Source organism: Pongo pygmaeus, chromosome 5 (genome assembly GCF_028885625.2).
Source record: "Pongo pygmaeus isolate AG05252 chromosome 5, NHGRI_mPonPyg2-v2.0_pri, whole genome shotgun sequence".
NCBI lineage: Eukaryota > Metazoa > Chordata > Mammalia > Primates > Hominidae > Pongo > Pongo pygmaeus.
The window spans coordinates 34,641,341-34,785,519 of NC_072378.2; the positions used below are offsets into that span (position 1 = coordinate 34,641,341).

Below are 144,179 nucleotides of genomic sequence, written 5' to 3' on the forward strand. Positions count from 1 at the left end.
ACCTCCTGCTTCTCCCCCTCCCTGCCCACTATCCCTATCATGTTCCCTGAACACAGTGCTCTGCCCTCGAACATGCTGTCCCTTCACGCTGGGATCCCACGCATCCCGCATGGATCCTCTCAGACGATGCCTCCTTTGAGGAGTTGACACTCCCTTGGGCTTCTTGTATTGCATGTATCGTTTTGCATTGTGATTACTTGTGTCTGTTGTGACTTTGTGTCTTATTTAGTGAACTCAGCACAGGCCTTGGCATTTCCAAAGAGGTGCCACCATTTGATAATCACACCCTGACTTTGGTGTCACACACACTCCTTCACTTAACACAATAATCCTGCAAAGTAGACTTCTCCCCCACTGAACAGGAGGGAGCAGGGATGGTAATTTGTTCAAGATCAAAGAGCTTGTCAGCAGCGGAGCAGAGAACTGGGTTAATTCCCAACATTCGTATCTTCTATTACACCAGGCAGCCTTCGGATGAATGACTGTCCTTCTTCCCTTTTCTGAATTTCTTATCTCCATCTCATCCCTCCATGGTCCTCCCACCCAAGCTCTCTCTGATATTGCTCCTTCCTACTTCACCCTCCCAAGTGGCTTACTTTTCCCAGGCTGTCACCTCTCCCATTTCATGCCATCTGTCACCCAAGCAGGTGCCTCTGTGAGGACTGTGTGTCCTAGGTTTAGCACATTGCTGGTATTCAGAACATAAAACATGGAACCTCATGGCTACATCCTCAGATGCTGAGATGTTAGCTGGGTGTCACAAGATCAAGGACATAAATAAACCCTTCACAGCCTAACTCTGTTGGAAACCAGAAAGCAAGGCCATGGCTTGTAACACCAGGCTTTCTTGGAACAGTTATCAGGTGCCCAGAGATGGAAGCCGCCCTGACTGGGGATGAGCAGTTATTCTACCAACTCAAACTGGCTTAGACGGTCAGCACTACCACCCAGCATGTCAACAAAGGGTGGAGGAAGTGCAATGCCGGTCCCCACAATGATATGAGCTGCAATGGTGTCCTTTGGGCTGATTTCCTCTCTCCACCCACGTCCGAAGTTTTGGGGCATCTCTTTAGAGTTCTTTCTCTCTAGCCACAAGTCCTGCAGGCCATTGGAAGACTAGGCTGCAGAAAGGTAATCCTGAACTTTGCCATTTACCCTCTGCAAATGAAACAGAATCATGTAGTAAATGTGATGATGGATCAGCTTTAGAATGGTCCATAATGATCTGACATGGGCGAGTGGGAAGTTTCCAGAACACTCAAATCCCAATTAGAGGTGGCCAGTTGGTGGTTTCCCGAGTACATCACCTGTATCAGCATGTATGAGTTCAGAGCCTCATCATACACACTAAATCTGGCAAAAGGAAGAATCCTTTGATGGAGGAATTCAGGGTGATCATCATGGAATGGACAAGGAAGCCTGCAGAATCAGAATTTTAGGGGGAGCGTTCTCTGACCAACTGATAGGGAATTTGTCCTGTGGTGGAATGAAGTCAATAGACCATTATTACTGCTCAGTAACCAACTTTCTGCCTATTTTTTGCTTCCCATACAGCCAGCCAGTACACAAACTGGGTAACTTTGATGTTTACCATCATATAAATGAACCAATTAGCATCTGGGCACATACATTAGTCTCTTATGAATTAGATTTGTGTGGGTCTTGTTCCTGGAAGTGACTCTCTCCCACTGATCCCATCAGGTTTCTTGGCTTAAAATACTTGACCAGTGGTGATGCCAACAGAGTCCCATCCTAGAGAAGCCAGCTTGTCTCGGAGGATGGGTGTTTCTCTGTGATATGCTGTTCATTCTTGTTTCTATATCTCCCTCTGCATTTCCACTGCACTCCTTGAGTCTGCAGAGCCTCAAGCATGGTATCATAACAGCTTCCAGACTGCTCCACTCCAAACTCTCCTGCTGGCTCCTGCTCAGACATGGTTGATACCACATGATTGCCCTGTTCAGGACCACGCCCATGCATAAAACTAAACTCTCTGGACTGGCTTTTGTTGCTTTCCATAATTGGATCTCATCAATATTTTCCATTACAGCTCAAACTGTTCCTTCCATTTTGGGACCAGGGGACAGAGCTCACTTAATGCTGCTCTCTCACTGATGATGCCCACCCATTCTCTGCCTGCAAGCCCTACCACTCACAACTTCAAAAATGGCTCCGCCCTTCCTGATTCCACCGCACACAGAGGAAAGCAGCTTCTTGCGATGCTTCCTTATTCTGGATGTGGCTCACCTCTTACCCCTTCCAGCTCCTTTGGGTCCCCTAGAAAGCCTCCCTGGCTAAGGGGGACAGGCCCTCTCCTCAGCACTGGGCACTGACCGTCTAACCAGGGCTCTCTCTCGGCACCTGGTAGCAAGGACAGCAAGATACAACATGCTGATTTTAATAGTCTCTGCCTTCTCCACTGCATTTCTCACCTGAATGCCCTGCACACCAAATCTTCCACGGGGTCACCCTTGACCTCTAGGGCAATTCCCAAGAATCTAGCAGAGGAGTGGGGGAAACCAAAGGACTGACATGAAGGACTGAAGGGAAGCCTCCGGAAAGAAGAGACCAGACACTAAAAGGGATGTGTGTGAAATACTGGTTTTTATTGGTTGGCACAAGATTACAACCTACAATTTCAATGCCCTTCCCTCTCACACAGCTCAAATGGAAGGAAACTGATTAACACATAGAAAGGAATGGCAGGCTCACATGTTTAAGCATTTGTTTTTACAAAAAGGAGTGGGATATGGGGGTGGTCAAGTTTTACGGGTAGTAACAACATTCTCTCTAGATGGCAGGGGGTAAGTCTGCCTGTCCTCCATTGCTGGTACCACATAAGGGACACATTAGTAAAGTAGGGAAAGGGTTATATGTGTGGCTGGCCTGTTCTTTAGAGAGGAAGGTGGGATGGTATCTGCTGTGTACCTGTCTCAGACCAAACCTGGGGCTGGACCAGTGCCCCTTTCTTCTCAGCCCTCCTCCACAGCCTGACTGTACTGCCAGCCGCGCCCATGGGAAGGAGGTGTGAAGGAAGCCTGAGGACATCCGCCTCGAGAAAAGGAAACAGTAAAACTATTTCCTTCCGCCTTCTCTGGACCAAATTTCACTCCCCTCAGCTCCAGAGAGTGCTGCAAAAATCTTCCTTAGGGACGCTGTGAAGACACGGGGAAGAGGCCAGCCCAGACAGGTAGTCCTGAGCGGCAAGAAGAAAAGCTTGAACTTTCCATGCAGTACCAAGCAAGGCTGTTTTGGAAACAAGCAAACAAAAAATGGAAACCAACACCATATAACCACAGGTTGGGAGCTCCTAAATCCTGGACAGCATTTGGATTGGGGGTAAGGGCAATTTTACTCCAGCTCCTTGTTTTATAACCCACACAAGGTACCAAGAGGTTTAAGGACCACAACTGACCTCTCTTTCCCTACAAGCACCATTCCTTGGATTCCCAGTTTTGTTGAGCTCATTTGAGGTCATCCTTGCCATCCTCTTCAAAAAATGACACAGTCTCTTGGTTGTTCCATTTTCTATCCCTTTCTACAATTATGAACACACTCTCTAAACAGGAGATCTATATATGCTCTCATCCTGCAGCCCAAGAGATTAGGTGACCTAATGATGAGAAGGCTAACTTATTTGCTTTCCTGAGTGGTCCTGATGGAAATGAACAGCAGCAGAGTTCTGGTGGGATAAAGCAGTCTAGTCTGAGCCACTGTGTGATTTCCCCAGGGGACTGGTCCCTGGGTACATGGGTCCCTGGCTCTCTGTCTCAGTTCCAGAGTTATTACTCAACTTGGCCATTTAAGCCTCAGCTAAAACATATGAGCATGAGGGAAAAGGGACAAGAAATACTTTTGTCCTCTAGAAAAACTTAACTCAATACATCTTGGCTACTTTGCCTCAACCCACAGGGTTCCCTGGAAACATTTGTTGAACTTGGCCAAGAGGAGATTGTATATGGATGGCGCACCTGGAAAAGGGGAGAAAGCACACTAGTTCATCTCTTTTATAAGTAGAATGGTCCCAGGGATGTTAACCTTTCTGATGCTGATGGTAGATGAATGGAGTGGAGGTAATCATGTGAGAAAACTCCTTAAAAACCCTTAAGCTGTTTGGAGACTACACACCACAGTGGGGCAAACCAAGGTGGGGCCTCACTGCCTCCTCAGAGCCCATCCCTGACCATGTCATTGGATAGGATGGAAGACAAAGTCTTTGAAATGGAGGCCAGGCTGGCAAAGTAAGTATGAAGATGCTACTTCTGGCCTTCCACTTCCTCTCTGTGATACACCTAAGAAGGTGAGAGACACTTGCTTCAATTCCATTTTACAACAGTTCTCAACATCCTGAAATACTCTTGACTTCCTTAAGCACATGGAAAATGGGTAAGCTATATCTTTCTAACTGAAATTTTACTTATTCTAACCACCAACCTTTTCTTTGATTATCAACCAGTTTGACAGTCTTCAGATCACAAAACAATAGAACAGACCTGACATTTACAAAACTGTACTACATACTTATTTCTTTTACAGTAGAGTTGACCAATTACTTTTCTAACTATTAATGCAACACCATGCCACTGGGCCCTGGACTCTGATGTTTCTGATCCCTGAGCAACACTTTATGTCCATTCACAGATGGAAGTGAAAGAGTGAGATTCTCAGAGGCTAAACAACATTCTGGTAGCAAATTGGATTTTTGAAAGGAGAGTCCTCTTAGAAAATTCTGAGCAAACATGCTCTCAGTCACGGGGGATGGGGTCAGGGGGCAGGTTTCTGTCTGTGAGCTATAGCTCCCTTCTGAACTCCTTCATGTTCTTGACAGGACACAAGCCTCTTGCTCATTAAGCAAAGGCCCTCCAAGTCTTTTTACTTCAGCACTTTGGAAACTCTCCAAGACTTAACTTCAGATCTGGGGAGGTTCTATGTGGAGCAGACCTATCCCTTCTTATTCCTGTTCCTGGATGTCTCCATAATCAGCCTCTACCTTCTCTGGCATAAGTCGTATCTGTTATGCTGCAGGAACTGAGTAACCAAAGCTAGATATCCCTTGGACCACTGATTAGTGACACATTTTCTCCACAACAAAGGGAGGTTAAAGATAAAGGTTTAACCTGAGAAACTTTTTTTTTGGCAAGACAATAAAGAGGTTAAAGAGGCTACGTGGATCTGTCACTGCTTTAGCTTACCATTTTCGATTCAGCACCAAAGTACTCAGGAAGACAGGCTCAGATCAGGACGACTTCTTAAAGGGATTCACAGGCAATCTTATGGGCAAAATGATTTTCCAAAGCTGAGCCACTTGCCCCACCCTACAGGGAGGGGAGTAGAATCTTAAGGCCCAGCATTGGCATTGAGGCATCTTGCTTTTTTTCCTCAGAATTCCACAAAGGCTTAAGAGTGATCTAAATGCCTGGCTGGAAGCTCAAGTCTAGGAGAGCTATTTTACTGCACTGTTGAGATGTTCTCTGCAAGGTAGTCACAGATAATAAGCAATTTAGTAGATAATTATTCTATACAAGAATTAATGTTCTCTGAAAAAGTGATTAATAGAATCTTCACATCTGGCCTGGCTGGGAGGCTTGGGGGCAGGAAAGGGAGGGTGGAAGGATGGGTAGCACATCAAAATGGTGATGAACCTGGCAAAACGACAATGCTGCTGTTTTTGTATCCTTTAAAGCCTATATCCAGGGTTTTAAATGACGCTTTTTTTGTGTGCTTCCTGATAGGAAGTCAAATAAGTTTTAGTATTAAGAACTGGGGATATAAACCAAAGGAAGCCTAGAGTCAACTGACTGCTGGAGGAACAGAAGCAATGACTTCTTTCCAAAACCTTCTAGATAGTAATCTTACTTTTGTTGGCTAAAAGCACTTTCTTCAGCATTCTGAGTTAACACGGGTTCCCTATAAGCTCCCCTCCCCAGGTGGACAGTCTTATTTTCTAAGACAAGCTCAAAGCTCAAACTCACCAAGTTACCACTGTAAACAAAGCTTCAGGGAAGAGACATAACTCTTACTTCAAAAGCTTCAGGTCAGAGACAGCCAAAATCATGTGACTGCTAGCCTCAGCTCAAGTAGTGTGCCCAAATCATCACAAAATGGGATTCTCTTCCTATTAATTTTTTTTTTTGAGACAGAGTCTTGCTCTGTTGCCTAGGCTGCAGTGTAATGGCGGGATCTTGGCTCACTGCAACATCCACCCCCTGGGTTCAAGCGATTCTCCTGCCTCAGCCTCCCGAGTAGCTGGGATTACGGGCATGCACCACCACACCTGGCTAATTTTTGTATTTTTAGTAGAGACGGGGTTTCATCATATTGGTCAGGCTGGTCTTGAACTCCTGACCTTGTGATCCACCCACCTCAGCCTCCCAAAGTGCTGGGATTACAGGCTTGAGCCACCGTGCCCAGCCCTCCATTTATTAATTTATAAGGAGACTAGAAGGACAAACTATTTGATTAATTTGAAGGTGAGAGGGATCATTTTCTCAGATGCTCCAACTAGGCTTCTCACATCCCTCAAAGGTTATCAGCTAAAGACAAGAGTTTCTGAGGCTAATGCAAAAACATGGTCAAATGTGAAACTGCCCTTTTAGAGGCAGGGTTTGTGAAAGGCTGCTGGCCTCCAAAGGAGAGTATGCCTAAACTCTCTGGGCTCCCAGGACCTGTGGTGACCTCAAGCCAACCTGATGCACAGACAACAGTATCTTTTAGGGATTGCAGCCAATGTTCCCCAATTTACTTTTTTTTAATACCTTAAAATATCAAATGTTTCATTTTTAGGTGATATCCCAAGTGACACAGAAACACAGCTCCCCCGGATGGTGAAGTCTCCGCTGCAAAACTCACCAAAGAGCACAGAGGATGACTCTGGGGTGCTCTCCCACTTGCTCCAAGTTAGGTAGGTGCCCTGATGGAGGCAAGGCTGAGCCATTAACATGCATAGCTCCATATCCTGGAAGCCTCTATAGCCTCGAGGAGATAGGCTCTACCCAACAGGACTCAGAATAAATGACTGCCACCTCAACCGGGCAGTCTGACCTCTTCCACAGTCTTTAAGAAACAGAAGGGCCATTTGCATTATTTAATCACCATTCAATAATCTCCTCCCTCCCCACAGCTGCTTGAGTTAACTGTCCCACAAGTGTCCTGTGTTTTGTAAAGATGAGGCTTATTTTCTGAAATGCAGATGGGACTAGGATGAAGCTGTATTATCAATTACAGCCAACTCTCATTTCTCTTAAAGCAAAAATTCATTCCACTGTGATTTCTCCAGGTATTTCCTGCAATTCTAAATCCACCCTTGATATTAGAGAATATTAAAATCACACAGTTGTGGCAAAAATCACATTGTGGCTATTAAATCCTTCTTGTGAACTAAAAAAAGTGAATGTGGCTTAGGCTAAGCTGTTGCTTTTTTTTTTTTAAAGATGAGGATGGGGACTCCAACAAAGGCATTAAGAAAGTACTAGATGAAAATGAGAAATATGTGAAGGATAACATGTGAAATGTACACTCAGGTCTAACAAATACCTATTACTTCTCTGGTTAAGAAGGTTTAGCAGGAGCCTCCAATGAGCACTGTATGTAGAGAAAAGGGAAGGAGCAGGAGGAGGAACAGATCTGCACAGAATTTTTTTCTTAAAAACCACAAAGGGTGACTTTTTTCTTCTAAGCAAGCAAGCCTAAGAGGCATTACATGGGCTGGCTCCTAATATCAAAACAAAATATTTCTTTGCCACAAAGAAACTTGACTATGTAGCAACACATTTACAAAACTACTGCAAAACACTCCCAGAGGGCAGTGACCTACTCTGCTCCCCAGAGGCTGCAAGAAGCAAGGCCTCAAGTGCCTCACGTTCCATGGGGCTGTGCAGTGCAATGCAGAAGGCGGAAATCCTGCTGTGACGCCACCCTTGAGACCTTCTGCAGCCTGAGAGGGGGTGATACTCCCACACCCTTTGATCCTTCCAGATGGCTCGGCCTAGACCTAGCAGTGAGAGAGCCCTCTCCATGCAGGGCAGATGGAGTGGTGGACACTTGTAAAAACAAAACACTAACTGTTCCATCCTGTTATATTTGCTATGAGGAAAATTAAGATTCCTGTTTTATGGGCTGCACTGTTTCTGGAAGGCTACAGAAAATCTAACATGGTTGACACCTCCTGGTAGCCCTGCTGTACACACACACACACCCAGAGAGAAGACAGAGAGAAAAATCCTGGTCCAAAATATCACATGACCTTACTAGTGTTTCCCCAATGACTGTGATTTATAAACTAAAAATTTTTAAAAATCCACTGCTATCTTCTTCTATCCTGCGTTTGGTAGACTTTAATGGATGCTCTAGCAATAACCAGAATCTAGGACATGCAAATTCACTGTGAGCGAGAGGCTAGGGATCTGCCCTAAACATAGGAACCTGTTTCTATCAAGCCTGAATGAGGTCAGCTCTGGTAGAATTAATGACAAATCAATGTCAGTGAAATATTCTGCAAACAGGGTAGTTTTTGTGCTTTCTTTTGATTATTTTCTTTGGGGAGATAAAGGTATTGCAACCATGGGTCTAACTAATCTATCACTAAAGGACTGTGACGACATTCTCAGTAAAGACAGCCATGGTGTTTACTGTGCCAAGGAGGGAAAATCCCAGATCATCAGAATCCCAGTGCAACAGAAAACAGCACCAGTTTCAACAATTCTGATGTTGGACAAAGCCTCTTTTTGTCAGTTAAGAAAGCATAAGCACAATCTCTCAGTCAATTGCATTAACAGGAATCCATTCATGTCACTGAAAAATACTTCTTGGCACAGTTCACTTTCCTGACCCAAAGACACCAACAACAATCAAAACTGCACTTTCAGGGTAGTATATTGTTACACTAGCCCAGTCAAAACATACTCAGAACATTTAAAAATGTGTAAATTACTGTTAGCACTGCAGTTCCGTTTTATTTTCTTATTAAGCAGAGTCTTACTCTGTTGCCCAGGCTGGAGTGCAGTGGCATGATCTTGGCTTACTGCAACCTCCAACTCCCAGGTTTAAGTGATTCTCATGCTTCAGCCTACCAAGCAGCTGGGAATACAGGCGTGCACCATCATGCCCAGCTAATTTTTGTATTTTAGTAGAGATGGGGTTTTGCCACATTGGCCAGGCTGGTCTCAAACTCCTGGCCTCAAGTGACCCACCTACCTTGGGCTCCCAAAGTGCTGGGATTACAGGTGTGAGCCACTACACCCCGCCCTGCAGTCCCTTTTTAAAGAGTACTGACTGTTTTCCTGCAAAGTACTTTCAAATCCATACCATAAAGGTAGAATTTATCTGGAAGAATGTGTTTCTTGAATTCCACTTAGCACTTGGTTAAATCTACTTTATTTTGCCCTTTATTTATTTGAACAGAACTTTAGAATGCTCTAGGTCAGGATAAGAAACAGTGTGTTCATTTTTAAGAAGGATGTGTGAATAGTAAGTTAGCATTCAGACTCAAGTCCCATGGTATTGTTCTTATCCAATGGGACCTCTCCTTGGGAATATAATTCCTTTCCCAGAGGTATCATGGTATCCCAAGAATACAACTGCTCTTTGGCTCTGTGTTTCAAGATTGGGAGAGAGGATGTAAACTAAGAGTATATAGCAAAAAAAAAAAATTTTTTTTTTTTGTTTGAGATGGAGTTTCACTCTTGTCGCCCAGGCTGGACAACAGTGGTGCAATCTTGGCTCACTGCAACCTCTGCCTCCCAGGTTCAAGCGATTATCTCGCCTCAGCCTCCTGAGTAGCTGGAATTACAGGCGCCCACCACACCCACCTAATTTTTGCATTTTTAGTAGAGACAGAGTTTCACCATGTTGGCCAGGCTGGTCTCAAACTCCTGACCTCAGGTGATCCACCTGCCTCGGCCTCCCAAAGTGCTGGGATTACAGGTGCGAGCCACCGTGCCCGGTAAGTAGACAGCAAAATTTAAAGTTCACCAACTGATGTTCCCAAAAGTGCTGAACACTAAATGACACAGGGCTATGAGGTACATACATTTCTTTTAGTAGGAGGGAAAAGTAAAAGCTTTTCAAAGTTTGAGTGCTTTATTAGAATTTTTAAATAAGGCGAACTATGATTTTAATTTCACATCTTGGCTAAGGAGATGCCACTGGAGTACAGAGATAATCTCCTGTCCTAAGCCAGGGATCAGTCAGTGTACCTCTCCCTACCCCTCAATCTCAAGACCCTCTTACTTCCGAATTAAACAACACAATTGGCAAATGAAGCCAGCACGAAACCTGTATCAAAAAACAAGAGAGTCTGCAGTGAGCCAGTGTATTATGTAACCACTGTAGTAAGTGATTACGTGGCTTCCCATATGGGCCTTTCATATCCTGGTGGGAGATGGGAGACCAATTTAATAGCTCTGAGCATGCTCCATGGTGCAATCACAAGTGCCATGCCATTACAAAGACAAGCAAGCAGGTGAATTTCCCCAGTGTACTTTTCAGGGACACGGTTGCCCAGTTCAGGGACAGGACTACATTGATGCACCTGCAAAGTAAAGTTGGATGCTTCAGAGCACATGGACGATACCCAGGTCAGCACGGTGTAAGGCATATATGGACACAAAGAGAGGCCATTGTTGGCAATAAATAGCATTACGGAAAAGATTCCAAACCAGCAGGACAGAAACGGACCTGATGCTCCAGTTTTTTAGATAAGTAATCCCAAGAATCCAGTTCAAACTCTACTGTCAACATGTGGGGCAGAATTCAATTTCTATCATTGTTTTTACAGATCTGGGCTGAGGCCATTTGCTCCTTGCTTGGTTAAAAAAAAATAAAAAAATAAAAAAAAGGTTTTTTCCTGTTTCTTTCTGGGCAGGGAAATACAGCTTAAAGAAGGAAAGGCCATGAGTCCTGGGAGCACTATGAAGGTAGCTAAACTCTTCCCATATCTACAGTCAATGACTGGGAAATAGAGAGAGGACAGGGCAACCTGCCCAGACACTAGCATCAAAAACAAAAAGGTATATTAATTGTGAGGCTCTCAATTCTAGAAATGCCCAAATTAAGGGAGAAAAAAACCTTGAAAAATTAAACAAATTTCTCTTTCTAGAAGTCATTTATTTACATATTATATGTCCGATATATAATGTGTAGATAAATGTATCCTGCAGTGAAAGTGACCACTCTATTGAACTGTACAGCACATTATAGGACAAATTCTTGAAAGTTTTCATCTCATACTGGTATCTTTTAATAAAAAAAAAAAATTAAAAATCAAAGAAAACGTCTGGCCAGGGCCAGGATAAGACAAACAGGAACACTTCAGAATCCAAGGCAGGGGAAGGCTGTTGGCCTCTCTTCAGAGGACTGCAGGGGTGGGAAGAGGGAGGGACAGATCATGCACAAAAGTACTTACAAATTATACACCCAACCCCCACCCCTCAATAAAAAGAGAAGAAAAAGCCCCATCACTTAACACCAAACAGCAACATTATCAATACACCCTTTCTTTGCTGCCCACCATGCCTTATTTGAAAGAGGAGGCCTGTGAGGAGAAGTGGAAAGAGCCAGGGTGAGAGGGAAGATTTGCACTTCAGTCTAGTTTCCAATTTCCATTTCTCTTACAGGAAGTCTTCAGTCATCTGATGCCTGACATCGAGCTCTGAGCAGAAACCGAGTATGTGGTGGCCACGACTGGGGTGCCATTGTTGGCTGAGTAGCCTTGCCTCAATGTTTCAAAATATGATGCCTGCACGGGTTTATGATACTGCAGCACTTTTATGGCGTCTTCTATTTTAAACCATTCCCTCTTCCTTCCTGTGGAGGCAGAGAGAAAAGAAACTAGTACAAGAGCAATAAGGTTTCTGAGCCTAGAACTTTTGAGAAAATATAGAAAACATTAAAGCAATGTTTCTTAACACTCTTTTCCTTACAAAAGTTAACTCAAGCACACTTCATATGCTTCAAATATTATATCAATGTCTAATGTAGAAAGGTGAGAAACCTGAAAACCGAAGAGCTAAGAGTAATTGTGTAAAACCTGCCCTCCAGAGAGAACTATGGCTAGTGTTTTCCTCCTGCCCTCCTGGGTCTCTGAGCTTTCCCTGCTTGCACATACATAGGGATCAAAGCCCAGCAGCATCCCCATCTCCTGTAAAAACTTACATGAGGGCCGGATGAGGTGGCTCACGCCTACAATCCCAGCACTTTGGGAGGCTAAGGTGGGCGGATCACTTGAGCCCAGGAGTTTGAGACCGGCCTGAGCAACATGGCAAAACTCTGTCTCTACAAAAAATACAAAAATTAGCTGTGCATGGTGGCATGTGCCTGTAGTCCCAGCTACCCAGGAGGCTGAGGTGAGCCGGAAGGTTGCGGCTGCAGTGAGCTGTGATCATGCCACTGTACTCCAGCAGGGTGACAGAGTGAGACCCTGTCCCAAGGCGGGGAAAAAATCAACATAAGCATCAGCTTCCAGAATTACTAGGATGGCTGGTTTGTAATCAGTAATTCATTTAAAAGTTTTCTTATAAGAGTGAATTTATCTACATAATAGAAAATATTTTTTAAAAGAAGTGAAAATAATCTCAATACAATCACACTTTTATTTTTCAGTCTATTTTCTTACTCTTTTCTAGTCCATGCTTTAAAATCCTTTATATTTTTTCTCTTATAAAAGTAATAACTACCCATAATCTTATAAACCAGAAAAAACCACTCTCAATACCCTAGTACAACTGCCCTTTTTTCATATACTTGAAAAAGACAATCTTGAGACAACCAAAATTGGATCATGCTTTCAGGTGCTCTGAATCCTGACCAGCTCTGCTACAGTGTTATGGTCAGGAACAAGGACTCTGAAGCCAAAGTGCTGGGCTCCAATCACATAAATGGCTCCAATGAGCTGTGCAGCCTCGGGTAGCTGTGCTCCTGCTCCATTTTCCTCATCTATAAAACAGACAATAAATAGGGCCTATCTCACAAGTCTGTTGTGACTATTAGTATGCAAAGCACCTGAAGAGTACCTGGCTGCTAAAAGAATGTGCTGCTGAATTTGCTTTTTAATTTTTGTTACTGGTTCTTTTTTACTTCATGTTATTTTTTCTTTTCTTTTTCTTTTTTTTTTTTCCAGAGATAGGATCTCACAGGCTGGATTGCAGTGGTATGATCATAGTTTACTGCAAACTCAAGCTCCCGGACACGAGGGATCTTCCTGCCCCAGCCTTCCAAGTAGCTAGGACTACAAGCACGTGCCACATCTGCTGCTGCTTCTTCTTTTGTTTGGGTATAAATGAGGTCTCAAATTCCTGGCCTCAAGTGATCCTCCTGCCTTAGCCTCCCAAAGTACTTGGAATTACAGGCATGAGCCACCACACCTGTCCTATGTCACACTATTTCTTAAGCAATCTATGTTATGAAAAAAATATGACATTGCCATTGCTAGAAAGGCTAAGGCAGGAGGACTGCTTGAACCCAGGAGGTTGAGGCTGCAGTGAGCTGTGATCATGCCTCCAGTCTGGACAACAGAGTGAGACCATCTTTTTTTTTAAGACATTTATGGCTGCATTATGTCATAATATCTAGTATGGATGTACTATCATTCACTTAACCATTTCCATATGGTCATCAATTGGACATCACTGGACATCAATTGTCTGTGATTTTTATTATTATTATTATTATTATTATTATTATTATTATTATTGAGACAGAATCTCAGTCTGTCACCCAGGCTGGAGTACAGCGATGTGATCCCAGCTCACTGCAACCTCTGCCTCCCAGGCTCAAGCGATTCTCATGGCTCAGCCTCTCAAGTAGCTGGGATTACAGGCGCCCACAACCACGCCCAGCTAATTTTTGCTTATTTATTGAAACGGAGTCTCACTCTGTCACACAGGCTGGAGTGCAGTGGCGTTATCTTAGCTCACTGCAATCTCCGCCTCCCAGGTTCAAGCAATTCTCCTGCCTCAGCCCCCAAGTAGCTGGGACTACAGGTGCACACCACCATGCCCAGCTAATTTTTGTATTTTTAGTAGAGATGGGGTTTCAGCATGTTGGACAGGCTGGTCTCGAACTCCTGACCTCAAGTGATTCGCCTGCCTCAGCCTCCCAAAGTGCTGGGATTACAAGCATGATCCACCATGCCCAGTGATTTTAATTATTATAAATAATGCTATTTTTTTAAAACATTCCCCGTTTTTTCTTTCTTTTTAACCTTCTAGGGAAAGATATCTAGCACAAGAACTACAAAAATAGAGCTTTTGAACTTTCAAGGGCTCCTGATTTATACTGCAAAAGTGCTTTATAGAAAGGCGACACTGATCCCCAGTCCTGCTTGTGTGTGTCAGGATGTCAGTCTCACCACATCCCTGCCAATATTAGCTTTTCTTTAACATTGACAAAATTTTTTTTTTTTTTGAAACAGAGTCTTATCTGTTGCCCAGGCTGGAGTGCATTGGCGTATTCTTGACTCACTGCAACCTCCACCTCCTAGGTTCAAGTTATTCTCCTGCCTCAGCTTCCTGAGTAGCTGAAATTACAGGTTTGTGCCACCATGCCTGGCTAATTTTTGTATTTTTAGTAGAGACGGGGTTTCACCATGTTGGCCAGGCTGGTCTCGAACTCCTGACCTCAAGTGATTCGCCTGCCTCAGCCTCCCAAAGCGCTGGGATTACAGGCGTGAGCCACTGCACCGGATGGTGTTAAACTATGGTGTTTAACAGCTGTATAACATTCCATCAGACACATGTCATTCATTGAATTGTCATTCATTGAGTTATACATTTAAGATGCAAATTTTAACCAGTAAGAATAATGGTAGTAAGATCATCTGAAGGAAGGCTCCATAGCTTGTCATATTTTAGATTATTTCATTAGGGTCAATTCTCAGAAGTGGCAGTACAAGGTGAAAGGCTTGTTTGAATATTAATAGAGCAATGGTACCTAAAAAAATTAACATCACAAGTGTATGACTCCTGCCTGACAGAGAGTGCTCTGAGGATAGGACACACCACACATCCACTGCGGTCTCCTTTTCAAGCGCTAGCACACTTGTCAGGGAGTCTGTTTTCAGTATATCCACACTGAATTTATTTCCTTGAGCACCCTGCATTATTACTAGACACAAAGCCATCAAGAGCCAAAGGGCTACGAACTGCCCAGAGTAACAATGTGAGGGGCATGGTGGCAAGGCAAACACTAACATTAAAGGGAGAATGTTGGCAAATAAATTTTATCTGTCTGACAATTTGTAATGGAAATTAGTGTTCTCCTTTCTAGAATATACATTCAGAGGTAAATAATCAAACCGTGAACCAACCTTTGTACCACCACAGTTTATAGTTCCAAAGATGTAAACATAATAGCCATCTGAGATCAAAGAAAATGGCTCCTTTGGGAGAAAGCTGGGTGTACCTAAAGGGTGCACACAGCACCCTTTTATAAAAGTTCATAAATTTTATTTTTATATTCATATAAAATATGAAAACATATAAAAATACATATTACAGATATATTCATATTTTATAAGAATAAAACTAGAAACCACCTGCACTATTCTGTATCTACTAAATGATTTCTGGAGGGACTCACACCACCAAACCAACACAGTTTTCTCAACAATATGAATGTCATGAGGAACAAGACCAGGGTCCTGCTCTCACTTATGGTCCCCATGGCCAGCAGTGAGCCTGGCATGGTGGAGGCCCTCGATCAGTATCTGCTCAGGAGGTGCAGAAGTGTAGCCCTTTTGGGAAGGACCCAGTTTGATTTTAGAAGCAACATTTCTTATTTTTAGGGGTCATGCTTCTATTTGTGGACCATGTACTCACTTCAGATTCCATTTAAACATTCCAAAATACTATCAGGTTCAAAATATACATGCTTGTTTTATTATACACATCCTTCAATTATTTCTATTCTTTATCCAGCTCTTGTTGTTCTGTTTGTTTGTTTGTTTTTGAGACAGTCTCACTCTGTTGCCTAGGCTGGAGTGCAGTGGCATGATTATGGCTCAATGTGACCTCAAACTCCCAAGCACAAATGATCTTCCTGCTTCAGCCTCCTGAGAAGCTGGGACCACAGGCATGTGCCACCACGCCAAGCTAAGTCTTCTGATTTTTGTAGAGGTGAGGTCTTACTAGGTTGCCCAGACTGGTCTTGAACTCTGGGCTCAGGTGATCCTCCTGTGTTGGCCTTCCAAAGTACTGGGGTTATAGGTGTGAGCCACTGATCCTGGTATGCTCTTGTTTCTGGTTCTGGTCATGACCTGTGGCATGGCAAGGGCTGGTTGTGAGGAGCCCTTTCCAGGCTGTCTGGAGATGGCTTACCAATGTTAACTGAATCTTCCCAGTCTTCCAGCACTTCAGTGACAATGAGCACATAGACATATGTCCTGTGCTTCCTCTCCTGGTTCTGAAGGGCAAAGACAGAAGGATAGAGTTTTTCCTTAGAAAGCTGGAATTACTTAAATGAAACACACTCTTATGCATATGTCCAGAGAGCTCAGACACAAAGATTCTAAACTTTTACTTTTTATGGTCCTACAGTTACAGCTACATGATTTAAAACAGGCCACACTTGAATTTGAGGGTGTGCTCTTTGGCTGGACTTCTAAAACCAAGTATTTATATTGATTTTTCCTCCCCTTCCCCTAAATACAACTTCACAGGAATACTGTGACTCAAGAAAAAGGCATCATGTAAATTTAACTAGCTAGACCACCAGGGAGAGGACTGTGGATGGGTGGGCTACCACAGAGGTCTCAAACTTCAGTGACCCCAGCAAAGCAAACAAGCTGAGTGTGACACACACACACACACACACACACACCCCTTTTCCCACTAACCCCACTCACCTTTTTTTTTTTTTTTTGAGAGAGGGCCTTACTTTGTCACCCAGGGTGGAGTGCAGTGGCATGACCATGGCTCACCACAGCCTCGACCTTCCTGAGCTTAGGTGATATTCTCACCTCAGCTTCTTGAGTAGCTGGTACAGGTGCACATCACCATGCCCTGCTCATTTTTGTATTTTTAGTAGAGACAGGGTTTCACCATGTTGGCCAGGCTGGTCTCAAACTCCTGACCTCAAGTGATCCACATGCCTAGGCCTGGGAAAGTGCTGGGATTACACACGTGAGCCACCACACCCAGCCAATTTTTGTATTTTTTTGTAGAGACAGGATTTCAACATGTTGCCCAGGCTGGTCTTAAACTCCTAGGCTCAAGTGATCCTCCCACTTTGGCCTCCCAAAATGCTGGGATTACAGGCATGAGCCACAGTGCCCAGCCACCTTTTAAAAAAAATTTATTTATTGCCAGGGGTGGTGGCTCATGCTTGTAATTCCAGCACTATGGGAGGCCAAGGTGGGTGGATCACCTGAGGTCAGGAGTTCCAGACTAGCCTGGCCAACATGGTGAAACCCTGTCTCTACTAAAAATACAAAAACTGGCCAGATGTGGTGGCGGGCACTTGTAATCTCAGCTACTTGGGAGACTGAGGCAGGAGAATCGCCTGAACGTGGGAGGTGGAGGTTGTGGTGAGCTGACATCATGCCATTGCACTCCAGCCTGGGTGACAGGGCAAGACTCTGTCTCAAAAAAAAAAAAAAAAAAAAAAAAAGATTTATTTACGTATCTATTTTTCATCAGAGACCTTTCTTCTGATATTTTTATTTTTTAAACTTTTTGTAGAGATAGAGTCTCACTCTGTTGCTCAGGTTGGTCTTGAACTTCTACCCTCAAGAGATCTTCCTGCGTCAGCTTCCCAAAACGCTGGGATTATAGGCGTGAGCCACCACGCCCAGCATCTGCTCATCTTTATTTCTCCTGATTTCTCACTTTTCCCTGCCTTCTTTCAAATTTGTATCACAGCTTATTTCCTTGTTTTTCCTCTCTTTGTTATAGTTACTTATCTTCTATTTTTCTTCTGTCTCTCTACACTTAGCTACCTTTCCTCCTACCTTGGTAGGAGACGAAGAGAGGTAGGAATGCGGTAAAATAATACTTAAAAATAATTCTAGTAGTTTAGGGGACAAGACTATGGGATTTCCTTCTTTCTTTTTTTTTTTTTTTTAAAGCATGTTATTCTCTGTTGGTGTTGCTTTCTTTAAAAAACTCACTGAGGTTGGGCATGGTGGCTCACGCCTGTAATCCCGGCATTTTGGGAGGCTGAGGCAGGAGGATCGCTTAAACGCAGGAGTTTGAGACCAGCCTGGGCAACATGGCAAGACCCTGTCTCTACAAAAAATTTAAAAATTTAGAAGGATGGTGGTGTATCCATGTAGTCTCACCCACCCGGGAGGCTGACGCAGGAAACTGCTTGAGCCCAGGAGTTCAAGGCTGCAGTGAGCTATGACTGTGCCACTGCACTCCAGCCTGGGCGACAGAGTAAGACCTTGTCTCAAAAAGTTAAAAATAACTAAAAAAAAAAAAAACTCGCTGAAACAAAAATGGCATTTTTCCTATGTTAATATCTGTGTGGTTATTAATACATATCATCTGTACCAAAGATTTTAACAGACTTACCTCAAAAATTCCAACTAATCTTCCCAATGTCCCTTTTACTCCAGCCTAGAAAGTGAAAAGAACAATTAATGCACTGATAATATTATATTGCTGGTCTCATTCTGAGTCTTCTTAAGTAGTTTATAAAATAGAAACAAAAAACAAGAGGACACAGCTTGGGCAGACTCCACATCTGTGAAGTGATACCGGTGTTTCCTGTGTATCACCGACTGCTAACAGCAGTGTATGCTCTGGGAAGTTAGAATGCCTTTCATTTCTTCTGGTCTCTCTCCCTACTGCAAAGCTAGCCAAGCAGAGCAACATCATCAGGCCATGAAGCCACCACACCAAAAATATTCTGAGGTATTGATTACTTCAGGCCAGGCACTGCCACTCTAGGAGGCTGAATTGGGAGGATCGCTTAAGGATAAGAGTTCAAGATCAGCTTGGGCAACATAGCAAGACCCTGCCTCTAAAAATTTGTTTTTAAATTACCCAGTCATGGAAGCATGTGGCTATAGTCCCAGCTACTGGGGAGGCTGAGGTGAGAGGATCACCTGAACCCAGGAGTTCAAGGTTGCAATGAGCTATGATTGCACCACTGCACTCCAGCCTGGGTGACAAAGTGAGACCATGTCTCAAAAATAAATAAATTAATTAATTAATTGGTCGGGTACTATGGCTCATGCCTGTAATCCCAGCACTTTGGGAAGCTGAGGTGGGTGGATCACTTGAGCTCAGGAGTTGGAGACCAGGCTGGGCAACATGGTGAAACCCTGTCTCTACAAAAAATAGAAAAATTAGTTGAGTGTGATGGTGCACGCCTGTAGTCCCAACTACTGGGGAGGCTGAGGTGGGAGGGTTGTTTGCGTCCAGGAGGTGGAGGCTGCAGTGAGCTGAGATCACACCACTGCACTCCAGCCTGGGTGACAGAGCCAGACCCTGTCTGTAAATACATATATACATAAATACATACACACATACATACATACATAGATTACTTCATTCACTTATTCATTCAACAAATATATACTAAATGCCTAATTTGAACCAGAAAGCAGTGTATGTGCCAGAGATGTAACAATGAATAGGCTAGAACGCAAGATCCCATGGGATTAAGACCCTTCTCTGACTTGGCTGTCTGTATACAATATGCTGGAAGAGAGTTCGGCACCCTGCAAGAACTCAAGAAAGCCTAGATCAACAAGAACATAAACATGGTAATTCTGCTACGGGTAAGTATCATGACAGAAATACGCAGAGTGATGTGATGACAAGGAGTGGCAGGAAGAGGGACAACTTCAGTGGTTAGACCTTTTTTTTTTGAGACGGAGCCTCACTCTGTCACTCAGGCTGGAGTGCAGTGGTGCGATCTTGGCTCACTGCAACCTCCGCCTCCCGGGTTCAAGCAATTCTCCTGCCTCAGCCTCCCAAGTAGCTGGGACTACAGGCGCCCGCCACCATGCCCGGCTAATTTTTTGTATTTTTTAGTAGAGACGGGGTTTCACCATGTTAGCCAGGATGGTCTCTATCTCCTGACCTCGTGATCCGCCCATCTCAGCCTCCCAAAGTGCTGGGATTACAGGCGTGAGCCACCGTGCCTGGCCTGCCTTTTCTTAAATAAGAAAATAGTAAGTTGCTTCTCTACATTTTTATAAATAACTGCCCTCCACAGCCAACTAAAACTAGCTAGCTTATACTTCATGAATTAACCAGTGAAGCTGCCTGACAAGTGGAACAAGCTGCCAGGCCAGCCTGGGTTGGAAAGCCAGTTCTGTACTCTGATCCCAGGCAGCCTGAACACACTCTGCTCATCTCCTGAGACATGTCACCTGTGGTCCTGCCACAAGCCTCCACTGAGGGTCTGGAAGGAGAGCTGTTGGAGCAGATGAGGGCCTTGGGGGACAGAGGTAAGAAAAGTCATTGTTTTTTTTGTTTTTTTAAAACTCTTGTCGCCCAGGCTGGAGTGCAGTGGCGTGATCTCGGCTCACTACAACCTCCGTCTCCCAGGTTCAAGCAATTCTCTTGCCTTAGCCTCCCGAGTAGCTGGCACCACAGGTGCCTTACAGGTGCACATCACCACACCCGGCTAATGTAAAAAAATATGTATATATTTTTAGTAGAGACGGGGTTTCATCATATTGGCCAGGCTGGTCTTGAACTCCTGACCTCATGATCTGCCCGCCTCAGCCTCCCAAACTGCTGGGATTACAGGTGTGAGCCACTGCACCCGGCCCGAGAAAAGATTTAAGAGGCCATCATTTACCTTTCTCCTCCACAAAGGAGAGAGAAAAGATTCTCTTTAGCAGCTACTATCCAATTATTTTTTTCTTAAAGAAACTAGAAGTTTATGAAACAATCTCCAAACTTTTAGGGCACAAATCAACTTAACATTATGACAACTCAATATAATTAATTTAAAACTTTTGTTTGGCTGGGCATGGTGGCTCAAGCCTGTAATCCCAGCACTTTGGGAGGCCGAGGTAGGTGGACTGCTTGAGCCCAAGAGTTCGAGACCAGCCTGGGCAATAAGGTGAAACCCCACCTCTACAAAATACAAAAAATTAGCTGGGGATGGTGGCACATGCCCATAGTCCCAGCTACTGAGGAGGCTGAAGTGGGAGGATCACCCCAGCCCAGGAAGTCAAGGCTGCAGTGAGCCACAACAGCACCACTGCACTCCAGCCTGGGCAACAGAGACACCTTGTCTCAAAAAAACAAGACAAAATAACTTCAAAACACAAAATTTCGTTTAATAATAGTAACCTCTGCTTTCAACACCAACATATATCTATGATTCACTCTGTCAGATGCAGTTAAGAAAAATGTAAAAGTACCTATTTGAAATAGACACAAATGTGTAAAATCTAGTGTAAATCAAATTATGCTGCCATTTGTACACCAACATTTCCGTGGTATTTTTCACTTCTAATTAGTCTTTCACCTTGTAGAATGTAGAAACTAATGTTTGTTTGTTTAAAGAGATGGTGTCTATGTTGCCCAGGCCGGCCTCAAACTCCTGGGATCAAGCAATTCTCCTGCCTCAGCCTCCTGAGTAGCTGGGATTACAGGTGCATGCCACCACACATGGCTAATGATACTTTTTATTTGTCCCTTAGCCTTTCTTTCATAATATTTATGGGATCTAATTAGCAGAATTCTACTTAATGTGATCTTACCAATAATTCTATAGTATAAAGCAAATAAATATTTCCCTATTTACCAATTTTAAAAATTGGAATTCAGCACTTTTCTCAGGAAGAGGTCCCCCCCTTTAGTAAAAGGATTTCAGTTCTTTAAAGTGATAGCGCTGACAAAAAAGAAAAATTTCTCACAGGCAAAGGTTCTCCCAGACAGCTTACCTTAACTATCTAACTTTTTCACAATTTTCCCAGACTCAGAGTCCAACTTTCATCTCTTAAGTTTTTTCTCAAATGCTGCCACAAGCAATCTGAGAGTGGGTTATTTTTATCTGTCACATGATTCCTGCATGCAGGTCGGGATATGTGTTAGGGCCACATCTAACAGATATTTGGCTCACACATTTGGGGATAAGATTGAATTCAAGGGTATATTAAATTTGGTCCCATCAGGATGCTGGTATGTATCTGTCTTTTACAAAATCATACGAAAGCAGTTACAATTTCAATCTATATGTTGAAAGCCACTAATCTAGAGAGGGAGTCTTTATTTAAAAGTCCATCTTAGTAGAGATAATTCTTTCACCCTTTTCTAGTACTTTAGGCCTGGTTAACAAAAATAATCTGAACAATTGCCTACCCTTTTTCTTTTTTTTAAGAGACAGGGTCTCACTCTGTTGCCCAGGCTAGGGCGTGTGGTCATAGCTCACTGCAGCCTTGAACTCCTGGGCTCAAGTGATCCTCCTGTCTTAGCCTCCCAAGTAGCTGGGGCTACAGGCATGTGCCACCAAGACCGGGTACTTTCTTAATTTTTTTTAAGTCCAGGTGTGGTGACTCATGCCTATAATCCCAGCACTTTGGGAGACTGAGGCGGGTGGATCACCTGAGGTCAGGAGTTCAAAACCAGCCTGGCCAACATGGCAAAACCCCATCTCTACTAAAAACACAAAAATTACCCGGGCGTGGTGGGCGCCTATAATCCTAGCTATTCAGGTGGGTAAGGCAGGAGAATCACTTGAACCCAGGAGGCAGACACTGCAGTGAGCCAAGATTGTGACACTGCACTCCAGCCTAGGTGGAAAAAAAAAAAAAAAAATTATTTTTTATTTTTGAGAGACAGGGTTTCGCTGTGTCACCCAGGCTGGTCTTGAAATCCTGGTCTCAATCAATCCTCCCACCTTGGTCTCCCAAACTGCTGGGATTACAGGTGTGAGCCACCTGCCCGGCCCTGCTTTTTTAAGAGAAAAAAACACAAGTGTCTCTTTTTCCTAGGAGGTGTTCTACTGGGATTGAGGTATTTCTCTGGAAAGAGCTGGATCCCATCTTGCTCTGTGGCAGTCTCCCTGTGTATGTACAAAAGCTTAAGCAGAGGCACTAATGTGGGTGATGGCCCTTCGAACCTGTGCCTAAAACGATCTACCACAAGGAATCCTGACTTTGTTGGCACAAAGTGGACCGTCATCTTCTGAAACCAGCTTTTCACTCTACAGTGGACATTTTGACCGACAATGATGTCTGCCCAGCCCACAGCCATTCCTCTTCCCTTGCTGCTACCAGGGAGACCCAGATTCTGTCCAGGTGGGGGCTGTGGCGTACTTTGAGATGGCATGCCTAAGCAAGGCATAGGAAATTCTGCTCCCCTCTGCAGGGACTGGTTCAGAGGTGCTGTATGTTCAACAGCTCCTTAGAGGCTGTCTCTCAGGGACTTCTGGAAAAGATTTCCCACCACGATAAAAAGACTGCACAAAAAGAAACCCTGTACTTCCCTGTCAAGTGGGGATGTGAAAGCTGGAGCTGCTACCATCATCTGATTATAAGGGGAAGGCCAAAGAAATCTAGTGAGAAGCTGACCCAGCACCCTGATGCTGTGAAGCAATGAGGTAATAATGGCCAGCGTCTGGGCCTTTCATGTTTCTCACATAACTGATAATGCTGAAGCCACTTTTAGTCAGGTGTTCTGTTATTATTCGTAGCTGAAAGGTTCCTGCTACTTCTTCCCTTGATTTAAAAGGCAGCTCTCTGAGAAGACCAAGAACTGTATTCCCCACTCCCTGCAAGAGACAACTACTCACCTGAAAATGGTGTTTATCATTCTCTTGCATGTTTTTATACTTTTACTACTTGGGTACGTATCCACTATTAACAGTATTTGCTGCAAGTTTCTCTACTAAATTAAAAAAAGGTATTTTACCTTCTATAACTTTTTCCCTCAGTATTATGTTTCAGAGTTTTAGCTATATTGACACATGTAGTTCCAGGTAATTCATTTTAATTGTTGAACAGTTATCTATTTTAGGAATTTACCATAATTTATTCATCTACTCACTTGTCAGTTTACTTCTGCTATTATTAAAAATGCTGCAAAAAACTCTCTTGTAGATCTAATCTATCTCTCCTTGTTACCAAGTGAAAGAGTTTCTCTAAGATTTATACTAAAAGTCAAATTTCTCAGTCACAGAGGATAAGTACCTCCAGATATTTTCAAGTTGGTCTCTTTTGGTAGATCAACTGCAGATATAGTGACCATTCTCCACCTCTCCCTACATCCATATCCTTTGACATTAATTCTGCAGCTCTTCCTATCAAGGGATAGAATCTACTTACCCATCCCTATATCTAGACTTGCCTTGTGTCTTGCTTCGGCCAACAGAATGTAGAAGAATGGTTTACCAGGTCCAAGCCTAGGCCTCAAGAGGACTTGCAGTTTCCACTTTTCCTCCTGGAACTCTGCCATCGGCATATGAATAAGCCTGAGCTTAGGCTCCTAAAGGATGAAAGACCACAGCTGTCTAAGCTGAGTGGCCTACAGCCAGCTAACCTCCAAACTGTGTGAGAGCATAGCCAAGATCAGCAGAGTTGCCTACTCAACTCAGAGCTGGCTGCAGACATCTGAATAGTCCAGCTGACACCAGAAGTTGACCTTGGCTTGTAAGTAGTAATAAGTACTATTTTAAGCCACTGCATTTTGGAATAGTTTGTTATACAGCAAACTGATACACTCTCCAAAGTACACAGGCAGTGTATGGGTTGCCATCACTCTTCTTCCTCTTCAATACTTAGTATTTGTTGTTAGCCATTTTCCCTCCCCACTTTTGGGTCAATATGAGTGTGAAATTGTATTACATTATTTTTTAACTGAAATTGTGCACTTTTTCCTACTTCAGTGAACATTCAGATTTCCTCTTAGGGGAATTATATATTCATATTCTTATTTGACAAGTGACCATCATAATGAATCTGCAGTTCTTTGTATCTTTATTTATTTATCTATTTTGAGACCAGTCTCTGTAGCCCAGGCTGGAGTGCAGTGGTGCAATCATGGCTCACTGCAGCCTCGACCTCCCAGGCTCAAGCGATCCTCTTGCCTCAGCCTCCTGAGTAGCTGGGACTACAGGCATGTGCCATCACAACTGGCTTTTTTTTTTTTTTTTTTTTTTTTTTGGTAGAGATGAGGTTTTGCCATGTTGCCCAGGCTGGTCTCAAACTCCTGGGCTCAGGCAATTCTCCCATTTCGGCTTCCTTCTTGATACTTATGCTCTGTGGCAAATATTTTCTCCCAATCTGGCACTTGTCTTTTACCCTTGTTTTCAATATTCTTTGCTGAGCATGTTTTATTAGACACAGTTTATTTTACTTATCTTTACCTTTTGTGTTAGTTATCTTGTTTAAGAAACATCCCTGGCAGGGCATGGTGGCTCATGCCTGTAATCCCAGCACTTTGGGAGGCCGAGGTGGGCAGATTACCTCAGCTCAGGAGTTTCAGACCAGCCTGGGCAATATGGTGAAACCCGTCTCTACTAAAATACAAAAAATTAGCCAAGCATGGTGGCATGTGCCTGTAGTCCCAGCTACTCAGAAGGCTGAGGCAGGAGAATTGTTTGAACCTGGGAGGCGGAGACTGCAGTGAGCCAAGATTGCGCCACTGCACTCCAGCCTGGGTGACAGAGCGAGACGCTGTCTCAAAAAAACAAAACAAAACAAAACAAAACAAAAAACAAAAAAACACATCCCTATTCCTATGGCATAAAATTACAGTCACATATCTTTTCTAATTATCTGAGAGTTTTATCGTATAATCCATCTGTAATTTATTTCCAAATAGCCAATGGTCTAGAGACTCCAGAATAAAGCCATAGATATTACTGTTTTACTAATCTAGTTGTTAATTTATGTACTAATAGCATATGCATATGATTTTAACTAATACTTTATCTTAATACTTGGAATACCCTTCTCCGCTCTTCTTTAACAAAAACTTCTAAGCCATTTTTGTACCTTTATCCATCCATATAAATGCCAAAAATCAGTTTTTTCAGATATTTTGGCAGTGGTGCAAACACAGCTTACTGCAGCCTTGACCTGCTGGGCTCAAGTGATCCTCCCTCCTCGGCCTCCTGAGTAGCACGGATCACAGATGCATGTCACCACACCTGGCAATTTTTTTTTTCTTTTTCTTTTTTGTAGAATTGGGGTTCTCATTATGTTGCCCAGGCTAGTCAGAACCAGAAATATTCAGCTGGTTTTCTTAGATATCAATCTTACCTCTTGCAATCCTTCTAAATGTGTTCACTAATTCTATTAATAATAGTTTCTGTTGTTTTTCTTTTGTTTTCTAAGTTAATAATCACATCTTCTGTAAATAACGACAATTTTGTTTCTGGAATCTTTACAATTTGTATTTATTTTTCTTGTCTTAATTGCAGTGGCTAGGATCGCAGTTCAATATTAAATGTTAGCATAACAGCAAGTATAACTGTCTTATTCTTATCTGTCATGGGAATGCTTTGAACATTTCAAAAATATGATGTTTGCTATTGGTTTTATTAGATACTCTATCAGGTTAAGGAAGTTCCTTTTGTTTTTAGCTTGCTAATAGTTTTTATAATGAATAGGTGTTGAATTTTAATAAATTTTTACTTAGAATTTGTGCAAATTCTCATTCATAAATGACAATTTACTGTTCTTTTCTAGTTTAATTATCGAGATCAGGGTCAGCAAACTACAGCTTATAATAGGCCAAATCCATCCTGCCATCAGTTTTTGGAAATAAAGTTTTACTGGAACATAGCTTAAGTATTGTCTATGGCTGCTTTCACATCACAACAGGAGAGCTGAGTGGCTAAAACAGATACCATATGAATTCTAAAGCCTAAAACATTTACTATCTGGCCCTTTATAGAAAGTCTGCTACGAGGCCAGGCATGGTGGCTCATGCCTGTGATCCCAGCACTCTGGGAAGCCGAGGCAGGTGGATCACCAGAGGTCAGGAGTTCGAGAATAGCCTGGCCAACATGGTGAAACTCCCATCTCTACTAAAAGTACAAAATCACTTTCTGTACAGGCATGGTGGCGCATGCCTGTAATCCCAACTACTCAGGAGGCTGAAGGAGGAGAACCACTTGAACCTGGGAGGCGGAGGTTGCAGTGAGCTGAGATTACGCCACTGTACTCCAGCCTGGGTGACCAGAGCGAAACACTGTCTCAAAAAAAAAAAAAGAAAGAAAGTTTGCTATCACTGCGCATGGTGGCTCATACCTGTAATCCTAGCACTTTGGGAGGCTAAGGTGGAAAGACTGTGAGCCCAGGAGTTCAAGACCAGCCTGGGCAACATAGTGAGACCCTATATCGAAAGAAGGAAAGGAAAGGAAAAGAAAGGAAAAAGGAAAGGAAGAGTTTGCTAATCATTAATCAAGATCTTACCAGTCTTACAAAAGGTATGTAACTATCTTCCTCTAAATAGTCTTCAAGAATATACATATTTAAAAATTGTAGTAAAATTAATCTAGTCTGATCTTGGTATTTTTTGGCAGGAAGGAAGGCAATTACTACTTAATTTAAGGACTAATGATCTATGTGTAGGTTTTCAAATTTTTCTTTTTCCTTTTTTTTTGAGAAAGGCTCTTCCTCTATCTCCCAGTCTGGAGTGCAGTGGCACAGATCATGGCTCACTGCAGCCTTGACCACCCAGGCTGAGGCAATCCTCCCACCTCAGCCTCCTGAGTAGCTGGGACAACAGGGTGAGCCATCATGCCCAGCTAATTAAAAACTCTTTTTTTTTTTTTTTGTAGAGATGAGGTCTCACTAATTGCCCAGGCTGGTCTTGAACTCCTGGGCTCAAGTGATCCTCCTGCCTTCCCCTCCCAAAGTGCTGGGATTACAGGCATGAGCCACTGTGCCCGACCTGAATTTTTTTTTTTTTTTTGAGATAGAGTCTTGCTCTGTCACCCAGGTAGGAACGCAATGGTGTGATACTGGCTCACTGCAACCTCCATCTTCCGGGTTCAATCAGTTCTCCTGCCTCAGCCTCCCTAGTAGCTGGAACTACAGGCACGTGCCACCATGCCTGGCTAATTTTTTAATTTTTAGTAGAGATGGGGTTTTACCATGTTGGCAGGCTGGTCTCGAACTCCTGACTTCAAGTGATCCACTCGCCTTGGCCTCCCAAAGTGCTGGGATTATAGGTGTGTGGGCCACTACGCCCAGCCTGAATTATTTTAAAAGTAAATTTGGGTAGGATTTTCTGGAAAATTTCTATGAAAGTTTTCAAATCTTTCTGTTTGTAGCTCTTTGTAACATTCTTATAATTTAAAAACCTCTATTATAAATCTGTGGTTATTTCCCTTTTTGGTTCTTCATTTATTTCTGTCTTCTTATTTATCAGTCTTGCCAGAAGTTTATCTATTTTATTAGACAAATAAAAATAACCCACTTTTGGTTTTGTTGGTCATTTCTACTTTTCTATTAATTTCTACCCCTTTCCTTGTTATTTCCGTCCCTTTACTTCCTTTGAGCTTGCTCTTGTTTTTTCCAGCTTGAGTTGATTGCTCAATTTATTTAATGTCCATTTAACTTTCTAATATAAGCATCCAAGCATCAAAGAACTGACTGAGCTGTATCCCGTAAGTCATGATGTGAAGTGCTTTCACAGCTCTTCAGCTCTATTTGCTTATTTCTATGATGATTTGTGCTTTAACTCATGGATTATTTAGAACATTTTTTTGTTTCCAAACCTATGTTTCTCTCTCTTTCGAGCTGGCTTTGTTGTAGATTTCTAATTTTACTGCATTCTATCAGAGTATATACAGTCTATAATACTGATGCTCTGGAATTTTTAACCATTCCTGTACAACTTAACATGTGGTTATGTTCTTATCCTTCCATGCATGCTTGAAAAAATTACGTATTCTTTATTGGGTGGAAGCTTCTCTCTCAACATAGCTATATGCCCAATCTTGTTAATGGTGTTATTTAACCTCTATTTTTCTGTTTGCCACTTTTTCAATCACTTTCTAAATGAGATTTTGTTGTTCTTCATAGGGACTATCAAGCACAAAATGAGATGTTTTGAAGTCTTCAATATGGCTATTGAGTTGTCGACTTTCCCCATAACTCTGATAATTTTTACTTTATATTGATGGAGGTTTACTAGGTGTACATAAGTTCATGACTACCATACTGTCTTGGCAGTCCTTAAATTTACTTCCTGTGTAGCAAGCTTTGTGATAAGCAGCCTGTATTCGTAAGTCCACGGAATTAAGAGAAAGCTGTTAAGTGGCAACAAGGCCGGATAAGTTAGATTTGTCTAAATCCAGCAGCTGTTGGTAGTTTAACGATTGTGGAATCTCCAGAGGCAAGGGTTGCATTTAGTGTTTGCTGAAACCACTGTTAATTATATTGAAGTCAATGGAAAGTAAGCTGTGGATATATTTCCTAATGACTAAAAATCCTTTCCTGGAATGTGGAGCTGGATGGGAAAGCAAACACAACTGTTTTGGAAGACTCTTCTGGACTCAGTTCATTTCGCAGAAGGCGACTGGCTCCTGTCCCAGTAATTCCACCTCTATTCAGGGTTCCAACACAAACCAGCTCAAATACAGTACTATATTCTCTCTAACAGGGCACATTCTAATCTGTACACTTAGCCACTAAACTTACTATTTGTCAATGGGTACCATTCAATGTGTTGTAACACAGACCACTAAACTGAGTAAAAGGTATCTTTAATTCCAGTTGTTAAGAAGTGATTAAAAAGTAATTTAGGGTAGTTATTTGTACTAAAGGTGTGCTAACAGCAAAATACCTTTAAATTAGTCAATTTAAAATATCAGTTCCTTGACTAAGGAGCAATTCTTTTTTAAACGCTACTAGCTTTTGAGATAAATTATACACAGAAATGAGTGAATTTACAACAATGTGGCCTAGGCGCAATTTGTGAAAAGGAGTCTATTAAAAGCAAGATACTCCTGTGCAGTATCTCAGAGAAGCAAAAACATTTATAGCATTATTTTCAAGTCAAAGGAGAAAAAAGAGACGTAATTCTGAAACACTGGGTGTGATGGTACACAACTGTAATCCCAGCTACTTGGGAGGCTGGGTAGCAGGACTGCATAAGCCCAGGAGTTCAAGACCGGCGTGGGCAACATACCAAGACCCTGTCTCTAAAAATAATAACAATAATAAAAAATAATAATTCTAAAACTTTAAAAAAAGTTGAGGCCAGGTGTGGTGGCTCATGCCTGCAATGCCAGCACTTTTGGAAGTCGAGGCAAGAGGATGGCTTGAGGCCAGGAGTTCGAGACCAGCCTGGGAAACAAAGCGAGATCCCATCTCTACTCTCTACAAAAATAAAAAAATTAGCCAGGCAGGGTGGCACGCCTGTAGTCTTAGCTACTCAGGAGGGCGAGGTGGGAAGATTGCTTGCACCCAGGAGGTTGAGCCTGCAGTGAGCTATGACTGCACCACTGCTCTCCAGTCTGGGCAACAGTGGGAGAACCTGTCTCTAAAAATTTTAACAAAAAATGTAGTGGTAGACTACGTATATTATCTCTTCTTCCAAGGAACCCATTAAAATGAAGGATAAGAACAAAAGAGAAAAATGAAATAATATAAGATGCTCAATTAAAACCACAAAAGGCAGAGAAAGAATGGAAGAACAGGAACAGAGAACAAAGGGCAATGGACAGAAAGCTATCAAACATGGGAGATATTAATCCAACTACATCAATAATCACTTTAAACATCAATGGTCTAAATACATCAATTAAAAGACAGGGTTAGGTGCAGGGGCTCACGCCTGTAATCTCAGCACTTTGGGAGGCTGAGGCAGATGGATCACTTGAGGTCAGGAGTTTGAGACCAGCCTAGGCAACACGGTGAAACCCCATCTCTTCTAAAAATACAAAAAAATTAGCTGGGCATGGTGGCACATGCCTGTAATCCCAGCTACTCAGGAGGCTGAGGCAGGAGTATCGCTTGAACCTAGGAGGCAGAGGTTGCGGCGAACCAAGATCGTGCCACTGCACTCCAGCCGGGAGACACGGAGAAACTCTGTCTCAAAAAAAAAAAAAAAAAAAAAAGATAGGCCAGGTGCCAGGTGGCTCACACCAGTAATCCCAGCACTTAGGGAGGCGGAGGTGGGAGGATCACTTGAGCCTAGAAATTTGAGATCAGCCTGGTCAACATAGGGACACCCTCTCTCTACAAGAAATAAATAATTAGCTAGGCATAGTGGAGTGTGCCTACATGTAATCACAGCTACTCAAGAAGCTGAGATGGGTGGACAGCTTGAGCCTGGGAGGTCGAGACTGCAGTGAGCACTGATTGCACCACTGCACTCCAGCCTGGGAGACAGCGTGAGATCGTCTCTCAAAAACAAAAAAACAAAAAAAAGACTGAGACTGTCAGAGTGCATCACAAAACGAGAGTCATCCAATATGTTTAATATGTTGTCTACAAGAAACCCACTTTAAGTATAAAAACACATACCTTGAAAGTAAAGGGATGGAGAGTGATACATACCATGCTAACACTAATCAAATGCAAGCAGGAGTAACTAACTACACTAATCTCAGAAAAAGCAGACTTCAGAGCATGAAAGCTATCAGGAATAGAGAAACATTACACAATGATAAAGGGGTCAGTTCTACAAGACGACATAATAATCCTTAATGTGTATGTGCCTAACAACAAAACATCAAAATACATGAAGCAAACTGACAGAACTGCAAGGAGAAGTAGATGAATCCATTATTACTGTTGGGGACTTCAATACTCCTCTATCAGAAATAGGCAGATCTAGGTGGCATAAAATCAAATTGACATAAGTGACCTCTATAGACCACTTCATCCAACAACAGCAGAATACACATTATTCTCAAGCTCACATGGAACATTCAACAAGACAGACCACATTCTGAACTACAAGACACACCTTAACAAATCTGAAAGAACAGTAATCATAAAAATGTATGCTCTCAGACCACAATGGAGTTAAGAAATCAATTAATTTGGCTGGGGACAGTGGCTCACACCTGTAATCCCAGCATTTTGGGAGGCCAAGATGGGAGGATCACTTGAGCTCAGGAGTTCGGGACCAGCCTGGGCAGCATAATGAAACCCTATCTCAAAAAAAAGAAAAAAAAGAAAGAAATTAATAACTGAAAGATTGCTGGACAATCCTCTAATATTTGGAGATTAAACAACACACTTCTAAATAACATATGAATTAAAGCAGAAATCTCAAGAAAATTTTTGAATAAAAATAAAAATATAACATCAAAATTTGTGGGATGCAGTGAGAGTGGTGCTTAGAGGAAAACTTTAGCATTAAATGCATATATTAGAAAAGAAAGATCTAAAATTAATAATCTAAGCTTTTACCTTAGGAAACTAGAAAAAGAGCAAATTAAATCCAAGTAAGCATAAGAAAATAATTAAAAATTAGGACAGAAATCAATGAAGTTGAGACAGAAAATCAATTGAGAGGATGAACATAACCCAAAACTGGTTATTTAAAAGGTCAGTAAAATTAAAAAGCCTAAAAGTATACAAACATATGTTTAAAATATATAATAAAAATAAAATCATATAAAAATTGATAAGTCTTCAACCAGGCTAATTAAGAAAAAAAGAAGACACAAATTACTAATATTAGACATGAAAGAGGAGACATCATTAAAGATGCCATGAACAAAAAAGAGGAAAATAAAAGACAACTATGAACAACCCTGTGCCCATGGATTTCACAACCTACATGAAATGACCAATTCCTGGAAAGGTAGAATCTGTCAAAACTCACATAAGAAAAAACAATCTCAATAAGCCTATACCTATTAGATAAATTAAATCAATAATTAATAACTGGCTGGGTGCGGTAATGCATGCCTGTAATCCTAGCACTTTGGGAGGCTGAGGTGGGAGGATTGCTTGAGGCCAGAAGTTTGAGACAAGGAGGAGCAAAACCAGTGAGACCCATCTCTGCAAAAAATAAAAAAATGAGCTGAGCATAGTGGCCTGTTCATGTAGTCCTGGCTACTCAGGAGGCTGAGGCTGGAAGATTGCTTGGGCCCAGGAGTTTGAGGCTCCAGTGAGCTATGTTTGTACCACTGCACGCCAGCCTGGGTGACAGAGCAAGACCCTGTCTCAAAAATAATAACAAAAGCAGGGTACGGTGGCTCACGCCTGTAATCCCAGCACTTTGGGAGGCCGAGGCAGGAGGATCACTTGAGATCATGAGTTCAAGACCAGCCTGGCCAACATAGTGAAACCCTGTGTCTACTAAAAATACAAAAATTAGCCGGGCGCGGTGGTACATGCCTGTAATCCCAGTTACTCTGGAGGCTGAGGCGGAAGAATCACTTGAACTGGGAAGCGGAGGTTGCAGTGAGCTGAGATCACGCCAATGCACTCCAGCCTGGGCAACAGAGTGAGACTCTGTCTCAAATAATAACAACAACCACCACCACCACCACCACCACAATAACCTTCCAAAACAGAAAACACCAAGCCCAGATGGGCCACTGGTGAATTCTACAAGTTAAGGAAAATATTACACCAATTCTCTACAATTTCTTTTAGAAGAAAGAATACTTCCTAACAGTCTATGAGGCCAGCATTACCCTCATACCAAAACAGGACAAATACATCACAAGAAAACTATGACCAGTATCTTGTAGTAAATCAAATCCAACAATGTGTAAAAATCATTACACCTACAACCAAGTGGGATTTACCTCTCCCAAGGCTGGTTCAATGTTCAATAATCAATTAATGTATTCCATCACATCAACAAGCTAAAAGTCACATGATCAGGTATAGATGCAGAAAAAGCATGTAACAAAATCATACCTACTCATGATAAAAGAAACTCTCAATCTCCAATCACAGTTGGACACAGGAAAAAAAAAAAACCTCTCAACAAACTAGGCACAGAGGGAGACTTCCTCAATTTGATACAGAATAAGTACAAAAAACTATCGCTATCATGCTTAATGGTGAGAAACCAGAAGCTTAATGGTGAGAAACTACAATAAAACAAAACTGTATTCATTTGCAGATGACATGATTTTAATTTTTTAAAACCAAAAGGATTGACAACAAAATTGTGAAATTAAAACAATTAGCTTGTTTTTAGGCTGCAAGATACAAGGGTAATATACAAAAGTCAATTGCTTTTCTACATCCCAAGAATAAACAAGTAGTATTTGAAATTAAAAACATATCATTTACATTAGCACCTCCTAAAGTGAAATAATTAGGTATAAATTTAAAACATACATGTACAAGATCTATATAAGAAAAACCACAAAACTTTCAGATATCAAAGAAAAACTAAATAAATGGCAACAATCCATGTTAATGAATAGGAAGACTCAACATTATTAATATGTCAGTTCTTCCCAACTTGATTTACAGATTCAACACAATCCCAATTAAAATCCCAGAAAGTTATTTTGTGAATATTGAAAAAGTGATCCTAAAGTTTATAAGGAGATGCAAAAGCCCAGACAGCCAACTCAGTAAGAAAGGAGAACAAAGTTGGAGAAGGATATCCAACTTCAAGACTTACTATAATGCTACAGTGATCAAGACAGTGTGTTTTAGAAAGAGACAAATAAATAGATGGAACAATAGCGAGCCCAGAAATAGACCTACATCAATACAATATACAAATCTTTGACAAAGGAATAAGAACAATACAATGGAGAAAAAAATTGTCTTTTCTACATATGATGCTGGCATTTTTGCCTGGCCATCCACATGCAGAAAAATCAATCTAGACACAAACTTTATACCCTTCAAAAAAATTAACTCAAAATGGATCACAGACCTAAATGTAAAACGCAAAACTATAATACTCCCAGAAGATAACACAGGGGAAAATATAGGTGACCGTTGGTTTGGCAATGAATTTTTAGATGCAACACCAAAGGCAGAATACCTGAAAGAAAAAATTGATAAGATGAACTTCATTAAAATAGAAAACACCTATTAGGATAGCTAAAATTGGCAGGGTGCGGGTGGCTCATGCCTGTAATCCCAGCACTTTGCGAGGCTGAGGTGGGCGGATCACTTGAGGTCAGGAGTTCAAGACCAGCCTGGCCAATATGCCAAAACCCCGTCTCTACTAAAAATACAAAAATTAGCCAAGTGTGGTGGTACGCGCCTATAATTCCAGCTACTTGGGAGACTGAGGCAGGAAAATCGCTTGAACCTGGGAGGTGGAGGTTGCAGTGAGCTGTGATCTTGCCACTGCACTCCAGCCTGGGCAACAGAGTGAGACTCGTCACCAAAAAAAAAAAAAGGATAGCTAAAATCTAAAACACTGACAACACCAGATGCTGGTGAGGATGTGGAACAACAGGAACTCTTATTTGCTCTCTGGAAAGAATGCAAAATGATACAGCCACATCGGCAGTTTCTTACAAAACTATACATACTATTACCATATAAAGCAATTGCACTCCTTGGTGTTTACCTAAATTAGGAGGTGAAAGCTTATGTCCATGCAAAAACTTGCATATCAATGTGGGTCTATTTCTGGGCTCGCTATTGTTCTATTTATCTACGTGTCTCTTACTAAAACCACACTGTCCTGATTACCGTATAGCAGCTTTATTAATAACTGCCAAAACTCAGAAGCAATGTCCGAGTCCACGATGTCCTTCAGTAGGTGAATGGATAAATAAGGTGTGGTACATCTACACAAAGGATTATTATTCTTGATAGCTCAAAGAAATGAACTATCAAGTTATGTATGTAAGGACATGGAGGGGGCCGGGCATGGTGGCTCACATCTATAATCCCACCACTTTGGGAGGCTGAGGTGGGTGGATCACCTGAGGTCAGGAGTTCGAGACCAGCCTGGCCAACATGGTGAAACCCCCTCTCTACTAAAACTACAAAAATTAGCTGGGTATGGTGGCACACGACTACAGGCCTGTAGTCCCAGACACTAGTGAGGCTGAGGTAAGAGAACTGCTTGAGCCTGGGAGGCAGAGCTTGCAGTGAGCTGAGATTGCACCACTGTACTCCGGCCTGGGTGACAGAGCAAGACCTTGTCTCTGAAAAAAACCGAAAAATAAAACAAAATAAAGACATGGAGGAATCTTAAATACGTATTACTAAGTGGAAGAAGTCAATCTGAAAAGGCTACATACTGTATATTCCAACTATAAGACATTCTAGGAGAAGCAAAAGTATGAAAACAGTAAAAGATCAGTGGTTGTCAGGAGTTTAGGGGAAGGAGGGATGAATGCACAGAGGATTTTTATAGGGCAGTGAAACTATTCTGTATGATACTATAATTCTGGATACATGTCATTATGCCTTTCTACAAATCCAAAGAAAGTACAACACCAAGAGGGAACCTTACGAAAACTAGGGATTCGGGGTGATTATGATGTGTCAGTGTTGGTACATTGACCATAGCAAATATACTGCTGTGGTGTGAGATGTTGATAATGGGGGCTATGTACACAAAGGGTCGGTGGGTATATGGGAACTCTGTGTGGTTTGCACTCAATTTTGCTGTGAACCTAAAACAGCTTGAAAAAAAAAAAGTTAAGGCCGGGCGCAGTGGCTCACGCCTGCAATTCCAACGCTTTGGGAGGCCGAGGCGGGCAGATCACGAGGTCAGGAGATCAAGACCATCCTGGCTAACACGGTGAAACCCCATCTCTACTAAAAATACAAAAAATTAGGCCAAGTGCGGTGGCTCACGCTTGTAATCCCAGCACTTTGGGAGGCCCAGGCGGGTGGATCATCTGAGGTTGGGAGTTCGAAACCAGCCTGACCAACATGGAGAAACCCCGTCTCTACTAAAAATACAAAATTAGCCAGGCATGGTGGCACACGCCTGTAATCCCAGCTACTTGGGAGGCTGAGGCAAGAGAATCACTTGAACCCAGGAGGCGGAGGATGTGGTGAGCCGAGATTGCACTATTGCACTCCAGCCTGGGCAGCAAGGGTGAAACTCCGTCTCAAAAAAAAAAAAAAAAAAAAAAAAAAAGTCTGAGCATAAAAAAATTAAATAAACCCTGGCTGGAGGCGGTGGCTCATGCCTCTAATCCCAGCATTTTGGGAGGCCAAGGCGGGTGGATCACTTGAGGCCAGGAGTTTGAGACCAACCTGGCCAATATGGCAAAACCCCATCTCTACTGAAAATATAAGGCCGGGCGCAGTGGCTCACACCTGTAATCCCAGCACTTTGGAAGGCCGAGGTGGGTGGACGACCTGAGGTCAGGAGTTTGAAACTGGCCTGGTCAACATGGCGTAACCCTGTCTCTACTAAAAAAAAAAAAAAAATTACCCAGGCATGGTGGTGTGTGCCTGCAGTCCCAGCTACTCGGGAGGCTGAGGCAGAAGAATCACTTGAACCTGGAAGGTGGGTGCTGCAGTGAACTAAGATCCTGCCACTGCATTCCAGCCTGGGCAACAGAGTGAGACTCTGTCTCAGAAAAAATAAAAATAAAAAAAAAATAAACCCTAATGCCAAAAGTAGTTTCTTTCCTAACTACATAAAGGAAGCTAAAATTATTTATATAGTTCATTAACTTAACTAGTATCCTCCTGACAACGGTAATAGGGTGATGGGAGGAGAAAAGAGAAGATGAAAGCCCAGGGCTTTGGGAGACGCTCCTGAGGGTTCAGGTCATAAGTCACTGTGTGATTCAGGGCAAATTAGTTTGCTTTTCTAGTAATAATAATACCTAGCATTTGGGTTCTTACTAAATGTCTACCTGTGAAGCAGGTATTATATCATGATATCTATGCTCTGGACAAGAAAATTGATATCTAGAGATGATAAATAATTTGCCAACACTATGCAGTTAAACATCAGCACCAGGATTAGAATCTAGGTGCCTTTGATTTTAAAGCATATACACATACCAACCTCCTGATCTCTGCTGCTGGGAAAATAAATCAGGACACCTTCTGCAGGGGAGATAAGTTTATTTAAATGGAACATTAAATTATTTTTTGAATCTGCAGTTACTACAGGGGTATTACATAAATCTTTTGCCTTTTAGACTACCTGAAAAATCCATATTAAGGACCAGCTTTAAAAAGGGAGTGGGGGGAACAAACACTTAAGAAAAACTGGTTTTGCAGTCTTAAGTGATTCTGGTTCTCTTATTACCTGAAAGGCTCCTCAATTTTTTGGCTTTCATTTTAAAGGCAGAACTGGCAGTTTCAGTTTGAAATGACAAAAAAATTCAACTTTGCCAAATACCACTACAAAGGTGGTCTTGTTCTTTCTGAAACATTTAATACCACATCTATTCTACTCACCAGAGATGAACAGTTTATTTGAAAGCAGCAATAAGCTGCATCTACCCTTCTTATTCTCAATCTGCTAAATGACATCATTTTTTATTTTAGACATTCTAATCGGTACGTAGTGGCATCTCACTATTCAATGGCATTAAAGGTAATTTATTTCATTGAAAATTTTTTTAAGACAGAGCACAACCCTGTCTCAAAAAAAGTTTACTCATTTAGATCATGTACAGACATATCTGTTATAAATATGTATTCAAAAGAAAAAACTGAAGGCCTGCAGTTATAGGTTTCTGTTTGACCAAAAGTATAGATTTAAACTAGATAACCTCTTGACATCCTTTCAACAACGTGATTCTATGACCCCATAAAAATAAATTCCACTTAATATCGCAGTCTCTATATACAACAGGCATACTACCTTAGGCTTCTCAAGTTTAAGGATTTTCTCAGTGATGTCCTCATTCAGTTTTACGCCCAGAGCTTTGCTAGTCACACGGCCATAAATAGCTGATCGTCTTTCTTCCTGCTTTCATAAATCTCCGATAAAGCATGTCATGCAGGAGCTCTCGTCATCCTGGTTAAAAACAATCTCTTCCCCTCTTTGACTGCCTTACTCTCCACTCTAGAAACCCACTTCAAAAGCCTGACTCTTTTCACTTTGTTTTGTAGAGACAGGTCTCTCTGTTGCCCTGGCTGGTCTTGAACTCCTGATCTCAAGCAATCCTCCCACCTCAGTCTCCCAAAGCACTGGGATTACAGGTGTGAGTCACCACACCTGGCCCAAAAGCTTGGCTCTTTTGAAAGTGTTTTTATGGCTTATTTTGAAACGAAAACCGTATCTATTTTAGGGCCTGATGTGGACCCCTACCAAGTCTCTTAACTGACAGATTCAGTTATTCAGATGGCATCCCAGACTGCCCTCTAATTCACCCTGAATCACAAAAGGTAGTAAAGAGGAACAAACATGGAGCCAAATGAAATGAACACTTTAGTGGCATTAGAGAGTCTCCTAGAAATTCCCGCCTCATCTAAAGGACAGGAGTGCTTCATATAGAAGAGATATAAATGAGCAAGAATGGCAGGTAGGTGGATGAAAAACAGTATTTCATCTGGCATAGGTGTGAATGCTTGGACTTGCTACTTCTAGTATAAACACATTCTGTTATTTGAAACTTAATTTCCTATCCTCAGTACCATGGCATTTCTTCACCAATAAAAGGCACTTAAAAAAGCAACAGGATGAAGTCTGTCTCCTCCAGGTTTAATGTAAGATTGTATTTCCAACCATGGTGATTTAGGCAGAGGGAACAGCAATTACAAGGGCACTGAGAGGGAAAAGGCCTGGTATTAGAGGAGCAGCTAGGAGGCTACAAGTATTGCTGGAGCACAGTGAGAAAGAGAGGGGAGTGAGAGCTGAGGTCCCAGAGGGAGACAGATCATAGGCCAATCTGAGGGTTTCAGCTTAGAAAGCCTTTGAGTGACATGATCTGACCTGGTTTCTTTTTACAGGATAATTTTGCCTACTGTGTTGAAAGCAGCAGACTGAAGAAGGCAAGGGTGCAGGGGGTGTAGCTAAGGAATCGAGGTGAGTGGTGATGGTGGCTTGGACCAGGGGGATAGTGAAAAAGATGGTGAGAAGTGGCTGAAATCCAGACACACATATTCTGAAGGTAGAGCCAACAGGATTTGCTGATGAACTAGATATTAGGTGTAAGAAAAGAACAAAAATCAAGGATGACTTCCAGGTTTTTGGGTTAAGTAACTTAAAGGATGGACTGCCACTACTGAGATGGGGAAGACTGCTGGCGAAGCAGGTTTGGGGGAAGGCAGTAGAATCAAGGCTTATACATACTGAGTTTCAGATGGCTATTGAACATTCAAATGGAAATACCAAGTAGGCAGGTTAAGAATAGCAGTGGTTAGGGATAGATTACTCACCCATCCACGCAACTACCTACCTACCCACTAATCCAACCACCTACCTACTGTATTTAAAGCCTCCAGATTGGGAGAGATCACCAAGGAATAAATGAGAAGCAGACAAAGAAAAAAAAAACTGAGGACTGAATCCCAAGGCATCTAATGTTAAGAGGTGGAGAGAGAGGGAAAAATGAGCAAAGACAACTCAGATGTAGGAGAAAAACCTACTGGAAGCCTGCTGGAAAAACGTATTCAAGCTTTTCTCCCCCCCCCGCCCACCCCACAGTATTTTCCTCTCAGCCTTTGATTCTTTTAGCTGAGGCCCCTAGACAACATGGTACATGGCTGTACCTTGTCTGAATTCATGTCTGACAGAAAGCATGAGATAACAAATGATTATCCTTATTTTAAGTTTTACTAAGTAGCAACAGATAACTCATCATTTCTCAATACATAAAAGTCAGCATCACCAACAGAAGTCACATAAATATATACAAGAGCAATACTCTCCAGTTCTCAGGCTGATTAACACATCTGATAGTTCTTCATGGATTACTTCTAGTCAAAGTGTCTTTTACCCCTTTAAAGATTAACCCAGTCCTCTGGAAACATAGCTATCTCAATGATCTCCATGTGAACCATCTCCTTCCCAACTCATCTTAACCTCACAAACAAAACATTTTAATTTAAATTAAAAAAATTAAAACTCTAAGAATAGCAAGGTCAGGTTTAAAAGCTGAAAATAAACTTGCATCAAAAGCAAAAACCTAACTGAAGCTCTGCCATCTGCCCCCAGAGACATCTTTGCTTTCATTTCCTTGTACCCAAGGAGAAGACAATATAGAACGGAATTTCAGCAATTCTAATTTTAACTTTTCTAAGCTCAAATATATCCCTTTAGAATTCTTGGGGGAAAGCGTGGCTGTATCCTTAAGCACTTTAAATACTAACTTTTACAATTGCTCGATTGCTTCACATTTCTGCCCAGACTCTGGAAAAGATGATGGAGTTGTAAAAAAATTTTTAAAACTTTAGATAAAGTAAAAGTTTCCATGGCTTCCTTCCAGTCCCAATTCCTTCCCCAGAGGTAATCACTCTAATCAGTTTAATATTTTCCCTGCCAGATTCCACTCTGTATATTTACATATATACGAACACACACAAATATGTTTTCGTACATTTTATTTTACCAATATGGGATCACGCTTGCCAACTAACCTTATCTTCAACAAACATTTAACTATGTGTCTTACAGGATGCTCTATGTTGGGATATAAAGATTTCCTATATTATTTTTAAACTGCTGGATGGTAATAAAAAATATGAATGTGTCATATTTGACACAACCATTCTCTTATTGGTGGACGTTTAGACTGTTTCTATTTTTTTGCTATTACAAATAAAGTTGTGTTGAACCTCTTGTACATGCTTCTTTAAAAAAAATTTTTTTTTTAACTGGAGATGAAGTCTCGCTATGTTGCCTAGGCTGGTCTCAAACTCCTGGACTCAAATGATCCTCCCACTGTGGCCTCCCAAAGTGCTAGGATTATAGGTGTGAGCCACCATGCCCAGCCTGTACATGCTTCATTGTGTGCATAAATAAGCACTTCTCAGCATATACTTAGAAGTGAAAATGCTGGGGTGAGATATAACCAAAAGACACAGAAAGTTAGAAGATCTGGTCAATGTGTCCAAGCCTGTGGCAAGAGAGGAGAGATAGGGCTCTTCTAGGAAAACAGAGTTGGGACAGTAAAAAAAAGGGCTGGGATGGTAGAAAATGACAACTGTAAGACAGGGAAAACTCAAACCATGTTTTTTCTGTGCTCTCACACCAAACAATCAACACAGAAGGCTTCTGTAACAAAATGTGTGGGGGTTTTCCTCTCCCACACCAAGCAGGGATCAGTTCTGCAGTGGATGCCAGCAGGGTGTCATCCAACTCAATTCTGAAGCTATCTACTGGAAGACAGCCCCAGAAACCAAGGTTGAGGGCTCAGTCCCACAACACCCTCCTTCCTACCAGTCACAAGTCCAGGCCTCTGGAACTTCTGACCGACTAGTTTCAAGTTGGGATTTCCACGACCCCCTATTTGGGCTCAATTGCTAAAGCAGCTCACATAACTCAGGGAAACTCACATTTACCAGTATATTACAATGAATATAAGCCATACAGATTAAGAGATGCACAGGGCGAGGTTGGGGGAAGCTGCACAGAGCTTCCATGCCTTCCCTTGGTGTGCTGCTCTCTAGGAACCTCCACGTGTTCAGTTATCCAGAAGCTCCCTGAACTCTGTCCTCTTAGGCCTTTTATGGAGACTTCATTGGATAGGCATGATTGGACAACCATGTTGAAATGTGATTGAACACAAAGGGTATGAGTTAATACTAATCGACTGAGTAGGAAAACCTAGCAAGGCCTGTTTGTTCAGATTCTTCTTGGCCTTTCTGTGCAGGATTTCTTCCTCTAACATATGGGGGCATGACCTTCTCTGGAATGAGGATCTTGTGACCCACAATCAGAAAGGCAGGGAAAGATTAGAGTCCTGCCTTGGGCAGGTAAAAGGAGGGCAGGAGAAAGTCAGAGACAGAGATTCTGTTTTCTGAGGCCTGCTCCTGAGGCCTAAAGTGCTCCAACATTATAACAAAAGACTGTTAACTCCAAAAGGCTATGACAGTTAGGAGCCGGGAACCTGAGACGAAAACATATATATATGTGTCAACATCACAACAGTAAAGAGAAACTTCTGTCTCCTTTTTAATAATTTACATGAACCTCCTAGTTCACTTCTGTATCCAATATTTGAAAATACTCTTGAAAAGCCCACAGTCAAGGAGGAGGGCTGTTAATAGGCGAAAACTCACACGGAAGGAAATACATCAAAATCTTACTAGTGGCGAGTATGAAAATTTTAAATTTTGTTTTTTTCACTTTTCTGCTCTTTTTTTTTTGGAGACGGAGTCTCATATGGTTGCCTGGGCTGGAGTGCAGTGGTGTGATCTCAGCTCACTGCAACCTCCGCCTCCCGGGTTTAAAGCGATTCTCCTACTTCAGCCTCCCAAGTAGCTGGAATTACTGGTGCCTGCCACCACACCCAGCTGATTTTTGTATTTTTAGAGATAGGGTTTCACCATGTTGGCCAGGCTAGTCTCAAACTCCTAACCTCGTGATCTGACCACCTTGGCCTCCCAAAGTGTTGGGATTACAGGTGTGAGCCACTGCACCCAGCCTACTTTTCTGCTTTTAAAATGTCCACACTAGGCTGGGCACAGTGACTTATGCCTGTAATCTCAGCACCCTGGGAGGCCAAAGTGGGTGGATTTCTTGAGCCCGGGAGTTTGAGACCAGCCTGGCCAACATGGTGAAACCCCATTTCTACAAAAAATACAAGAAAATTAGCCAGGCATGGTGGCATGCACTTGTGGTCCCAGCTACTCAGGAGGCTGAGGTGGGAGGATCACTTGAGCTCAGGAGGTCGAGGCTGCAGTGAGCTATGATCACACCACTCCATTCCAGCCTGGACAAAGTGAGACCCTGTCTCAAAATAAATAAATAAATAAATAGTCCACATTAAATATACAGGAAAAACACACTTGAAATTTACATTACAATGAGATGGTGAAAAAAGCACTTATATATCAGCATGGAAAGTCATAAAAGCTTTGATAAAATGTAGTGACTAAGCTGAAAACCCAAAGAGGTGTCTCCAGGTGGCAAAAGGATAGGGTATGGTTTCTAGCAGGCGGGACAGGAGGGAACCGCATGCATTATGTCAGATGTGTGGGGTCCTGGAAAGCAGTTAGAATGACTGGCACATAGGGTCCAAGATAGCACAGACATCCTTAAGGTTATAATATGTGCTGTCTCAGGCCAGGCATGGTGGCTCACGCATGTAAACCTAGCACTTTGGGAGGCCGAGGCAGGTAGATTGCCTGAGCTCAGGAGTTCAAGACCAGCCTGGGCAACACAGTGAAACCCCATCTCTACTAAAATACAAAACACTAGCTGGGCGTGGTGGTGCGCACCTGTAATCCCAGCTACTCAAGAGGCTGAGACAGGAGAATCGCTTGAACCTGGGAGGCAGAGATTGCAGTGAGCTGAGATCATACCATTGCACTCCAGCCTGGGCAACAGAGCGAGACTCCATCTCAAAAAAAAAATAATAAAATAATAATAATAATATGTGTTGTCTCCATCATTAATAGAATTAGTTTTAAAATCTTGGCTAATCTAGTAAGAACAAGATACCAGCTTGCTTTAATTTGCATTCATCTGATAATCAGTGAGGTCTAATATATATATTTTTCGCTTATTATTTCTTCTCTGCTTAGAAGTGGCAAATCTCAGGGAAGATCGACCACCACTATCTTTCCCAATCCATTCCATGGGTATGCAAGTCACTGAGCAGTACTACACTCTCACCAAGGCGCCCAGGTACTGGAACCTCCTCAAGTGACATGAGCATCAGGAAGCACACAGCATACCTACGGGCAACTCACCAAAAATATTTATCCTAAATCTAATCAAGCCTCCAAACCTGGGCTGTTCAAAATGGTGAACATGATATACATGTAGCTACTGAGCACTTGAAATGTGGCTAGTGTAACTAAGAAACTGAATTTTGTATTTATTTAATTTTAATTAGTTTGTTTTTGTTGTTGTTGTTTTACTGCTTCTTGTGAAGCAGAACTATCCCATAGGCAGTGTGCCCAGAAAGCCTTAATTAGTTTAACTAGCCACGTAAGGCAGCTAGTGGCTGCCATACAGAACAACGAAGATATAGAACTTTTCCTTCACTTCAGAAAGTTCTACTGGATGGCACTGTTTTAGACTAAGTTGCTGGAAATACAGAGGATGGGGAAACAAGTTAAAGGAAACCAGGAAGAAACAATCAAACAAAACCAGGATGTGAGGCATTTTATAAGACAACTACCCTGGACTCTTTTTCTTTTCTTTTCTTTTTTTTTTTCTTTTGAGACGGAGTTTCCCTCTGTCGCCCAGGCTGGAGTGCAGTGGTGCGATTTCAGCTCACTGCAACCTCCACCTCCCGGGTTCACGCCATTCTCCTGCCTCAGCCTCCCGAGTAGCTGGGCTACAGGCACCCGCCACCACGCACGGCTAATTTTTTGTATTTTTAGTAGAGACGGGGTTTCACTGTGTTAGCCAGGATGGTCTTGATCTCCTGACCTTGTGATCCGCCCACCTTGGACTCCCAAAGTACTGGGACTACAGGCATGAGCCACTGCGCCTGGCCCCTGGACTCTTATAAAATAGTCAGTATCTTTGGGGATAGGCATATGGAAAGAATGGAAATACAGTTCTATGATAAAACAGCCTAAAAAGACATACAAGCAACAGTAATGTGTGAACCTAGGTTAAGGCCTAGTCAGGAAACAAACATTTCATGATAACTGGGGACATCTGAATATAGAGTCAATACTGGATAATATCATGGAATTATTATAAATTTCCTTAGATGTGACAATGGTATGTGGTTATGTAGGAGACTGGCCTTATTCCAAAGAGATGCATGCTACTATTCACTATTCACAATAGCAAAGAGGTGGAATCAACCCAGGTGCCCATCAATAGTGGACTGGATAAAGAAAGTGTACATATACAAAATGGAAAACTATGCAGCCATACAAAGAACGAAATAATGTCCTTTGCGGCAATGAGGTTACAGCTGGAGCCCATTATCCTAAGCAAATTAACACAGAAACAGAAAACCAAATACTGCATGTTCTCACTTATAAGTGGGAGTTAAACACTGGGTACACATGTACACAAAGATGGGAACAATAAACACTGGGGATTCTAAATGTGGGGTGGGGGGAGGTTGAAAAACAACCCATCAGGTATTATGTTTGCTATTTGGGTGACAGGGTCATTGGAAGCCAAAACCTCAGCAACATGCAATATACCCATGCGCACATGTATCCCCCAAATCTAAATTTTAAAATGGAAAGAAGAAAAGAGAGGGAAGAAGGGTGGGCGGGCACAAAGAAAGATGGGCTGAGCACAGTGGCCCATAATCCCAGCACTTTGGGAGGCCAAGGCATGTGGATCTCTTGAACCCAGGATTTCAAGACCAGCCTGGGCAACATGGTGAAACTCCATCTCTACAAAAAATACAAAAATTAGCTGGGTGTGGTGGCTTGTGCCTGTAGTCCCAGCTACTCAGGAGGTTAACGTGGGAGGACTGCTTGAGCCTGGGAGGTAGAGGTGACAGTAAGCAGAGATTGTGCCATTGTACTCCAGCCTGGGTAACACAGGGAGACCCCGTCTCAAAAAAAAAAAAAGAAAGGAAACAAGAAACAAAGAAGAGAAGCGAAGAGAAGAGAAGAGAAAAAAGAGAGAAGGAAAAGAAATACATGCTAAAGAATAGAATTTAGGAGTGATGTGTCACACTATCTACAACTTTTTTTGGCTATTCAAATGGAATAGCCAAAAAAGTAACAATATAGAAAGATAATGTGAGTACACAAAAGGTCAAAAGATATTATATTTAGAAGAAGGTATAGTGTTTATTGTACTATTTTTGAATTTTTTTTGTACGCTTGAAAATTTTCATGATTGAAAAGTTCGGAAAAAATAATTAGCCATGGAATTAGGGTAATAGATAATCTTCTTTGCACTTTCTGTCTTTTCATTCTACTAGGAACACGTATTATTTTTATGAACAGAAAAAAATGGTAAGCTATAGTGGGCACTAGCTTAATCAAGTGATCAAACTTGGCTACACTAATACACTAATAGCATCACTAAGTGCTTACAAGGAGCACTTAAAAGCCTTCAGAATGGGCTGGGCGTGGTGGTTCACGCCTGTAATCCCAGTATTTTGGGAGGTCGAGGTGCACGGATCACCTGAGGTCAGGAGTTTGAGATCAGCCTGGCCAACACGGGAAACCCCGTCTCTACTAAAGATACAAAATTAGCCTGGCATGGTGGCACACACCTCTAATTCCAGCTACTCAGGAGACTGTGAGGCAGAAGAATGGCTTGAACCCAGGAGGCAGAGGTTGCAGTGAGCTGAGATCACACCACTGCACTCCAGCATGGGCGACAGAGCGAGACTACGCTTCCAAAAAAAAAAAAAAAAAAAAAAAAAGCCTTCAGAATAAAAGCCTTGTTTAGATTATATAGTTTTTTTGAGATAGGGTCTCACTTGGCCCAGGACAGAGTGCAGTGGCATGATCATAGCTCACTGTAATCTTGACTTCCTGGCCTCAAGTGATCCTCCTGCCTTGGCCTCCCAAAGTATTGGGATTACAGGCATAAGCCACTGTACACAGCATGTCTCCATTTTTAGGGTTAAAACTTTACAAATCACTCTAATGGTCTTAGTCAAAAGCACCTATATATTTAAAACTAAAATGGTCACTAACACAAATATGTAATAACATTATGAATACCACTTTTCATATAGTCAATAGTATCTACTATGAATTTTTGCAAACACCAGAATGACAGAGTCACTAAAAAGTCAATCATCTTAAAGATGACTCTAGAAGTAATCATGGAAATAACCCAGAGGCAGCCATTTACCATTTAGTAACAGCCTCAGAGCAGAGACGCTTCTCTGAAAAGAGAGAGACGTGGTTCTACTAGGAATATGGCTGTGGGGCCAGTGTTGAATTACACTCGGCCACATGAGCACAGAGCAAAAGCTGAGCACAGGAATCATCACAATTGCATCTCTGCCAGACCCTTCACTGGAGGCTATGTCTATGCCAAGGCTTGCCTTCATCCCCGAACTGTAACTGAGAGGGAAGGCCCTTTCTAAGTTCTCAGCTGCCAGAAACAGGAGATTCAATACCGATTTACTTAAGGGCCTGAAAGGTAATGCCAGAGATCTATGGGATTCATTCTGTCTTCTAGTTCTAATGTAAAACTGCCTCACACCACCTTCTACATTAAAACATGATATGCTTTCTCTGATCACTTTATATAATGAATTTTTTTTTCTTTTTTCTTTTTTAAAGAGACAGGGTCTCAATCTGTTGCCCATAGCTTGCTGCAGCCTCAAACTCCTGGGCTTAAGCGATCCTCCCTCCTCAGCCTCCTGAGTAGATGGAACTACAGGTGCAAGGCACCATGTCCGGTTCATTTTTAAAAACTTTTTGTAGAGACAAGGTCTCCCTTTGTTGCCTAGGCTGGTCTCAAACTCCTGGGCTCAAGTGATTCTCCCACCTGGGCTTCTCAAAGTGCTGGGATTATAGGTGTGAGCCACTGCACCCAGACAAAATTATTTTTCTAAGGATAAGCTTTTAACTTCTTTTGCTGTGTTTTTGTGCATCAGTTTTCCCAGGAGGGCGGAATAAAGATGTTTCCTCACACAAAAACATATGTTCATGTTAGGTGAACAAAGGCTTTCCTGAAATTTTTACTACGGAGCCACATTTCCCACTAAATCCTTTAAAAAGAATAAATTATCAGAATAAGATCCTCACATATAATGTACTAAGACACGATGATTCTTATATATTGTAGTGCTGTGACCAAAGGAGCTAAAAATATCTGTCTTCTTATCAAGTAAAAATAAAGACACGGTAGTGCTGACAGACTTGGCAATGTTGACAAACATACAATTCTGTCTTAGGGAAAGTGGCATCTATCACATCACCGTCCTTTGTAGCTTCCAGCTCAGGAACTTGAATACAGCTGGTATATAATAAGTACTTACGCTTATTTTCTCAACTTTTCATTTTGAAAAATGTCAAACATACAGAAAAATTATTTGCCTATTTTAGTTCTGATTTTAAAGATAAAGCCATAGGCCATAGGCCATACATGTACATTGTTATTAGGAATTCATATTCATGTGATTTAAAATCCTTTAAAAATTAAATAATGGAAGTTTGAGAATGCCATCTAAATAAAGCCTGCTTTTAAACAAACGGGAGCAACTCATGGTCTCTCCTGACTTTTTACGTCTAGATACACTTTCTAATTTTAACAATTTACATCTAGATAATTTTAGCAATTTACATCTAGATACACTTTCTAATTTTAACATTTTTATTTAACAGTAAAATATTCCCAAGGTTAAAAACCTTTATTTGCTTTCGGAGACAAAAAAAACAAAAACTATCTTCTAAGAGGTTGGAATTTATCAATTTAAAGTTTAAAATAAAGTTAAAATTCAGAACACAGCTCATTCATTTAATTAACACATACTTTGGTTGTTTTTCACTATGAGCCTTTCAGTCCTACTACTGTTGTCTTTTTAATCCATATGCAGACATTACTCTAACATTTTTAAAAGCCAATTTTTAAAATTAGTTGCCCACATTGAAAAATCAGAAGATCTTACATGATAATCCAGCTTTTTTTTTTGACACGGAGTCTTGTTCTGCTGCCCAGGCTGGAGTGCAGTGGCGTGATCTCAGCTCACTGCAATCTCTGCCTCCTAGGTTCAAGCAATTCTCCTGCCTCAGCCTCCTGACTAACTGGGAGTATAGGCACCCACCACCATGCCCAGCTAATTTTCGTATTTTTAGTAGAGACAGGGTTTCACCATGTTGGTCAGGCTGGTTTCAAACTCCTAACCTCAGGTGATCCACCTGCCGTGGCCTCCCAAAGTGCTGGGATTACAGGCGCGAAATGTAGGGTCCAGCCCTACGGTGCTTGACGGGTGTTCTCCCTGTGTGTGGAGACGAGAGATCGTAAGAAATAAAAACACATGACAAAGAGATAAAGAGAAAACAGCTGGGCCCGGGGGGCTACTACCACCAAGACGCGGAGACCAGTAGTGGCCCTGAATGGCTGGGTGTACTGATATTTATTGTATACAACACAAGGGGGCAGGGTAAGGAGGGTGAGTCATCCAAGTGATTGATAAGGTCAAGCAAGTCACATGATCATAGGACAGGGGGCCCTTCCCTTATAGGTAGCCGAAGCAGAGAGGGAAGGCAGCATACATCAGCGTTTTCTTCTACGCACTTATCAGAAAGATCAAAGACAAGCCGGGCACGGTGGCTCACCTGTAATCCCAGCACTTTGGGAGGCCGAGGCGGGTGGATCATGAGGTCAAGAGATCGAGACCATCCTGGCCAACATGGTGAAACCCTGTCTCTACTAAAAATACAAAAAATTAGCTGGGCATGGTGGCGCGCACCTGTATTCCCAGCTACTTGGGAGGCTGAGACAGGAAAATCGCTTGAACCTGGGAGGTGGAGGTTGCAGCGAGCCAAGATTGCGCCACTGCACTCCAGTCTAGCAATAGGGCGAGACTCTGCCTCAAAAAAAAAAAAAAAAGAAAGACCAAAGACTTTAAGACTTTAACTATTTATTTTATCGCTATCTTCTAAGAACTTCAAAAAGGAACCAGGAGTATGGGAGGAACATGAAAGTGGACAAGGAGCGTGACCACTGAAGCACAGCACCACAGAGAGGGGTTTAAGCCTCCAGATGACTGTGGGAAGGCCTGGATAATATCCAACCTCTCACAAGAAGCAGGTGAAGCAGAGTGTTCCCTGACTCCTCCAAGGAAAGGGAGACTTCCTTTCACGGTCTGCTAAGTAATGGGTGTCTTCCCAGGTGCTAGTGTTACCGCTTGACCAAGGAGCCCTCAAGTGGCCCTTACGCGGGCGTGACAGAGGGCTCACCTCTTGCCTTCTTGGTCACTTCTCACAATGTCCCTTCAGCGCCTGACCCTATACCTGCCAGTTATTCCTTGGTTATATTAGTAATACAACAAAGAGTAATATTAAAAGCTAATGATTAATAATGTTTATGCTAATGATTGATAATGTCCATGATCATTTCTATATCTAATTTGTATGATAACTATTCTTATTCTAACTACTGTCTTTATTATACTGAAACAGTTTGTGCCTTCAGTCTCTTGCCTCGGCACCTGGGTAATCTTCCACCCACAGTGAGCCACCACGCCCAGCCAAGAATCCAGCTTTCAAGTTTCTCTTGAAACATCAGAGGATCTGATCACACTGGGTCTTCCCCTCATCGCCATCTTTATTTAGGTCTAACTGACAAATAAAAATTGTATATATGCATTTATGGTGTACAGCATGATGTTTTGATGTATGTATACACATTGGGACTTAACTACCACTAGTGTATTAGTGTAGCCAAGTTTGATCACTTGATTAAGCCAGTACCCACTATAGCTTACCATGTTTTTCTGATTATAAAAATAATACATGTTCCTAGTAGAATGAAAAAACGGAAAGTACAAAGAAGATTGTATATTATCCTAATTCAAGCATCTGTGTATACTTTTTGTTGTTGTTAACAGGGTCTTGATCTGTCACCCAGGTTGGAATGCACTGGTGCAATCACAGCTCACTGCAGCCTTGATGCTGGGCTCAAGCAATCCTCCCTCCTCAGCCTCCCAAGTAGCTGGGACTACAGCTGTACCCACCTTGTCAGAGGTGTACTTACTGTCAACCACCTGTCCCCTTCCTGACAAGTTTATGAGCTGGAGACCCCTGACCATATTACTTCCTCATAATTCCCCAAACTGCTTTACTTATGTTGAAATGATCAAAAGTATCCTTAATATATTATTCATAAAGTTTTACTACTAAATGATATCTAATTTTATGATTAAAGTTCTGGGTTTTAAAAATGCATGTTATTTCTCTGATAAATCCTATGATAGCCTACACTCCACTTTCTATTCACAACTGTTCAGGCTGGGTAAAAGGTACAGATGAAAATACAACACAGTCATACTGTGCCTTCACTTTTTTTCCCCACTCCAGAGCCAAACACTTATGAACTAAAAAACGGGTGACAATGAATATCTTAAATTACTCCCAAGTAGTCAGATTTTTTAAGTGTTCTTTCTACTCTTGTATAACATGAAACATGAAATTCTGCTTTCCTGTTAGAGACTGTTCTGAGATACCATATGGAGCCTTCTGGTTGCTATGTGTGTACGTGTGTGTGTGTGTGTGTGTGTATATATATATAGAGACAGATATACATAAAAATACATATATACATAGATATACACACATATATACATAGATATACACACATATATACATAGATATACACACATATATACAAATATATATATAAAAAAGAGAAGAACCTTTTTTTTTTGAGATGAAGTCTCGCTCTTATCCCCCAGGCTGGGGTGCAATGGCGCAATCTCAGCTCACTGCAACTTCTACCGCCCGGGTTCAAGCGATTCTCCTGCCTCAGCCTCCCAAGTAGCTGGGATGACAGGCGCCTGCCACCATGCCTGGCTAATTTTTGTATTTTTAGTAGAGACAGGGTTTCACCACGTTGGCCAGGCTGGTCTCGAACTCCTGACCTCAGGTGATCCACCTGCCTTGGCCTCCCAAAGTGCTGAGATTACAGGTGTGAACCACTGTGCCTAGCCAAGAACAACCATTCTTTTGCAGGGACAGGGAATACATGGTACAGGAATTAGGATGAGAAGACACTTTAAAAAAAAAATTTTTTTTTATTATACTTTAAGTTCTAGGGTACATGTGCACAACTTGCAGGTTTGTTACATATGTATACATGTGCCATGTTGGTGTGCTGCACCCATTAACTCCTCATTTACATTAGGTATATCTCCTAATGCTATCCCTCCCCCAACCCCACCCCATGGCAGGCCCTGGTGTGTGATGTTCCCCACCCTGTGTCCAAGTGTTCTCATTGTTCAATTCCCACCTATGAGTGAGAACACGCGGTGTTTGGTTTTCTGTCCTTGTGACAGTTTGCTCACAATGATGGTTTCCAGCTTCACCCATGTCCCTACAAAGGACATGAACTCATCCTTTTTTATGGCTGCATAGTATTCCACAGTGCCTATGTGCCACATTTTCTTAATCCAGTCTATGATTGATGGACATTTGGGTTGGTTCCAAGTCTTTGCTATTGTGAACAGTGCTGCAATAAACATACGGGTGCATGTGTCTTTATAACAGCATGATTTATAATCCCTTGGGTATATACCCAGTAATGGGATGGCTGGGTCACATGGTATTTCTAGTTCTAGATCCCTGAGGAATCACCATGCTGTCTTCCACAATGGTTGAACTAGTTTACAGTCCCACCAATAGCATAAAAGTGTTCCTATTTCACCACATCCTCTCCAGCACCTGTTGTTTCCTGACTTTTTAATGATCGCCATTCTAACTGGTGTGAGATGGTATCTCATTGTGGTTTCGATTTGCATTTCTCTGATGGCCAGTGATGATGAGCATTTTTTCATGTGTCTGTTGGCTGCGTAAATGTAGAAGATACACATTTTTAAAATAAAGTTCACGATGGCATTTTCCATGTTCTTATTAGAAAATACAAATGGTGCTGGGCGTGGTGGCTCATGCCTATAATCCTAGCACTTTTGGAGGCCAAGGTGGGCAGATTGCTTGAATTCAGGAGTTCGAGACCAGCCTGGGCAACGTGGTGGAACCCCGGCTCTACAAAAAATACAAAAATTAGCTGGGTGTGGTGGTGCATGCTTACTTGTAGTCCCAGCTACTCAGGAGGCCAAGGTGGGAGGATCACTTGAGACAGGGAGGTGGAGGTGGCAGTGAGATAAGATCACACCATTGCACTCCAGCCTAAGTAACACAGCAAGACTCTGTCTCCAAAAAGAAATTAAAAAAAAGAAAAAGAAAAGAAAATACAAATGGAATCAAGAAGAGTTAAAATAACTTTTTTTTTTTTTTTTTTTTTGAGATGGAGTCTCGCTGTGACGCCCAGGCTAGAGTGCAATGGCATGATCTTGGCTCACTGCAACCTCTGCTTCCCAGGTTCAAGCAATTCTCCTGCCTCAGCCTCCTGAGTAGCTGGGACTACAGGCACATGCCACCACGCCCAGCTAATTTTTGTATTTTTAGTAGAGACGGGGTTTCACCATATTGGCCAGGCTAGTCTTGAACTCCTGACCTCAAGTGATCCACCCACCTTGGGCTCCCAAAGTGCTGGGATAATAAGGGTGAGCCACCGCACCTGGCCTAAAATAACTTCTTGATAGACTGGGATAGATTAACAAGGCTAGAGATAATTGAGCAGCTCTGAACTCTTGCGGTGCCATTAGGAAGGCAACCTCAATTATTCTACATTAAGGTATTTAGACTTTCAAACTTTCTTTTTAAGTTGTCCATGACCTGCTGGATTTTTCTTTTACAACTTTCTTTAATGAAGGTTAATTAAGTAAAACATGCTGTGGAATTTTTATTTTATGTATGACACTGTACATACTAACTTGTACAAAAACTTGAGGGAGGGCAGCAAAGATACAGGGAAATCTAAGCAGATATCACCAACCTGAAGATGGACTGTTTCTATGGCAAAGCAACAGGTGGCATGAGCCAGAGTAGCACAGAAGTACTATTAGGATAGAAGTGAGGAAGTCACAAAGAACTAACCACACTTTTTAAAAAAGCAATGGCTGTGTCACAAACTATCAGGCTGACTGCAAATACAGTCGGCCCTCTGTATTTGTGCACTACACATCTGTGGATTCAACCAACTGCAGATCGAGAATTTTTAAAAAAATTGTATCTGTACTGAACACGTACCGACTTTGTTCCCTTGTATTTCCTAAACAATATAGTGTAACTACAGTTGATTCTTGAATAATGTTGATCCCTGAACAAGCTGGTAGGATGCCAACTCCCACGCAGTCAAACATCTGTGTATACTTTTTTTTTGTTAACAGACAGGGTCTTGATCTGTCACCCAGGCTGGAATGCACTGGCACAATCATGGCTCACCGCAGCCTTGATGCTGGGCTCAAGCAATCCTCCCTCCTCAGCCTCCCAAATAGCTGGGACTACAGGTATGTGTCAACACGCCCAACTAATTTTTTTTAAAATTTTTTGTTTTTTGTAGTGATAGGGTCTCACTATGTTGCCCAGGCTGTTCTCAAACTCCTAGCCTCTAGCCACCATGTCCGGTGGGTATATAATTTTTGACTCTCCCAAAACTTAACTACTAATAATCTACTACTGACCAGAAGCCTTACCAATAACAGTTGATTAACATATATTCTGTATGTTGTGTGTATTATTTACTATATTCTTCTATTAAAGCTAGAAAAAGAAAATGTTATTAAGAAAACCATAAGGAAGAGAAAATATATTTACTATTCATTAGGTGGAAGTGGAGCCCGGTAAAAGTTTTTTCCTCGTCATCTTCACATTGAGTAGGCTAAGGAAGAGGAGGAGGAAGAGGAGGGGTTGGTCTTGCTGTCTCAGGGGTCACCTCAGAGGCAGAAGTGAAGGAGGTAAAAGAGGAAGCAGGAAAGGCAGGCACACTCAGTATAACGGTGTAACTTTTACTGGAAAAAAATCCACATATAAATGAACCCGTGTTGTTCAATCCCCTGTTGTTTAAGGGTCAACTGTATTTACACAGTGTTTACACTGCATGAGGTAGCATAAGTAATCTACAAATGATCTAAAGTATATGGGAGGATTATGTGTAGGTCATATGCAAATACTCTGCCACTTTATATAAGGGGCTTGAGCATCTGCAGATTTTTATATCCACCAGGGGTCCTGAAACCAATACTAAGGAATGGATACCAAGGAATGGCTATACTTTAGGCACATAATTTTCTCCTCCTGTTTCTGTTTTTGGATGTTCTCTATTCTTGTGATAATACTCTTGGGATGGCTGAGGTGAGAAAAGGTAAAGGAAATGGGAATGTAAGACGAAGAGAAGACAGAATGGTTTCAGACACAGCTTCCCTTTTTTCCCCTGTCAAACAAGAGTTTTACCTTTCCCACTGAATTAGCAAGAAAGAATAGCTCTGAGATCATACAAAGAGGTGCTTTTCTTTTTTATTACAGAAAGACTATCACATGGCTGGCTCACACAGCTTCTGCTGCCCTAGTCTAAAGAGGCACTGTTACTAAAGCCCATGGCAGGCCATGGGAGCAAGCCTGTTCCCCTAACCCTGTAAGGGGTCACTCTAATAGGATTTTGACCACAAGCAGCTAAAAAAAGGAAACTAATTTGCAAAAGGGAATATTTTAGCCCTCCCCTTAAATGTGACTGCTAATGTGTCAAATGCTTCAGATTTATGTTTCTGAAATTCAGCCAATATGCTAAAATTTTTAAGCTGGGCTGAACAAAGCTTTAGAACAGGTGGAATTTAATGAGACCTAGGACTGACAATGCCATGATAAACTACTGAATAATCTTAATCCTTTCATGTTTATATAAAAACTTTTTCTAGTAACAAAAGAAACATATGCTCAATGCAGAGAACTTGATAACCTATGAACTAACATAAAGATAACCACTGCAAACATTTTGGTGGACATCTTTCAAGGAGCCATAGCATTAGGAGTGTCGGGGACAAAAGATGTCCTGGATGCAAATCTTACCTTGAGCATATTAGGCTGGACATAACTTGTTGGGGCAAATCACTCAACCTCAGCCTTTTCTCTCCTGTAAAATGTAGATAATAACAGTTCCTACTACATACACAGGACCTTTGGAAAAGGTGCTGCAGATGGTACTTAACCATGGGTTGCCATGCTTTTACAGCATGTGACTTCACTACTGTGAGCACAGCTAAGAGAATTAAAAATCAGCAACTGATGCAAAGGTAAGGTAGACATTTTCAAAATAGCCAGAAGCTGATGATGTGACCTGGCAGCTCTGCCCAAAGGGGCATACTACATGAAGTTGTCACTAGGCAAAACCAATCAGGTCCTCTCTTAGGAAGGCTGAATACAGAGTCAACAGACAGGTAAGTTTTGCAAAAGACAGGAAAAACACAAAATAAAAGCAGTAAGCTAAGAGGCTGAGAAGAGATTAGACAGGCAGGTCCTCTGCAGTGGAAGAGAGGGGGGCTGAGCCATTGGCGTGTGAACAGGCTCCTTGAGCCACTCTGCATTTCCACTGTTGTTTCACCTGCCACGAGTGATGCCTGCCTGTGCACTGTGACCCAAGTTTCCAGCTTTGTACAGCTTTGGCTGGGCAGTGGCTGTGACAATGTCATGTTCTTCCTCAATTAACTGAGGCATTTGGAGAGTATGTCTATTTCTGACAACCTAAAAGGGCACATTGCAGTTGCATTTCTGTAGCTGTTCTAATAGTTAGGTCAATAATTGTAGCACTCTATTAAACACTTGAGATATGTGTTGAGCACTAGAGATTCGACAATGAGCAAGAAAAAATGGGACCGGGGGTGGTGGCTTGCACCTGTAATCCCAGCACTTTGGGAGGCCGAGGCAGGTGGATCACCTGAGGTGAGGAGTTAGAGATCAGCCTGGCCAACATGGTGAAACCCCGTCTCTACTAAAAATACAAAACTAGCCAGGCATGGTAGTGCATGCCTATAATCCCAGCTACCTGGGAGGCTGAGGCAGGAGAATCATTTGAACCCAGGAGGCGGAGGCTGCAGTGAGCCGAGATCGTGCACTCCAGCATGGGTGACAACAGTGAAACTCCATCTCAAAAAAAGAAAAAAGAAAAAATGGGGACCAGGTACAACAGCCTACACCTGTAATCCCAGCACTTTGGGAAGCTGAGGGAGGAGGGGCTGGAAGCTAGGAGACCCTCGGCAACATAGCAAGACCCTGTCTCTAATAAATAATAATAATAAATTAGCCAGGCATGGTGGCATGCACTGGTAGTCCCAGCTACTCAGGGGGCTGAGGAAGGAAGATTGCTTGAGCCCAGGAGTTTGAGGTTACAGTGAGCTATGACCACATCACTGCACTCTAGCCTGGGAAGAAAAGAAAAAGAAAAAGAAAAAGGAAAATGAAAAGAGAAGAGAGAGAGAGAAAGAGAGAGAGAGAAAAAAAGAAAGAGAGAGGAGAGAGAAAGGAAGGAAGGAAGGAAGGAGACTACACAGAGTATAAAGTCTAGCACAAAAGACATATAATTAAACAAGCAACATCAATAAAGCATGAACAATACCACAGTGCTAGAAATACAGACTGCAATGGAAACATACAGCATGAGTGAACCTACTAGAAGGAATCACAAAGATTTCATGAATGAAGTAACCTTCATGTTGATGCACTAAATTTGCTATGTTGATTCATGCTGTGTGAACTCCATGACCCCCAGCCTTGTGATGTTATGGAGTTTTGATGAAGCAAAAGTGAACAGCGTCAGTGTGGCCTATCAGGTCACCTAAGAGTCGTGGCCTCATTTAATAGGAAGGCTCAGTTTCTTCAGCAGGTAAGCATCTTTCAATCCTAGAAACATTTAGAATTAAATATAAAAATGTTTAAGGGAATCAATAAGTATTTTATAATTTATAATATTTTAGTCTTAAATATTATAATGTTTATTACCACATAAGTATTTTTGTGTTAAGGAGACCAGACATAATCTAAGATTTTGTAACGCTTACAAGAATGTTACCTATTCTAGCTGGCAGTCTTGTGGCCTCAAATTTTAAAAATATAGTTGAATAATTTATTTCTGACTCATGATTTTAAGTTAAAAATCTTAAGAAGCTTATATATAGCATGGGAATATTTAAAGACTCTAAAACGTCTTATTTCTAAGTGTAATATATGAGATTTACAGGAGTTCATAAAAAAAAAGGGTTTTTTTCTTTGAAAATGCTGTGTTTTATTTTTTTGTTTTTTAAGATGAGGTCTTGCTATGTTGCCCTGGCTGGTCTTAAACTCTTGGGCTCATGTGATCCTCCTGCCTCAGCCTCTCCAGTAGCTGGGACTACAGGCCCATACCACCAGGCCTGGCTATAAATGTTTTTATTATTAATTTTAATTGACACATAATAATTTTAAGTATTTATGGAGTACAGTGACATTTTGCTACATGTATACAATATATAATGATAAATTTGGTTGGGCATAATATGGCTGTAATCCCAGCCCTTTGGGAGGCCGAGGCGGGTGGACTGCCTAAGGTCAGGAGTTTTAGACCAGCCTGGCCAACATGGTGAAACCCCATCTCTACTAAAAATACAAAAATTAGCTGGGCATGGTGGCAGGCATCTGTAATCCCCGCTACTTGGGAGGCTGAGGCAGGAGAATCGCTTGAAACCCAGAGGTGGAGGTTGCAGCGAGCACTCCAGCCTGGATGACAGAGCGAGACTCCATCTCAAAACAAACAAAACAAACAAACAAACAAAAGGTTATATACACATTTGAGTGGGGTGGGGGAGTTTGGGAGGGGTGTTGCTGCTCCTAATTCCTGCCTTGTTCAATATATTTTTTGGCCATTTGTCTTCTTTTGAGAAACGTTTATTCACATCATTTGCACATTTTAATACTGGATTCTTTTTTTTGCTGTTGAATTCTTGGTATATACTGAATAGTAATCCCTTGTTGAATGAGTATTTTGCATATATTTTCTCCCATTCTGTAGACTGTCTCTTCACTGTTGATTGTTTCTTTTGCTGTGCAGAAGGTTTTTAGTTTGATACAATCCAATCTGTCTATATTTGCTTTTGTTACCTGTGCTTTTGAGGTCTTACCTATAAAATCTTTGTCCAGACCAATGTCCTAAAGTGCTTCCCCCTGTGTTTACTTGTAGTAGTTTTTCACAAGACTTTTTTTCATTGAAGAGCTTTATAAAGTTTTTTTTTTTTTAAGTAGGACAACTGAAGTTCTTAAAAAAAAAAAATCAAATATATTAAATGTATAAATGCAATCTGAAACACCTGAAGGTTTTCAACTAATTGGTATAGAGGTATTATCCACAAAGCCCCTCAAAAAGTGGGTATTAAAATCTCCTACATTTACAAATAAAAAATCAGATCTGAAAGCATAAACATCTTGAAAACTAAGTAAATCTCTAAACAGTGCTTTGTTTACAAAAGCTTCCCTTCAAGGACAATAAAAAACATCTATCAACATTTCAAGTCTCTGATTTCAAGTCTAATTCTCTGTTGATAAAACTGGAAAATCCACTTCTTTCATTCTGTTCTGATGGAAGCCACTGAACTGTTTCTGTTTTTGTAATGACATGTTCTCTTATTTTTATTGTTTGTACATTTTATTTGGATACTTATTCTAAAGTTCAAAGCAGTTCACAGACATTTCTTTATCCTCTCAATAATGCTGGAATAAAATATGAGATATGATGATATGATTCTCCTCTGACTGCAGAAAAAAAATTAGCTCAAAGTCAGGAAGGATTCTTTAAGGCTGAGAACGGCAGGCAGAGCTTGCCTGCAGTCAGAAAAGAATCACATCATCGTATCCCATACTTTATTCCAGTATTATTGAGAGAATAAAGTTTCAAGATCAGAATTCCTTCAAGACAGGAGCTAGGTAAGATACTAAACATGAGGAGTGTAGTTTAATTATCTGTGGCTGCATCTTTCACTTCCTTGCTTCACGATCATTTTATTCCTATTTCACACTATTCTTCCTTTTACCTACAGAAGGATAGTATGCAATTTCCAGGAAACAAAAGTACAGTACCCTATATCCTTCCTACTCCCTCAATGTATTTCCTGTTGCAAACATCTGGTTTTCTATATCTTAGCTGCACTTGTATAACCCAGGGACAACTCAACTGTAACATTCAAAAACAGAACAGCAATAGTGACAACAAATAAGGTCAGCTTTCCTGAAACAGACACAAATTCCAAATGTGCTCTACAAAAGTAGAACTGCCAGAGATATCCCAACCACAACTCCCAAAACCAAGTATCAAGTCTTTGCACAAGGTCTTTGAACTTTTTCCTCTCTCTATTCCAGAACCATCACTCCATTTCAGGTCTTGTAACAATCTGTCTGAATACACAACTGCATGGTCACTCTCAAACACCATTTTTGCCTTAAGCACCTTAGAACCTACAGAAGCCAACTGGATTTAAATCAAAATTATTCAGTTTAGGCCCACCAACTGGCCCTACCACACTTATTTGAACAGTCAAACTCCGAGTTCCTACAGAAAGAGTCAGGCAAAGGTTCTGGTGCCCTCAGGCCTAGGGATGCAAAGTACAGAATCATACCTGCCCTTCAGGGAGTGTCTACACCCTTCTAATTCCGCATTATCCCAGGTCTGACAGGAAAGTGGGAATCCAATTCTGCTTCAGAGTAAAGAAAAGCTCACCAGCTACTTCATCCCTCCTCTATCTAATCTCCCTTATGTGGGGATATCATATATAAGACCATCATCACACTACCTACTGCATTCCCAAAGTCCCTCCAAAATGGGAAAATCTTAAATGAGCAGGTCTATAACCACCCAGACATTCTCCTAGGAGCCAGTCTTTTGTGCCAGAGTTGGCTACTCTGCCAACAAGTCCCCCGGCATGCTGTACAAACTGTTCCCTCAAAGTTTAATTTTCAAATTATAGTTTCCTATTAACTCTGTATTCTTGGTGAGATGTTAAGCTTATGTGATGATGGCAAAACCCAAATTTCTGTATCCCCAATTTGTGGCCCAGTGTTTTGTGCAAGATGGATGGACACTCAATATTTGCTGAACGGACAAATAACATTCAATCAGTAAACAGCTATGAGGAAGGTGCAGATTCTGAACTGGATTCTGTCACAGCTTCACTTTCCCACAGAAACAGGTCTGCCTGATTAAACTACTGACACACTGTAGATCAGACAGCTCTCTCACAGGCCATTGGACACTCTTCTCTAGAGGGGGATGCTTTGCAAAGACATCTCAATTCCTTGATGGGTTAGCACAGCCAAGCAGAGGAGAATGTCTGATACAACTAAAGCAGCTGTTATCATTCACAGGGAATCTGGTTGGGTCAAGATTCTTAATTGCAGACAACAGAATCCAACTTGATTAGTTTAAGATAATGATTTATTAAGGGATAAAAATAGTTTACAGAATCATTAGGAGAGCTCAAGGAACACAGGCCAAGGTTCCAAGAACAATTCTTAAAACCACATTGCAGAACTGGATTGCCAAGGGAGTTGCTGTCTCTGGGGTGGATCAGGAAGCTGCCAAATAAAAGCCAAGAGCCAAATCAGGAAGTTAACACTATAGCTGCCAATTCCAAAACCATTATCTCCTTTGTCTAAATGTGTGCCACCAAAACAGATGGGCCTGCTGCTCTCAGAACACGCCCTCCTTGTGACTAAAGCAATCTTGTTCAAGTGCTTTGTATTGGGGATATCTAAATATCATCAAGGAGACTTAGTGGCATTCCTTACCTGAGTTTAGGAAAAGTGCTTTTTAACTTTCTAGTCTCTCTATGTCAGAAGAGCATTGGAATGGGTGTGGAGACCACCAAACCACAGTCCATCCCTCAAAGAGCATTTCTCTCCACAAGATCCATCAGGAGAAATTCTCAGAACACTCATTGGTAAGAATTCAATACTCTACTGCAGTAGGATCTCAAAATCACCAGAGATCCTATTAAAATCAGATTCTGATACAGTAGATCTGGGTTGGGGTCTGAGATTTTCCATTTCTAACAAGCTCCTGGCTGATGCTGATGTTGCTGGTCCATCAATCACACTCTGAGTAGCAAGAGCTTAAACCAGGGATTATCTATGGTTCACCACAGTTTTTACAAATAAGGCTTCACTGGAACATAGCCAGGCCCATTTGTTTATGTATTGTACTGTCTGTGGCTACTTTTGCCCTATAATGGCAGAGTTAAATAGCTGTGACAGAGATTTTATGGCCTGTATAATGAGTTTTTTCTCACTCTAAAATTACATATTATCTATCCATTCTTTTTTAGAGTAAACATATATTGGCACATTCCAATATAAGTTAAATTTCTAACAAAATAAACATTTTATCTTCTCTTACTGGCCATGCTTTTAAATTGCTTTAAAGTCTAAGAGGTTTCTCAAAGTCAAATCCTAGATGGTGAAGGCTCTAGTAGTTTAAACATGGAACTGACATTCCCTTTGCCAGGAAGTTTAAGCATAAGCATGCAAAGCAACTCTGGAACACTGACATAAAGAGTCTGCTGGGGGATCTTTTGAGGAAAATTTCTTTTCTCTCAAATAAAGAGACCCATGAGGTGAAACTGTGTGTCCTGCATTTGAAAAGAATGTGTAAGGACAGAGCTGTGATACCCATCTTGTCACTACAAGGAGACAAGCCCGCAAACAAAAGCCAAAGTACCAAGGATGGCAGAAGAGAAAGACGGGAAGCACTAGGGCTCTTAATACTGCTGAGTCAGCCAACCTGGGACTTCTTATTATGTGATATAATAAGCCTGTTACAGAACAGTAAGGGGCATAATATTATTTTCAGCTGCATACATCCTAAGTGGTAGAGTGATACATAACTCACAAAGGATATTCATACTCATGTTCTCGTTTGAACCTCATATTCCCCTCCCCTCCCTCCATGATGGAGTAAAAAGGAAGATATTCAAATGAAGGACAAAAGTCCAGGATGTTTAAAGTTATTTTCTCATAGGTCACACAGCTATTAACTGACAGTAACAGAAACCAGGATTCCCACGTCAATATTCTTTTCATTACACGCTCTCTTGATTCCATTTGGTTCTACCCGGGTTAGCCTCCTTACCACCCACTGTAAGAATGCCTCCTCACATCCTCTCTGTCAATGTTTATCACTTTCTATACTCTGACAATTTCCATTTAGAGTATTTCTTCAGCATCTGCATTGTTCCAACCATTGTTCCATCTATCAAAGAAGCATGTATTAATTACTTTCTGTTCACCTAGCTGTGTACTAGGCATGGAAAGTAAGGATTTTTTATGGGAAACGTGATTTTTGCCCTCAGAGAGAACAATCTAGTTATGGGTATAAGATAGATGCTACAATGAGAGTGACATAAGCCAATGTAAGTGTAGGAATTCAGAGTGAGGAAAGAATTCCTTGGATATTCCAAGGGTAAGATTATTCTAAGAGCACTTCACCAAAAGCTGGATCCAAAAGAAACATAGGAATTAGACTTGTTGTAAGTGCTTTTTTATATGTTCTTAGAATCAATCTTATATTCCCTCTGGAACAAGGAAATGGATTTCAAAAGCACTACCTATGTGGCCAGGGCGAGTAAACTGGGGCGATAAAGCTTACACAACTGAGTTTTGAGCCCTAAATGAGATAACAAGAAGAGCAGAGCATGGTGTCACCCCAAGAGGCTATGGAAAAACAATACTTCGTTTCTCTGGGTTTTGAATTGCAATCTGTTTCTCAGTTTCCCCCAGACTGTAAATTCTTGAAATAAGAGAACTAAGGGTCCATGACTTTACTTCTTCTATTTATTCTGGAGTATCTAGTAGGATATCATGGCCCAGGAACTCAACACATGTATGTGGAACATCATGTGACTAAATTAAAAAGAAGATACTATTCTCTCTCAAGTTGTACCATTAACAGTATCTGGTTAACAGAATCACTGCTTTAGCCACAGTTCCATGGCTAGGATGCAATAAGCACAGGAAAACAAGGGCCTCCTCCAAAGCTTAATGACAATGAGTCATTTATACTAATGCTGCCTGTTCCTCTTACTCCTTAGAGGTCAGGAACTATTTGCTTCTTGATTTTGTGCCACAGGTAACAGGCAGTGTTGGAAGAAATCCACAGGAAGTAACAAAAGTCTGGCATAAAAAGTCATGGGAAGTTTGGCATAGAGTGCTGGTTAACATTACCATGTCACAACTCCATCACCTGGTAATAAAGGAGGGACCAGATAACCATTCATTGCCCTTTTTCTGTGACTGTATATTTATTCAGTGAGTGCTGATATATTAAAGAACTACACAGATAGGACAGGTTCATGATGACGAGGCACAGCTGTGCCCTCTCTTCTCCATGCATACCTCCTCACAGACTTCACGAACTGCTGCCACACTTGGCTCCTCCTCAGGCTCCATGCCTCCTCCAGGGACAATCCATCTGTCTGGATGGCGACTACTGCTCACGAGTAGCACCTGTTAAGTCACAAAGGTTGCATGGGGGCGTTAAAAATTCAAAAAGACACATCCACACAAATTCAGAGTTTAAACACCACAAACGTCAAAGTAACCAAGACCCATTCTTTGTTTATGCCTTCCCAAATCACTTCTTGCAAAGTAGCTTTCGTTTCTATTTGAAAAAGGAGGCAATCAGCCAGTAAAAGCAGAAGGGCATCTGAAGGCCATTATCTCTACACTCCCCTCAGATGCTCAATCACCTGCTCTGTTTATCCCCTCCTTGTTCCTTTTGCTAGAGCCCTTTGAACACAGACCTGACAAGGTGAATAAAAGACTTTAAAAAAAAAAAAAAAAAAGAGGATTGTCACTGATGAGCCTGTCAGCACTGAAAAAGCTGGCCAGAAGACAAAAGGCCCTTGGCCATGATTGCCATCATGGTCCAACACTTTCCCTCCAAGTTTCTCACCCATGAACTGGGAGCTGTATCCCAGTTCCTGCTCCATCAGATGGCCACAGGCCAATACAATACACCACCCTAGACTCTAAGGGACCGTAATTCTCTTGGCCACATGAGAAGTAGAAAAATCCCTTTCATCACATTTTCAGCTAAAATAAAACTGGACTTTTTAAAAAGACTTAGCCAGCATTCTGGTCAGAGTTGAAATAAAAATCTAGAATTTACCTAGTTCCTTTTCCTTACTTACCCCTCTCTGTAGGAAAGATGCTAAACAAAGTCAGTTGGACTCCCTGTTTGGAGGCTGAGTTGAGTGGGCATTATTTCCAAAACTAAAGGAATCTTCAACTGCTCCCTAAACCATTACTTTCTGATGATGACCTGTGAGCCTACAAACCAAACTCTGCAACCATCCTTGTTGCCTCAAATGAAGTGCTACTTCCTTCTCTGGCCCTTATAGATTCCACCACTGCCTTCTAGTTACTGACATTCCAGTCTTCTCCAGCCTCTTCCTTGAGGTCTCTGCAGCTATGGACCCTTGGAAACTCTACCTTCATCTTCAGTCCCTCTTGCTCCTGTCATAAGAGATTCTTCTGATGCTCATCTACAAAATATGTGATCTGTAGATTCAGAGAAGATCATGGTGTTATGGGAAGGAAATCCATGAATCCATACTCAGTCACTTATAGGGCATGGACTGAAAACTTGTCTTAAACTTACAAGTACTATTTTTCAAATACATTTATAAGCTCTGCTTTGATTAATACAATGCAAAATAAAATACTATGAAATCCACAGTAGTTTTTGGTTGATATGTATATATACTCAGTTAAAAGATACTACAAGAGCCAGGTGTGATGGCTCACACCTGTAATCCCAGCACTTCGGGAGGCCAAGGCAGGAGGACTGCCTGAGCCCAGGAGGTCAAGACCAGCCTGGGCAACATGATGAGACCTCGTCTCTACAAAAAAAAAAAAAAAAAAAAAAAAAAAAAATTAGCCAGGCTTAGTGGTGCACACCTGTGGTCTCAGTTACTTGGCAGGACTGCTTGAGCCCAGGAGTTCGAGACTGCAGTGAGCTATGATCAAGCCACTGCATTCTAGCCTAGGCCACAGAGTGAGACCCCCATCTCAAAAAAAAAAAAAAAAAAAATCCTCTCATTGGACTATCTCAGACCTTATACAAAATCAAAATGGACCAACAACCTAAATGTAAGAGCTAAAACTATAGCACATTTAGAAGAAAACACAGGGGTAAAATGTCATGATCTTGAATTTGGCAAGATATGCCAAATTCTTAGATATGAAGCATGAGCAACAAAAGGGCAAACAAGATAAACTGGAATTTATTGAAATTAAAAACTTCTGTGTAACAGAGGACATAATCAGGAATGTGAAAAGACAACCTACACAATGGGAGGAAATATCTGCAAATTATATATTTAATACAGGTCCAGTATCTAAAACAATAAAAAGATAAACAGTATTTCTACAGAGAAGATATACAAATGGCTAATAAGCACATGAAAAGATGCTCAACATCATTAGGGAAATGCAAAGTAAAACCAAAATGAGATACTACTTCACACCCACTAGGATAGCTATAATTCAATCAACCAAACAGAGCATAAGAAGTGCTGGCAAGGATATAGAGAAACTGGAACCCTCGTACATTGCTGATAGGAATGTACAATGGTTTATTCAGCCACTGCGGAAAACAATTTGGTTGTTCCTCAGTAAGTTAAACATAAAATTACCATTAGATCTAGTAACTCCACTGCTAGGTATACAACCAAAAGAACTAAAAACAGGTACTCAAACAGACACTTCCATACAAATGTTTATAGCAGCATTATTTACAATAGCCAAAAGGTAAAAACAACTCAAATATCCAATAAGAGTGAATGAATAAACAAAATGTGGCCTATACACACAATGGAATATTATTCAGCCATTAAAAAAATGAATTACTGATAGATGCTACAACATGGATGAACCTTGAAAACATGCTAAGTGAAGGAAGCCAGGCACAGAAGGCCATATATTGTATGATTCCATGTATATGAAATATGCAGAATAAGCAGAATAAGCAAATCCAGAGAAACAGAAACCAGATTGGTGGTTACCAGGAACTGGGGGAAGGGGAAAATGAGCAGCAACTGCATAACAGGTACAGGGTTTTATTTGGGGAAAATGAAAGTATTCAGAAAGTAGATATGAAATGGTGATTGCCAAATGCCAATGAATTGTTTTTTTTTTTTTTTTTTGTAGATGGAGTCTCGCTCTGTTGCCCAGGCTGGAGTGCAGTGGTGCAATCTCGGCTCACTGCAAGCTCTGCCTCCTGGGTTCACGCCATTCTCCTGCCTCAGCCTCCCGGGTAGCTGGGACTACAAGCGCCTGTCACCACGCCTGGTTAATTTTTTGTATTTTTAGTAGAGATGAGGTTTCACTGTGTTAGCCAGTATGGTCTCGATCTCCTGACCTTGTGATCCACCCGCCTCGGCCTCCCGAAGTGCTGGGAGTACAGGCGTGAGCCACCATCTGGCTAACGCGGTGAAACCCTGTCTCTACTAAAAATACAAAAAATGAACCAGGCGTGGTGGCAGGCACCTGTAGTCCCAGCTACTCAGGAGGCTGAGGCAGGAGAATGGCATGAACCTGGGAGGCAGAGCTGGCAGTGAGCCAAGATTGCGCCACTGCACTCTAGCATGGGGGACAGAGCGAGACTCCGTCTCAAAAAAAAAAAAAAGCTGAAGGGACTCAGTGCTACTACTTTTTTCCCCCAGAGTCTACACCTCAATGGAGTAACCTTCCAGAAGGTTATCCTTACTTTTTGCTTTGTTTTGAGACGGAGTTTTGCTCTCGTTGCCCAGGCTGGAGTGCAATGGCGTGATCTTGGCTCACTGCAACCGCCGCCTCCCAGATTCAAGCAATTCTCCTGCCTCAGCCTCCCGAGTAGCTGAGATTACAGGAATGCACCACCACGCCCGGCCAATTTTTGTATTTTTAGTGGAGATGGGGTTTCTCCATGTTGGTCAGGCTGGTCTCGAACTCCCGAACTCAGGTCAACTGCCCGCCTTGGCCTCCCGAAGTGTTGGGATTACAGGTGTGAGCCACCGCACCCGGCCAAGTTTTATATTACTAAATCATAAAACTACTGCCACACTCATTCTCTTCAATAACTGTGACCAATCTTACATTTTAAAACATTCCTTATCAAAAGAAAATAAACCCAAATATAAGCATGTAAGTTAATTCGAATTACAAGGTTAAAAAAAAAAAGTCCTCCAAAGACTCTAGACAAAGGCATTTAAGTCATATTTATCCAATTACAAAAAGATTCAAGAAGAAAAAGTAGTAAAATGGGTTAATCCTCCAGTGACTTGTTGTATAAATAACAACACATAGTCTTTCTTCCCTTACTTCCCGGTAAAGTGTTTGTCAGCCATTATAAACCTAAGCATTGCTTCAAAGGCTGACTAAGGCCATCCAATGAGGTTACAGTCCAAAAGAAAAACCTTTACTGGAATATTTCAAAGATAAAGCAAAGAAAAGGAAACCTCTGACAAAATACAAGCATTCAATTTCTAAATTTCAATCAATGTGAAATACTAATTAGTAAATCTAGCAAGTGTTATTGCTTTGCACATTCAATCATGACTATATGAACTAGGACTACAATAATGAGGCTGAAGGAAGCAAGCCTCATTAGTTTGTAGCCACACTTCAAAGCAAACACTGTTACTGGTAAATAGCTCTCCTCGGTAAGTTTCCTTGACAACCTATTGAAAATTTACTACCAAAAAAAAAAAAAAAGTTTCTGTTTCTGCTTTTTGTAGAGACAGGGTCTCATTCTGTTGCCCAGGCTGAAGCGCAGTGGCAGGATCAAAGTTCACTGCAGCCTCAAAACTCCTTGGCTGTAGAGATCCTCCAGCTTCAGCCTCCTGAGTAGCTGGGACTACAGGCACACACCACCATGCTCGGCTAATTTTTAAATTTTTTAAACTTCATTTTTTAGAGATGGGGGTCTCACTATGTTGGTCAGGTTGGTCTTGAACTCCTGGCCTCAAGCAATCCTCCTGCCTGGGCCTCCCAATGTGCTAGGATCACAGGCATGAGCCACTGTGCCCACCCACAAAAATTTTTTACTTTAGCCAGTGGTTTTACTCCTTCCTATCATATAAAGTACTAAACGGTGTTCTGGTCAGTAAATTCTTATTCTGAAGTTTGATTTTGACGTATACAATTATCTGAAAAGAAATTAAGTGTAAAAGCTCCAAAAAGATTTCAAAAATAACACACTAAGGGGAAAAATTACCTACTCAACAAATGTTCATTAAGTATCATCATGAGCCAGGAACTGGAGATGAAGAGATTAAATGCACTGCAGTTTGCAGGCAGATCAAAATGGGAAACCAGCTGACCAGGTATCAGACCTTTTTGAAGCTTTAGTCATTGAGACAGGTGATATCTATGCAGAAGTGGATAAAGAGACCCACAGAACACACCCATCCATAGATAGACTCTTGGATTCATGATATAGGTGGCTCTGCAAAGCAGGCAGAAATCAACAGGTGGTGCAGTGACAACTTGTTTTCCACACGGGCAAAGAAGAAAAAACACTGTATTGATTAGTGACATGGGTGCAATGAAATGATAAAGAAATCTGTGGGAATGATAAACTTAATGAAGGGAGGGAGAAATACAGCAGGAACACCATTGTTTTATTTCTTAGAAATTGTTGTGGGGTTTTTGGTTAAATAGTGCTTAATACAAATTTTTAAAATATAAAAGAAACCCATAGTCCCTGCCCTATAGGAACTAAGTATCTACTGAAAGACCAAAAAAGAGTAATTATACGGAGTGAGAAATACTTAGCTTGAGGATACCACAGTGATAATGAAAAGAGATACCTGCCCGGACGTACTGGCTCATACCTGTAAACCCAGTAGTCCCAGTTACTTGGGAGGCTGAGGTAGGAGGTGCACTTGCCAGGAGTTCAAGACCAGCCTGGGCAACATAGTGAAAGCCCCATGTCTACCAAAAAAATAAAAATAAATAAATAAAAGTAAAAAATTAGGCCAGGTGCAGTGTCTCATGCCTGTAATCCTAGCACTTTGGGAGGCTGAGGCGGGCAGATCACTTAAGCTCAGGAGTTCAAGACCTCGTCTCTACAAAAAAAAACAAAAACAAAAACAAAAATTAGCCGGGCACGATGGTGTGAGCCTGTAGTCCCAGCTATGCAGGAGGGTGAGGCAGGAGAATCGCTAGAGCCCAGGAGGAGGAGGTTGCAGTGAGCCAAATTACATCACTGCACTCCAGCCTGGGCAATGGGAATGAAACCCTGTCTCAAAAAACAAAAGGAACAACAACAGAAACCTCCCTCCCCCGCCAAAAAAAAAATAGCCAGGCGTGGTGGTGCATGTTTACAGTTCCAGCTACTGGGGTGGCTGAGTTGGGAGGACTGCTTGAGCCCAGGAGGTCGAGGCTGCAGTGAGCTATGATCCCACTACTGCACTCCAGCCTGAGTGACAGAGCAAGACTCTGTCTCAAAAAAAAGAAACAGACTGGGAGCGGTGGCTCACGCCTGTAATCCCAGCACTTTGGCAGGCCGAGGTGGGCGGATCATGAGGTCAGGAGACTGAGACCATCCTGGCTAACACAGTGAAACCCCGTCTCTACTAAAAATACAAAAATTAGCCGAGCGTGGTGGCGGGCGCCTGTAGTCCCAGCTACTCGGGAGGCTGAGGCAGGAGAATGGCGTGAACCCGGGAGGTGGAGCGTGCAGTGAGCCAAGATCGCGCCACTGCACTCCAGCCTGGGTGACAGCGCAAGACTCCGTCTCAAAAAAAAAAAAAAAAAAAAAAAAGAAACAAAAGAACAAGTCAGACTTGGGGAGTACGGGATGGATCATAACGGAGAAATGATATGGGAAGGTTTCTCTTTTTTTAGACAGGATCTTGCTCTTTTGCCCAGGCTAGAGTGCAGGGTGCAATTGTGGCTTTCTGCAGCCTTGGACTCCTGAGCTCAAGTGGTCCTCCTGCCTCAGCCTCCCAAGTAACTGGGACAACAGGCATGGCTAATATTTTTTATTTTTAAAATAATATATTTATTAACCACCAAGCCTGGTTAATATTTTTTATTTTTACTTTGCAGAGACGGTGTTTTGCCATGTTGTCTAGACTGGTCTTGAACTCCTGGGCTGAAAGGATCCTCCTGAGTTGGCCTCTAAAACCCAATTTGAGTTTTAGAAAGGTTACTTTGACATATGTTGGAGATGGGACAGCATGCTAATGGAGCAGGTTCCTGCAGTAATTCAGGTTGAGAAATGATTAAGACACTAGGAGGTGGAAGCGGAAGGAAGTGATAGGTTTCCAGATACATAGAAAGAAGAGTCTATAAGACCAAGTGACTGACAGGACGTGGGAATATGACTCCTTGGATATGGGCTAGGTCAATGGTGTAGCAGCCTTCCAAGGAGAATATGGAGGCGTCAGTGGAGGAGGGAATCACAGAGAGGAGTTGTGAAATCATCCTCTGAACATATGAATTTGAGGGTTCAGTGAGACATCTAATGAGTATTTCTAGTGAGAAATTATACGAATGTGGGACTGGAGTTAAGAGGGAAACCGACGGTGATTTTGGAAACAATGGTATCAGAATCTTCTAGCCAGAATGAGACTAACACAAGGGGAACATGGGCATTTGCAAAGCTCTGGCCAGAGGATCTGACCCCTTTCTCCCTATCCACCCACCATCCACCTTGGTATCAAACAAGTCTCCATTCCTACTGCCAAGAGTATAGTGGGCATAGATATACTCCAGAGATCCTAGGTTAAAGTTCTGGAAATACTCTCCTTAAATAAATTAGATTATCTAGGCCGGGTGCGGTGGCTCACGCCTGTAATCCCAGCACTTTGGGAGGCTGAGGGGGCCGGATCACGAGGTCAGGAGATTGAGACCAACCTGGCTAACATTGTGAAACCCCGTCTCTACTAAAAATACAAAAAATGAGCCAGGCGTGGTAGCGGGTGCCTGTAGTCCCAGCTACTCGGGAGGCTGAGGCAGGAGAATGGAGTGAACCCGGCTGGTGGAGCTTGCAGTGAGCCGAGATCGCGCCACTGCACTCCAGCCTGGGTGACAGAGTGAGACTCCGTCTCAAAAAAAATTAAAAAAAGAAAAGAAATTAGATTATCTATGGTGATAATCTATGCCATAGTAAATCTTGATTAACAAACTACATGACTGGACATATTACTGATTTCTGGAGAATCAACTGCATACAGTAAAGCACTCAACATGATCTTGCTTCCAACAATGCAACTCCCTTGACATCTCACAAGCCCCTCAGCACTGCCAATACTGCCAGAGTGCTCTGCTGGTACCCCAGATGGCACCAGGATCAGATCCTATCAAATCTGTGATATGCTCTGCAAATTGCATCTTCAGATGAGCCCTTTAAATAATTTATGTGTCCCTTCGTAAAAATAAGGCCAAGATGAAAGTGAGTAATTATCTGTACTTGTTTGGATTCCAGATAAATGGACGTTTACTACATTTTACACAGTGTTTTAAAGAACAGCTGTCACAAGTTCTTGTGCATGATGATCCCATAAAATGTTTAAAAGATGAGTAAAGCTGAGTATGAGGTTAAATAACTTGCTGAAAGTAAATCAATAAATTATCACAGGGCCAAGCACAGAAGTTTCAGTTTCTAGAGCTTTAAAGTCATTCTACTATTTTTAATAGTTATTTTAAAAATTTAAAACTATTTTTTTTAGCTACAGACGAACTAAAAAAAAATGCTAAAAGAAGGAACCCCTAGACATAAACAGTCAATTTACAAAATGCCTTATAAACATTGCTTCACCTTAGTTAGCTTATCAGGCTGCTTATTTAATCAAAGAGGAAATTCCCTGCCTAGTACAAAGAAACACCATACTGTGCTATGAACAGATATTCTGACAGTTTTTACCTTGGGAGCAACAAGATTATTTTAGAACAACATGAAAAGGTTTCCACAGATACAAACTATTACACAGATATCGGGGCTAGGCGCAGTGGCTCACATCTGTAATCTCAACACTTTGGGATGCACACTGACAGAAATTTTAAAAAGAAAAAAAAAAAACAACACTTTGGTGGCCAGGCGCTGTGGCTCACCCCTGTAATCCCAGCACTCTGAGAGGCTGAGGTGGGGGTATCACTTGAGCTTAGGAGTTTGAGACCAGCCTGGGCAACACATTGAGACCTCGTCTTTACACCCCGCCTCCAAAAAAAAAAAAAAAACAAAAAACAAACTTTGTGAGGCCAAGATGGGAAGATCTTTTGAGGCCAGGAGTTCAAGACCAGTCTGGGCAATATGGAGAGACCCTGTCTCTACAAAAAAAATTACCCAGACCTAGTGGTGTATGCCTGTAGTTCCAGCTATTTCGGAGGCTGAGGCAGGAGGATCATCTGAGCTCAGGAGATTGAGGTTACAGTGAGCTATGACTGTGCACTGCACTCCATCCTAGGCAATAAAGCAAGACCCTGTCTTTAAAAAAAAAAACTAGAGGGCCAGGCGCGGTGGCTCATGCCTGTAATCCTAGCACTTTGGGAGGCCGAGGTGGGCATGTCACCTGAGGTCAGGAGTTCGAGACCAGCCTGGCCAACATGGTGAAACCCTGACTCTACTAAAATTACAAAAATTAGCTGGGCGTGGGGGTGGGCGCTTGTAATCCCAGCTATCCGGAGACTGAAGGAGAAGAATTGCTTGGACCCAGGAGGTGGAGGTTGCAGTGAGCCGAGATCGCGCCATTGCATTCCAGCCTGGGCGACAAGAGTCAAACTCTGTCTCAAAAAAAAAAAAAAAAAGTAATAGAAAAAATATATATACACACAGATGTATCATTCTTAAGTGAGTCCCCAGGGTGTACAGAGATTGCCTCTGTACAGTACAATTGGCAGTGCTAAGGATGAGGTGTTTTACTTTAAAACCTTGAGTATGGCTTGAATATTTTAGAATAAACATTTAAGATGTATAAATGGAGGTGGGCATGGTGGCTCACACCTGTAATCCCAGCACTGTGGGAGCCCAGGAGTTCAAGACCCACGTGGGCAACATGGCGAGGTCCTGTCGCTACAAAAAAAAAAAAAAAAAAAAAAAAAAGACTTAGAATTGGCCAAGAAGAATGCCAAACATTATTTCCTAGGAAAATTCTGAAAGCCAAATAAAGTGAATGAAACATTTAAAATGCTCCAGTTTCTTGAGGTTATTTTATTATATCATTATTTTTTGAGACTGGGTCTCACTCTGTCGCCCACGCTGGACTGCACTGGTGCCATCTTGGCTCACTGCAGCCTCAACTTCCCGGGCTCGAGCAATCCTCTCAACACCCCCCCACCCACTCCAGCAGCTGGGACTACAGGTGTGCACCACCACACCTGGGTAACTTTTGCATAATTTGTAGAGACAGGGTTTCACCGCGTTCCACAGGATGTTCTCAAACTCCTGGGCTCAAGCAATCCATCTGTTTCAGCCTCTCAAAGTGCTGGAATTACAGGCATGAGCCACCATCCCTGGCCTTGAGCTTATTTTAATAAACAAAGCCACAGCAACATTTCCTGACATCCATGAATTGCATAATTTTCCCACAGTCTTAGAACTACAGGAATACACTGTAAAATCCCTGCTCATCAATATGCTGATTTTGCCAAGCCATGTACCAAATGATAGCCTCCATAATACATGCTCAAACAGAAGACATTCACTGTAAACTCAAGGGCAGGTATTGTGTTCCCAAGGTAGCATCAACTTATTAACCACAATCCAATCTAATTTAAGATGTCAAAGTTTAAACCACAAATGTACACTGTCATCTTTATAGAGGAGGACAGTCAGGAGACTTTGGGTTACAGGTCTGCCTCTGACACCAATCAGTCACATAAACGCAATGAAAAAATTATCTCTAGACTTCAGCTTTTTCAGTTTTAAAATGAGATGGTCCAAATCTCTAAAATTCTTTCAGCATTCATATTCTATCGTTCTAAATTGATACAGGTATATGTGTCTAGAATTCGCCTTCCTAATTCTACTCTTTTCAAACATCTATTTTTTTAATAGTACATAATGTGTATATTCAAAGGGTATTAAAAAAACATAATGAAAAGCAAGCCTTTTCTCTTAACTCTGTCCCAAGAGGCACTTCTTGTGAAGACTTCTAGAGATATTCTAACATATGAGTATAAACAAATACATATTTATTCTTTTCTTTCCCCTTTGTCAACCCCAATAGTAACCCATTATACACATTGTTCTACTTTACCTTTTCACTTAAATCCTGGAGATCATTTTATCAGTACATTCTGAGAGCCCCTTCCTTTTTTTAAATAACCACAGGGTATGTTTTTAAAACTTATTATTTGTTATACACAAATTTCAAACATGCATAAAAGCAGAGAGAAAATATAATGAATTCCTAAGTAGTCATTGTCCTGCTTCAATAACTATCAATGTTTGCCAATCTTGTTTTACTTACCTATACACAACCCCAAAGTATTTTTTTTTTTTTTTTGAGACAAGAGTCTTGTTCACTACAACCTCCAACTCCGGGGTTCAAACGATTCTCTTACCTCAGCCTCCCGAGTAGCTGGGATTAAAGGTGTGTGCCACCACATCCAGCTAATTTTTGGGTTTTTTTTGGTAGAGACAGGGTTTCACCATGTTGGCCAGGCTGGTCTCAAACTCCTGACCTCAAGTGATCTGCCTGCCTTGGCCTCCCAAAGTGCTAGGATTACAGGCATGAGCCACACCCGGCCTTGCTTTTGTTTTTGTTTTTAAGACAGGATCTCGTTCTGTTACCTAAGCTGGAGTGCAGTGGCGCATCATAGCTCACTGAAGCCTTGACCTCCCGGGTTCAAGCAATCCTCCCACCTCAGCCTCCTGAGTAGCTGAGACTACAGGCGCCTGCCACCATACCTGGCTAATACTTGTTTGTAGAGACAGGGTTTCGCCATGTTGCCCAGGCTAGTCTTTTTCTTTTTTTTTTTTTGAGACAGAGTTGCCCAAGCTGGAGTGCAATGGCGTGGTCTCCGCTCACTGCAACCTCTGCCTCCCGGGTTCAAGCCGATTCTCCTGCCTCAGATTCTCCTGCCTCAGTCTCCCAAGTAGCTGGGAATACAGGCACCCACCACCAAGCCCGGCTAAATTTTGTATTTTTAGTAGAGACAGGGTTTCACCATGTTGGCCAGGCTGGTCTCAAACTCCTGACCTCAGGTGACCCGCCCGCCTCGGCTCCCAAAGTGCTGGGATTACAGGCGTGAGCCACTACGCCTGGTCCCAGGCTAGTCTTGAACTCCTGGACTCACGGGATCCACCCACCTTAACCTGCCAAAGTGCTGGGATTAGAGGCATGAGCCACTGGGCCTGGCCAGGAGTTTGAGGCTGCAGTGCTCTATGATCATCCTATGAACAGCCATTGCACTCCAGCTGGGCAGTAGTGAGATTTCATTACACACACACACACACACACACACACACACACACACACCCACCCACCCACACCCACACCCACACCCACACCCACCCCCCCCCCCCCCCCCGGGTGCAGTGGCTCACGCCTGTAATCTCAACACTCTGGGAGGCCGAGGCAGATGGACTTCTTGAGGTCAGGAGGAGCTCGAGACGAGCCTGGCCAACATGGTGAAACCCCATCTCTACCAAAAACACAAAAATTAGCCAGGCGTGGTGGCAGGCACCTGTAGTTCCAACTACTTGGGAGGCTGAGGCAGGAGAATTGCTTGAACCCGGGAGGCAGAGGTTGCAGTGAGCTGAGATGGCGCCACTGCACTCCAGCCTGAGCGACAGAGCAAGACTCTATCTCATGGGGGAAAAAAGTATACATATATATATATTTATTTTATATTTGTATATTTACTTTATATTCTATGCCATACTAAATTCACTTATTTGTTCATTTGTTCTAGTAGCTTTTTGGTGGATTCCTTAGGATTTTCTATACAGATGATCATGTTAACAGCAAATAAAGATAGTTTTGCTTCTTCTCCTCTAATTTATATGTCTTTTATTCTCATTCATGCCTTACTGTACTGGCTAGGGCTTCCAGAATAATGTTAAGAATAATGTTGAATAGAAGTGGTAAGAGCAGACAAACTTATCTAATCCCAGTATTAGGGGGAATGTATTCATTATTTCAATATTAAGTATGATATTAGCTGTTTGGGGTAGATGCCCTTTATCAGGTTAAGGAAGTTCCATTCCTAGTGCTGAGATTTTTTTTTTAATTATTATTATAAATGGACATTGGATTTTGTCAAATGCTTTTTCTGAATCTATGGATACGATGATATGGTGGTTCTTTTTTTTAGTCTGTCAGTGTGGTAAATTACACTGACCAGTTTTTAAATGTTAAACCAGCCTTGTATTTCTGGAATAAATCACAGTTAGTCACGATGTATTATTCTTTTTGTATATTGCTGGATGCAAGTTGCTAATGTCTAGTTTAGGGTTGGGGTCTCTGTTCACGAAGGATACAGTGTCTGATGTTCTCTTTTCTTGTAATATACCATCTTGGTATCAAGGTAATACTGGCTTTATAAAATACGCAAACGTTCCCTCTTCTTTTCTAAAAAATAAAGAAATTATACTTCTTTTATTTTCTAAAAAGTAAAGAAATTGTGTAGAATGATACTATTTCTTTCTTCAATATCTTTAGAATTCACCAGCGAAGCCACCTGGCCCTACAGCTGTTTTTTTTTGCGGGGGTGGGAGGAGGGTTTAACTACAAATTCGATTTCTTTACTAGACATAGGCTTATTTATTTCTTCTTAAAGAAGCTTTAGTAGTTTGTATCTTTCAAGAAACTTGGATAAAAACTCAAAAGGGAAAGGGTTTGGGGAACTTCCAGATAGCTGAACATGTGAAGGTCCCTAGCGGGTGGTGCGCCCAGGGAAGGCATGGAAGCTCGGTCCCCTTCCTCCATACCTCCCCTATGCATCTCTTCATCTGTATCCTTTGCAATATCCTTTATAATAAACCAGTAAACATAAGACCCCGGTTAGGAGTAGAATGGGACAATCTCAAGAGAGAAAAGCATGATAGGAGCCACGAAGGGACTGTGTATTTTAAATGCAGGACACACTGTTCCTGGCTGTGTCTGTGATACTGGACATCTTAGGAAACAGATACTTAACAATGTAAGAAGGCCCTGGGAAGAAAGGATAAATGCCTGAGGTAATAGATACCCCATTTACCCTGATGTTATTGTTACTTATAGTATGCCAATATCAAAATATCTTACGTACCCACAAAAATTAAAAATTACATTTAAAAAAGAAATTTGCCCATTTCATTGAATATACTGATTTGATTGCCTTATAAGTTGTTCACAATATTCCCTTATTATCCTTTCGATATCTGTAAAACCAATACTGATTCTTTCTACAGAATACTTTCATTCCTGATATGGCTGATTCCATGACCAACAGGAAATATACAATATAAGTCTAAAACATCTTGTCAAATCAGATACTGAAGAAGCTATCAAAACCCACTAGGACTGTATCAAAAGGATTCAGGAGTTAACTTGAAAAGGCTCACGCTGGTCGAAAATGGGCCAGTAAGAATAACTGCAACAGACTAGAATATCAAATATATTTAAATCCATGAGTTTATACTGATAATTTTTAAGAAATAAAAACAGAACTGGTAACCACTGAAGGATGCCAATGAACCAACTCACTAATTTGGGGAATAATGACAAATTGAGGGGGAAAAAAATCAATCATTTATTTTGTGTTTTCTATATAATTATTTTTAGGTATAATTATGGAATTGTGGGGGTTTTTCTTGTTTTTTTTTTGACGGAGTCTCGCTCTGTCGCCCAGGCTGGAGTGCAGTGGCGTGATCTCGGCTCACTGCAAGCTCCGCCTCCCAGGTTCATGCCATTCTCCTGCCTCAGGCTCCTGAGTAGCTGGGACTACAGGCGCCTGCCACCATGCCCGGCTAATTTTTCGTATTTTTAGTAGAAACAGCGTTTCACCGTGTTAGCCAAGATAGTCTCGATCTCCTGACCTCATGATCGGCCTGCCTCGGCCTCCCAAAGTGCTGGGATTACAGGCGTGAATCACCGCGCCCGGCCGAATTGTGGTTATTTTTTAAAGACAGCATTCTGTTTTAGAAGTACTTACTGAAAAATTACAGATAAAATCATACAGTGTTTGAGATTTGACCCAAAATAATAGTAGAGGGGGAGGAATGATTACGAATATACATCCTACAAAATTGGCCATGAGCTGATAACAGTTGAAGCTGACTGAGGAGTACATGGGGGTTCACTATACTATTCAGTCCACTTTGGAAGAGGTTTTAAGTTTTTCATAATAAAAGGTTTTTTTTTAGGCCAGGCATGGTGCCTCATGCCTGTAATCCTAGCACTTTGGGAGGCCAGGTGGACCGCTTGAGCCCAGGAGTTCTAGACCAGCCTGGACAACATGGCAAAACCTTATCTTTATAAAAACTAAAAAATTAGCGGGGCATGGTAGTGAGCACCTGTAGACTCAGCAATACCAGGGAGGCTGAGGTGGGAGGAGCGCCTGAGCCTGGGAGGCTGAGGCTGCAATGAGCTGTGATCATCCCACTATACTGCCTCCTGGGTGACAGGGCAAGACCCTATATCCCCTGCACCCTGCCAAAAAAAAAAAAAAAAAAAATTAATGCATTGGTTATTCTTAGCCATTTATACTTTCATATATTTTAGAATGAATTTATTATATTTTAAAAGAAACCTGCTGAGATTTTTATTAGTATTATAAAACCAAATAGATTTCAGAAAAAACTGTATGTCTTCTAATCCATAAGCAAGGTATAGCTTTTCATTCATGTAGGTCCTTCAAATCTTTTCTTCTATAACTTGAATTAGCATAATTAGAAGGTCCTGCCTCAGTCCAAGATTACAATGAAATTATCCCAGGTTTTCTTCTAGTAATTCATGGCCATAGTTTCTAATGTTTGTACTTCCCATCTATGTAAAAATTATTCTGATTATAAATATGAGGAAAGAATCCAACTATACTTTTTTCCAGGTATTTGTCAGTTGTTCCTATATGCATTGAAGTCTACTTCTGGACTATCTATTCGGTTCTATTGATTCATTTGCCAATTCATGATCCAGCTTAGTAGCATTCTATTTTAAGTACCACAGTCTGCAATATGGTTTCATGGGGCTAACATCACCATACTTGCCCTTCACTCTTCTTTTTCAGAGTTTTACTGGCTTTTCCTCCAAGGTTTCTTATCCATTTGAACTCAGAAACTGCATGTGTGGTTTACACACACACACACCCCCCCTTATAATTTCTACAAGAATCAAGTTGAATTTATAGATTAATTTACAAGAATCAACAGGATGCTGAAACGTCCCACCTAAAACCAAGATACTTTTTCAAGTTTTTTCAATAACATTTAAAAAGTTTTCTCTGTACAGACCTTATCTACGTCTTAAGTTTATTCGTTTTTGTTACTGTTATAATGGGTTCCTAACTCCATCCTATGGCTTATTATTTCAAAGGAGTCACAGAAAATTTTCACAGGTTAGTATTAAAATACTAATTCCACACATAAGCACAATCAAGTGATTATGTGGAAATTATTTTTTAAAGTAAAAAAGAAATTTTTACTTGATACCAATAGATTGTAAACCATGGCGGCCTGGCCAGATGCCCAGCTAGAGCCATGAGATATGAAACCCACGCCTCACAGGGGGCCAGAGCTAGGGCTGGGCAGAGGAGCAATAACCAGAGGGTAGACAGGGCACAAACAACTCTTCACAGATGTATGAATTCAAGCTTATCGTTCTTACAAACATGAGAACCAAAAAAAGAGCCAATCATATGGTGGGCCAGGAATAATACATTAACTACATAGGAGAAAATTAAGATAGAAAGATAGTTATTGCAGGGAAAATATTTTTATGTAATTTCAAGTACTATCTCACAAATTTTTGTGTTCTGAAATGAATTAAATTTAACCATCAGACTGTTTTATTCTACCGGAAATAACATTTACTCAATTTAGGAAGATAAGGAGTTATCACAATAAACCATAGAAAAACCTAGGTAACAACTACATTAAGATTGAGAATTCGGCCAGGTGTGGTGGCTCACGAGGTCAGGAGATCGAAACCATCCTGGCTAACACGGTGAAACCCCGTTTCTACTAAAAATGCAAAAAATTAGCCAGGCGTGGTGGTGGGCGCCTGTAGTCCCAGCTACTCGGGAGGCTGAGGCAGGAGAATTGCTTGAACCTGGGAGGTGGAGGTTGCAGTGAGCCGAGATCGTGCCACTGCACTCCAGCCTGGGGGACAAGAGCAAGACTGTCTAAAAAAACAAAAACAAACAAACAAAAAAACTCATATCCATTTAGCAGTTATTCCCTGTCCCTACCCTTCCACTTCCTGGCAACCATCAATTTGTTTTTCGTATCTTATGGATTTGCTAATTCTGCATACTTCATATAAATGGAAGCATACAATAAATATGTGACCTTTAGTGTCTGTCTTCTTTCACTTAGCATATTTGAAAGGTTCATCCACATTGTAGAATGTATCACTACCTCATTCCTTATAGCTGAATAACATTCCAATTTATGTATACACCATATACCACAATGTGTTTATCCATTCATCTACTGGCTAACATTTGGTTGTTTCTACCTTTTAGCTATTGTAAATAGTGCTGAACATTCCTCTACAAATGTTTGAGTACAAGCTTTTCAATCCCTTTAAGTACATACCTAAAAGTGAAACTGCTGGATCAAACATAATTCTACATTTAAGTTTCTGAGGACCCACTAAACTTCCACAGCAGCTGAGCCATTCTGCATTCCCACCAGCAATGTATGAGGTATCCAATTTCTCTACATCCTCACTAACACTTGTTATTTTCCACTCTAGTGGGTGTGACATGTTAAAACTAGTTTTAAGAATGTCTATACTTTGGGAGGCTGAAGCAAGCAGATTGCTTGAGTCCAGGAGTTGGAGACCAGCCTGACAAAATGGAAAAACCCCATCTCTACAAAAAATACAAAAATTTAGCCAGGCATGGTGGCACATGCCTGTAGTCCCACCCACTCAGGAGGCTGAGGAAGGAAGATCACCTGACCCTGGGGAGGTCGAGGCTGCAAGGCTGCAGTAAGTGGTGATTGTGCCACCGCACTCCAGCCTGGGCAACAGAGTGAGACCCTGTCTCAAAAACAAAAACAAAAACAAAAGCAAAAGCAAAAACAAAACAAATGCCGGGCACAGTGGCTCAAGCCTGCAATCCCAGCACTTTGGGAGGCCAAGGTGGGTGGATCACCTGAGGTCAGGAATTCAAGATCAGCCTGGCCAACATGGTGAAACCCTGTCTCTACTAAAAATACAAAAATTAGCCAGGCATGGTGGTGGGCACTTGTAATCCCAGCCACTCAGGAGGCTGAGGCAGGAGAATCACTTGAACCCAGGAGGCGGAGGTTGCTGTGAGCCGAGATCAGATTGTGCCACTAGGCGACAGAGCAAGACACCATCTCAAAAACAAACAAACAAAAAAAGATTGTCTATAATAACTACTTAACTTTTGAAGGAAAGCAGAATGACCTAAACTTCAGATGTGACTCTAAAGCCATTATTTCCATACACCACCTGTCTCCATTTGACTGCTGCAGCACTAGCTACCATGAGCTAACACTCATGATAGTCCTGAGAATTTGCATCCAAATAAAGAGCTTTTGGTAGCTTCAGTTCTATATGGCACATGGATTCTAACAGCTTAGACTAGTAAAATGTGCTCAGAATATACAGTTAACGATTGAGCACAACACTCAAACCTGCCAGGACGTGGTTTGCCCCTCTACTTTGCTGGGTAACCAAAAGCTAACAGACATTCATAGCTGGTTTATGAACTGAGAGGATGCATAATATGCTAACAGCTACGCCAAAGTTTATTGGGTTCTACGGCAGCAGAGCTTGGGGGTCCTCCAGATCCATATCTCAACTCATGAAGGATAAAAGATTACCTGGGTTCCTTTGCAAGTTAACAAGTACTGGCATTTAGTCACTTTCACTCAAGGCAGGCAACTATGCAAAAGAGATGAGCAGAAATGGCAAATAACCAAAGGTAAATAAAGGGCAGACTTAACTGCTCATCCACCGCAGCACTGAAAAATAACTGAATTTTTATCCTAACTCATGAAGGGGAGTAAGGGAAACAGGCTTGTCACTTAAGGGTAAGAAGCAAACTCAGCAGTTGTGAGAGATTAGAGTCTTGGCAGCGGGAAACAGGGCCCAAAATAGATGTATTAAGCATGGGCTAGGTGAGAGTTCTGATCAGCATGTATTTTTAGTAACTGCACATTTGTAACTTTCCCATGTCCAGTTCAACATGAAGGAGCCAGCCTTCTGAAATGTCAGAAAAGTTCCTCCTACCCCCACAATCATCCTCACAATAGAAATAATCATAATCAGTGCCCAGCAGTAATTTTTTTTTTCTTTTTCTTCTTTTTTTTTTGAGATAGAGTCTCGCTCTGTCACCCAGGCTGGAGTGCAGTGGCGCGATCTCAGCTCACTGCAACCTCCTCGTCCCAGGTTTAAGCGATTCTCCTGCCTTAGCCTCCCAAGTAGCTGGGATTACAGGCACCCACCACCACGCCCAGCTAATTTTTGTATTTTTAGTAGAGACGGGGTTTCACCATAGTTGTCGCCCAACATCTGTTTCTCCTCTATTCCAGAGACGCTAACAAGGAAGCTAGTTGCTAACTAACCAGACTGTGTCAAGCTCTCAAGTAAGACTAAACTTGACCATGCTCTGTTTTCAGTAACAAATTTTTCTGCTGGTGTTTTCTATTGCTGTCAAATTATTATATTACAAGGGCTGTTTTTACCTACCTCTGTTGGGCATTAAGAATGAAGAAACATGTAACATGATTGTAAAAATCAGAAAACATGACTGGTGGAGGAAACAGTTAACAGCTGACAAGCTGTCTTATTGTAAATTATTGTAAATATAACTGAATATAAATAAACTTACCAAGGTTTTGTCCTCATCTACAAGCCAAGCCCTTTTGTTCTCTAGCATTATAAAACTCCCTTATTTCCAATATATCCGACACCAGCTCAACCTGTTGTTTGCCTTCTGTAGAATTTTTTTTTAATTAAGTTGATTTTAAAAACACAAGTGCTACTGCCAGTTTCTAAATCTAAACAATGGTCTGCCATGGCCTAGGATATTAAAAACAACAACAACAACAACAGAACAAATCTAAACAACAGGAAGTCATAAAAAATCCTCTCCATTCTTCACAAATACTGTATCTTTTGCCCAACTTTTACCTTGGTAAGTGAAGCGTTACCTCTCATCATAAATCACAAACTCAGGCAGGGCCTAAGAACTGGCCATTATGTAACACACCAATAGCATCCAGTAGAGTGTATATGAAGTGCAACAAATAATTATTAGAAGAACCAATCAGCTGGGTGCGGTGGCTCACACCTGTAATCCCAGCACTTTGGGAGGCTGAGGCGGGCGGATCACGACGTCAGGAGATCGAGACCACGGTGAAACCCCGTCTCTACCAAAAATACAAAGAATTAGCCAGGTGCGGTGGCGGGCGCCTGTAGTCCGAGCTACTCAGGAGGCTGAGGCAGAACAGCGTGAACTCAGGAGGCGGAGCTTGCAGTGAGCTGAGATCACGCCACTGCACTCCAGCCTGGGTGACGGAGCGAGACTTCGTCTCAAAAATAAATAAATTAATTTAAAAAAAAAAGAACCAATCAGTAAAATATTAGTCCATCCAGGACACGATGTTGACAAGTAATTTCCCGATTTTTAAAATTTCACAGACAAGTTTTTAAAATAAATCGGCCAGGCAAGGTGGCTCACACCTGTAATCCCAGCACTTTGGGAGGCCAAGGCGGGTGGATCACCTGAAGCCAGGAGTCTGAGACCAGCCTGGCCAACATGATGAAACCCCATCTCTACTAAAAATACAAAAATTAGCCAGCCATGGTGGCAGGCACCTGTAGTCCTAGCTACTCAGGAGACTGAGGCAGGAGAATCACTTGAACCTGGGAGGCAGAGGTTGCAGGGAACCAAGATCGCGCCACCGCACTCCAGCCTGGCAACAGAGCAAGACTCTGTCTCAAAAATAAATAAATAAATAAAGTCCTGGGATATTATCTAGCCTTAAAAAGGAATGAAATTCTGACACATGTTGCGAGATGAATAAAATTTGAAGACATCATGCTAAGTGAAATAAGCCAGTCACAAAAAGACAAAAATTATATGATTTCACTTATGAGATACCTGGAGTAGTCATATTCATTGAGATAGAAAGCAGAATGGGGCATAGTGGCTCATGTCTGTATTCCCAGCTATGTAAGAGGCTGAGGCAAGAGGATCCCTTAAGGCCATGAGTTCGAGACGAGCCTGGGTCACACAGCAAGACCTCATCTCTGAAAATAAATACAGGCCGGGTACGGGGCTCACGCCTGTATTCCCAGCACTTTGGGAGGCCGAGGCAGGTGGATCACATGAGGTCAGGAGTTCAAGACTGGCCTGGCCAACATGGTGAAAGCCCATCTCTACTAAAATACAAAAATTAGCCAGGGGTGGTGGCGCAAGCCTGTAATCCCAGCTACTCAGGAGACTGAAGCAGGAGAATTGCTTGAGCCCCGGAGGCAGAGGTTGTAGTGAGCCAAGATTGCGTCACTGCACTCCAGCCTGACAGCCAGAGCGAGACACTGTCTCAAAAAATATATATAAATAAATAAATAATATTTTTAAAAAAGTAAGTAGAATGGGTCAGGCTCATACCTGTAATCCCAGCACTTTGGGAGACCAAGGCCAGCAGATCACTTGAGCCCAGGAGTTCAAAACCAGCCTGGACAACATGGGAAGACCCCATCTCTACCAAAAAAAAAAAAAAAAAAAAAAGTAGCTGGGCATGGTGATGCATGCCTAATCCCAGCTATTGGGGAGGACTGGGGTGGGAGAATCACTTGAGCTGAGGAGGTTGAGACTGCAGTGAGTCATGATTTTGCCACTGCACTCTAGCCTGGGTGACTGAGCAAGACCCTGTTGAAAAAAGAAAAGAAAAGAGAGAAAGAAAGGAAAGAGAGAGAAAGAGCAAGAGAAAGAGCGAGAGAGAGAAAGAGAGAAGGAGAGAGAGAGAGAAAGAGTGAGAGGGAAGGAAGGGAGGGAGGGAGGAAGGGAGGGAGGGAAGGTAGTTGCCAGGGGCAGAGAGGAGGCCACAATCGCAACTTACTGTTTTGTTTTTTAGAGACGGGGTCTCACTCTGTTGCCCGGGCTGGAGTACAGTGGCATGATCATAGCTCACTGCAGCCTCAACCTCCTGTGCTAAAGCAATCCTTGCCCTTCAGCCTCCCAAGCAGCTAGGACTGCAAGGTGTGCCACCATATCTGGCTGAGACTTATTGATTAATAGGTACAGAGTATCAGTTCGTGAAGATGCAAACGTTCTTGAGATGGACAGAAGTGATAGTTGCACAACAATGGGAATGTACTTAATGCCACTGAACTGTACATTTATAAATAGCTAAAGTTGTGCAAATTTTACATTAATTTTACCACAATTAAAAAAATTTTTTTTTGAGACAGAGTCTCGCTCTGTCACCTAGGCTGGAGTCCAGTGGCACAATCTCAGCTCACTGCAATCTCTGCCTCCTGAGTTCAGGCGATTCTCCTGCCTCAGCCTCCCAAGTAGCTGGGATTACAGGTGAGCATATACCTGGCTAATTTTTGTATTTTTAGTAGAGCCAGGATTTTGCTATGTTGGCAAGGCTGGTCTCGAACTCCTCAAGTAATCCGCCTGCCTCAGCCTCCCAAAATGCTGGGATTACAGGTGTGAGCCACAATGCCTGACCTAAAAACATTTTAATAAATTGGCTGGGCACAGTGGCTCACGCCTGTAATACCAGCACTTTGGGAGGCTGAGGTGAGTGGATCACCTGAGGTCAGGAATTCGAAACCAGCCTGGCCAACACGGTGAAGCCTCGTCTCTACTAATAACACAAAAATTAGCTGGGTGTGGTGGCGTGCACCTGCGATCCCAGCTACTTGGGAGGCTGAAGCAAGACAATTGCTTGAACCTGGGAGGCGAGGGTTGCAGCAAGCCGAGATCGCACCATTGAACTACAACCTGGACGACAAGAGTGAGACTCCATCTCATTAAAATAAAAAGAAAAAAAAAATTAATAAATAAGGTACTAATAGTTGCCACTATCATATTTTGCCATGTAATAAAAGATTAAACATAAGTACCGTCCAGCGTGACCATCCAGTTCATAAAGAACATTTTAGTACCAAAAACACTACGACAAACCTAATTTCAGAATAAAAGACAAGTGGCAACTTTCCAATGCACTTATACATACATTGGCTTTCTTTTTCTCATTTTACCATAAAATAAAAACTTGCTTCTAGCCTTGCATTTGGACACTGCTGCTCTAAGGGAAGCTCAGAGCATTGCTTCATACCCTAGACGGAAGAAAAGATGGAGAAGGAAGAGCTGTGCCATGGGCAAAACTGGCTACCATTTTGGGGAGTGGGGAAAGCTCAGGACTGCCAGAAGAATGGAGAGGTTAAAAGCTGTATCTTGGCTGGGCGCAGTGGCTCACGCCTGTAATCCCAGCACTTTGGGAGGCTGAGGCAGGCGGATCACGAGGTCAGGAGTTTGAGACCAGAATGGCCAATATGCTGAAACCCTGTCTCTACTAAAAATACAAAAATTATCCGGGCGTGGTGGCATGTGCCTGTAGTCCCAGCTACTTGGGAGGCTGAGGCACAAGAATCACTTGAACCCAGGAGGCAGAGGTTGCAGTGAGCTGAGATCATGCCACTGCACTCCAGCCTGGGCGACAGAGCGAGACTACATCTCAGAAAAAAGAAAGCTGCATCTTCCATAAAGAATATTGTTTTCGGGTGTTTCTTTCTTGGGATGTTTTCATATTAGGACTACTTCAAGCTGCTTTTTTCCTCTCCTTCTTCCCTACCAAGTAGCTGGGGCCTGAGAAGGCCTACCTCTTTACAAGCCTGAGAAGGGACCTGAACTCTTGGAGGAATAACTGATCTGGAAAGGCACAGGCCAGGAGACCTCATAAAGCAAAGAAGTGCAGCAGCATACAATCCCCTGGGCTCCAGGGCATGGAGGAGAGAAAGTCTGGTTTATTTGGCTGTCATTAAATAATATCAAAACATAGTACAGGGGAAAAACAAAAACACAGTATAGATGAATCTCAGACAGCAATTTTCGACTGGTGGCTCACAAACTCCCAGGTTTAAGCATCAATGTATGAAACAGTAGCTCTGCTTTTGTTTTTTGTTTTTTGTTTTTGAGACAGAGTCCCGCTCTGTCGCCCAGGCTGGAGTGCAGTGGCACGTTCTCAGTTCGCTGCAAGCTCCGCCTCCTGGGTTCACACCATTCTCCTGCCTCAGCCTCCTGAGTAGCTCAGACTACAGGCTCCCACCACCACCCCTGGCTCATTTTTTGTATTTTTAGCAGAGACGGGGTTTCACCGTGTTAGCCAGGATGGTCTTGATCTCCAGACCTCGTGATCCGCCCGCCTCGGCCTCCCAAAGTGCTGGGATCACAGGAGTGAGCCACTGCACCCGACCCAACAGTAGCTCTGTTTAATAAGTAATTCATTGTCTGTTTTCTGGAGTGGATCTTGAGAAGCTTCCTCACAGCTCAACTCCCTTAGCAGCCTAGCTGATTTTGAATTAGTTCTATACTGTTTATTGGGTACCTGTAATAGACCACTGGTTGAACACAAGATATAGAAGGAAAACTTGTATAGAAATGTATGTTAACAAGGAACATAAATACAATTCTGCAAATTTCTTTCAAAATGATTTCTACCAGATCTGTAAGTTAAATTCAACTCACCAAAATGACTACACAAGAGAAAAATATATAATGAAGACTATCTCCATCTTGACTTTTTATTTACTGGGGGTTAAGTTACTCATAGCTACAACATTATTTACAAAAGGATACTTGAAAAAAGCATCCTGAAATCTCTCTTCTTTCATCATTCAGAAACAAAATTAATCTAAAAATATGAAATAAACCAGTAGTTTTCTTAAAGTTCAAAGGCAAAAATTCCAAACATTAAGACTTGTGTCAGACTTTTGTCTAGGCGATGGGGCTACAATGGTAAGCAAGACAGAGGAGACGGCTGCTCTGATGAAGTCACAGTTAAGGAGAGGGGTCTTGTAAACAGGTAAGTAAGATAATGTCAAACAGTGATAGGTACCAGGAAGGAAATTAAAGATCATGATGTGACAGTGTGTGACTTAAGAGGGCAACATCAAAGACAGGGAAGGCTTTGTCTAAGAAAAATCAACATATTGATCTAAAGTCATTTACCATGTCACTTCAGTACAATGAAAAGATTTTTTTTAATTCTACTGAATATTATAACTTATTATAACTGAATAAACCACAAACAGAGCAGGTGCCTGGAGGGTCTTCTCAGGAAACTTGGCAGTATTAGGCAGCTGGCTGGTAGAAACTCCAAGGACCCAGAAACCCTAATCCTGACCTCTTCCTAGTATGACTAACACATGCCACTGATGAAAGGTACATAATATTCATAATCTTGGGGACAAATCTGAGGTCTCCCAGAGGCAGTTTATAATGTCTATTACCTAAAAACAAATTTTTTAAAGTTACATTTGAATAAAGCCCTGAAACATAATATTTAGAAAACACTACATTTTTCTTGATTTATTTTTAAGAATTGGTGACTCCTCAAAGAATATGGCAAGTTATTACTCAAAATCCAAACAGATTATCCATAGAACATTTATGACCATTTGCACCTGCCCTAATGGAGAGTTTCTGCTGCCTTCTCGGCACCATTCTACAAGTCATCTCCACTGTGCTCTATGAATCTAAACCTGAATAATGCTAGCTAAAATAAATAGGAACTTACTTTTCTCACTAACAGAAATCTGAGGAAGACAGCTACTGGAGCTGGTCTGACTACTTGATGCCATCAAGGCCCAGACTCTGTATCTCTGCACTCTCCCATTCCTCCTCATGGCCTCAAAGTGGCGGCTACAACTCCAGATACAACTTCAACATTCAAGGCAGATGACAGAAGTAATAGTGCCAGTCACATCTGTTCTTCAGCAAACTTCTGCTTCTGGGTCAGAAAGCCACTCCTAATTGCACAGAAAACTGGGAAATGAGTATTTAGCGAAAAGAGGGTTCAGGATGTGGGGTCAGCCAAACAACAGTGTCTGTCACACACTGGTTGAGCCAAATATGGGAAACCAACGTCTAACTTCCTTCCCTGGACAGGACTTGACAAGCTGAACAATGGTGTTAATTTTAGACTAAGCTGACCATCAAGCCAGTGAAGCCCAGCACCTCTGGGTGAATTCTCACATATCTTCTTTGGCTAAAACATAAACACGATTTTTGTTATAGTTGTTGACAATCACCAACAAAGAAAAAAATGCACTAAAAATGTCTAATACTGGCCGGGTGCAGTGGCTCACACCTGTAATCTCAGCACTTTGAGAGGCCGAGGCGGGTGGATCACCTCTGGGTGAATTCTCACATATTTTCTTTGGCTAAAACATAAACACGATTTTTGTTATAGTTGATGACAATCACCAACAAAGAAAAAAATGCATTAAAAATGTCTAATGCTGGCCGGGCGCAGTGGCTCACACCTGTAATCCCAGCACTTTGAGAGGCCGAGGCGGGTGGATCACCTGAGGTCAGGAGTTCAAGACCAGCCTAACAAACATGGTGAAACTAAATTTTTAGTTTCTACTAAAAATTCAAAAATTAGCGGGGCGTGGTGGCATGTACCTGTAATCCCAGCTACTCAGGAGGCTAAGGCAGGAGAATGGCTTGAACCCGGGAGGCAGAGGTTGCAGTGAACCGAGATTGTGCCACTGCACTCCAGCCTGGGCAACAGAGCAAGATTCCGTCTCAAAAAAAGAAAAAAAAAGTCTAATACCGCTTTGCTGTGTCCTTAAAGAGCAACTTTATGGCTACTGAAAATGCTTTGGGCCCAGCGCGGTAGCTCATGCCTGTAATCCCAGCACTTTGGGAGGCCGAGGCAGGTGTATCAAGAGGTCAAGAGATCGAGACCATTCTGGCCAACATGGTGAAATTCGTCTCCACTAAAAATAAAAAAATTAGCTGGGCGTGGTGGCGTGCCGGTAGTCCAAGCTACTCGGGAGGCTGAGGCAGGAGAATTGCTTGAACCCGGGACGTGGAGGTTGCAGGGAGCTGAGATTGCACCACTTCACTCCAGCCTGGCGACATAGCAAGACTCTGTCTCAAAAAAAAAAAAAAAAGAAAAAGAAAAAGAAAAAATGCTTTGAGGGTAGCAAGTCTCATACTCAGCAGATGCAGATTCAACGTGGGAAACAGGAAAGTACAATCACTACTAAATTGTTATTGATTCCTTATGAGATCCTTTCTGAAACCACTAGAGGTAACAGTCAGTTTATGTGGTTCACTGATTAGAAGAATAGAGAATCACACTAATTCTTATTAATGAGCACTGGGGAAACAGACTGGCAAGATGAGAATTATAATTCTTGAAGATGGTTGGCTAAGTGTCATTTTTTTATTTTTTTATTTTTTGTATTATACTTTAAGTTCTAGAGTACATGTACACAACGTGCAGGTTTGCTACATATGTATACATGTGCCATGTTGGTGTGCTGCACCCATTAACTCCTCATTTACATTAGGTATATCTCCTAATGCTATCCCTCCCCCAACCCCACCCCACGACAGGCCCCAGTGTGTGATGTTCCCCACCCTGTGTCCAAGTATTCTTACTGTTCAATTCCCACCTATAAGTGAGAACATGCGGTGTTTGGTTTTCTGTCCTTGTGACAGTTTGCTCACAATGATGGTTTCCAGCTTCACCCATGTCCCTACAAAGGACATGAACTCATCCTTTTTTATGGCTGCATAGTATTCCATGGTGTCTATGTGCCACATTTTCTTAATCCAGTCTATTACTGATGGACATTTGGGTTGGTTCCAAAGTCTTTGCTATTGTGAATAGTGCTGCAATAAACATACGTGTGCATGTGTCTTTATAGCAGCATGATTTATAATCCTTTGGGTATATACCCAGTAATGGGATGGCTGGGTCACATGGTATTTCTAGTTCTAGATCCTTGAGGAATCGCCACACTGTCTTCCACAATAGTTGAACTAGTTTACAGTCCCACCAACAGCATAAAAGTGTTCCTACTTCACCACATCCTCTCCAGCACCTGTTGTTTCCTGACTTTTTAATGATCGCTATTCTAACTGGTGTGAGATGGTATCTCATTGTGGTTTTGATTTGCGTTTCTCTGATGGCCAAGTGTCACTTTTTTTTTTAAGTGTACTTTGTGCCAGGCACAGTTGCTCACACCTGTAATCCCAGCACTTTGAGAGGCCGAGGTGGGGAGATAACCTGAGGTCAGGAGTTCGAGACTAGCCTAACCAACATGGAGAAATCCCATCTGTACTAAAAATACAAAATTAGCCAGGTGTGGTGGTACATGCCTGTAATCCCAGCTACTCGGGAGGCTGAGGCAGGAGAATCGCTTGAACCCAGGAGGCAGAGGCTGCTGTGAGCCCAGATCAGGCCACTGCACTCCAGCCTGGGCAACAAGAGTAAAACTCCATCTTTTAAAAAAAAAAAAAAGTATACTTTGTGAGGTTGGAGAAAAATAAACCAATAATTTATCAATTACTGGTCAATAATACTATCTTCTTTTCTGGCTTAACATTGTCATCTACCCCCCATCCCATCCCCGCCCCCACTAAATTTGACAGGCTTTTATATATATACGGGGGGGGGGGGAAGGAGAGAGAGAGAGAGAGAGCGCGCACGCGCGCGCAGTGGCTCACACCTGTAATCCCAGCACTTTGGGAAGCCGAGGCGGGCAAATCACAAGGTCAGGAGATCGAGACCATCCTGGCTAACATGGTGAAACCCCATCTCTACTAAGAATACAAAAAATTAGCCAGGCATGGTGGCAGGCGCCTGTAGTCCCAGCTTCTCGAGAGGCTGAGGCAGGAGAATAGCTTGAACCCGGCAGACGGAGTTTGCAGTGAGCTGAGATCACGCCACTGCACTCTAGCCTGGGAGACTGAGCAAGACTCCGTCTCCAAAAAAAAAAAAAGTGTATACAGAATTCAAATTAGGATAAATTGCATATTATATGTGAAAAAACAGATTATAAAATTATATATAATCTAATCCTGTAGCCCAAGCTACTTAGGAGGCTGAGGTGGGAGGATCACTTGAACTCAGCAGTTTGAGGCCAACCTGGGCAACAAAGAGAGGTCCCATGGGGGGCAGGGGGGAAGAAATTGTATATAAATCAAACACAATGTTATAAAATTTAAAGCCAGAATGATTAAAGGGAATAATTTCCTTCATACATTTTGGGGGAAACTAGAGGCTGAATGGTATTTATCCTCATAAATAATTGTAGGCCTATTGTGTATGGAGCACCATGTAGGCACCACAGAGGATAAACTATGAGCAGGAGAGAACTCTGGTAACTTATAACGTAATGGGCTCAAAAGAGGATATTTTCCAAATTTGCTATGGTGAATGTAGAACATCTTTATAATGGAAGGAAGACTACTAAAACTGCCTTAAAAAGTATTTTACAGCATTCAAAATGTGCCAAAAATATCCACGTTTCTGACAAATTCAGCTTCTTCCCACAACACACACACACTGGTGCTGGGATTCGTGATCAGCTTCAGCTAACAGTGACAACAGCAATAGATGCTGCTGAAGTTGGTATAGATTACACTTCTATAATTGTGTTACAGCCTTTCATTCCACCTGTTTTTGTTCTTTTAAATACTGATACTGGGAGTCTGCTTTAGAAATATATTTTTATTCGGCTGGGCGCAGTGGCTCATGCCTGTAATCCCGGCACTTTGGGAGGCCAAGGCAGGCGGATCATCTGAGGTCAGGAGTTTGAGACCAGCCTGGCCAACATGGTGAAACTCTGTCTCTACTTAAAAAATACAAAAAATTAGCCGGGTGTGGTGGCACGCACCTGTAGTCCCAGCTACTTGGGAGGCTGAGGCAGGAGAATCTCTTGAACCCGGGAGGCAGAGGTTGCAGCAACTTGTTGCATTCTACTTGTTTAACTCCTTTTGTGGATCTGTCAGAAGAAAACTGTGTTATCTTTGTACATATTATTTTACCAGAATTATCACAGTAGACAGATTTCAACACTCTTGGTTCCAGTTCCCTTATTTCACTGACGTGGCTGGATAGATCATGTCTATGTTTACTTCCAGCTTCACAAATGTAAAGATTCTATAACTTCAGGTCTTCCTCTCTTTCTATGAAAGCCCTTTCACAGTAAATTCACAGAGCACCATTTACTGCACTGAATCTTTCCTTTCTTTCCCAGTTCTTATATTTTTTAGATCACATACCAGTCTGTCTTTGTGATGCTGTTATGATCAGCATCTGATTTTTTTTTTTAATGCTTGCACAATCTGTATTGGAGTAGCAGCAAATTTATACTCATCCTTCAACACTCAGATCTAGTCCTTTCGCACTGTCTGACTTCTCAATCCAGCATTTGTCTACTCCTCCATTTCTAAAGCATTTGGAGAGGGTTCTTTTACAGCACTCATTTCACTGTATCATCATCATTTCTCGGCCAGTGTGATTCCTTCTGTGGTTCCTGCCTTCGTTACAGCACCAACTATGTTATCTGGGAGGCGCTTTACTTTCCTCATTCAAGTCTCGTAACAACTTCATGCATTAGGTATTATTTATTCCCATTTTACAAATAAAAAAACTGACTCTCAGTCAACTTTCTGATTCTTCTGACCTTATAACATGCTCTTGAATCAGTCCCCAATCTTGGGCCATCTCTACCATTCTCTTTCCCCTCTCCAGCGTCTATATGCAAAGGAATAAGGAAATATACGAAACTTAAACAATATAAATTCCATCTCCTTTTGAGCCCACTAGGTTATAAGTTACCAGAGTTCGGCTGGGCGCAGTGGCTCATGCCTGTAATCCCAGCACTTTGGCCGAGGCAGGTGGATCACCCGAGGTCAGGAGTTCGAGACCAGCCTGACCAACATGGTGAAACCCCATCTCTACTAAAAAATACAAAAATTAGCCAGGCATGACAGTGCTCACCCGGAATCCGAGCTACTCGGGAGGCTGAGGCAGGGGAATTGCTTGAAACCGGGAGGCGGAGGTTGCAGTGAGCTGAGATCGTGCCATTGCACTCCAGCCTGGGCGACAGAGTAAGACTCCGTGTCAAAAAAAAATTAAAAAATAAAAAATAAAAAAGTTACCAGAGTTCTAAAACAGTCTCTCCTGCTCACAGTTTATCCTCCGTGGAGTCTACATGCTGCTTTATACACAGAAGGCCCACAATTGTTTGTGAGGATAAATACCATTCAGCCTCCAAATGTACCCCCTTATAAAACTATCACTTCAATCCTGACCACACCACAGTAACTCTGCCAGACTTTTCCTTGCCTCTCAAATCACCAGATCAGTATATTGATTGGAAGAGTAAATACGGTGAACAACTCTCCTGCTCAGAATAGATCCATCTGAAAGGAGTTTTCTCGAATTCATGTCAATATAACTCAGACTCTTGGGTTTTTTCATTTATCCACCTTCCAATCTCCGAAGAAAATGTGCTTCTTTCCTAAAGCCTGATTTAATCAACCCAAATCCACACGTGCATCTTATCATCCTTCTAACAGTTTCATAAAGTCATCATTAAATCTGCTGCTACATCTCATCTTCATTATACTTGCTGGCTCTAGGTGTGACCTATCACCCATCACATCTTTGTGAAATGCTCTTCCACCTCCGCTTTTATGACAGTGCCTCTTTGAGTGCTATGATGCCCCAAGCTCAGGCCCTACCCTCAGCTTTGCTTTCTGTGTACTTTCTCTTGTGCTAACTTTCTATTCTCCCTCTCCAATGTCCCTGACACTCCACACTGTATCTATAGTCTTAACTTCTTACTCCCCTTCTAGTCCCACATCTCCAACTATCATCAGTTGAATTCAGTTCATCGCTTCAAATTCAACATGACAAAACCAAAGTTCCATCTTCTCTCCGAAACCAACCTCTCTTCTAAATTTCCATTTTTCCTGTCACCCAGGATCAAAATTTAAAAGTCATCTTCAACCATGAGCTCCTTCATCTTTTTTTTTTCTTTTTTTTGAGACAGCGTCTCACTCTGTCACCGAGGCTGGAGTGCAGTGGCACTATCATGCCACTTGACCTCCCAGGCTCAAGTGCAATGGCATCTACTGCAGCCTCAATCTCCCAGGGTCAAGTGATCCTCCCACCTCAGCCTCCTGAGTAACTGGGACTACAGGCATGCACCACCATGCCAGCTAATTTTTTTTTTATTTTTGTAGAGATGGGGTCTCCCTATGTTACTCAGGCTGGTCTTGAACTCCTGGCCTCAAGTGATTCTCCTGCTTCCGCCTCCCAAAGTGCTGGGATTACAGGCGTGAGCCACCATGCATGGCCTCCTTTATCTTTAACATATCATCTGTTACCAAACCTGTCCACCCTTTAATGACAGTGTCACTTAACGCAACACTTCATTCCATTCTGCTGCTACCATGGCTCTCACTTCCAGAATAGAACATCGTTCTCCCAATCATTCCCTCTGGTAGCCCCCATTGAGTTCACCCTGCATTCTACCCTCACACCAACCTTTCCACAACCCTTTGAAGGACAAATGTGGTTCCCCACTGTAGCATCAAACCCAAACTCCTCATTATCTCAAATCAAGGCTCTATACCCTTAAGCTCCCAGCCAGCTGACACCCCCTATCACTCCCCATCGATACCCTGCCACACCACTATCTGAGACCCAGGTTCATATGCTCAGAGTCTCTGGCATGCAACAAACTCATTCCCACCCTCAGTCATGCTGGGTCTCCTTCTTCTAACATACTCTTTCCCCTCCTTTCTACCTAAATCCTATCAACTTCTTAGAGCCCAAGATTGACTACTTCTGTATTTTGCATCCAAAATGAAGCACAGCCTTTCCTACATTTTTTCTAACTGCTCCATGTACTTTATGTCCCACTTCTTTAATTTTTCTGTCTGATCCCACCCAAGGCACATAATGCAGCCACTTGTTCAACTGTACTGAAATGCCTAATAGTAATTTAATTAATTCATCAATTTAGAAAAGCATTCTTCCTGGAGAGCAGTGGACATGTCCACAGTTTTAAAACCATCACCCAAGGCACATAATGCAGCCACTTGTTCAACTGTACTGAAATGCCTAATAGTAATTTAATTAATTCATCAATTCAGAAAAGCATTCTTCCTGGAAAGCAGTGGACATGTCCACAGTTTTAAAACCATCACTGCTCCGAGAATAGTGTTTTGCAAAAAGTGAAGCCTCAATAAATTCTTGTTAACCAAGACAGAACTTGGAGACTACAATATGTGTATTTTAAGAAGCATCGTACTGTTTTCATAAACTTGGATTTTAAAAATTCATTTTAAAAAATCTGGTCCTTGATACCCCCAACATTTAAAACATTAAAAATTCACATATTCTCAAATATTATTTAGGATAATTCTAAAAAGAGAATTTAAAAAGTGTGGAGAGGGCAGGGCACAGTGGCTCATGCCTGTAATCCCAGCACTTTGGGCAGCTGAGACGGACAGATCATTTGAGGCCAGGAGTTTGAGATCAGTCTGGCAAACACGGTGAAACCCGTTGCTACTGAAAATACAAAAATTAGCCGGGTGTGGTGGTGCACACCTGTAACTCCAGCTACTTGGGAGGCTGAGGCATGAGAATAGCTTGACCCTGGGAGGCAGAGATGGCAGTGAGCCAAGATCGCACCACTGCACTCCAGCCTGGGTGACAGAGGGAGACTCCGTCTCAAAAAAAAAAAAAAAAAAAAAAGGTGTGGAGAGAGCATGACTATGCTGATGAGCATTTTATAAAAACACTGGCGTTCAGGCTACTGTTAGTTACAGTGCTCTGATTTGCTCTAATTTGACTGAATTACTTTTTTGCCATTTAAAATCAATTTTACAAACTTCAGCATGAAGAAATTTTTACTACAAAAAGTGGAAAAATGGCCAGGTGCAGCGGCTCACATCTGTAATCCCAGCGCTTTGGGAGGTCTAGGCAGGAGGACTGCTAGATCCCAGGAGTTTGAGACTAGCCTGGGCAACATAGCGAGATGTCGTCTCTCCCACCCAAAAAAAAAAAAAAATAGCCAGATGAGGTGGCACATGTCTGTAGTCTCAGCTACTTGGGAAGCTGAGGTGGGAGAACTGCTTGCACCCAGGAGGATGAGGCTGCAGGGAGCCATGATCACATCACTGTACTCCAGCCTGGGAGACAGAGCAAGATCCTGACTTGGGGGGGAAAAAAGGAAAAATGTTAAAGCTTGCTTCATAAATAAAATGAAAAGCTCTCCCACACACAAAAAAACTTCTGACTCAACATGTATATGTTTCTTCTGGTGCACTGGATTAGTTGAGGAGGCTACCTTAAAAACTACCAAAGTGATATATTAGGCAAAGTTCTTGGTTGCAAGCAAAAGAAACAAAGCCTGGCTGTCTGAAGCCAAAAAGGAATTTATTGGAAAAAATATCAAATGCTCAGAATATTGGAGTGGCAAGGACTATAGGACCAGGCTTAGAAGATAGGCCCACACTATGAGCACTCCAGAGGTGGCAGCAAAAGCCACAGCCTGGGTCTATAGCACAAACATCTGGTCAGCACACAGTCACTGCCTTGCCCTACCCATCCCTTTGGCCTCCTCAGGCCTCCAACTGGTGGAGCCTTAGTCCTGCATCCACATGGCCACATCAGAGAAGAGAGCTAGGTGGAGCATGGGTCCCTCCTTCTCTCCAAGAAGGGCTTTCTCCAAAAAGAATGGTACTCTTCTAATTTTATGCCAGAAAAATCAACCAATCAATACACTCCGCATCCCTGCACCACAGCCACCCAAACTCTTCTCTAGTGGCACCATTGTGTATGCTTATTGCCTCTACCATCCCTGGCCTCTTCTGCCCAGTCTGGCCATAGCACACCCTCCTCCAAGTCCATGATCAAGTCCTATGCCAAGACCGTCTCAGTCATACATCTTTATCAAACCCAAGAAGAATTCACCTCCCCTCTCTTTCACCCACAGCAATGTAGTTCTAGTTTTCTTTTCATTAGCACAACAGCTCCATGATCTGTGTAGACTCATGGAAAATAGAAAAGTCCACCTATATCAATATTTGTTTAGTTTCCAATGTTTCAAAATAAAATTCAGATTTGCTAAATGTGTGACATAGTATAAAAGTATGGACTTTTTATACTTTTTATGACTTATTATAAAAGTAATCCATGGTGGGGTACAGTGGCTCACACCTGTAATCCCAGCACTTTGGGAGGCCAAGGTGGGCAGATCGCCTCAGGCCAGGAGTTTGAAACCAGCCTGGCCAACATGGTGAAATCCCATCTCCACTAAAAATACAAAAATTAGCTGGGCGTGGTGGCAGGTGCCTGTAATCCCAGCTACTTGGGTGATTACGAGTAGCTGGGTACTGAAGCAGTAGAATCGCTTGAACCTGGGAGGCAGAGGTTGCAGCGAGCCAAGATCACACCACTGCACTCCAGCCTGGGCGAGAGAGAGACTCCATTTCAAAAAAAAAAAAGTAATCCACAGAAGTTTTTTTGTAGAGAAAGGGTCTTGCTATGTTACCCAGGCTGGTCTCGAACTCCTGGCCTCAAGTGATCATCCCACCTTGTCCTCCCAGGGTGCTGGGATTACAGGCTTGAGACACTGCACTGGCCCAAAGATTGTATTTTAAAATCTAGGCCAGGCGCGGTGGTTCATGTTTGTAATCTCAGCACTTTGGGAGGCCAAGGTGGGCAGATCCCTTGGGGCCAGGAGTTCGAGATCAGCCTGGCCAACATGGTGAAACCCCATCTCTACTAAAAATACAAAAATTAGCTGGATGTGGTGGCACACGCCTGTGATCCCACCTACTTGAGAGATGGAGGCAGGAAAATCCCTTGAACCTGGGAGGCAGAGGTTGCAACGAGCCGAGATCGAGCCATTACACTCCAGCATGGACGACAAGAGTGAAACGCCATCTCAAAAAAAAAAAAAATAGCAAATACATATTAAAATAAATCAGTTTTCTTTCATGCAGTAAAGTACTAATTTTTATCTATTTATGTATTTATTTATTTATTTTTTTTTTAAGACAAAGTTTCGCTCTTGTTGCCCAGGCTGGAGTGCAGCGGCGCGATCTCGGCTCACTGCAACTTCTGCCTCCTGAGTAGCTGGGATTACAGGCACCCGCCACCACGCCCAGCTAATTTTTGTATATTTAGTAGAGACAGGGTTTCACCATGTTGACCAAGCTGGTCTTGAACTTCTGACCTCAGGTGATCCACCCTCCTCAGCCTCCCAAAGTGTTGGGATTATAGGCGCGAGCCACAGCGCCCAGCCCTGTTTATTTATTTTTTTTAAGAGAAAGGATCTTGCTCCATCACCCAGGTTGGAGTACAGTGGCACGACCATGGCTCACTGCAGCCTCAAACTCCTAAACTCAAGTAATTCTCCTGCCTCAGCCCCCCGAGTAGGTGAGATTATAGGCAAGAGTCACTGCAGCCAACTAAAGTACTAATTTTTAGTGGTATATAGTATTCATACCATGAAATGAAAAGTAGATGAAATCATGAAGGATTTTCCTGGTTGATTTCACTGTTAGTTACAGGGTTTAAAATGGATAGAATTCTCTGTTGAGATCTTTGTTTTCATGTCCTTGGGGATGAGAAAAAGGGTCATCACTCTCTCAGACACTGGATTGGGCCTCTTACTTTCTCTCTTTCTTCCAGCACAGATTAGGGGGCACAGGCAGGGAATAACAGCTTTCTTTATCCACAATACGTTGATACAAACAGGCTTCCAAAGGCTGCATATCTGGGCCTCTGACTTAGATGGCCCAGTGTCCTTCACCTAGGATATTCTTCAACTACCCATACTCAACCAAGCTGTTCAGGTCTAGCCTGCTCCATAAAGTCATCCCTGACACTCTAGCTCATCTTTCTTCACAGGCTTCTCCAATTCCTATAAACACCTCTCTCTATACTTCTCTATTTTACACTCCAAACTGCATCTTATTTTGCTTTTTAGACAGGGTCTTACTCTGTCACCCAGGATGAAGTGCAGTGGCACAACCATGACTTACTACAGCCTTGACCTCCCAGGCTCCAGTGATCCTCCCATCACAGCCTCCCAAGTAGCTAGGACCACAGGCGCACACCACCACACCAGGCTAATTTTTAAATTTTTTTATAGAGACGGCGGGGTCCCACTACATTGCTCAGCCTTGTCTCAAACTCTTGGGCTCAAGCGATCCTCCCCCTCGGCTTCCCAAAGTGCTAAGATTGCAGGTGTGAGCCACTGTACCTGGCCTAAATTGCATCTTGCCAGTAGACTGAAGCTCAGATTCTGTATTCTACACATTTTAAAACTCTTCAGTTTGAAGTATTCTTTACAGATACCACAATACAATTACTTTTGTAACCAAAAATAATAATTCCCTCTTGAAAAAAAAAATGACCCATACACCCTGGCAGAAGGATGATTGTGCCCAGCTAAAATAGTTGAACCTACAAAAAAAACTCCACAGAAATACAATTATTATATACAGAAACTCTCTGGATTGTTTTCCTAACTCATATTGGCAATAAAATCTAAAAGTTTTGTCTTACTATTATTAAAGGCAGACTACCCAAACTGCAAAGCCTCCTAGGAAGAAATCAATACCACAGTGATAGATGTAAAAGTCCTGAGTCAGGGCTCAGCACATTTGGTTAATGATGGCTGAATATAAGCCTAGCAATCAAATCATTTCTGCAAAGAGGAAGCAAATAAAAATATTAAATAATCGGCTGGGCACAGTGGCTCACGTTTGTAATCCCAGCACTTTGGGAGGCTGAGGCAGGTGGATCATGAGGTCAGGAGTTCAAGACCAGCCTGGCCAACATGGTGAAACCCCAGCTGTACTAAAAATACAAAAATTAGCCAGGCTTGGTGGTGGGCACCTATAACCCCAGCTACTCGGGAGGCTGAGACAGGAAAATCACTTGAACCCGGGAGACGGGGGTTGCAGCGAGCCGAGATCGCACCACTGCACTCCAGCCTGGGCGACAGAGCGAGACTATCTCAAAAAAAATAAAAAATAAAAAACAAATAAATAAGCAGGCCAGATGTGGTGGCTCGTGCACATAATCCCAACACTTCCCGAGGGCAAGGAGGGAGGATCACTTCAGCCAGGAGTTCCAGACCAGTCTGGGCAACAAAATGAAACCTCATCTCTACAAAAAATAAAAAAATATATATTAGGAGGGTGTGGTGGCACATGCCTGTAGTCCCAGCTACTCAGGAGGCTGAGGTGAGAGGATCACTTGCGCCCGGAAGGTTGGGGCTGCAGTGACCTATGATCACGCCCCTACACTCCAGCCTGGGTGGCAGACCCAGACCCTGTCTCAAAACACAAACAAACAAATTTCGAAGTATAAGCACAATGTAACTTCTCTTTTTTTGTTCGTTTTGTAACTTTTCTTAACGTATATTTTATTAGGATTCCTAAATATTCAAAGAAAAATCATGGTTAGGTATAATGGCTCACACCTGTAATCCCAGCACTTTGGAAGGTCAAGGCAGGAGGGCTGCTGCTTCAGCCCAGGAGTTTGAGACCAGCCTGAGCAACACAGCAAGACCCTGTCTCTACTAAAAATAAATTATCCAGGCATGGTGGTGCATGCCTGTAATCTTAGCTACACGGGAGGCTAAGGAAGGAGGATTGCTTGAGCTCAGGAGGTCAAGGCTGCAGTGAGCCATGACTGCATCACAGCACACCAGCCTGGATGACACAGCAAGACCCTGTCTCAAAAAAAAAAAAAAAAAAGGAAAGGCCGGGTGCGGTGGTTCTCGCCTGTAATCCTAGCACTTTGGGAGGCCGAGGAGGGTGGATCACAAGGTCAGGAGTTCGAGACCAGCCTGGCCAAGATGGTGAAACCCCTATCTCTACTAAAACTGCAAAAATTTGCCGGGTGTGGTGGCAGGCACCTGTAATCCCAGCTACGCGGGCGGCTGAGGCAGGAGAATCGTTTGAACCTGGGAGGCGGAGGTTGCAGTGAGCCAAGATGGCGCCATTGCACTCCAGCCTGGGCGACAGGGCAAGACTCAAAAAAAAAAAAAAGGAAAAAAGAAAAATCACAATCCTTTCTCCTTTTAAGAAAAGCATAAGCACTATGTCTGAGCTCATACTCATTTTTATTCATCATTGCTAAGCTGCTCTTACAAGACACATCAGAAATATGTTAAATAACCAAACCGAAGAAAGGATTTTCTAAGCAGTTCATAAAACTTCACTGTTTTATGAACAAAGAAATCAACTAATTGTATACAAAGAAAGTCTATTTAAGGAATCATTTCATTTTATGGTGGTTTTTTTTTTTTTGGAGCCAGGGTCTCTCTCACTCTGTTGCCCAGGCTGGAGTGCAGCGATGCAAACACAGCTCACCACATCCTAGACATCCTCAGCTCAAGCGATCCTCCCACGTAGGCCTCCCAAAATGCTGAACAGTCTTATTTATCCATGTATTCCCAAGGTCTTACACAGACACTCCAAAAATGTGTGCTGAAGAAATGAATAAACAATTGTATTCCTGAACAAGGGCCTTTCCATTCTGTACTAGGCTATGAAGATATAGATTGCTTCAGACACAGCACACAGTAGATGTGTAGCACTATTTTTATTGAGAAATGAGAAAGCAGAAGCGAAGAAGTAGGATTGGGGCAAGGACATTAAGAATGGAGACTGCAGTATGAATTCAGACCAGAATTCACACCTTGGGAAGGAGGCAAAAAATAACGTAATGGAAGAAATGACTTAACTGGTATTAGGCAAACAGAAGGGGAAGCAGGGGAAAAAACGCTTCCAGTAAAGATTTTGAGAAATGAGGAGCAGAAATGTCCAGTCATGACGGGATCAATGAACCCATCATGATCTTAGAGCAATGTAATATTGAACAGTGACCAAGATGTGTTACAAAAGGACTCCCTAACCACCTTGGGATCTGCTGGAAGCCCTTTGTCATGATTACTGCCTCTGGGATTGCTACCTGTGTCTTACTCCCTTCTCTAGAGCCTGCTGGAAGGTGCAGTCTGCAGAGACGTCAGTCCACCTGCTCCTCTGGGGCATTTTACAGACAAACAGGCCACCAGTCTCTGCTCACTGAAGAGCTCCAATGTAAATCATCTCTCCGTTCCAACCTGGTGAGCTGAAGGATCTGAGAAAATGTGAAGCAGCTCCCCTTTGCCAAGAGATATAGGGCTTCTAGTGGAAAAGTACAACAAACAAACCTAACAACTTAGGAACAGCTTCATCCTTTCTTTATTAAAACAGCTTTAAGGCACAGGGAAATCTAACTCACACAATCCTATTAGCAGTCATTTTTCTCCCTGGGTAAAAACAGACCCGTTAGGAGCAGCTTTAACTTTCCTAGGCACTGTGATGTCATTTGTTGTATGTTCTGTATCATTTGACCTTTCTAAGAGTACAAACCAGCCCATCCCCGTCTCTCACTTCTCCTCACAGAGGATCTAAAAAAGGAAAGGCTGGGGGAAGAGGGATAATCTCACTGGAAGTACTTTAGCAGGGTCAAAGTTGAATAATATGACAGATGAATATCATATTACCCAATTTTGGATAATAAAATCTTACTCAAGAAGTTACAGTCTTCCATACAGTTTATGATAAAGTACCAAGTAAAGGATACGGTTGATTAATAAATATAAATGTAGGTTGGGTGTGGTGTCTCATGCATGTAATCCTAGCACTTTGGGAGGCTGAGGTGGGAGGATCGCTTGAGCTCAGGAGTTCAAAACTAGCCTGAGTAACATAGTGAGACCCTGTCTCCACACACACACAAATTAGCTGGGCAAGGTGGCGTGCACTTGTACTTCCATCTACTTGGGAGGCTGAGGTGGGAGGATCACTTGAGCCTGGGAGGTGGAAGCTGCAGTGACCTGAGATTGCATTACTGCACTCCAGCCCGGTCAACAGAGCAAGACCCTGCCTCCAAAAAAAAAAAAAAAACTCAAAACAAGATCTTGGCCCTAAGAACAAAGATTAGCAGATAAATATACATTTATATATACATACTTTATATATTACTAATTATATATTATTTGCAAAGAGGAAGCAAATGAAAATATTAAATAATCAAACAAGCCAGATGTGATGGCTCATGCCTATAATCTCAACACTTTGGGAGGCCAAGTAGGGAGGATCACTTGAGCCAGGAGTTCCAGACCAGTATGGGAAACAAGAGACCTCATCTCTACAAAAAATAAAAAATATGGCCAGGCGCAGTGGCTCACGCCTGTAATCCCAGCACTTTGGGAGGCCGAGGCAGGGGGATCACCTGAGGTCGGGAGTTCGAGACCATATTACATATTATTAGCAAATAAATCTTTTATATGTATATAAACATGTAGTTATTTGCTAATGTTTGTAGGGCCAAGATCTTGTTTTGAATATGAGTCTACTGTTGAATTGTAAGTTGTCTTTCTTTCACATGCCACACCCATAATGAATGACCTATGTTTTCCAGTCCTAGTTTTTATAAAGAACAAAAACCTGAAAACATTCATGAAGTAATCTATGTGCAGAGTCCTTCTAGACTTTTAAGATCCCCTCTCCAGTCTTCTCAGTTTGTCCATATAAGTGAGCAGTAATTTTTTTTTTTTTTTTTGAGACAGACTCTTACTCTGTCACCTAAGCTGGAGTGCAGTGGCGTGCTGTTGGCTCACTACAACCTCTGTCTCCTGGGTTCAAGCAATTCTTGTGCCTCAGCCTCCCATGTAGCTGGGACTACAGGCTGCACAACACCGTGCCTGGCTAGTTTTGTATTTTCAGTAAAGAGGGGGTTCCACCATGTTGCCTAGGTTGGTCTCAAATTCCTGGGCTCGCGTGATCCGCCCACCTTGGTCTCCCAAAGTGCTGGGATTATAGGCGTGAGCCACCATGCTGAGCCTTGTTCTTTTCTGAACTCAAAGTTCACTGGTTAAGTTGCACAATTACAATAACAAGTACAACGAACATAAACAGATAAAGGAATAAAGGTAACTAATTGTAATCACACAATTTGGCAGCTGGGAGGCCACCTGGTTGGGGTACACCAGACCCAGCAGCCTGCTGTGTAACAGCCAAGCATTCAGTGTACCAAGCTGGTTAAAGTGGTGGTTGGTTAAGAAACTGTATATCAGGTTCAAACTACTGTAATAAATGCTAGTTACCACAAATACCCAATTTAAAGATGTTATCAACATACCAATAACAATCAGTACAACTTGTTAAGTGGGAGGTTTTTTTCTGTTAATTTTTGTTTGTCAACAAGAAGAGAAGCCAGAAAGAGAAAAGGTAATCATTTTCATCACGCTGTTTGGTCTGTTTGTTCTTCCATCTCTCCCATTAGACTCTAAGCTCCCTGCATGTCTGTCTCCTTCATAACAGTATCACAGAACTTGGCACTCAAGGAGTGTTCAATAAATTTGCTATGTTGACACATCCTAACCTGGATCAGAATTTCAGCCTCTCATTGCTGGTCTATAAATAGTTTTCTGGGGCTGTGGAAAAAAAACCCTAGAATGATAGGTTTGGCTACCCATGATCTATTACCTTCTAATACAGTCATGGACTATATAACATTTCAGTCAACTACAGACCACATATACAAGAGTAGTCCCAAGAGATTATAATGGAGTTGAGAAATTCCTATCCCATCATAGCTGTGGTGTCACAGCACAACGCATTACTCATGTGTTTATGGTGAGTACACAATCAAACCTACTGTGCTGCCGGTCACATAAAGTCTAGCACAGCTGAGCACGGTGGCTCATGCCTGTAATCCCAGCACTTAGGGAGGCTGAGGAGGCAGATTGCCTTAGTCCAGGAGTTCAAGACCAGCCTGGGCAACATGCCGAAACCCTATCTCTACAAAAAAATACAAAAATTAGCCAGGCATGGTGGCCTGTGCCTGGAGCCCCAGATACTTGTTGAGGTGGGAGGATCGCTTAAGCCCAGAAGGTCAAGGCTGCAGTGAGCTGTGATCACACCATTATACTCCAGCCTGGGCAAGAGTAAGACCCTGTCTCAAAAAAACAACAACAACAAAATGTAGCACATACAATTATGTGCAGTACATAATACTTGATAGTAAATGACTATTACTGGTTTCTGTATTTACTATACTGTACTTTTTATTGTTATGTTAGAGTGTATTCTACTTATTTTTTAAAAAAGTTAATTGTGAAACAGTCTCAGAAGAAGGGATTGTTATCATAGGAGATGACAGTTGCACGCCTGTTACTCTCCTGACGACCTCCCAGTGGGATAAGACGTGGAGGTGGAAGACAGTGATACTGATGATCCTGACCCTGTGTAGGCCTAGGTTAACGTGTGTTTGTGTCTTTGTTTTCAACCAAAGAAAAAGCTTAAAAAGTAAAATATGGGTAGGCAGAGGAACAAAAAGTAAAACAAATAATAAATAATATTTTTAAATAAAATTTCTAGAATAAAGATATAACGAAGAAAACATTAGCCAGGCATGGTGGCATACACCAGTTGTCCTAGCTGCTTGGGAGGCTGAGGTGGAAGGATCACTTGAGCCCAGGAATTCAAGACCAGCCTGGGCAACAGAGCAAGATCTCATCTCTTTTTTTTAAAAAAAAAAAAAAAGTGATTTTAGTATGATAGGAAAGAAAGAAAATATTTTTATATAGCTGTACAATGTGTTTTAAGCTAAGTATTACAAAAGAGTCAGAATGTTAAAAAAATGTAAAAGTTTATAAAGTAAAAAAATTATAGTAAGCTAAGGTTAATTATTGAAGAAAAATAATTTTTTGATTTAGTGCAACCTAAGCCGTACAGTGTTTCTAAAGTCTACAGTAGTGTACAGTAATGCCCTAGGCCTTCGCATTTACTCACCGCTCACTCACTGACGCACCCAGAGCAACTTCCAGTCATAATAAGTGCACTGGTCAGGTGAACCATTTTTTATTTTTTGTACCGTATTTTTCCTGTACTTTGCTTGTTTAGATATGTTTAGATACACAAATACTACTGCGTTACAACTGCCTATTTATTCAGTACAGTCACATGCTGTACAGTTTTGCAGCTTAGGAGCAATAGGCTATACCATAATAGCCTACATGTGCAGTAGGCTATACCAGCCAGGTATGTGTAAGTACATTCTATGATGTTCACACAACAACAAAATCACCTAACAATGCATTTTTCAGTACATTTATCCCCAATGTTGTGACACATGGTTGTATTTTCATCTCTTTTTCTTCACATTCCATGTATGCTTCTTGACATTGCTTAAATTTATAAATCCAGGTCCTGTTTATACTTATATTACTACTGTATTAATGCTAATAATATTCTGTAAACTATCTTAAGGCCATTAGTGCTCATTAAAATTTTTTTTTAATTAGGTTGAATGCCTTATTCGGTTGGAATTTTACAATCCCACAATGTGTGGCAGCTAATGCTTCTGGCACATCTACTGAGAACATAAAAGTTCTCCTGGAACTAACAAATTACTTCCCTTCCAACACAATTATATAATCTGAGAGTTGAAAAGCACCCTAGAGATTATTCTGTGGTCCAAAATCCCTCCCAATTAAGGAATCTCATCGAAAACTACTCAACTCTGTCCACAAGAAGGGATGCTAATCTTTAGATTCTCCATGACACAGCGCTGCAGCCATAGTAGGCTCTTTAATACATGCTTTTTGTTGTTTTTAATACATGTTTGTTGAACTGAACAAATCTAAAATGGACCTATTTCACTCATTTTATTTTTCTTCCCAGGCTTTAGCTGTAACACCCACTGAATCTGTAATTTAAAGCTTTGCATGATTCCTCGGCTCATTAACCAACGTTCAAAAAGAAATTCAATAAAGGAAACTCAATGCATTAAAGAAACTCATTTTAACAGTTTAAAATTTTAAGCTCCTGGCCTGGCAAACTGGCTCTTGCCTATAATCCCAGCATTTTGGGAGGCTAAGATGGGAGGATCTCTTGAGCCCAGGAGTTTGACAATAGCCTGGGCAACAAAGGGAGACCCCGTGATATGCTATGGCTCTGTGTCCCCACCCAAATCTCATCTCAATTTGTAATCACCACCTGTGGAGGGAGGGACCTGTAATCCCTCCCATGTGTTGAGTGAGGGAGGTAATTGGATCATGGGGAGTTTCTCCCATGCGGTTCTCATGCTAGTGAATGCTCACGAAATCCAATGGTTTTATAAGTGTTTGGGAGTTCCTCCTTCGCTTCTCTCTCTCCTGCTGCCTTGTGAAGAAGGTTCTTACTTCCCCTTTGCCTTCTGCCATGATTGTAAGTTTCCTGAGGCTTCCCCAGCCATGTATAACTGTGAGTCAATTAAACCTCTTTCTTTATAAATTACTCAGTCTCAGGTATTTCTTTATAACAGTGTGAAAATGGACTAATACACCCTGACTCTACATAAAATTTAAAAATCAACCAGGTGTGGTGGCTTGTGCATGTAGTCCCAGCTACTTGGGAGGCTGAGATGGGAGGATTGCTTGAGCACAGGAGGTTGAGGCTGCAGTGAGCCATGATCACACCACTACACTCCAACCTGGGTGACACAGTAAGACCCTGTCTCAAAATAAATAAATAAATAAAGGTCGGGCACGGTGGCTCACGCCTGTAATCCCAGCACTTTGGGAGGCCAACGCGGGTGGATCACGAGGTCAGGAGATTGAGATCATCCTGGCTAACACGGTGAAAACCCGTCTCTACTAAAAATACAAAAAATTAGCCAGACGTGGTCGCGGGCACCTGTAGTCCCAGCTGCTCGGGAGGCTGAGGCAGGAGAATGGCGTGAATCCGGGAGGCGGAGCTTGCAGTGAGCCGAGATGGTGCCACTGCACTCCACCATGGGCGACAGAGCAAGACTCTGTCTCAAAAAAAATACAGAAAACTAGCCAAGCATTATGGCAGGTGCCTGTAATCCCAGCTACTTGGGAGACTGAGGCAGGGAGAACAGCTTGAACTCGGGAGGTGGAGGTTGCAATGAGCCGAGATCACGCCACTGCACTCCAGTATGGGCGAAAGAGCGAGACTCCGTCTCAAAATAAATAAACAAATAAAAATAAATAAATAAATAAAATTTTAAAAATAAAAATGTAAGCTCCTAGAACCGCCTGAACCTGGGGAGCAGAAGTTGCAGTGAGCCAAGATCGGGCCACTGCACTCCAGCCTGGGCGACATAGCGAGAGTCTGTCTCAAAAAAAAAAAAAGAAAAAAAGTAAGCTCCTAGAAGGCAAGTCCTCTGCCTGGTCTGACTTGTAAGATGCTGTGAGGTAGCCTGAACAGACAAGTGAGCTTTCAACATTAATGTTGCTAATGTCAGTGCATAAAACATTTAACACAAAATGGAAAATTAAGCCTTTGCTAGTTTGCTTATGATCTATAGTTTTCAATTTATCAAAAATACATTTTCTATTTCTAGTATGATTTATTATTATTTTTTTAATTTAGAGATGGGAGTCTATGTTGGCCAGGTTGGTCTCGAACTCTTGGCCTCACCACCTCGGTCTCCCAAAGTGCTAGGATTACAGGCGTGAGCCACCGCGCCCGACCTGGTGTGATTTTTTAAAACAAACAGTCTTGCATCATTCGTACGACTAAATTATACTTATAATTGGGGTGCTCACAGATTTATGCATACTAGTGTAGTAAGACATGCTATTATGCTAATTAGTTTTCCCTTCAGTTAAGAGCCTGTGATCCCATCTGATTTCCCATAACATGATATGATAATGAAGAGAATAAAGCCTCTGGAGCAATAAGCACCACCAATCATTTTACTTTACTCAAATATGCATTCCAAAACAGTATATAATTTACAGCACGGCCCTGGTTAGCTATTACAATGCATCTGTTTTGGGGACTTTTACAATATATGGTAGGATACAAAGCATACGTTTCCAAATCTCCTTTCGTTCTGTTTTGCTGAAAGGGAGCACACATGGGATCCCTTAACAACACAATTCACTAATTTTCTTCAGGCAGTAATTCAAATTCCCACTTCCTCCTAAATACCTCTGGACAGCAACTCCTGGCAATCCATCTGTCTCTTTCGCCACAGCTTCTTTTCATAACTAACGGGTCAAGTTCCTTTCCCCATTTCGACACTATGCACTGTAGTGCGGCCCTGCCACCATAGCCCACTGCTGAATCCAATATAACATATTGGATTTCACTGTCCTTCATTGTTTCCAGTTTAACTGCCATTTTCCACCATGCACACAAGAGAAATGCATTCCCACAGGCATCTTATGAATTTCCAAAGCAGCTATTCTTTTGTGGATTTACAAAACATGTGCTTCTCTGAATTCCCTTCATCACCACAGAAACGGCTTTGGGAAGCCGAGATTTTTTTTTAAAGTACCCTACCTATTATAAAAAGAAACTGATTCTAAAACATTATTTTCCTAGCTAATTTAATCCTAAGGGTCTTCCCACAAGGCAGTGGAGGAACGTCAGGGCAAAAATGTTAAATACCGCTTTTGGTCTTCCCAATTAATATGAAACATTTTCAGTACACAAAGATTATTATATCAAATGTCCTTTCTTCTCAGACTACACCATAAAGGCTACCCAGCGCACTGTAAAATAAACAGCTGGCTGCGGCTTATGCACAACGCCCTAAATCTTCCGAAGACACCCCACCCCCACCCCTCGGCTTTGGGCTCACAGACATACAATCCCTCGGCAAACCCCAAACCTGCCAATGAAGTGCACTATTTCTCTGCCACAAAGGCCGGCCCGCGCCTCGTGCACGCCGGCCTCGGCACACATGTGCCTGGCTGACAACTGCGGAGCGGCCCTTCCAGGATCAAAGCCGTTGGCCTGGACCGAAAGCCGCACTCTTCCCAGCCCACTGCCTTCTCCCGCGGCCGCTCTCCCCGATAACAGGCGGCCGAACCGAAGCGCTCCGGCCGCAAGCCGACTACCCCCTCCGCCCGGCGCGTCCTGTGCAGCCGCACTCAAACCCGCTTCCCCTCAGCCCCAACGTCCTTTCTCCTTCCCCCTTTTTCGCCTCAGGAAATTCCGTCGGAACTTCATTCCGCCCGAGCGGGGCGGCCCTGGCACACCCTCCTCCAGCGGCCGCGCCCCTCGCGCCTCCACCCGAAGGGGCCGGAGACCCGGCGACCCCGGCCCGCCCAGCCTGCCATCTCACCTCCTCCTCGCTCTCACTGCGGAAACACAGGCATGCGGCCCGCTTCTTGTAGCCGTCGCCGTCGTAGGTGCGGGTCTGGTTCGACTTGAGCTTCATCATCCTCCGGGCCCGGGTGGGGGTGAGGTGCGGGTCGCGGGAGTCGAGGGGTGGGGAGCCCGCTCTGGACGGCCGCGTGCGCGCGCGCCCCCGGCTCGGCCAAGGGAAGCAGGGAGGGGGAGCTTCTCCGCTACACGGCTTCGCCGCTGACCCGCCGCGGCCGCCTCATTCCCCCCGGCCCAGGTCCCGCGCCGCTGCTGCCACCTTCACGGCTGCAGTCTCCGCTGCCGCCAGGGCCGCCGCCCCCTCTGCCGCCGCCACCCCCGACGACGACCGCGCCGCCATGTTGGGCGCGATGCGTCAGCGGCGTAAGGCCGCACCGGCCTGCGGGACGGCGGCGCGCTCGCAGCGCAGGCCGCGTTCGCGAATCGCGCCCTCCCAGTTCGCGCGGCGGAAACCAGCGTCTGAAAGGAGAGGGCCGCGCCACTCCGGGTGGCCGCTACGCCGGCAGCGTAGGCGTAGAACTGGTGGGGCGCGCGGAGGAAGCCGGGGGAGATAAGAACAGCGGCGCAGGACGCCTAGCGGCCGGAGCGGAGACCCAGCGGTCCAGCCGCGCAAGTCAGCGGATGGGGAAGCGGGGACTTGGCCAAGGTCACGCCGCGTCTCTGCGGCCGAGGATGAACCAAGGTCATGCCACCCGCCCCTGGGCCCTGCCGGTCGGTCTCGAAGGGGTTGAGGGGGAAGGTTTGGAGGAAAAAGTAGGATGTAGTTAAAGGCAACGGAAGCTGCAACCTGAGACACCTGGGATTTGGAACTGCAAGGAAACGGGGCGTGGGAGGCGTGTGCACTTTGCGTTGATAGCCTGAACCTCAGGATGTCTTAGGGGCTGGTGCATGTCGCCCATTACAAAGAACAAATATTTATTCTGCAATCTTTTATTCATGCTAAAGGCAATTGCTTCCTCTTATGGTAAACAAGAGGGCCAGAAAGGACGCGCGCGTGCGTGTGTATGTACACACATAATGTAAATCATAAAACATCATCGTTTCTGACAATAAATGAGGAGTGTGTATTGTGGATGTCAAACAGATTCTCCAGGAAAAGATGTATAGACAGAAGCCCTCCAGAAAGGAAAACTGGTGTATGACCTGTGAGTGTTCTCAGCAACCTAGCACAAACCAAGTACCATGCAGATGCCCTAAACGTACCAAAAATCCTGTTCAGTATCTGTCTGTGAATTGTTTAATACCCTTTTTGGTTTTTAAAATTTTTTTTGTTTAATTAAAAAAATTTTTTTTATTTAACATTTTGTTGCCCAGGCTGGTCCGGAATTCCTGGCCTCGAAGCTATCCACCCTCGGCCTCCCAAAGCACTGAAATTACTGGTGTGAGCCACCGTGGCCGGCTAATTCCCCTTTTTGAATTTGCTTGTATTTAGCATAGTCAAAAAGATCTGGATATGAAACCAAATACACCTTGGTTGTAACCTCAATTACATTTTTTTAATATTCACACCACCCGATTACATCATATTTTAACTTCTGCAAAATAGAGATGATAAACCTACTTGGCCCTGGCACATAGCAGGCACTCAGGGCACCCCAGATGCTATTAATAGTTTGTTTGCCTATTAAATTTTCCTCTCTGCAAGAAAAGAAAATTAGAGTTCAGTAAATGTTGAATGAATAGATAGAAGGAGGTTTTCTTTTGGTTTCTAATTCCTTACCCTGACTTTTTATGGGCATGTTTTTGTTTGTTTGGGGTTTTTTGTTTGATTGATTGTTTTTTGGAGACAGGGTCTTGCTGTGTCAATTAAGGTGGAGTGCAGTGACATAATCTCAGCCAGCTCAACTGCAGCCTAGACCTCCTGGGCTCAAGCGATTCTCCCACCCCAGCCTCCCAAGTAACTGGGACCACAGGCGCCTGTCATGCAGCCTGGAGCACTACCACATCCAGCCAACTTTTGTATTTTTTTGTAGAGACAGGGTTTTACCATGTTGCCCAGGCTGGCCTCGAACTCCTGGGCTCAAGCAGTCCTTCTGCCTCAGCTTCCCAAAGTACTGGGGTTACAGGCATGAGCCACTGCTCCCAGCCTATGGGCATGTTTAGTTTCAAGAGCCCACAAGATTACTCCCAGATCCCTTGACTGAGTAATAATTACTTTGTCTTTGTTCAGGGAGCATTAACCAAGGGATTCTGTCCTTTCCTTGAAGATAATGGGTAAGTAGTACATTTAAATTTGTTTAAAAAAAATTATACTTGGCCAGACGCAGTGGCTCAAGCCAGTAATCCCAGCACTCTGGGAGGCCAAGGCAGGCAGATCATCTGAGGTCAGGAGTTCGAGAACAGCCTGACCAACACGGTGAAACCCTGTGTCTACTAAAAATACAAAAATTAGCTGGGCGTGGTGGCACATTCCTGTAATCCCGGCTACTCGGAAGGCTGAGGCAGGAGAATCGGTTGAACCTGGGAGGCAGAGGTTGCAGTGGGCCAAGAACACGTCATTGTACTCCAGCCTGGGCAACAGAGCGAAACTCCGTCTCAAAAAAAATAAAAAATTATACTTAACATTATTCCTCTTAAATATGTCTCCAGAAGTCCTACAAGAAGCTTGGTGGTAGATGCCTGTAAGTCCCAGCTACTCAGGAGGCTGAGACAGGGTGATCACTTGAGTCCAGGAGTTCAAAGCTACAGTGAGCTATGATCATGCCACTACTGCACTCCAGCCTGGGTGTCTTAAAAAAAAAAAAAAAAAGTCCCATAAGAAAACACTAATAGGTTATTTATTCATTTTACTAAGCCAGAAACCTGGAGGCATTTTTTGTTTGTTTGTTTTGAGACAGAGTCTCACTCTGTCACCCAGACTAGAGTGCAGTGCAGTGGCACAACCTTGGCTCACTACAACCTCCACCTCCCAGGTTCGAGCAATTCTCCTGCCTCAGCCTGCCCAGTAACTGGGATTACAGGTGTGCGCCACGACGCCTGGCTAATTTTTGTATTTTTTTAGTAGACACGGGTTTTTACCATGTTGGCCAGGCTGGTCTTAAACACCTGAGCTCAGATGATCCACCTGCCTCAGCCTCCCAAAGTGCTCAGTGTGAGCCACCACGCCCAGCCAACTGGGAGGCATTGTTGACACCATCCAGTTTCTTACCCACTATCCAGTTGATAATAAACTTCACTGCTTCTGCTCTCTCAACATCCTTGGGCCCAGCCCTTTCCTGCCTTGCCCTCTGTCATTACTTCGTTGGGACTCTTCCCTCTGAACTGTGGCCTTACATCTGGTCGTCTTGGCTCCTGTCCAGCCTGCCTCAGTCCCATGCACCCACTGCAGCAAGAGAAATCCTTCCCAAATGCAAATCTGATTAGGTCAAGCCCCTGATTAAAACACTACAGTTGTTCCTCAGTGCTTTGAAGACAAAAATTAAAACCCTACCAGGAAATACAATTTCCTGCAGGAATTAGGTCCCTGCCGACCTCACCCCTCCCTTCATTTCCTATATTCTAGGCGTTCAGAACTACCTACGGTTTCTTGAACCTCTAGAGAACCTTCCATGTATGCTTTTTCTAGTGTCAAGAAGGCTTTTCTTCCAAGACCATCCCATACTCCATTGTCCTATCCCTTCCTTTCACCCAGAGAGAGGCCAAATCATATTTATCCTTCAAAACTCAAAAGTCACCTCCTCTGGAAAGCTCTCCCTGACTACCTCTGTTCATCCTAGTGGTCTGGGTTTGTCCTGATTAATCATATAGTTTTTGTCTTTTTCCTTGAGACAACGTCTCTCTGTTACCCAGGCTGGAGTGCAGTGGTGCAATTACCGCTCACTGCAGCTTCAACCCCCCGTCCCCCACCAGGCTCAAATGATCCTCCCACCTCACCCTCTCCAGTGGCTGGGACTACAGGTGCACATTACGATACCCACCTAGTTCTTAAATTTTTTCATAGAGACAAGATTTCACTATGTTGTCCAGCTGGTCTCGAGCTCCTGGGCTCAATCTCTCTGCCCACCTCAGCCTTCCATACTGCTGGGATTACAGGCATGAGCCACCGTGACTGGCCTTATCATACTATTTGTAACAACATTGTCATTGTTTTCTTGATAATCTCCCCTACACCTGTCAAACTTCTTGAAGGCAGAGTCTGTGACTCACTTATCCTTGCTTAGTTCACCCAGCAGTTATCCCAGGGCCTAGCATAAAACAAATGAAAAAATGTTTTGTTAAAGAACAGATATTGGCTTGGTGCAGTGGCTCACGCCTGTAATCCCAACTCTTTGGGAGTCCGAGGCAGGAAGATTGCTTGAGGCCAGGAGTTCAAGACCACCCTGGCCAACATAGTGAGACTCCCATCTCAATTAAAAAAAAAAAAGGCCGGGTGCAGTGGCTCGTGCCTGTAATCCCAGCACTTTGGGAGGCCAAGGCAGGCAGATCATGAGGTCAGGAGATCGAGATCATCCTGGCTAACATGGTGAAACCCTGTCTGTACTAAAAATACAAAAAATTAGCTGGGCGTGGTGGCACACACCTGTAGTCCCAGCTACTCCGGAGACTGAGGCAAGAGAATTGCTTGAACCTGGGAGGCGGAGGTTGCAGTAAGCCGAGATCGCGCCACTGCATTCCAGCCTGGGCGACAGAGTGAGACTCAGTCTCAAAAAAAATAAAATAAAATAAAAAAAGGTATTGCCCTTCCAGAACCTGATCTTTATTGTAAAGCCCAATCACTTGTTCAGGATGGAATAAGAGTAACTTGTCTGTAGGAACACCCCCGCTTGGCACAACCTATAATCTGTCTTCCAAATAAAGATCACACAACATTCTCCTGATCCTACATTTCAGGGACCATCTGTAATAACTTCTTACAGCCAATCCTGGATGAAATGGTGAGTAAAATACAGATTGATTTTCACAGGTTCCTTACTCCACTTTGCTCCCTTACCATGCCTCTCATTGCTCCTGCCTCCCCCAGCCTACCTTGCTATATCCCATCAAGTCCCCCAGGAGCACCTTCTATTTCTGATCTTTGCTTTTGTATTAGTTACCTACTGCTGGGTAATAAATCTCCCCCAAAATTGTGTGGCTTAAAACATGAATTGTTACTTCTCATGGTTTCTGTCGGTTAAGAATCCTGGGGTGAGCTAGGCACAGTGGTGCATACCTGTAGTCTTAACTATGTGGGAGGCTGAGTCAGGAGGCTCTTTTGGGCCCAGGAGTTCAAGTCCAGCCTGAGCAATAAAGTGACACCCTATCTTTAAAGACCACTCATGGTGGTGTACACCTGTAACCCCAGCACTTTGGGAGGCCAAGAAGGGTACATCACCTGAGCCCAGTAGTTTTGAGACCAGCCTCTACGAAAACAAAAAATTAGCTGGGTGTTGTGGCACATACCTGTACTCCCAACTACTCAGGAGGCTGAGGTGGAAGTATCACTTGAGCCTGGGAGGCTGAGGCTACAGTGAGCCAAGACCATGCCAGTGCACTCCAGGCTGGGCAACAGAGTGAGACTGTCTCAGAAAAAAAAAAAAAAAAAAATTTAAAGAATCGTGGAGCAGCTTAGCTGGTTTGTTCTGGCTTAGAGTATTTCGTGAGGTTGTAGTCAGGTATTGGCCGAGGCTGTGGTCATCTGAAGCTGTGACTGCAGCTGGAGGATCCATTTCCAAGGTGGCTTCTCCCATGGCTGGCAGTTGGCAAGAGCCCGCAGTACCTTTACATGTGGGCTTCTCTATGGAGCTACTTGAGCATCCTTACAGTATGGTGCCTGGATTCTCCTCAGAGTGAATGATAAAAGATTCCAAGACTGAACTACACTGCCTTTTATGACCTAACCTTGAAAGTCACACTTTATCAATTCCATAGCTTTCTATTGCTCACATAAGTCAGCCTTGATTCAGTGTGGGAGATTACTCAAAGGCATGAATACCAGGAGGCAAGGATCATTGGAGGCCATGTTAGAACCTTCTTACAACACCTCCCATAGAAGTTACTTGGTCTGTGGTTCAGTCATCCATTTTCCCTATACCCAGACAATGTGCTCAACAGAGGTGAAAGATAATTCTTGGGGGGAAGAGGGTATCCTTCCATAGGTGATAGTGGATCATAATAGATTAAGTCAAAAAATGAATCCAAATGTCATTCTACTAAAAATGCTCAATTTTTCAAAAGCCGTCTAGGATAAAGCTCTAATAAGTATATTTTAAGTCCCAGGGTATGCGTAAGAAGAGATTTTTAAATAGAGTTGGGAAATTGGACATGCTTACTCATCTCTTCCAGGGTTCAGTCATAAGTTTTGGCCCATGCCTCCCGTCTACTTTCATGCCACTGTATTTGCCACTATACAGTTTCTTCTGCTTCAAAAATAGAGCTTCAAAATACATAAAGGAAAAACCAGAACTAAAAGAAGAAATATACAAATCCATAGTCTTAGATGGAGATTATATTACCCCTTCTTTAGTAATTGATACAACAGCTCAACAAAAAGGAAGAGTATCAAAGATCTGAACATTATCAACCATTTTGGCCCAATTGACATTTATTGAGCACTATAACCAGCAAGTATAGAATACACATTTGAAGTACACACAGAACATTTACCAACATAGGCCAGGTGCGGTGGCTCACGCCTGTAATCCCAGCACTTTGGGAGGCCAAGGCAGGCAGATTGCCTGAGCTCAGGAGTCCGATACCAGCCTGGGCAACATGGCGAAACCCCATCTCTGCTAAAAATACAAAATATTAGCCGGGCGTCATGGCGCCTGTAATCCCAGTTACTCAGGAGGCTAAGGCACAAGAATTGCTTGAACGTGGGAGGGGGAGGTTGCAGTGAGCCGAGATCGCACCATTGCTTTCTAGCCTGGGCAACAGTGCAAGACCGTCTCAAAAAAAAAAAAAAAAGAGCCGGGTGCAGTGGCTCACTCCTGTAATCCCAGCACTTTGGGAGGCCGAAGCAGGTGGATCACGAGGTCAGGAGTTCTAGACCAGCCTGACCAACATGGTGAAACCTCATGTCTACTAAAAATACAAAAATTAGCCGGGCGTGGTGGTGCGTGCCTGTAATTCCAGCCGCTCAGGGCGCTGAGACAGGAGAATCATTTGAACCCGGGAGGCAGAGGTTGCAGTGAGCTGAGATCGCGCCACTGCACTCCAGCCTGGTGGACGGTGTGAGACTCCGTCTCAAAAAAAAAAAAGAACATCTGTCAACATAGACCATAAGCTTGTCCATAAAATAAGCTTCAATAAATGTTAAAGGACTGAAGTTGCATAGAATATGTTCATGGGGAAAAGGACTTAAATTAGAAAACACCAATAATAGGATATCTAGAAAAGGCTCAAATATTTGTAAATTAAATAATTACTTCTAAGTAACCCATGAAATAAAAGTCACAAAATATAAAATGTTTCTAACTGGTATCAATATTTATGAGGCTTAACTAAAGCAAGCTGGGCGCAATGGCTCACGCCTGTAGTCCCAGCACTTTGGGAGGCTGAGGGATTGCTTGAGTCCAGGAGTTGGAGACCAGCCTGGACAACATGGTGAAACCCTATCGCTACCAAAAAAAAAAAAAAAAAAAAGCAGTGCTTAGAAGGATATAAATAGATTCAACTAGTATTAGAAAGGAGGAAAAGCTTAAAATCAATAATATAAATTTCCACCTTAAGGTGCAAGAAAAGGCTGAGTGCAATGGCTCACACCTGTAATCCTAGCACTTTAGGAGACTGAGACACGCAGACCACTTGAGCCCAGGAGTTTGAGACCAGCCTAGGCGACATAGTGAAACCCCATTTCTATGAAAAATACAAAACTTAGCTGGGTGTGGTGGCACCAGTAGTCCCAGCTACTCAAGAAGCTAAGGTAGGAGGATCACTTGAGCCTGAGAGGTGGAGGTTGCAATGAGCCAAGATCACACCACTGCACTCCAACCTGGGAAACAGCAAGACCCTGTCTCAAAATAAATAAATTAATTAAATAAAATAAGCTAGAAAAAAGTAAACTCAAATTAAGTAGGGGAAGAAGTTAATAAAAGAGAAGAAATCAATGAAATATAAGTCAAACAATAGAAACAACAAAGCCAAAAGTTGGTTCTTTGAAAAGATTAATTGTAAAAAATAAAAGTAGCCAAGCATGGTGGTGTGCACTTGTAGTCCCAACTACTTGGGAGGCTCAGGTGGGAGGAGAGCTTGAGCCCTGGAAGCAGAGGTTGCAGTGAGCCAAGATTGCACCACTACACTCCAACCTGGGCAACAGAGCAAGACCCTATCTCAAAAATAATAGTAATAAAATAATAATAATAATATACTGACAAATGTATCATATTAATGTAAGATGTCAACAATAAGGAAAACTGGGTGTGGAGCACATGGGAACTCTACTATCTTCACAACATTTCTATAGACCTAAAGCTATTCTAAAATAAGTCTAATCAAAAAAACTTGCCATAAAGAAAATTCCAGTGCCAGGTGGTAGCATTGGTGAAATCTATCAAAAACCCAAGAAAGAAGGGATACAAATTCTACACAAGCTTTTTCAGAAAACAGAGGAGGAAAGAATACTTTTCAACTTATTTTATGAAGCTGAAATAATTCTGATATGAAAATCTGATAATTACAAGAAAAAAGTTACAGACCTGTATCCTTCATCAACACACACACAAACACACACACACACACACACACACACACAAATCATGAAGAACATATCAATAAATAGAATCCAGCAATATATACAATGAAATATATTATGACCAAAAATTTAATACAAGAATATAAAGTTAGTTTAACTTTACAAAAATTAGTGAAATATACCACATCAACATAATAAAAGAGAACAACTATATGATTGTCTTGATCCTAGAAAAGTACTTGACTTTTAAATAAAATTATTATTTCACAGTCAATACTCTCAGCAAGCTAGGAATAGAAGCAAACATTCACCACCTGATAAAGGACACCTATGAACAACAGGTGAAATGGTGAAAGAATAAATGTTTTCCCATTAAGATCAAAAGCAAGGCAAGAATAGCTCCTCTCACCGCTATTATTAAGTATTGTATTAGAGATCCTGGCTAGTGAAATAAGACATGAAAAATAAATAGCATAAAGACTAGAAAAGAAGTAAAATTGTTGCTATTCACAACCTATTTTTTATTTTTATTTATTTATTTATTTATTTTTGAGACAGAGTCTCACTCCATCAACCAGGCTGGAATGCAGTGGCACAATCTTGGTTCACTGCAGCCTCCACCTCCCAGGTTCAAGCGATTCTCCTCCCTCAGCCTTCTGAGTAGCTGGGACACAGCTGTGCACCACTGCACCCAGCTAATTTTTGTAGTTTTAGTAGAGAAGGGGTTTCACCATGTTGGCCAGGCTGGTCTCAAACTCCTGATCTCCGGTGACCCACCTGCCATGGCCTCCCAAAGTGCTGGGATTCAAGAATGAGCCACCACGCCCGGCCAACAACCTATCTTTTAAGTAGAAAATCCAAGTTAGGTACTAGCCAAATACCCAAAATAGTAGTATTAATAAGTGAAATTAGGCTGGGTGCAGTGGCTCATGCCTGTAATACCAGCACTTTGGGAGGCCAAGGCGGATGGATCATCTGAGGTCAGGAGTTTGAGAACAGCCTGGCCAACATGGTGAAACCCTCTCTACTAAAACTACAAAAAGTAACCAGGCGTGGTGGTGGGCACCTGTAATCCCAGCTACTCGGGAGGCTGAGACAGGAGAATGGCTTGAACCTGGGAAGTGGAGGTTGCAGTGAGCTGAGATCATGCCACTGGACTCCAGCCTGGGTGACAGAGCCAGACACTTTTTTTTTTTTTTTTTTTTGAAATAGAGTTTCGCTGTTACTGCCCAGGCTGGAGTGCAATGGCATGATCTTGACTCACTGCAACCTCTGCCTCCCGGGTCCAAGTGATTCTCCTGCCTCAGCCTCCCAAGTAGCTGGGATTACAGGCAACCACCACCACGCCTGGCTAATTTTTGTATTTTTAGTAGAGACGGATTCACCATGTTGGCCAGGCTGGTGTTGAACTCCTGACCTCAGGTGATCTGCCCACCTTGGCCTCCCAAAGTGCTGGGATTACAGGCGTGAGCCACCGTGCCTGGCCAGATCTTACACAATTCTTGTTAGGTTTACTCCTAGGTATTTGATATTTTTTGATACTATTATAAATAGCATTCTGTTTTAAATTTAATTTTGCAATTGTTTGTTGCTAGTGTATACAAATATACCTTATTTTTATGTATGACTTTGAGTCCTTTCACCTTAACTTCTTTTTTTTTTTTTTTTTTTGAGCTGGCATTTCGCTCTTGTCCCCCAGGCTGGAGTGCAATGGCACAATCTTGGCTCGCTGCAACCTCTGCCTCTGGGTTCAAGCAATTCTCCTGTCTCAGCCTCCTGAGTAGCTGGGATTACAGTCATGCACCACCATGCCCAGCTAATTTTTTTTTTTTTTTTTTTTTTGTTGAGATGGAGTCTTGCTCTGTCGCCCAGGCTGGAGTGCAGTGGCACGATTTCGGCTCACTGCAAGCTCCACCTCCCAGGTTCACGCCATTCTCCTGCCTCAGCCTCCCGAGTAGCTGGGACTACAGGCGCCCGCCACCACACCTGGCTAATTTCTTTGTATTTTTTAGTAGAGATGGGGTTTCACCGTGTTAACCAGGATGGTCTCGATCTCCTGACCTCGTGATCCGCCTGTCTCGGCCTCCCAAAGTGCTGGGATTACAGGTGTGAGCCACCGCACCCAGCCAATTTTGTTATTTTTAATAGAGACGGGGGGTTTCTACATGTTGGTCAGGCTGGTCTCAAACTTCCGACCTCAGGTGATCTGCCCACCTCAGCCTCCCAAGGTGAGATGGGCATGAGCCACCATGCCCGGCCTAATTTTTTGTATTTTTAGTAGAGATAGGGTTTCACTATGTCAGTCAGGCTGGTCTCAAACTCCTGACATCAGGTGATCCACCCACCTCGGCCTCCCAAAGTGCTGGGATTACAGGCGTGAGCCACCATGCCCACCTGACTCTGTCTCAAAAAAAAAAAAAAAAAAAAAAAATGCTGGGCACGGTGGCTCATGCCTGTAATCCCAGCACTTTGGGAGGCCAAGGTGGGCTCATGCCTGTAATCCCAGCACTTGAGGTCAGGAGTTCGAGAGCAGCCTAGCCAAAATGGTGAAACCCTATCTCTAGTAAAAATACAAAAATTAGCCGGGCATGGTGGTGGGTGCCTGTAATCGAAGCCACTCGGGAGGCTGAGGCTGGAGAATCGCTTGAACCCGGGAGGCGGAGGTTGCAGTGAGTGGAGATTGTGCTGTTGCACTCCAGCCTGGGCGACAAGAGTGAAACTCCTTCTCAAAAAAAAAAAAAAAAAAAAAAAAAAAAAGGCCCAGCATGGTGGCTCATGCCTGTAATCCCAGCACTTTGGGAGGCCAAGGCGGACAGATCACCTGAGGTCAGAAGTTCGACACCAGCCTGGCCAACATGGTGAAACCCCGTCTCTACTAAAACTACAAAAATCAGCCACACATGGTGGTGGGCGCCTGTAATCCCAGCTACCTGGGAGGCTGAGGCAGGAGAATTGCTTGCAGTGAGCCGAGATGCCATTGCACTCCAGCCTAGGCAACAAAAGCAAAACTCCCATCTCAAAAAAAAAATTTAGAAAGGCCCAGCACTTTGGGAGGCCGAGGCGGGTGGATCACGAGGTCAGGAGATGGAGACCATCCTGGCTAACACGGTGAAACCCCGTCTCTACTAAAAATACAAAAAAAAAAAAAATAGCTGGGCATGGTGGTGGGCGCCTGTAGTCCCAGCTACTTGGGAGGCTGAGGCAAGAGAATGGCATGAACCCGGGAGGCGGAGCTTGCAGCAAGCAGAGATTGCGCCACTGCACTCCAGCCTGGGGGACAGAGCGAGACTGTCTCAAAAAAAAAATAAAAATAAAAAAAAAAAATAAATTTAAAAAAATTGTGTAAGATCTGTATATTGAAAACTACAAAATGTTGCTGAGAGAAATTCAAGAAGACCTAAGTAAATGGAGACATACTCTATATTCATGGTTTAGGTAACTCAGTACTAAAAAGACATCCATTCTCCCTAACTGTCATGTAGATTCAACACAATTCCTATAAAAATTCTGGGCCAGGCGCGGTGGCCCACGCCTGTAATCCCAGCACTTTGGGAGGCTGAGTCGGGTGGATCGCGAGGTCAGGAGTTCGAGACCCAGCCTGACCGAGATAGTAAAACCCCATCTCTACTGAAAATACAAAAATTAGCCGGGCATGGTGGCAGGTGCCTTAGTCCCAGCTACTTGGGAGTCTGAGGCAGGAGAATCACTTGAACCCGGGAAGCAGCGGTTGCAGTGAGCAGAGATCATGCCACTGCACTCCAGCCTGGGTGACAAGAGAGAAACTCTGTCTTAAAAAAAAAAATTCTGGCAGTTTTTTGGAAAGAAGTCGGCAAAACGATTCTAAAGTGCATATGAAAATGAAAAGGATGTAAAATAGCAAAAAAAACAAAAAACTTGAAAAAGAACAGTCAGAGGATTTATATAACCTATTTTTAATACTTACTATAAAATGACAGCAATCAGTGTGTGGTGGCACTCGCCTCCTCCCAGCTACCTGGGAGGCTGAGGCACGAGAATCGCTTGAACCCAGAAGGTGGAGGTTGCAGTGAGCCAACGTTGCGCTACTACACTCCAGCCTGGGTGACAGAGGGAGAACTCTGTCTCAAAGAAAAAAAAAATGGTAACCAGGACAGTGTAACATTTGTGTAAGGATAGATTAATTGATCAATGTAACAGAATAGAGAACCCAGAAATAGACCCACAGTTCATGGTTATTTATTTTCAACAAAGACACCAGAGCAATCCAATGAAGAAAGGACAAGTGCTTTTTAACAAATGGTGCTGGAATAAAGGGTATCCATATGGACAGAAAGGAACCATGACTCCTAACTCACATCATACACAAAGATTAATTCGAGATGGATTATAGACTTTAACATAAAACTAAAGACTTTAGACTATAGACTTTAACATAAAAACCAAAACCAAGACTTTTGTGGAAAACATAGGCCGTCTTCATGACTAAAAGGTAGAGGAGGACATAGGAAAACCGTGTCTCTATAAGTAATTTTTTTTTTTAATTAGTCGGCCATGGTGGTGTATGCCTGTGGTCCCAGCTACTCAGAAGGCTGAGGTGGGAGGATCGCTCAAGCCTGGGAGGTCGAGGCTGCTATGAACTATGATCATACCACTGCACTCCAGTGTGGGCAGTGAGCTATGATTGTACCAATGCACTCCAGCGTGGGCAGCAGAAAGAGACCTTGCTTCCAAAAAACAGGTAGATGAGGCCAGGCATCGTGGTTCACACCTTTAATCCCAACACTTTGGGAGGCAGAGGCAGGAGGATTGCTTGAGGCCAAAAGTTCAAGATTTGCCTGGGCAATATAGGAAGAACGCACTTCTACTAAAAATTTAAAAATCGGTAGCCAGGCCCAAGGGCTCACACAGGTAATCCCATAACTTGGGGAGGCCAAGGCAGGAGGACTGCTTGAGCCCAGGAGTTCGAGACCAGACCTGACAACATGGTGAAACCCCATCTCTACAAAAAATACAAACATTAGCCAGGTGTGGTGGCATGCACCTGTAGTCCCAGCTACTCGAGAGGCTGAGGTAGGAGGATCGCTTCAGCCTGGGAGGTAGAGATTGCAGAGAGCTGAGACTGTGCCACTGCACTCCAGCCTGAGCAACAGAGACCTTGTCTCAAAAAAAAAGGAGGCTGAGGTGGGAGGATCACCTGAGCCAGGGGAGCTGGAGGCTGCATTGAGCTGAGATTGTGCCACTGCACTCCAGCCTGGGTAACAGAGCAAGCTCTTGTCTCAAAAATCTTGTCTCAAAAAAAAAAAAATCGGGGCTAGATGTGGTGGTTCACACCTGTAATCCCGGCATTTTGGGAGGCCCAAGGCAGGTGGATCATTTGAGGTCAGAAGTTTGAGACCAGCCTGGCCAACATGGTGAAACCCCATCTCTCCGTCTCTACTGAAAATACAAAAATTAGCTGAGTGTGGTGGCGGGTGCCTGTAATCCTAGCTACTTGGAAGGGTGAGGCAGGAGAATCGCTTGAACCCAGGAGATGGAGGCTGCAGTGAGCCAAGATCACACCACTGCACCCCAGCCTGGGCAACAGAGCAAGACTCTGTGTCAAAAAAAAAAAATTAGACATGGTGGTACACATCTGTAATCCCAGCTACTCAGGAGGCTGAGATGGGAGGATCACTTGAGCCCAGGAGTTTGAAACTACAGTGAGCCACTTCATTCCAGCTAGGGTGACAGAGCAAGACCCTGTCTCAAAAAATACATATATTTAATTTAAATTAAAATTTTAAAATTAAATAAAAATTAACTTGAAGCTGGGCACAGTGGCTCACACCTATAATCCCAGCACTTTGGGAGGCTGAGGCAGGAGGGTTGCTTGAGCCCAGGAGATCAAGACCAGCCTGGGCAGCATAGTGAGACTTGTCTCTACAAACAACTTAAAAATTACCCAGGTGTGGTGGCACGGGCCGGCAGTCCCAGCTACTCAAGAGGCTGAGAAGGGATGATCACTTAATCTCAAGGGATCCCAGGAGGTCAAGGCTGCAGTGAGGCACTGCACTCCAGCCTGGGAGGCAGAGCAGGACCCTGTCTCAAGACACACACACACACACACACACACACACGCACACACACACCCACACCCACACCACACACACACACACACACACACACACACACACACCCACCCCCACACCCACACCCACACCCACAACAATCTCCAATAAGAACAAAGCTGGAGACTTTACTTGTATTTAAGACTTATTCTAGGCCAGGGACAGTGGCTCACACCTGTAATCCCAGCACTTTGGGAGGCCAAGGCAGGAAGATCACTTGAGCCCAGGAGTTCAAGACCAGCCTAGGCAACACAGCACAAGACCTCTGTCTCTACAAAAAATTTAAAAATTAGCCTGGTGTGGTGGTGTGTGCCTGTGGTCTCAGCTACTTGGGAGGCTGAGGTAGGAGGATCACTTGAGCCCAGGAGGTTGACACTACCGTGAGCCATGATCATGCCACCACACTCCAGCCTGGGCAACAGCACAAGACCCTGTCTCAAAATCAAAAGAAAAGAAAAAGACTTACTCTAAAGCTGTAGTAATCAAGACAATGTGATATTGGTCTAAGAATGGACATATAGATTATAGATCAGTGAAACAGAGTCCAAAATTGACCCACACTTACATAATCAATTGATTTTTGACAAAAATGCTAAAGCAAATCAATGAGGAAGGGAAACTATTTCAACAAATGGCGCTAGAACAACTGGATATTCATGTGGAAAAATAATGAACCTTGACTCATGCATCACACTATACACAAAAATTAATTTGGGATAGATCATAAATATAAATGTAAAAGTTAAAACTGAAAACATCCCTTTAAACTTTATAAAATTAATCAGGGAAGAAGGAGGAGGGAGAAATGAAAATCAGCCAAGCTTACCACACATTCACTGTTAATCACGAGGTCAGCTTGCTCTCTGAGCTGCTTCCTCATGGTTATTTGGTACCTATTGTCTTAGAATCACATAGACGCTGTTACAAGATTGCAGTTGCCTTCCACTGCTCTATAGATAACAACTTGAACTTTAAGAAATGTTGGCTGGGCACACGTGGTGGCTCATGCCTGTAACCCTAGCACTTTGGGAGGCCGAGGTGGGCGGATTGCCTGAGCTCAGGAGTTTGAGACCAGCCTGGGCAACACGGTGAAACCCCGTCTCTACTAAAATACAAAAAATTAGCCGGATGTGGCAGCGTGCGCCTGTAATCCCAGCTACTCAGGAGGCTGAGACAGGAGAATCATTTGAACCTGGGAGGCGGAGGTTGCAGTGAGCCGAGATCGTGCCACTGCACTGCAGCCGGGGCGACAGGGTAAGACTGTCTCAAAAAAAAAAAGAAAAAAAGAAATGTTAAGTTTTCCCTTTGAGATATTCTTTCAGGTCCTGCATACTAATGAAATTACTGACACCGCTGGTCTGAAGAACCCCATGAGAAACTGACTCACCAAAGAACGCAGTTTCCACATCCTGATGATTTCATCCCCTTGCCCTGACCAATTAACGACCTCAGTTTCTCAGCTCCTCACCCTCCATCATCCCCTTAAAAATCCCAACCCAGAACTCTCTGGAGAGTTGGATTTCAGCGTCTGCTTCCATCTCCTCCTCGGCACCCTATGATCATTAAGCTCTCTCTCTGTTGCATTTCTGCTGTCTCAGAATGGGTATGTTATTGCACAGTGGGCACAGAAAACTGTTGGTCCTGTAACAAAACTGTGAAGAGTTTGGAAGAAATCATAGAATATTTTCAGGACTTGGGGGTAGGCAAAGATTTCTTAGCAGGACTCAGAAAACAATAACAATTAAAAAAAAAAAAACGGGCCAGGCACGGTGGTTCACACCTGTATTCCCAGCATTTTGGGAAGCCAAGGCGGGCAGATCACCTGAGGTCAGGAGTTCGAGACCAGCCTGGCCAACATGGTGAAACCCCGTCTCTACTAAAAATACAAAAAGTAGGTGGGTTTGGTGGTGGGTGCCTGTAATCCCAACTACTCGGGAGGTTGAGGCAGGAGAATCGCTTGAACCCGGGAGAAGGAGGTTGCAGTGAGCCGAGATCACACCATTGCAGGCGTCCAGCCTGGACAACAAGAGCAAAAACTCCATCTCGAAAAAAAATATACGATAAATTAGGCCAAGCCCATTGGCTCACGTCTGTAGTCCCAGAACTTTGGGAGGCCAATATCGGTGAATCACTTGAGCCCAGGAGTTTGAGACCATGGGCAACATGGTGAAACCCCGTCTCTACAAAAAATAAAAAATTAGCTGGGTGTGGTGGTGCACGCTTGTGGTCCCATCTACTTAGGGGGCTGAGATAGGAGGATCACTTGAGCCCAAGAGGCTACAGTGAGCCATTATTGCACCACTGCACTCCAGCCTGGGTGACAGAGCAAGATCCTGCCTCAAAAAAAAAAAAAAAAAAAAAAAGAAATATGATAAGTTAGACTTTATCAAAAATTTAAAATTCTGCTAATCAAAAGATATATTTAAGAAAACAAATAGGCCAGGCGCGGTGGCTCAAGCCTGTAATCTCAGCACTTTGGGAGGCCAAGGCAGGAGGATCACCTGATGTCAGGAGTTCAAGACCAGCCTGGCCAACATGGCAAAACTCTGTCTCTACCAAAAATACAGAAATTAGCCAGGTGTGGTGGCACATGCCTGTAGTCCCAGTTACTTGGGAGGCTGAGGCAGGAGAATCGCTTGAACCTGGAAGAAGGAGGTTGCAGTGAGCTCAGATCACGCCACTGCACTCCAGCCTGAGCAACAGAGTGAGACTGCATCTCAAAATAAATACATAAATAAATAAATAACCAAGTGACAAGTCACACTTTGAGGAAACATTCACAAGAGTTATTACTAACAAAGGACTTATAACCAGTAATATATAAAGGACTTTAGCCATTTAATAATTTTAAAAACTGGCTGGGCACGGTGGCTCATGCCTGTAATCCCAGCACTTTCGGAGACCAAGGCGGGCGGATCACCTGAGGTCAGGAGTTTGAGACCAGCCTGGCCAACATGGTGAAACCCTGTCTCTACTAAAACTACAAAAATTAGCCAGGCGTGGTGGCGGGCGCCTGTAACCCCAGCTACTCGGGAGGCTGAGGCAGGAGAATTGCTCGAACCCAGCAGGCAGAGGTTGCAGTGAGCCGAGATCGTGCCATTGCACTCCAGCCTGGGGGACAAAAGCGAGACTTCGTCTCAAAAAAAAAAAAAAACAAAACTGGCCACACAAGGTGGCTCACACCTGTAGTCCCATATACTTGAAAGGCTGAGGCAGGAGGATTGCTTGAGCCCAGGAGATCAAGGCTGCAGTAAGCTATGATTACACCACTGCACTCCAGCCTGGGTGACAGAGCAAGACCCTGACACAAAAGAATTTTTTTACATAATAATAATAAAGACAACTCAATTTTAAAATGGCGTAATAGGCTGGGTATGGTGGCTCATGCCTGTAATTCCAGCACTTTGGGAGGCTGAGGTGGGAGGATCACTTGAGCCCAGGAGTTTGAGACCAGCCTGGGCAATATAGTGAGACCCCATCTGTACAAAAAAAATTTAAAAATTAGCCAGGCATGGTGGCATGTGCCTGTAGTCCCAGCACTTAGGAAGCTATAGTGGGAGGATTGCTTGAGCCCAGGAGGTTGAGACTGCAGTGAGCTGTGATCACACCACTGTACTCCAGACTGGGCAACAGAACAAGACTCTGTCATAAAAAAAATAAGTGTTTTAAGCCACTAAGTTTCTGATAATTTGTTGCAGCAGCAATAGGAAATGAATGCACCCAGCAAAAATGAAAACATATGCTGACAAAAAGATGTGGAAAATGTTTATAGCAGGTTTTTGTTGTTGTTGTTTTGCTTGTTTTGTTTTGTTTTTGTTTTTGTTTTTTTGAGACAAAGTCTCACTCTGTAGCCCAGGCTGGACTGCAGTGGTGTGATCTTGGCTCACCACAACCTCTGCCTCCCAGGTTCAAGCAATTCTCCTGCCTCAGCCTCCCGAATAGCTAGGATTACAGGCGCACACCACTGCACCCGGCTAATTTTTCTGTATTTTTATTAAAGATGGGGTTTCAGCATGTTGGCCAGGCTGGTCTTGAACTCTTGACCTCAGGTAATCTGCCCGCCTCAGTCTCCCAAAGTGCTGGGATTACAGGCATGAGCCACTGTGCCTGGCCAGCAGTTTTATTCATAGTAGCCAAACAACATACATGTCTGTCTGTGATGGTGGGGAGATTAACTGAGAAGAGAGAGGAGAGAATGTTACGGGAAAGTAAAATATTTTGGCCCGGTGCGGTGGCTCACACCTGTACTCCCAGCACTTTGGGAGGCCAAGACAGGTGAATCACTTGAGGTCAGGAGTTCAAGACTAGCCTGCCCAACATGGTGAAACCCCATCTCTACTAAAAATACAAAATTAGCTGGGTGTGGTGGCATGTGCCTGTAATCCCAGCTACCTGGAGACTTAGGCAGGAGAATGACTTGAACCCGGGAAGCAGAGGTTGCAGTGAGCTGAGATCATGCTGCTGCATTCTAGCCTGGGCAACAGAGTGAGATCTTGTCTCAAACAAAACAAAACAAAACAAAACAAAAAAAGTGAAATATTTTGTATGTTGACAGGTACATCAGTGATCAATGCCTTCCAGGCAAAGATTAGAAGCATAACTAGTTGAACAAAGTTGGTTTTTTGCTGGTTATCATGAAAGAGAATACGTATCATGGAAAAGCATAGGGTGTCTCAAAGAGGGTGATAAGAAGGATATAGGATTTGGACTTGTGTTAGGTGGTTTTGGGGAAGACTAAGGGACTGAGGCTTTGCTCTGGATTGGATGACCTCATGTGATCCACCTGCCTCAGCCTCCCAAAGTGCTGGGATTACTGGCGTAAGCCACCGCACCCGGCAGTCTTGATATTTTTGGTGCACTTTATCAGGGTCACAAAGCGACCTTGTCTGATTGTTGATGTTTGATGATGTTGTTTATGTCCACAGGAGAATGGCATGGCCTCGCTGTGAGCTCCAGGCCAGCTTCAAACATGCCAAGGCCTAGCTGTAAGGATCAGGCCAGTTCCTGACATTAGGATCTGCTTTTCTCTTTCTCAGGGGTATGAGTTACATGGTTGTACCCATCATCAAAGGGTAGAGTTAATATTTGTGTATTTCAATGTCAGTTTGACTCAAAAATGCCTGTATAAAAAATGAATAAACAGACCAGGTGCGGTGATTCACGCCTGTAATCCCAGCACTTAGGGAGGCCAAGGCGGGCGGAACACTTGAGGTCAGGAGTTTGAGACCAGCCTGGCCAACATGGTGAAACCCGTCTCTACTAAAAGTACAAAAATTAGCTGGGCATGTTGGCAGGCACCTGTAATCCCAGCTACTCGGGAGGCTGAGGCAAAAGAATTGCTCAAACCAAGGGGGTGGAGTTTGCAGTAAGCCGAGATCGTGCCATCGCAGCCTGAGTGACAGAGTGAGACTCTGTCTCAAAAAAAAAAAAAAAAAGCATCAACAAACTGTGGGCTGGATGCGATGGCTCATGCCTGTAATCCCAGCACTTTGGGAGGCCAAGGTGGGCGGATCACTTGAGGCCAGGAGTTCGAGACCAGCCTGGCCAACACAGTGAAACCCTATCTCTACTAAAAATACAAAAATTAGCTGGGCGTGGTGGTGGGAGCCTGTACTCCCAGCTACTCAGGAGGCTGAGGCAGGAGAATCACTTGAACCCAGGAGGCGAAGGTTGCAGTGAGCTGAGATCGCATCACTGAACTAGAGCGAGACTTCATCTCAAACACACAAACAAAAAAACCCTGTAATACATCCATATAACATAATACTACTCAGCAATAAAAAGGAACAAACTATTGATGCATGCAACATAATGGATGAATCTCAAAACACCATGCTGAGCAACAGAAGCCAGTCCCAAGAGTACATACAATATGATTCCACTGACATTCTAGAAAAGGCAAAATTATACTAAAGACCAAGAAGAGTGTTTGCCAGGGGCTTGACCACAAAGGGGCAGCATGTGACACTTTTTAGGGTGATGGGAAAGCTCTATTGCTTCACTGTGATGTATATCTTTTTATCAAAACTCAGAACTCTATATCTAAAAAGTGAATTTTGACCAGATGTGATGGTTCATGCCTGTAATCCCAGCACTTTGGGAAGCCAAGGTGGGAGGATCACTTGATCCCAGGAGTTTGAGACCAGCTAGGCAACATAGAGAGGCCCTATCTCTACAAAAATAAAAATAAAAAATTAGCCAGGCATGGTGGTGCACACCTGTGGTCCCAACTACTTGGGAGGCTGAGATGGGAGTATCACTTGGGCCTGGGAGGTAGAAGCTGCAGTGAGTCATGATGGTGCCATTGCACTCCAGCCTGGATGACAGAGTGAGACTTTGTCTTAAAATAATAATCAAATTAGGGGTGGGGAGTGGGCGTAGGTATCAATGTAACAAGAATGGCAGAGGCCATGCCTGTAGTCCCAGCTACTTGGAAGGGTGAGGTGTGAGGAGTTTGAGTACAGCCTGGGCAACACAGTGAGACTTCATCTCAAAACAGACAAAAAAGGAATGGCAGAATGCTGATGACTATTAAAGCTCAGTGATGGGTACACTGTGGTTTATTATACTTTTTTTTTTTTTTTTTATGAGACGGAGTTTCACTCTTGTTGTCCAGGCTGGAGTGCAATGGCATGATCTCGGCTCACCTCAACCTCCGCCTCCGGGGTTCAAGTGATTCTCCTGCCTCAGCCTCCCGAGTAGCTGGGATTACATGCATGTGCCACCATACCCAGCTAATTTTGTATTTTTAGTAGAGACGGGGTTTCTCCAGGTTGGTCAGGATGGTCTCGAACTCCCAACCTCAGGTGATCCGCACCCCCTCAGCCTCCCAAAGTGCTGGGATTACAGGTGTGAGTCACCATGCCTGACCTTGGTTGATTATACTTTTATGTTTATTTTATATGTTTGAAGTTTTCCATACTAAATATTTTTTATTTTAGTGGAAGGGGAAATCTCTGTGTGACAGAGGCAAAGATGTCAAAGAGTCAGTTGACTGTTCAGCCTCCCAGTGTACTTTTTACACATTAATAAATGGATGCCCGTAGATTCTCAAACTGACCTTCTGCTTTTCACACACTTAAATAAACTAGAACTTAAACTATTTCCTTTGACATTTCTTGCAGATACTCTTCAGAATTTCTTACTCTCATTTGATTTGTAACTTTCATAAATATTGCCCCATTTTGAGCCCTCCTTAATTCCCCCAGCTTGGGTATCCTCTCTCGTTTAATATTTCTTCATTTTTAAAGATGCCCTTTTCCTCACAATGGGCTCTTTGAGATGTCAGTAAACCATGCAGGGCTTATTTTTCAAGTGGCTGTTCTCTTGGTCTGGTGCCATGCATTTATCACAGGCTTCCAATAAAGCACTTTTCAATAGAAATGGGCTCCCTGCTTTCTATGGGGCTGTAACTTTTTAAACAATTCCTTTCATTCCCCCCCTGCTGCCCTCATTCTGTCCTAGTTTCCCTTTCAAAAACTGAGCAATCAAATGATGGATTTTGTCCCCTCCCTTTCCCGGTAGCAGCCTGAATGTGTATTGTAGTCACCACTGACCAAGTGGCTTACCCATGAGCACTCGCTGCCCCGGTGTGGTCACTGCACAGACCCAGTCCAGCCTACAGTATTCTGCAGTGTGGGGTCAAGTATTTCCCAAGCATCCAGCATTCTTGGTTGTGTCAGTCCTCACCTCCATATTGCTTTTAAGTTTTATTTATAATTGTATATGTTTATGGGGTACAATGTGATGTACATATTGCAGAATGATCAAATTAGGCTGATTAGCATGTCCATCCCCTCAAATATTTATCGTTTCTTTGTGGTAAGGACATGTAAAATCCTCTTTTAGCTATTTTGAAGTATACAATACAGTATTATTAACTAGAGTCACTGTGCTATGCAATCAAACACCAAAACTTATTCCTATCTAACTGAAACTTTGTACCCATTGACCAATATCTCCCCTTTCCCCGTCCACTGTGCGCCTCCCACCTTCGTATTGTTCACTGGCTCATGATCGCCTGTGGGATAAAATTCAAACTCTTCATGCCTATTAGAATGGCTAAAATGAAAAGACTGGCCAGACCAAGTGTTGGTGAAGATGAGAAGCAACTGAAACTCACATACTGCTGGAGGGAGCGTAGAATGATGCTGCTACTTTGGAAAGCAATTTGGCAGTTCCTCTAAGTGTTAACCATAGAGTTACCACATGACCCAGCAACTTCACTCCTAGGTATATACCTAAGAGAACTGAAAACACATGTGATCACAAAAGCTTGACCACAAATGTTCACAACATTAGTCACAATAGCCAAGCACTGGAAACAATCCAAATGCCCAAGTATAAGTAAATGGATAAGCAAATCATGGTATAGCCACACAATGGGATGCTGCCCCAGCACTAAGAAGGAACTACTGATACACACAGCACTGATGAATCTCAAAACAATTATGCCAAAAGAAGTTGGACTAAAAATAATGCATACTGTATTATTCCATTTATATAAAACTCTAGAAAATGCAAACTATCCTCACAATGCCTAGCGTCAATGGGCCCACACTGCCCTGCAGGAGGCTCACCCATTGCCAGGCACCAAGTAAGGAGTGTTCTAGTGAGCCCTTGTGTCTACAGGGCTACATGTCTACAGGGCTACCTCCTCAAAAACAAGTCTCTTATGGGATCTTTATTATTTATTTATTTATTTATTTATTTTTTGATCCAGAGTCTCTCGCTCTATCGCCCAGGCTGGAGTGCAGTGGCATGATCTCGGCTCACTGCAACCTCTGCCTCCTGGGTTCAAGTGGTTCTCCTGACTCAGCCTCCTGAGTAGCTGGGATTACAGGCATGCCCCAACATGACCGGCTAATTTTTTCTATTTTTAGTAGAGACGGGGTTTCACCAGGCTGGCCAGGCTGGTCTCGAACTCCTGACCTCGTGATCTGCCCACCTCGGCCTCCCAAAGTGCTGGGATTACAGGCGTGAGCCACCGTGCCCAGCCTCTTAGGAGTTTTTTGTTTTTTGTTTTTTGTTGTTTTTTTTTTTTTTAACCAGATGGAGTCTTGATCTGTCGCCCAGGCTGGAGTGCAATGGCGCAATCTCAGCTCACCGCAACCTCCACCTCCGAGTATCTGGGATTACAGGCATGTACCACCACGTGTGGCTAATTTTGTATTTTTAGTAGAGACCAGGTTTCTCCATGTTGGTCAGGCTGGTCTCAAACTCCCAACCTCAGGTGATCCACCCGCCTTGGCCTCCCAAAGTGCTGGGATTACAGGCGTGAGTCACCACGCCCGGCCTCTTAGGGGATCTTTTAAGCTGCTCTATCTTGTCTCCAAGCATCTAACATGCCTACATAATAGCTGCTTCCTGGTCTGTTTATTAATCAAAACAGAAGTGGTGCTTCAAAAGAGTCACTGAGACTTAAAGCTGTTGTTGGCACTGGCTGCAAGGGGATTCTGGTTTTCAGGGAAGGGGATTTGTGTCCCTATCAGGAAGTTTATGTTAAACTTAGGAAAAGGTATCTTCAGCCAGCAGCTTCCAAAATCCCTTGAAAAACCCTTTGGTAGTAGTAGTGGTGGTCAAGATTATCTGATAAACCATTGGGCTGGTGGGTAGATTCGAGGCTGTGGTGCACCTGGAGACCAACCCTGGAAGATGGGTTAAACCTCTTCAAAGCTTTCCCTGAGTGATGGCTGGGCCCATGCAGCCACCCCTGTCCCTTTTAACCTTCTCCAAGTGACCTCCTCAGGCACGCGTAGTGGGACTTGAAATGTTCCTTTTTAGCTTTGCTTGAAAAAATAAAAGAACTTAATTTTTTGACATCAGCCAGTTTCATAACCTGACACCACCTGACATTTTTATTTTCCAGTAAAACTTCTTCAAGATGCCCTGACTAGTCTCACCCCTCCCTTGGCCCGCAACTCACCTCTGGGCCACCTGAGCCTTCCTTCATCTCCCTTGTCCCACACTTCCTTAGAATTCAGTCTGGATACGATTTACCACTCATAGAATAGTTGTTGTTCTGGACTCTTAATGTATAGCTTTGGTTTTGTTTTCCCAACTCGACTGTCAGGTGCTTAAGGGCAAATTTTGAGCCTTGTTTCTCAGAGCTCTTATTAGCCATGATCCTTGAGCAGCTAATGAATGATTATTGATTGGAAGGGATGTTTTAATCTACCAAGGTAGGGACAGAGCTGGCAGGCACCAAGATCCACTTCTACCTGCATGTTTTTATTCATGTGCTCTTTTATAGATTCCTCGGGTTTCCCCAGAGTCCATGGGTGATCTTGGAGTATATATTACCGAACTAATTTGAATCACGAGGAAAGAAGTTGGCAAAGAGCCCTAGCTGAAAAAGTAACATTTTAGGGCCAGAAAATCACTAAGGTCCTAGAGGAAACCTATTCACTAGCTGGCCTCAGTGGGAAACAGAAAGGCAGGAGCTACTAACATTTCACAGTGGAATCCAGGTTAAACAATCACAAAGCGTGTGAACATGGGCAAACCACTTGACATCACTCAAGCCAGCAGAAAAATTGGATAAAAAGCAATCTTTGAAACGAGCCAAGGCCGTGCTGAAACAAGCTTCCCCAAACACTGCTTCTTTCTGCCAAAGCAAGCTTCTATTTTATTGGTGGCTCAGACTCCAAAGTTCACTTCCCAGGACTAACAGTTAAGTGCATATTTGGAGTTGCCATCAGCTGCCACCTCGTGGTCTACATTACAACTGCCTATCAATACTGAAGGTGGTTTAGAATTCTCATCTGTGTAGTTTAGAAATATCATCAATCTCATTTGACCAATTTATTTATTTATTTATTTATTTTTTTTTTGAGATTGGGTCTCACAATGGATGGTTTCGAACTCCTGGGCTCAAGTGATCCTTCTACCTCGGCCTCCTGAGTAGCTGGGACTACAGGTGTGTGCCACGGTGCTCAGCTTCATGAGACCAGTGATTATTATTGAGTCTTGCTCTGTCGCCTAGGCTGGAGTGCAGTGGCACAATCTCAGCTCACTGCAACCTCTACCTCCTGGACTCAAACGATCCTCCTGACTCAGCCTCCCAAGTAGCTGGAACTACAGGTGAGCACCACTATGCATGGATGATTTGTGTGTGTGTGTGTGGAGACAGGGTTTCACCATGTTACCCATGCCGGTCTTGAACTCCTGGACTCAAGTGCTCCGCCTATCTTGCCCTCCTAAAGTGCTGGGATTAAAGGTGTGAACCACCATGCCAGGCCCCATTTAACCAATTATTGTCCATTTGTACACAATGCTTACCCCACAGTACTCCACAAATATGATTCCCAAGTCCCCAGAACCCACAAGATGCACTTCCAATTAGCTACCAGCTTTTCTGGCTGAAAACATTACCTTGGGCCTGTCTTGAGCCACTGGTTGGTTCAGAGCTGGTATCTCAAATGCTTTAACCACCTCCATCCCAGTAACTTGTATTTACTGCAAGCAGATAGTCATGGTGACTGATCTGCAAGCCAAGGTTGGTGTCCTGCCCAGCAAAAGTCCACAGGATTGTCACAGCTCTCACTGGGCTATGCCAAGGTTCCCTTCTGGCATTGTGCCAGGTATGTTTGCAGTCCCTTTCCTGTACCCATGGTAAGATCACACTTGATCACCGGAAAACTGTATACACACCTCTAGTCCATTTAGTCATGCCTTAAGATGACGGATCACCACTCGGAGTCCAAGGAAAACAATTCATTCCTTCCTTAAAGGAACCCTGGACAGCAAAACTCCTACTTCCCAGTATTTATCCCCTATTAAGACATAAAAATGTTGGTCGGGCATGGTGGCTCACACCTGTAATCCCGGCACTTTGGAAGGCCAAGGTGGGCGAATCACCTGAGGTCAGGAGTTCAAGACCAGCCTGACCAACATGGGGAAACCCCATCTGTACTAAAAGTACAAAATTAGCCGGTCGTGGTGGCAGATGCCCGTAATCCCAGCTACTCGGAAGGTTGAGGCAGAATTGCTCGAACCTGGGAGGCGGAGGTTGCGATGAGCTGAGATCGCGCCATTGCACTCCAGCCTAAGTAAGAGCTAGACTTCATCTCAAAAAAAAAAAAAAAAAGATTTCAGATGACTTTCAAATGTTTTGGTCCTTTTTTGAGACAGGGTCTTGCTATGTTGCCCAGGCTGGTCTCAAACTCCTAGCCTTGAGCAATCCTGCCTCAGGCTCCTGAGTAGCTAGGACTACAGGCGTTAGCCACTGTGAACAGCAGTTTTTGTGCATTCTTGTTTTCTCTCTTGATTCTTGTCAACAAACGCTGAGCCTTGAAGACTTAGATTAGTAATGTTGGCCTAAACACCATTCCTGTGCTTCTTCCCCATAAATTGAAGGATTCCAAGTACACTATTTCCTTGGTCGTTACCTTTCACCCTCCCTCCCCAGTACTTCTTATAGTTCCTGACAGCAAGCACAAATCACGACTCCAGGCCAACCAGCAACTTTCCCACCACGCTGAGCTGAGGCAGCATGGCTGGTCTAGAGAAGGGACCCAGTTTTCCAACTGCAGCACCATATGGGACACCACTCTGCAGAGAGGCGCTGGCTAGAGAAAGCAAGGCACACGCCAAAGCCAAGTACAGCAGCAGCCGGTGTCACCCAGAACAATGACAACTCCCCAGACCAAGCCTGTACTGCCCCATTTACATTCTGACGCTTAAACTGTTCCTGTTCAGGCTGCACAATGCAAACAAAATGGACACCAGATTAAGGTTTTTTGGCTGTAAGTTTATTCAATGCAAAAGAATCCTCTCCAACTTTACTGAGGTGGCTGACCACGTCCACGACCAAATCCGCCTCTCTGTAAGAGAAAGCACATCACATTAGCATGAGCAGCACTCAGGTTTGATCTTTCGAGGTTTTGCTAACTTTCAGGCCTCATTATAACTCCAGAGGCCCCCAAATGTAAACAGCTGGGAGAGAGCTGAGTACAGGCTATAAATCCCAGCACTGCCCCTTACTGGATGTGGGGCCATATCTAACATTTAGGCCCATTTCTTCATTGGTAAAGTGGGAGTATGGCCACTCACCCAGAGTGTGTTCATACATACTCCTATATGAAAGCATTCAGCCCAGGATTGGACCGTTTCTACTGTACATGCTTCCTTTTTATAAATGACATTATCTGAGCGCAATCATGTGCTATGAGGACCTGCCATAGGACAAAAGTGATATGCCAGTACTATGCCTGGATTAACTAATCTCACAACTACCTTGGTAGCTGTAATTATCACCTCTATTTTATAGATGGGGAAACTGAGGCAGAGGGGAACCTACCTAACATTACATCAACTGAAAAAAGATGGAGGATTTGATTTCATACCATCTTGGTTCTTAAGCCCACCCACCTTCCAGTGTTTAGCTCAATGTCAAGCATTAATGAAACAGAAAACACTAGTAGGCCACATGTACTGATTTCTGAGACTCATTTCAGTAATTTATGTATTTACAAAAGTTTACATGCTACAACTCAATGTAAAATTTGGAATTGGAAAAAAGTGGGAGGAGGGAACAGGTTGACAGGACCCACCCATACTATATGACATCCCCACAACTTGCAGAGCAACCAGACTGAGGCCAGAACAAGTGATGGCTCATGGAAAACAAATAGGAAGATACTCACAAACTGGAATTCGGTTGCTGACCCAGCCCCAGCCTCGGCTTTCTTGTCAGCACCAGCTAGAAAGTGAAACATCGATTTAGAATCATCATATGATCTAATCTACTATAGAACAAGGGAAGACAACTCACCAACTCCAATCTTGCAGGAAAAGCCACGTACCACTCCATTAAATATAAGCAAATTACACCAGTGGTGGGGAATACCTTCTGAGCCACCTTTGTCTCTCTTGGGGCACTCTTCTCAGCCTTCCTTATGTCACCCTTCAATACTCACAGCCCAAACTATAAATCCTCCCAAAGGATTCCTACTTCCTATCACACTGACTGACTTACCCACTTCAGAGCAGCATCTAGATAACAAAGGGAGTGTAATTACGGAAGAACTAACATGTAAAGGGAAGGGCCCACAAAAGCCTTAATTACCACCATGGGAGAAAAGCAGACAAGATGCTGCCCGGTCCTATATCCCAGTCACAGTTCAAATGGAGACGTGTGCGAAATTCACCAGTTTTCTTTTACTTATTTGAGACAGGGTCTTATTCTGTCACCCAGGGTGGAGTGCAGTGGTACGATCTCAGCTCACTACAACCTCTGCCTCATGGGCTCAAGAGATCCTCCCACCTCAGCTGGGACTACAGACAGCTAATTTTTATATTTTTTGTTTGTTTGAGACTGAATTTCGCTCTTGTTGCCCAGGTTAGGGTGCAATGGAGTGATCTCGGCTCACTGCAACCTCCACCTCCCAGGTTCAAGCGATTCTCCTGCCTCAGCCTCCCGAGTAGCTGGGATTACGGGCATGCGCCACCATGCATGGCTAATTGTTTTTGTATTTTTAGTAGAGATGGGGTTTCTTCATTTGGTTTCTCCAGGCTGGTCTCAAACTCCCGACCTCAAGTGATCCACCTGCCTCGGCCTCCCAAAGTGCTGGGATTACAGGAACGAGCCACCGCGCCCAGCCCTAATTTTTATATATTTTGTAGAGATGGGTTCTGCCATGCTGCCCAGGCTGCTCTAAAACTCCTGAGCTCAAGTGATCTGCCTGCCTCGGCCTCCCTAAGTGCTGGAATTACAGGTGTGAGCCACTGCACCCAGCCAATTACAAAGACTTAAGAAAAAAAGAATGTAAAATATTTCATTACTGTTTATACTGATTACATGTTAAATTAACACGTTTAGATATTTTTTAAACTGATTTATTTATATTTATTTACTTATTTATTTATTTTTTTTGAGATGAAGTCTCACTCTTGTCTCTGAGGCTGGAGTGCAATGGTGCAATCTCGGCTCACTGCAACCTCCGCCTCCTGGGTTCGAGCGATTCTCCGGCCTCATCCTCCCGAGTAGCTGGAACTACATGTGCATACCACCAGGCCCAGCTAATTTTTTGCATTTTAAGTAGAGACGGGGTTTCACCATGTTGGCCAGGCTGGTCTCAAACTCCTGACCTCAGGTGATCTGCCCGCCTCGGCCTCCCAAAGTGCTGGGATTACAGGAGTGGGCCACCGTGCCCAGCCCTGATCTATTTGAGTTGGGGGGGTCTCACTCTGTCGCCCAGGCTGGAATGTAGCAACAAGATCATAGCTCGCTGTATCTCAAACTCCTGGGCTCAAAACAATCCTCTTGCCTTGGCCTTCCAAGTAGCTGGGACTATAGGCACATACCACCATTCCCAACTCACTTTTACAAATATTTGATTAAATAAAAGACATTAGTACTCAAACAACCTGTTTCCACTTGCTTTTTCAAGTGTGGCTACCAGGAAATTTTGTATTAGATCTATGGCTCACATGGGGCACAAGAACAGGGGGAGGAAAGCAAACGCCAGTAACGAATATGGTTTCAGTAATCGTTCAATTTTTTTTTTGAGACAGGGTCTTGCTGTTGCCCAGGGTAGAATGCAGTGGCATGATCTCAGCTCACTGCAACCTCCGCCTCCCAGGTTCAAGCAATTCTTCCGCCTCAGCCTCCCGAGTAGCTGAGATTATTACAGGCAGGCACACACCACCATGCCCAGCTAATTTTTAAAGTAGAGATAGGGTTTTACCATGCTGGCCAGGCTGGTCTTGAACTCCTGACCTCAAGTGATCCACCTGCCTCGGCCTCCCAAAGTGCTGGGATTACAGGCATGAGCCACTATGCCTGGCCCATAATCGTTAAACTTCCAGTATCACCAACTTCCTCTGAACCAAGAGCTGGAGAAATTCATTCCTTCTACTACCCTGTATGGTACTCAGTTCAAGTGGTCACTTCTCCAGAAGATGACAGAAGGAAGCTAAGAGTGGTAGAAGTTAGTAAAAACTCTTCTTGTACACCTTGCTTTTGTATCACAATCAACAATGAGTGACTTTATCCGGGTGGGCACGGTGGCTCACTTCTGTAATCCCAGCACTTTGGGAGGCTAAGGCGGGCGGATCACAAGATCAGGAGATCCAGACCATCCTGGCTAACACGGTGAAACCCCATCTCTACTAATACAAAAAAAATTAGCCTGGCATGGTGGCGGGCGCCTGTAGTCCCAGCTACTCGGGAGGCTGAGGCAGAAGAGTGGCGTGAACCCAGGAGGCAGAGCTTGCAGTGAGCTAAGATCTGGCCACTGCACTCCAGCCTGGGTGACAGAGTGAGACTGTCTCAAAAACGAAACAAACAAAAAAGTTGAATCCTATTATTCCTTTGCAAAAATACTAACAAAGGCTCCACATTTTACCGAAGAGTTTTTTATTTTTATTTTTTTGAGACAGAGTCTTGCTCTGTCACCCAGGCTGGAGTGACAACTTTATCGATTACTGAAACCGTATTTGTTATTGGCATTTGCTTTCCTCCTCCTATCCTTGTGCCCAATGTGAGCCATAGATCTAATACAATGGCATGATCTCGGCTCACTGCGGCCTCTGCCTCCCAGGTTCAAGCAATTCTCATGCCTCAGCCCCCTAAGCAGCTGGGACTACAGACACCCACCACCACACCGCCCTAATTTTTGTATTTTTAGTAGAGACAGGGTTTCGTCATGTTGGCCAGGCTGGTCTCGAACTCCTGACCTCAAGTAATCTGCCCACTTCGACCCCCCACCAAAGTGCTGGGATTACAGGCATG

General features: G+C 43.0%; 2 protein-coding genes across 7 annotated transcripts in view; both read right to left on the reverse strand.

Moving 5' to 3' along the window:
* Positions 1 to 2,585: 2,585 nt before the first annotated feature.
* Positions 2,586 to 115,476, reverse strand: NUDT3 (nudix hydrolase 3). Of its 4 annotated transcripts, none has more exons than XM_063666137.1 (6): positions 112,710 to 115,476; positions 64,775 to 64,885; positions 24,252 to 24,389; positions 18,507 to 18,551; positions 16,311 to 16,395; positions 2,586 to 11,802 (listed from the first exon to the last, which is right to left on the reverse strand). In XM_063666137.1, exons 1-6 carry the CDS (start codon positions 112,806 to 112,808, stop codon positions 11,624 to 11,626), a joined length of 657 nt encoding a protein of 218 aa, XP_063522207.1. In that variant the 5' UTR covers positions 112,809 to 115,476; the 3' UTR covers positions 2,586 to 11,623. The 4 variants fall into 4 exon arrangements, with proteins under 4 accessions (XP_063522207.1, XP_063522208.1, XP_054346149.1 ...); XM_063666138.1 differs by lacking the exon at positions 112,710 to 115,476 and adding an exon at positions 94,429 to 94,527; XM_054490174.2 differs by lacking the exon at positions 24,252 to 24,389.
* A 24,698-nt stretch (positions 115,477 to 140,174) lies between these two features.
* The window catches only part of RPS10 (ribosomal protein S10), an 8,628-nt gene continuing 4,623 nt past the window's right edge, over positions 140,175 to 144,179 (reverse strand). For 2 of the 3 annotated variants that reach the window (XM_054490175.2, XM_063666141.1), the window contains exons 5-6: positions 141,091 to 141,146; positions 140,175 to 140,268 (exon numbers count right to left, since the gene is read on the reverse strand). In XM_054490175.2, coding sequence (XP_054346150.1) covers positions 140,227 to 140,268; positions 141,091 to 141,146 — 98 coding nt within the window. In that variant the 3' untranslated portion in view covers positions 140,175 to 140,226. Of the gene's footprint in view, positions 141,147 to 144,179 lie in introns of all 3 variants that reach the window. The other variant, XM_063666140.1, reaches the window with a different exon arrangement.

Excerpts from the sequence above, each read along its gene's own strand:
- NUDT3 (XM_063666137.1), bottom strand. The coding sequence starts at position 112,808 with ATGATGAAGCTCAAGTCGAACCAGACCCGCACCTACGACGGCGACGGC. Across the intron at positions 18,552-24,251 it reads TGGCCGAAGCAAGACACAAG|GCTGGAGTAAAAGGGACATT; the intron begins GCAAGTCTAGAT and ends TTCACTTTCTAG. Across the intron at positions 11,803-16,310 it reads GGAAGATTCAGTTAACATTG|GAAGGAAGAGGGAATGGTTT; the intron begins GTAAGCCATCTC and ends CTGCCTCCACAG.